The sequence below is a fragment of the Musca autumnalis genome, unplaced genomic scaffold, assembly GCF_047663935.1.
Source record: "Musca autumnalis isolate F117 unplaced genomic scaffold, ASM4766393v1 scaffold_2, whole genome shotgun sequence".
NCBI classification, from domain to species: domain Eukaryota; kingdom Metazoa; phylum Arthropoda; class Insecta; order Diptera; family Muscidae; genus Musca; species Musca autumnalis.
This window is the reverse complement of record NW_027411755.1, coordinates 93,565,953-93,710,131: the sequence shown is the minus strand read 5'-3', so window position 1 is coordinate 93,710,131 and position 144,179 is coordinate 93,565,953. Positions and strand designations below refer to the sequence as shown.

The following is a 144,179-nucleotide window of genomic DNA, read 5'->3' as shown; positions in this document are numbered from 1 at the left end:
CGTAATTGTTTACTAGACAAATTCAAACTACAATCATACGCACCAAGGTACCAACTTTTATAAAGGAAAACCCAAAAAGTTAAAACACAAAAAATGCCATAACTCACTCATTTTTCAACCGATTTTATTGGTTTTCCCCATTTTGTAAAGCTAACTAAATTTCCTTCTTGATAAAAGTAAATAATTTTGCGGTTTGGTGTCTTCTACTCAGCCTAGAGCACCAGGAAAAACATTTTCCTGCTTTTTAATGTGTTTTTGTCACACTTAAATCACTATAACTTAACCATTTGTTACCCGATTTTTAATTAAATTTTATTAAATTTGCCGTCTTTCGTGCTTCAAAATGTAAGGTTTTTTGATGCTGAACACCAAAAATATCGCTATAGGGCGTTGTCGTTGTATGGGTGCTATGCCGAAACGTGGAGCTTCGCCGAACATTTTCGGCAAGAAATGTTTGTACTTCGACCGACTGCCAAGATCAGAATTGCATACGATGTGGCTAAAACCAACAAGATATCGAAAATATGTCGGTATTGCTCTACTGGCACTATGGGCCTACACCGACAATTTTCTAGAACATAGTGGTATACATCTAAATTCCGAACCTTCAAAATACCGAAAATATGGTTGTTTAGTCCGCTCTATATGGACTTGGGGGGAACAAGTGTATCAACGGCTCTCTTAATAGAGCCAGTACGCCCAATGCGTAAGAGTGGCCGTCGCACGGTGGTCGAAAGCACTGATCTAGCGGCGCGAAATTAATAACTTGCAAACGAATCGAGATACGTCACTGAAATTTTACACAAACTCAGCTTGTACCTGTGGCTAATAATGGGCTATATATGAACAATATCGGCTAATGTTTTGGTATAGCCCACATATAAAGGTACCTTCCGATTTTCGGTATTTTGAGGATTTAAGCCACAATTTCGTAGCAAATTAGGTGTAATTTGGTACTTAGGGTTCCTAGTAGTCACAAAATATTTTCATCAAAAATTATGGACATAGGTGCACGTTTTGATATAGCCCCCATGTAACCGTAGCTCCCAATTTAAGGTATTTTGAATATCATGACCTCATTTTTAAACCAACTTGACTGTAATTTTGCATTCCGTGTTCTCACCGCGTATAAAATCTTCTTGCAAAACATTTTCAATACGGGTTTATGTTTCGATGTAGCCCCTTTTATGGTACCCCCAATTCGTTGAATTTTTATTTGTTACCCCATATTTAATAACATATTTAGCTATAATGTGGTATTATTGTGTCTCCGGGGGTAGAACTCCTCCTTGCACACATAGGTCCATATTTTGATTTAGCTCCCATACAAATGCACAGCTAAATTTGTATGAATTTCATGCAAAATCCCTTATTTTAAAAGTGCAGTCATCAAAAGATTTGCAAATATTTGCAGCCCTAATGTGGTTATTCCGTATCCAGAGAGTGCAATTGCATTCCCCAAAAAATAATAGAACCCAAGTTCGGCCAATTTTACCAGATGCCCTCTATGGAACAAGCGCGTACAACCCATAAAAACACTAAAAAATTGAATTTTTGAAAATTTATTGCTATACGAGTATAACTAAGTACCTCCAGACCCTAAATTTTTATAATTTAAATCATACCCTCTGCTATTAATTAAAAATAAATCTTGTCCAGTTTCATTACGAATTTATTTAAAATTTAAACAATAATGAAGCTATTTTTTTTTTTGCTTAAATTCTTTAAAATCTGATGCAACAAAAACTCTTGTATTTGATAGTGAATAACTGAGTGAATATTTACAACAACAAAAGTGAAAAAACAAAATCTTTGCCTGCAAAGGGTCTGTAATCGATACAATGGAAAATATTTCGCAATTTTATAGTTCGATTTGTTGACTTTCGCGCCGCTAGATCAGTGGTTTCGAACAGTGTGCGTCAGTAACAACGAAAATAGAATAAAAAATAAAACACAATAGTTTTATGAGTGAAAAGTTTGGCTCAATTGCCGGTGTTTATTTATTGGTAAACAATATTACCTTTGAGAATAATTATGTACAACGATATGTACGATGCTTGCCATAAAGCGCGGGTGTTGCTTGCAAGTCAAGCTGTCGATCGATCTCCTTTTTATACCCTCCACCATATGGAGGGTATAATTAAATTTGTCATTCCGTTTTTAACACATCGAAATATTCGTCGGAGACGAAAATTTGGTACAGAAGTTTTTATTACTTGCAGAATGGTTGGTATTGAAAATGGGATATATCGGTCCACGTTTAGATATAGCCCCCATTGAACGGTACCTCCCGTTTTTCGGTATTTTTAAGGTTTTAGCTTCATTATCCTACCAAAATGGCTGAAATTTGGTACGTAGTCTTCTTTAGGGGTATAAAACTTTCTTCCAGAATTTTGTCGGTATCGGTCCACACCTTCATATAGCCCCCATAGAACGGTACTTCCCGATTTTCGGTATTTTGAAGGTTTTAGCTTCATTATTACACCGAAATGGCTGAAATTTGGTACTTAGTCTACGTTGGTGGTATAAAACTTTCCCCAGAACTTTGTCGGTATCGGTCCATGCCTTCATATAGTCCCCATTGAACGGTACCTCCCGATTTTCGGTATTTTGAACTTTGTGGCCTCAATATTCCACCGAAATGGCTGAAATATGGTATTTAGACTTCGTTGGGGGTACTTAAACTTCCCTTTTAAATTTGTCTGTATAGGTCCACGCCTTTATATAGCCCCCATGGAAAGGTACCTCCCGATTATTCGTATTTTGAAGGTTGTGTCTTCAATATTCCACCAAAATGGCTGAAATTTGGTATTTAGTCTTCAATGTGATATAAAACTGTTCGCCAGAAATATGTCTGTACAGGTCCACGCTTTCATATTGCCCCATTTCTGACTAAAATTCGTCGGTATAGGTCCACGTTTCGATATAGCCCCCATAGAAATTCGTTATTTCGTCTTCCAAGAGTTATAAAATATTCCAGAAGAGTATTATCAGTATAGGTACACGTCCTCCAATATCCCCATAGAAGCTTACTTCTTGATTTTCGGTATTTTTTTAGTTTTAGCCACATACTCTTACCGAAATATAGGAAATTTGGTATTTAGTCTTCTTTGAGCCTAAAAACTTTTCGCCAGAAATTTGTGGGTATAGATCGACGTTTTGAAATAGCCCCCATAGAATGGTGCCTCACATTGTTTTACCGAAATTGCTGAAATTTAGTATTAAGTCTTCTTCATACACGAAAGGAAACTAATTATTCCATTTTACTTCAATACAACTTCTGGTGGAGGGCATGGGACAATAAGAAGGTACAGCGCCAAAAACAGCTGATTTTCAGACTAGTTGTCAAAATGCATTATTGTGAATAAAATCTCATACAAAATGTAAACAAGCAATTCACAGCACTGCATTATTGTGATCAAATTTGACGTTTGGTATGATGTGATGTTACACCTTCTTATTCCACCATGGTGGAGGGTATAACAAGTTCGGCCCGGCCGAACTTAACGCCGTTCTTACTTGTTATTGTTATGTTGTGTTTGTTGACATCTGCATGGATGCTTCAAGAGGGCGGTTGTCAAGTCAATATTCGTTGAAATCTCTCATACTATTACAGGGGTGTAATAAATGGGTATGAGGAGATTTCAACGAATACACCTGTGCAATTCATAGGGCCAATTTAAATGAAATAATCAATTCTAACTAAAACAATGGTATTATTCTATGCAGTATATTTTTAAAACATGGTCCCATAAAATCCATCTTTAATAACTAAAATACTTCTTCTCTGTCTGCCAATCCGTATTCGGATGTTACCGTTCATATATTTACAATTAAGTGTTCATATAATTAACTTAACTAATTGTTAAATTTATAAATTAAAATTACACAAGTATATGACATTTTTTATCAATTATCGAATGGCTTCGGCTTCTGGCGGCTTTCAAAAGACTTCGTTCTTCTGCAGACCCGTCCAAAGTCTTAGGAGTTATATAATTTTCATTAAAAGCTCTATCAAAAATTTTGAGAGCTTTGTCTAATTTTCAATAGACGGGCGAACTAATGGACTTTGAATTGGTATTTTATGCAGATTAAACATCGAAAATACCTCATAGCTGTGTAAAAACGCTTCCTCACTGAGTGCATGAACGTTTTTCGTTGCAATTATTTCTTTTATTTCATTACGACAGAAAGTCGTTCTTAATAAAGGTATTTTTATTGAATTTGAATATAATCTTTAATACCAACTATTCCAGACAAGTCTATGTTATACTTTGTAACAAAACGCGTTTATCTTAACGTAAATCTAATATATCGTCACCATAAATGCCCAACGACGTAACTAAAAAACGCAATTTTACAGTAGAAGCAAAAAACGTTATACACTGCACCCCGGTTAACTACCTCTCTCTCAAAAAATTGGGGTAGTTATACGGGAAAGGCAGTTACGAAAATCTCGCATATCTACCTCATGTGGGTAGTTACAAAAATCTCATCTCAACCTTACAAAAAATTACAACAATTAGAAAACAATAAGTCAATGAAATAAAACAAAGAAAAAGTCTAATAGTATAATAGCTGTGTTCCTTTACTTACCTGTGGTTACCATTTTTACCATTTGTTACCATTTTTAACTTGCAAAGCGTTCCTTAACCCCGAAAAGTGGCAAAAAAATGGCAGAACTGATTTTTCGACTTTTGTTTGACGTTTATTTCACAATAGGGGTGTCTTTTTACTTACTAAATGTTGCTGAAACATTTTTTCAGCAACTTTTCCTTTATACAACTGTCAAAATCTGCAACATTAGTAATAATTATTACAAATTATCACGTAAAAAGACACAGCTAATGAAAAAGAAAATGGACGAAAAACAGAAGAAAAAGTCGAACGCTGACAAAACTAAATTAAAAACTGTGAAATAAAAGACGAAAACTGATTTTTTATGTTTCTTTTTGACATTGCTGCCAGATCTACCATTTTTCCGTTCCTTTACTTTTCTGGTAAAAATGTTCATGAGAGAGCAATTTTGACACTTTTCTTTTTTACCACCCTTACCATTAAAAAAGTAAAGGAACAAAGCTAATGTAAGTTGTATTATCATTAATGTAAGTTGTAGTATCAATAAGAAATTTATTCATCTGTGATCATAACACCATGACATAACACTGGACATCTTCATCACAATTCACGTAGTCATCGAAATCGATTGTCTCAGAAATATACCATTGCGGGTAATAAACCGAGAAAATTATTAATGAATGTTCTTTTTGGAAAAATATTTGACAGGTAAATATCCGCATTGGGTACTTATAGAAAAGTAATTAACCGGGACAGTTTGAATTCATTTATATGAAAAAATTTTGGGGATTTAGATTATGAGGCAATTAAACGGGAAAGGCAGTTAAGCAGAGAGGTAAATAACCGGGGTGAAGTGTATAATGCAAACTGCTTTATCTTATGAGGGCGAGCATTTTGGATATTACCAATCATAAAACCAAAACCGCAAAACGCTTCATTACAACAATATCCCGAATGCCATTTCATGAATAGGATCGGTATTTTTAAACGTAGATTTTTATTTTTGAATTTTGCAACAGCATGTATTTTAGCATTATGTATCAGATTTGGAGCCACGTCTTTGGGCATTTATGGTTACGATATATAAAATTCTCCTTATTTCTCCTTATTTGTTATAATCCAGAGACGTTCGTTAGATATAGTTTGTGGCCACCATATTTATACCCTACACCACTATTTGGGTATTATAAGTTTTTTTGGTAAAAATTCATGTAACACCGCGAAATATTCGTCGGAGACCCCCAATGTGGTATACCAATCTTCATATCTCGGCGAGATAAAGCGATTTTGAGATGTGTGTCCGTCCGTCCGTGTGTGCGTCTGTCCATTATAAATTGTAATCAAACACCAGGCCGCAATTATGGAGCGGTCGTCAAGAAATTTGGTATGGGGGTCGGTTTCACATCAGAATAGATCGCTATTTTAATTGGTGATGATCGTGAAATATTTAGCGGGTGAAATGGACCAAAAACATAATTTTTATCCGATTTTGTAACTGCACTGTAGGTCGCAATAATAGTCCGATCGCCTCGAAATTTTAAATAAGGTAAGAGTATATGACATAGAAGAAGCTTGCAATTTGAGATGGCGATCAGAAAATATTTAGAGGGTTTAATGGACCAAAACTTTTGTGTGAAAATTATGAAAATTTCTAATTTACAGGTTGTATCTTTATTCCTGGAAGAGCCATTCCGTGCAAGTAAGCTATACTTGCAAGAGGAACGCTTGGCCCTTTTATTGATGTCAATTGTGTTGGTGTACATGATAAGATAACAGAGTTACAGCCTAATATACCCAGTTATTTGTTTGTAGTGTAATCATAAACACGCTAGAGGTCGCAATTATAGCTCAATAATCACGAAATTTAGCACGTGGTAAGAGTTTAGGTAGAAGAAGATGATTACAATTTTGGATGATGAAAAATACAAAAAAAATATTTTTGGGCTATATTTTTATTATTTCATGGAAGTCATATACCGGCAAGGTAGACAACATATGGAAAAAGAACTACTGACCTTTCCCCCTAATGCAAATTGCAATAACGTGTCTCCCAGATAACGGGCCTACTGCTTAATATATAATGGATTTTGTGTAGAGAACCACATTTTCCTATTCCCAGTTTTTGCATTACATGGTGCCCTAACGTTTTAATTGTCCAATTGGATTTTTATACATACATTGCAGCATGGGTCGCGTTGCCTTCTTTTTTCAAAAAGGATTCCCCAGACAGGCAAAATCAAATTTTTAACGGTTGCAAAATATCATTCAGTAAGGTTTGCGACATTTTCTGAGTATTTCAGCCATGTAAAACTTCTGTACAAGTGGTGTCTTAGGACAGCGAATATGAATCGGGGTACACTCACTCATTGATATGCGAGAAGTCTCCCTTGTCCCTTCTGGGATGTTTGTGAAACAATTATTATGTTATTATTTAAGCTTGGTGTGATACGGAAACCAGAATCCACAAAGTTACTTCTTACAATAAGTTTAATTGTTCCATAAAGAAATTTTGATATGTGGAAAGCTAATTCCCAGGGGTAAAAGTGTAGGGTATCACATGGGCGGCCCCGTCCGACTATAGCCTTGGCTTACTTGTTTTAATATGTTGCGAAGACATCTGTTTATAAATGGATGAATGGATGGAGCTAAAATCCTGAAATTAGGATTTTAGATTTTAGTTGGAGTGAAGGTATGAGATATGGAGGTTGTTTTGGAAGTTCATACTTATGTGTACTAAATGGTACTAAATTTTGTAAAATTTGAATAGAACTAAATCCTGAAATTTGGAATTAAGATTAATTTTGGAGTTTGACTTTGAAATATGGAGGTAATTTTGGAAATTCGTACTTATGTGTACGGAAAGTACTAAAGGGTACTAAATTTGATAGAGAAATGGTATATTTTATATTTTCAAATTTTTGAAAATATCAAATATATCACCGCATAACCGTGTAGAGCATGAACAACTACTATGAAATATTCAAACAAAGCAAATTTAAATTCAAAGAAAGCAAATTTAAACTTTTAAATAGAAAAAATATCAGAAGGGCTTTAGTAATCGCAGTCGGCGCGGAAACTTTTTTCAACGAATCGAACTAAAACACGCGTTTTAGATATCAGGACAATATTCCGCACAAGGTACTAGCCTGTTTCACTAAAGGGCTGTTTACACCATCTATCAATGTCATATGAGCTGCCATTTCTTTCACCCATTCGACATTCTCTATGTTTGTCAAAATTGACGTCATCCATACAACTTTCAATTTGTGCGTTCATACCTGCAAGTGTTATTTTCGTATGACATAACCTAAAAATATAAAAACAGCTGTTTTTGTCATTATTTACATTTATTATTGAGTTGCAATTTTGCGCAAATTTTAGTTTTGGTTGAAGGAAACTGAATTGGTAGAATTGGTGTTTGGAGTTATAGAGGCATTCACGTTTTTGCCACCAAACAATCATTTCAAAGACTGCTTCTTTCGACCAATTGATCTGAAAATAACATTATAAACGACATTTATTTACTTTACTGAATATTTAAATATACATACCTTTCCATTTTCTTTTTTAAAAGATTTTGTTTTTCATTTTTTGTTTGAGAATGTCAGAAAACAGCTGATAAATTCATGTTTACATACGAGAATGCCGTATCAAATAGAGCGCTCCCTAAATGAAAAAATTACATATGAGTTGCCAAATCATTTTGATAGATGAAAATTTTCATAGTGGTTACACTATGTGTACAACATTCGCAGGTAGAAAATTTGGCATCTCATACGACATTGATAGATGGTGTAAACAACCCTTAAGACGATTTTAATTCATATTTGTTCGAACATCTACCTTCTGGTTTATTGAAAAATTTTTAAAACTCATTTTTGTTTTCAAACAAACAAAAAATTCTAATTCGAACGAATTTGAATTGGAATCGTCTTACAGAAACCGGCCAAAGGGGTGCTGAAAGTAGTAATGTTGTACTGTTGGTATTGGGAAGGTTAGGAATCGAATTTTGTAATTTGAATAAATTTTTCAAATTTCATTTTATTAATTCTGGAATAAATAAAACGGGTGTCTGTTTGCATTCTCTTCTCTACACGCAGAAAAATGTATGTTAGAAATATGTTTGTATCCAAACAAATATTTGTTTGGGACTCGTTGCAAACAAATATATGTTTGATCCAAACATAATTTGTTTGTGTCCAAACAAATATATGTTTGCAACATTTTGTAACATATCTCAATTTTATTTGTTTGGGTACCAAAATTTTTTTATGTTGTCAAAGAGAGTAACAACAGGGCTCTCGCGGATTCCGCAGCTGTTTTATAAAAAAGATCTGTGTGTATGGTGTAATAGGAGACGCAGAAGCTTTGGCCAAACACGTGAGTTTCGTGCTTTGTTGTTGTTAACCAACGTAGCAAGCGAAAAGGTAAAGAAAAAAAATTAATTATGTTGTTCTTTTTTTCAGTTGTCTAAATAAAATCTTTGAGTAAAGACGGTAATGTGTGAATAAATCAGTGTTTTGTGTTTTCTTAAAGAAATGGTGCTTTTTAGTAAATGAAATGCCCAATACATTTTATAATTGAATCAAAAAGGTGAATGGAAATATTTTATTGGACGAGGAATAAATCGCATTTATATTGGTAATTACATCAATACATTTTTCTATTACATACGTACATATGTATGTTTGAAATATGGATGTACCTATTTATTACATTTATAATCATTTAATTCCAGATGCCGATTTACCACTTATGATTTCAACTTTGAGGAAAATGTGCTTTATTTCACAACTAAGGAGAAGGGTTCATCGATATTTCTATATATTTATTTCTTTTTAAAAGTGTAACTTTTTATAAATTATTTCATTTCGTTTTTCTTTTATTAAAGTCTGTTATGTATTTCTTTGGAATTTTTTATGTACCTATGTGTCTGTTGTTGCTTATTTCCATGCGTTTCATTAAACAACCACCATTATTTATAAATGTGAGTATATGTTACAGATATCCAGTGAGCCCTTATTGAGAGCAAGTGAGTATACATTTCAATGTTTTTTACATTGAAATTTACGCTTCCTTGCTCTCAGTAAGCGCCCACTGGTGCATGTGTTTTTTTTTTGTGGCTTTTGGGTTTGTATTTGTTTGCACCCAAACACATAATTTGTTTGCACCCAAACATATATTTGTTTGCCGGACCCAAACATATGTTGTGTTTGGGACTGCTTACAAACAAATATATGATTGCTGCAAAATATGTTGGGACATATGTCAGAGAGGCCTTTTTTTCTGTGTGTATAAATGGCAACTTTTCGCTAACGAAGTAGTGGGCACATGCTAGAGTTTCGTGAGTGAGTGACTGACATATCATCGCCCAGACGAAACCGCTGAAGCTAGAAAGTTGAAATTTTGAATGTAGGTTGATGTTGGTGTACAGGGGTGAGATAAGGCTGGGTTTTTTGAAATTCGTCCTAGAAGGGCACGAAAAGTACTAAAAGGTACTAAATATGGTACCTTCTGTATTAGGCAAACGGGAAGAGCTGGAATTCTGAAATTTGGATTGAAAGTCACTGTTAGAGAGTTGGAAAGATGTACTAACTACTGTTGAGGTGTAGGATTGAGATATAGAGGTATTTTTGGAAATTCGTACTTAAAAGGTACTAAAAATGGTACTATTTGGATTTGATTGAACGGATAGAGATGGATTTCTGAAATTTGGAAATAAGATTACTGTTGCTTTACAGGATTGAGGTAGTTTTGAAAATTCGTACTTATTGCGTACGAAAAGTACTAAATGGTACAATTAGTACAATTTGATTTGGGTGAACGGATAGAGCTGGAAACCAGAAATTTGGGATTAATATTACTATTGGAGTGTAGGATTGAGATATGGAGGTAGCTTTGGAAATTCGTACTTATGTGTACGAAAAGTACTAAATTTAGTACAATGGATTTGGGTGAATGAATAGAGGTGGAATCCTGAAATTTAGAATTTAAATTACTACTGAAGTGTAGGATTGAGATATGAGGGTAGTTTTCGAAATTCGTATTTATGTGTACAAAAATTACAAAATGGTTAGTTTTGGAAATTCGTACATATGTGTCGAAAAGTTGTACAGTATAGTCTCGGTAATCCGGACACTCGTTAATCGGGACAACGCGGTAATCGGGACCCTAGAATTTTTTACATTGTACAATCGTTAATCCGGACATCTCATATTTTTCGTACCTCGATAATCCGGACATCAATATTTTGTTCCTATCTTGAGCATTAGATTATAAATTATTTTTGTTTTTAGCAATAGCAATTGGTGTATAAATAAGAAAAATTAAGTTTTTCAAAGTTTTCGGCCCACATCTCGTCTTTCTGGCTAGCAGCTGTTGACTCAGTTATACAGTCAATATGGAATTAACTATTAACTATCGATGCCTGACTATGATAAACAACAGTATTTTAAACCTAGTGCTGGGTAGCCTAGTTCGATGAATGGTGTTCTTTCCTCTAAAATAATTAGTTAATTAGGCCTCCAATTAGTGATAAAGTCCCTTAGAACTGTGTAATGAGTTCTAGTGACATTTTACAGTACTTAACGACTACTTCCTTGATCGCTAACTTACCGAAAAATATCGTTAATTACAGAAATTATAAGCAATTCAATTCTACCGATTTTTCGGTATCGCAAACAAATGAGTTGGAGAATCGCAGTTCTTGTATAGGAATTGCAATCAGTTATTTAAAAAACGCATGTCTGTTTTTATTTTCATTCTTTTATATACAAAATCGCCGGTAACTACGGATTGTTGTATTGTATTCTCGTAATTATACAACCAATAGTTTTAAATTCCATTGTCTTATTCGAAGACTATAACATTTATATAAAGCAATAGCTTTTTTGGTTTTGACGACAAGGTAAAGTCATCTGCTGATGTTCATAGAAATGGGTAAAAATATTCACCATAATGATATGAGTGCATTTGAATTCTGAAGTTATATCTGAAATCGTAAGAGGGTGAACATATAGAGCAGGAATCATGAGATATTGAATTAAAATTACTGTCGAAGTTTAGTAATGGAAATTCGTACTTATGGGCACGGAAAGTACTAAATGGTGCTAGATGAATTCCATAGACGAAATAAATAAATATAGTAAATATAGATTTGGTACAATTTTGGTGAACGGATAGTGCTGGAATCCTGAAATTTGGAGTTAAGATAACTGTTATAGTGAACGATTAAAGTAGTTTTAGAAATTAGTACTTATGGGTACGGAAAGTACTAAATTTAGTACAATTCGGATTTGAGCGAACGGATAGAGCTGGAATCCTCGAATTTGGAATAAGGATTACTGTTGGACTGTAGGATTGAGGAAGTTTCGCAAATTCGTACTTATGGTTGTGAAAAGTATGTATTAAATGGTAACAATTTGGATTTGGTGAACGGATAAAGCTGGAAAGATTACCTTTGGAGTGTAGGATTGGCATAGTTTTGTATATTCGTACTTATGGGTTAGGAAAGTACTAAATTTGGTACAATTTAGATTTAGGTGAACGGATAGAACTGGAATACTGAAATTTGGAATTAAGATTGCTGGTGGAGTGTAGGATTGAGGTAGTTTTGGAAAATCGTACTTATGGGTACGAAAATTACTAAATGGTACTATATTTGGTACAATTACTTATGTTTATGAAAAGTACTAAATGGAACAAAATTTGGTACAATTTGGATTTGGGTGAACAGGTAGAGCAGGAATCCTGAGATATGGAATTAAGATTACCGTCGAAGTGTAGGATTCAGATAGTTTTGGAAATTCGTACTTATGGGTACGGAAAGTACTAAATTTGGTACAATTTGGATTTGAGTGGACGGATAAAGCTCGAATCCTGAAATTTGGAATTAAAATTACTGTTGGAGAGTATGATTGAGGAAGTTTTGAAAATTCGTACTTATGAGTACGGAAAGTATTAAATGTTACAAAATTTGGTGAAATTTGGATTTGGGTGAACGGATAGAGCTGGAATCCTAAAGTTTGGAATTAAGATTACTGTTTGAGTGTAGGATTCAGTTAGTTTTGGAAAATCGTACTTATGGGTACGAAAATTACTAAATGGTACTATATTTGGTACAATTTGAATAGCCCTGGAATCCTGAAATTTGGAATTAAGATAACTGTTGAAGTGAAGGATTGGGGTAGTTTTATCAAATCGTACTTATGGGTACGAAAATTACTAAATGGTACTAAGTTTGGTACAATTTGGTATTGGACGAACGAATAGATCTGGAATCCTGACATTTGGAATTAAGATGACAGTCATCTTTGGTATTATTGTCAGTGTAGGGTTGATATATGTGGTTGTCGAAATACGTACCATAAGTATACGAAAATTACTAAATGGTACTCAACTTGTTATTGGGTGTATAGACAGAGCTGTAGTGCGATTCTCTAACTCAGTTTTTGAGTTACCGACAATTGTCGGTAAAATTAAAATGCTTATAATTTCGGTAATTACCGCTGTTTTTCGGTAAGTAAGCGACGAATAAAAAGCAGTCGTAAAGTTCTACCGATAGCAAGAGTGTTACCAACTTTTATTTGAACTTCTCATTCATATTTTTGCGTTTTAATTTTAACGATTTTTGTCGGTAACTCAAAACTGTGTTAGAGAATCGCACTACTGGTGTGTAACGCTGGTATATGGGAGTGGTTTAAGAAATACGTACCATAAATTTACGAAAAGTTCAAAATCGGTTAAAATATGGAGTAGGAACAGAGCTGGAATCCTAAAATTTTTTCTTAAAGTCATTATTGGTATGTGAGGTAAAGATATGAATACTATGAAAAGTTCTAAATGGCACAGACTTTGTTACAATTTCTTATTGTGTAAAGGAGTTAGCAGGAATTTTGATATATTTGGAGGAGGTTTCGGGAATTCGTATGTATATATTTATATGTAAAATATTTTAATTGGTTTTGGGGGAACTGATAGAGTTGGAAATGAGAATCGAGGTTGGTGTATTGGGTTGATATAAGGAGGTAACTTTTTGAAGGTTATACCCAGGTGTACGAAAAGTACTAAATTTGGTACCATTTTGGAATTGCATTTTTTTGAAATGCGTACAAATTCTGATATTTGCCGTGAAGGTCGCTGAGGGCTGAAGCGTCGAAAAAGTCCTACATGGTACTAAAATTGGTATTCGGTTATTTTTTAGAATAATGTTTTACCTTCTGGGGACAGTAATACCTACCTCAAAAAATGTGCCTCGCTGTTGTCGTGTAGGGGTCAGATACGGTTGATTTTTTTTGAAAATCGACCTAAGTGGTACAGGGAGAACTTAAATAAAAATAAATATTAATTATAATTGGTATTAGTACAACAAAATGTCCTGTGTTCACCATTTCCATATTAAATATTTTTTATGTGTCTTTTATATCCTTTCCGCATAGGAAGTAGCGGACATTTTGCTAGTAGTACTATAAAAAACTAAGGTCTTGTGGGTCGTCCAAAAACGTCCGTTGTCGCCTGTTTTTTTTTTTTTTTTTTTTTTTTGCAAAACTGACCATGTGATGACTATACGGCTTGAGAAACGTAGGATGGTTTATTCTGAGTGGATCACTACAATTTGTTTGCTCATACTTCGATCACTGATCAGCGGCGCAAAAGTCAAAAAATCAAAGTATAAAAGTGGTTTACCTCCGCTATACCTGATTTTTTTTAAACGCTATTTTAGCAAAACTGAATGGAACGATTGAATTAATTCTTCCGAACTTCCACCCTCCGAACCACTTTTTAAATATGTTGTATATTCAAAACTACTGAATTGATTTTCCTGAAAATTTCAAAGAAAATTTTGTTGAATTTCAGTGGGGGCGGGGTACCTCCCTATACCTGATTTTTTTAAACGCTATTTTAGCAAAACTGAAACGAAAGATTGAATTAATTCTTCCGAACTTTCACCCTGCAAACCACCCAGCTCCGAACTTCCACCCTCCGAACCACCCCGCTGCGAAATTCCACCCTACGAACCATCCTGCTGCGGACTTCCACCATTCGAACACCACTCTGATTTGAACTTCCATCCTCCGAACCATCCTGCTGCGGACTTTCACCCTCCGAACCACCCCGCTACGAACTTCCACCCTCCGAACAACCCTGCTCCGAAGTTTCACCCTCCGATCCACCTCGCTCCAAACTTTCACCTTCCGAACCACTCTGCTCCGAACTTACAGTGTGAACCACATTTGAATGAAGGGCACATATGCAATATTAAATATAAGTTATCATCTGGAACGGATGTACGATGGCACATACAAATTCCCTAGAAGCTTTAGATCGATTCTTGAAGGATTTAAGAAGCAATTCACGTTTAGATTTCCGACAAACACTTCCAGTTATCCTATTCCAGCAGATGAAATAAATGCATGCCTCAAGTCATCAGCTTTTTGGCGGTATGTTAAAATTATATATTATATTTATAGACACTTGCAGATCCCGACAAATTAACGATGCAAGAAAAATATAATTGATGACTTAAGAAAAGGTCACATAAAATTGTTTTAAGCTAAACAAAGTTTATTTTTAATGAATAGGGAAGGGTGTAAATTAAATTAAAAAAATATATAACAATAAATTTTCAAAAATTATTATTTTCTTGTGTTTTTTTTTTAGTGTAATATACTTTTGTTGAATGGAGCGTAACTACAAATGTTCTGTAATGTTCAGTCCAATTCTTTTAAATTAAATTGGACTTCCCAGATTCCGAATAAACAAAATTTGGTTGCCGCAAATCTTGCTGATAAATGCTTAAATCATCAAACCAAAAACCAGACTGTTTAGTTATATATCAAAACGTATACCTATGTAAAAAAATTTTGGTGGACTACTGGGAATCCCAAATACTAAATTACACCTAATTTGGTCGGAAAATGTAGCTTTAATAACCCAAAATACTAAAAATCGGAAGGTACCTAAAAAGGGTCTTTGACCCTATGGACCTATGTCCACAGTTTTTGGTGGAAAATTTAATACCAAATTACAACTAATTTGGAAGAATTTCGAGCCGCTAGATCAGTAATTTCGACCACTGTGCAGCGCCTTCTTGGCCGAACAAAACGTGGAATTGAAGGGTTGTCCTCCGTACAGCTCTGACTTTGAACCCAATGACTTCATTGGATTCCCGCACATCAAGAAAAAAGGCGTGTTCAGAAGATGCTGTTGATGTGTTCTAAAACCATGTTTTGGAGGTGTTTCAATCGGAGTGGAAAAAGTGCTTCAACAATTGGTTTGAGCGCATAAAAATTCATCCTGGAGACTACTAAGCTACCGCTTCGAAATTTTAAGCATAGGAAAAAGATGGAAAAACCTTTGGATATAGCCTCCTTATAATGGTACCGCTCGATTTTTGGTATTTTGATGATTTGAGCCAAACTTTCCAACCGATTTAGTTGTAATTTTACATTTTGAGTTTTGAGTGAATAAAATACCTCCTTGCAAACACGTTTAGATGTAGCCCCCATATAAAGGTACCGCCCGATTTTCGGTATTTTGACGATTTTAAACCAAATTTGCTAACCGAATTGGATGTAATTTTGCATTCTGAGTGAACAAAATACCTCTTTCCAAAGAATGTCCAACATAGGTTCACGTTTGGGTATAGCCTCCATGTAAATTCACGGCCCGATTTTATTTGGATGATTTTATAGGCGTGGTAGAAGGGAAATATCTTATCGGGTGGGAGATGGGGCAGCTGGATTTTGTTTTATCGTGAACTAGAGACTTTCCCCTGTATTTAAAAAGAAATATATATGGAGTTGCCCTAACGCAGCCAACATCAGCTAAACTTAATATAAATCATTTACAAAAAATATATTTTTAAGGAAGTTAAAAACTGCACAGTGTCCAATTTTACGAAAACCCTGTCCAAAACTCTAAAAATGAATGGATTTTTCATATTATTCAACCTTAGGAGGTCATTAAGGGGGTATTTTTGGTCCCTTCTCCTATAAAATGTGATCGTATCAGATCAAAATATTCTACAAATTTGTTTGCCATCAAATTTTACTATAGGTCCTAGAATACACCAAAGCTCTATATGTTACCTAAACTCCAGAAATATGCAAAATTAAAAACACATTTTAGGGTTGGCAAAATTGTCATACAAAACATTATTCTAGAAGAATGGTATCAGCTCAAAATATTCTACAAATTTGTTCGCCATAAAATTTTACCAAAGGTCCTAGAATATATCAAAACTCTAGATTTTATCTAAATGCCAGGAAGTTACCCTATACTATATTCTGACATACGAAAATATGTATATACATATCTGCAAGACAAAATATCATATAAAAACGAAAAGTGCAAGTATGTGGCGGATGTTTTGATGGAAATTGGTAAAAACTTTTCCCTTTTTATGAAATGATAAGTTACACAGCCCAACTCGATCTTACTCACAACTATTTCATCATTTATTGTGAAAATGGACTTTGAACAAATCAACAAGTACGGACATCAATTATTAATGAACGCACACTTCATTGGCGACATCGAACATCTTAAATACGTTTAAACATACTGTCTGCTCCGTCGAAAAAGGTCGTAAGTCCCTTTTCATATATTTTTCAGGAGGAAGAAAAACATTCCAGCGCTTTCTTTATTAAAGATTTTCCCAAAATGATTTTGGGCTTTATGTCCGCTGCGTTTTGCGGACATAACCCCCAAAATTCGTTGGAAGTTAAGTCCGTGAAGCAAAGCGGACATAACAGCCAAAAACAATCGCGGACATAACTCCCAACGATTTTTTTCTTAACTTATAAATTATTTCTTTGCTAATTTTGAAATTTATAGACATATTTTTTTTTTTAAATTTTAGAGTAGAAGTTTGAATGTAAGCGGAAATATACATTTGAGAAGGCCTAAGTGCCAAGCAAAGTATCCACAAAATCCTCCTGATTTTATTAAATTATTTAAAAACGTAATTATGTAAGTAGCAGTTAGAAGAAAATCGCGCAATTTTTCTCAAAACAGTTTTCGTCTGCGGCGCATTTCGTTTTTCAGAAAGTATTTGAATATTTTTACAAACACTTTTTATCTTCTTAAATTTTTGTAAAAAATCGCGCGATTATTTTCAAAAATATTTTCGCGTTTTTCAGAAAAGTATTTGAATATTTGTATAAAAAAATTTTCTTCTAAAATTGCTTGAAAATCGAAATGGGACTAAAGAAAATGTTGTAGCTATGAAAATTCTCTACAATATTGAATTTTATGATATATTCGTAGTTTTTATTATTATTGAGATATAGAAGTTCCAATTAGGCAATGGATTGACTGTATCGCTTCCTTATATTACAATGTTATGCCCAGTGCACCTTAACTAACTTTGCATGAAAACCGCTTACACCAGGGAAGTTTTTGCGGATTCTGAAACAGCTATGTTTATAGATGACAAAAATCCAAAAAAAAAAAGAAAAAATCGCTGGATGGATTTTTTAAAAAATCGCGATCAAATTTTTCGCAATTTTGCTTGGAAACCGCAATTCCTATCGAAATGGGACTAAAGAAAATGTTGTAGCTGTGAAAATTCTGCACAAGATTGGCTGATTGGTACTTTCCTACGTTTTACCATTTTTGAGATATAGAGGTACAGATCAAACTTTTAGACTTTTTTCTTAGGTCCTCAGGATTTAGCTTGAAAACTGCAAATCCTTTCGAAATGGGACTAAAGAAAATGTTGTAGCTGTGAAAATTCTCTACAAGGTTGGATTTCATAATTTTTTCCTAGGTAGTACCATTTTGGAGATATATAAGTTTAAGTTGGGAAATTGCAGTCATGACATTGTTTTATAAGGAGCCGATAAAGTCAATCCATTGTCCTAATTTGAATTTCTATATCTCAATAACGGCAAAAACTACGAAGTTATAATAAAGGTCAATCTTGTAGAGAATTTTCATAGCTTTTTCTTTCGATAGGACCTGTGGTTTCCAAGCAAAATCGTGAAAACCTAAAAAACCCTTAAAAATTTCAACTTGAATAACGATTTATTCACAAAGCGCTCCGGCGTATTTTTAACGTCCAAAATACCGAAATGAGGGAGGTACCGTTCTATGGGTGCTATATGAAGGCGTGGACCTATACAGATAAAATTCTGGGAGAAAGTTGTATACCCCCCAAAGAAGACTAAGTACCAAATTTCAGCCATTTCGGTGAGATAATGAAGCTAAAACCTTCAAAATACCAATAAACGGGAGGTACCGTTCTATGGGGGCTATATGATGGCGTGAGCCTATATAGACAATTTTATGGGAGAAAACATTGCACCCCAAACGAAGAATAAATACCAAATTTCAGCCATATATGTATACCAAATCACAAAGCTCTATCTTAAAAATTACGAGCTGTATCTTGATTTCAACAAATGGACGGACCCTGATCAAGAATGTATATACTTTATAGGGTCGCCGATGAATGTTTCGATATGTTACAAACGGAATGATAACTTTAATTATACCCTCCATATTATGGTGGAGAGCAAAAAAATCTTTAGAAATGTTGGTGTCGATATGCAATTTTAACATACCGCCAAATAACTGATGACTTGAGGCATGCCGACTGTGTCGTCCTTCTACCTTCTTATAATGTATCTTATATACCTGATGAAGCTATAGCTACGATAAAAAAAAATCGCACGAATTTTTACAAAAAATATTTTCACAATTTAAGAATATAAAAAGTGTTTGAAAATATTCAAAAACTTTCTAAAAAAAAACGAAAAGCGCCGCAGTCGAAAATATCTTTGAAAAAATCGCGCGACCTTTTACAAAAATATTTTCACAATTTTAGAAGAAAATTTTTTTATAAAAATATTCAAATACTTTTCTGAAAAACGCGAAAATATTTTTGTAAAAAATCGCGCGATTATTTTCAAAAATATTTTCGCGTTTTTCAGAAAAGTATTTGAATATTTTTATAAAAAAATTTTCTTCTAAAATTGTGAAAATATTTTTGTAAAAGGTCGCGCGATTTTTTCAAAGATATTTTCGACTGCGGCGCTTTTCGTTTTTTTTAGAAAGTTTTTGAATATTTTCAAACACTTTTTATATTCTTAAATTGTGAAAATATTTTTTGTAAAAATTCGTGCGATTTTTTTTTATCGTAGCTATAGCTTCATCAGGTATATAAGATACATTATAAGAAGGTAGAAGGACGACACAGTCGGCATGCCTCAAGTCATCAGTTATTTGGCGGTATGTTAAAATTGCATATCGACACCAACATTTCTAAAGATTTTTTTGCTCTCCACCATAATATGGAGGGTATAATTAAAGTTATCATTCCGTTTGTAACATATCGAAACATTCATCGGCGACCCTATAAAGTATATACATTCTTGATCAGGGTCCGTCCATTTGTTGAAATCAAGATACAGCTCGTAATTTTTAAGATAGAGCTTTGTGATTTGGTATACATATATGGCTGAAATTTGGTATTTATTCTTCGTTTGGGGTGCAATGTTTTCTCCCATAAAATTGTCTATATAGGCTCACGCCATCATATAGCCCCCATAGAACGGTACCTCCCGTTTATTGGTATTTTGAAGGTTTTAGCTTCATTATCTCACCGAAATGGCTGAAATTTGGTACTTAGTCTTCTTTGGGGGGTATACAACTTTCTCCCAGAATTTTATCTGTATAGGTCCACGCCTTCATATAGCACCCATAGAACGGTACCTCCCTCATTTCGGTATTTTGGACGTTAAAAATACGCCGGAGCGCTTTGTGAATAAATCGTTATTCAAGTTGAAATTTTTAAGGGTTTTTTAGGTTTTCACGATTTTGCTTGGAAACCACAGGTCCTATCGAAAGAAAAAGCTATGAAAATTCTCTACAAGATTGACCTTTATTATAACTTCGTAGTTTTTGCCGTTATTGAGATATAGAAATTCAAATTAGGACAATGGATTGACTTTATCGGCTCCTTATAAAACAATGTCATGACTGCAATTTCCCAACTTAAACTTATATATCTCCAAAATGGTACTACCTAGGAAAAAATTATGAAATCCAACCTTGTAGAGAATTTTCACAGCTACAACATTTTCTTTAGTCCCATTTCGAAAGGATTTGCAGTTTTCAAGCTAAATCCTGAGGACCTAAGAAAAAAGTCTAAAAGTTTGATTTGTACCTCTATATCTCAAAAATGGTAAAACGTAGGAAAGTACCAATCAGCCAATCTTGTGCAGAATTTTCACAGCTACAACATTTTCTTTAGTCCCATTTCGATAGGAATTGCGGTTTCCAAGCAAAATTGCGAAAAATTTGATCGCGATTTTTTAAAAAATCCATCCAGCGATTTTTTCTTGTTTTTGGATTTTTGTCATCTATAAACATAGCTGTTTCAGAATCCGCAAAAACTTCCCTGGTGTAAGCGGTTTTCATGCAAAGTTAGTTAAGGTGCACTGGGCATAACATTGTAATATAAGGAAGCGATACAGTCAATCCATTGCCTAATTGGAACTTCTATATCTCAATAATAATAAAAACTACGAATATATCATAAAATTCAATATTGTAGAGAATTTTCATAGCTACAACATTTTCTTTAGTCCCATTTCGATTTTCAAGCAAAACCTTAAAAACCTGAAAAAACCCTTAAAAGTGTCTACTTGATTCGCGATTTATTTAAAAAGCGCTCCAGCGATTTTTTTGTTTTTTGATTTTTTTCATCTATGAACATTGTAGTTTCAGAAACCGCAAAAATACCCAGGTGTAGCACCTTCCATTTAAATTTGTTTCAAGAGAACCGTGTCCTTTTTTGTCTTTCCAAGTATTTCTGCCCCAACTTCTGCATCTTTTGTTTTTGTCTAAAAACCATGTAGAATCTTCAGCATGAAATCTTTTTCTGCGTTTAGGAAGTTCATCATCAGAGCTTTCAGAATCACTGTGAAAACCATAGGGAACTAGACCCAGGACACCGTCGTCTAATTCCATTCCAAATTCATACTGCTCTTTGTTACCAAAACCCATGATGTCTTCTTAGTTTAATAATAAAGATAAACATTGCTCTTACCCGTCCGTTAGACGGTGTTACTTTATTGAATTCAGAATACAAACTAATACCGTTATGTGAATAAATGTCCCTAGAGAAACCACAAATTACCAGTTAATAAACAGAAAAAAACAGTAAAAATTAAGATTTTTTTTTACAAATTTTTTAATATATGAGGTATATGAACACATACAGCATCCCAATTTGTATCAATGACAAGGCCATAATCAGTTCGCTTATAGAGGAAATTAGATTTCAAATGTAAATTTTCGTTGCAATATAGAAATGATCAGATTTTTGTTCAAAAGTTTGGTCCATTGGCTCCGCCAAATATCACCCGATTATCATTAAAAGGATAGGCTAGTTCTTAGCAATGTACACCAACCATGGATGGCGTAAAACATTATATCTGATCTACATTAACTGTGGTCTTACGACCTTTTCGTACTCAAATTTGTACGTTTTGTGGACTTACGACCTTTTCCAACAAGGCCAAAACATATAGAAAAACGCGACATACAACCATTTTCTTGGTATCATACGACGTGTTTTGACTTGTACTATCATTCCGTAACAAAAACGCGATTTCCAAAAAAAAGTGGACTTACGAACTTTTCATTACAATTACAAAAAAAAAAAATATTTAAAAACTGTTTTTTATTTTGGATATTACACAGTTTTATAAACAACTTAAATATTGAGACAAAAAAAATTAATTAAGGTCACTTATTAAATTTTTTTAATTTAATTTTTATAACTACATGCTGTGGGAGGGATCCTATAAAAAATATTTGACCCTATTTAGTGTAAATTTATACATTTTTTCAGATTTTTGACCAGGTATTTCGGAAAATTGGATACTGTACAGACAATAAGTTTCATTTCGGAAATTGTACATTCATATCTTCATTCTTTATAATTTTATATAAAAACTACAAACGCTTTGCAGATGTACTTTACGTTTTAAGGCACCACATACAAATCTCAACTTCTACGACTTAACTTAGCATATTACCGCTGTAAATTGGCAAAAAAAAATGGATATGAAAAATTTGATCTGTTTAGAGAATATTTATTTCGATCAAAATCAAATTTGTCGTCATAAATTTTTCGATTTTTGTTCGCGGGCGGAACCACTTGCACCAGGGATGACGATATACACTATAGCAAGGACGTACGCACACTGGTCCCAACCTGCGACAAAAATCGAAAAATCGATATCATCAAAAGTTACGGGCAATTCAGCAAATTATCTCTAAACATATCATAGTTTAATATTCCAACACAGTTTTTATACCCTACACCACTATGTGGGGAGGGTATTATTATACCCTACACCACTATGTGGGGAGGGTATTATAAGTTGGTTTTGGCCAAAAAGTTTGTAACGCATCGAAATAATGGTCGTAGACCCATACTTATATATATCAAAATGAATGTCTCGACGAGCTGAGTCGATCTGGCTATGTGTGTCCGTCCGTCAGTCCGTCCGTCCGTCCGTCTGTCCGTCTGTCCATCTAAACCTTGTAATCACGCTACAGGCCGCAATTTTGATCGGATCGTCACGAAATTTTGGATGTTGATGGGGGTCCCGGAGGGGAAGAAGCCTATTAATTTTGGTGATGGTCGGATAATATTTAGGGGACGGAAAGGGCAAAAAACTTAGGTGGATAAAAAGACAACGTTTTTTTCCAAAGCCAATATCTCAGCTTCTATATGGGGTATACCAAAAGCAAAACCTGACAATGAAAGCAGAAAATATCACCTTTCTAACAAACAACGAACATATCGCAATAGTAGCAAATAAAACCCCAATTTTCATTTTTGCGATTTTAATTATATTGACAAATATCACAGCTTTGGTTGAAAATGTTCCAAAAGCAAAGCCTGACTATGAAAGTAGAAGATCCCGTCTTTACAATGATGCAAACTAGGTCGGCGTAGGTAATCAAATAACGGAGATATCGCAATAGTCGGTAATACATCCCATTTTTCTATTTTTTTGGAAATCAAGCTACAGGTCGCAATATTGATCGGATCGTCACGAAAATTTCAGGGTAAATGGGGGTCTCACAGATGAAGAAGCATATTGATTTTGGTGATGGTCGGATAATATTTAGGGGTCGGAATGGGCAAACACTTATTTGGAGAAAAGTCAACATTTTATTTCAAAGCCAATATCTCTGTTTTTTTAAGAGGTATATCAAAAGCAAAACCTGGAAAGGAAAGTAGAAAATATCACCTTTACAACGGTGTAAAGCAGGTTGTCGTAGGTGGTCAAATAGCAAAGATATGGCAATAGCCGATAATGCATCCCATTTTCCGATTTTTTTGTAATCACGCTACAGGTCGCAATTTTGATCGGATGGTCACGAAATTTTGGGGGTTAATGGGGGTCCCAAAAAGAAAGAAGCCTATTGATTTTGATGATGGTCGGATAATATTCAGGGGTCGGAATGGGCAAAAACTTATTTGGAGAAAAGGTCTACGTTTTATTTCAAAGCCAATATCTCTGTTTCTTTAAGAGGTATATCAAAAGCAAAACCTGGCAAGGAAAGTAGAAAATATCACCTTTACTACGATGTAAAGTAGGTGGTCGTATCTGCTCAAACAACAGAGATATCGCAATAGTCGGTAATGCATCCCATTTTCCGATTTGTTTGTAATCACGCTACAGGTCGCAATTTTAATCGGATCGTCACGAATTTTTTGGGAGTTGATTCGGGTCCCACATAGGAAGAAGCCTATTGATTTTGGTGATAGCCGGATAATATTTAGGGGTCGGAATGGGGAAAAACTCATTTGGAGACAAATTCAAAGTTTTATTCTTTGTGAATATATTGGCTTCTAGTAGGGGTATTCCAACGACAAAGCATGTCAATGGAAGAAGAAAATATTACCTTTACACTGGTGTAAAGCAGGTTGGCGAAGGTGGTCAAACAAGTGAGATACCACAATAGTCGGTAATGCATCCAATTCTTCAATTTTTTTGCAATCAAGCTACAGGTCGTAATTTTGATCGGATGGTCACGAAATTTTAGTTACTTATGGGGGTCCCAGAGACAAAGAGGCATATTATTTTTGGTGGTAGTCGGTTTATATTCCCTAAAAGAAATGTTTACCAGTGAAAAGCTTATGCACAGGGGTAGTGGTGTAGGGTATCACATGGTCGGCCCCGTCCCGACTATAGCCTTTGCTCACTTGTTGTACTTTATAACGGTATTTAACAAAGCAAAGCAGAAGAAGATGACATTTACGTATGATCATTCAAAAACTTTAAAATCATCAGTAAGGTTGTGACTTTTTACAAGGCAAATAACTCAAAATTGAAAAGATAAAAATTTTGTGTTTGAAATGGAAGTTTTAGTTCAAGGTATTCTAATTACTTTTACATACAAATTTTTACATATTGCTCGAATAAAACGTGCTGGAAATTAAATTTTTTTATAATACTTTTTTTGTGAATTTGTTTCCAAGTCTTAAAAATTGGAGTTGAGTTTTACTAACTTCGCCATCCTTCGCCACTCTCAATTTTTTTTGGAGAATGTTCGAAATAGTGTCAAGTTTACAACAAAATTGATTCCAGCTGCATATATTTGCGCTTCCGTGCGTGACATCAAAAATACTGATGGTACATCTGGTCGTTTCAGTGAATATGCCGTATTACTGTACTCTCAGTTTCTTCTTTGTTTTGTGTGTTAATCGTTTGTTTTTTTTTTTTTCTTTAAAGATTTAGACATTTTTGTTTCGGAATCTACCTATGAGTGTGTTTTTTACATTATATTATAATATATTTTTGATATATGTATAATGCTACATATAATATGAAAAAAAAGTAGAAATGTAAACTTCGGCCGCACCGAACTTTATTATATCCCCTACCTAGAAATATTCTGACCTCAAATGGAATAATTTGTTTTCTTTCCTGTCCACGATACCAGTCGGAGATGTTTTTTGACCACTAAGGACTCCAAATAGCAAATTACAACCAATTCGAACCGAAAATGTAGATAAAAACCTCAAAATAACAGAAATAGGGATGTACCGTAATTTGAGGGCTATACCGACACCTGGACCTAAGACCACAATTTTTGGCGGAGAAGGTTTTCGATTTTTGATCATTGAGAAGAAGGTTTTTGGCCATTGGGAACCCCAATTACCAAAGTACAGCCAATTAGGGCCGAAAATGTAGATAAAAGCTTCAAAATACCTGAAATCAGGTGGTACCGCTACATGGGGGCTATAGGAAAAACTGGACCCATATTGCTGATTTTTTGGCTAAAGTATTTTTTACTTATTTTTAGCATATACTGAAAAAATCAGATCGATCCGACGATTATAAATATTTTTGTCGCACCTTCCCATACAAGTGGGACCACTGTGGTATGGGGCCCGCCACCCCTCAATATGAAAATTGTTCAATCAATTTTTGAACATTTTGTTTCCAAAATTTCACATTCGTTCTAGTGGGCCCACCGGAAATAAATTTCTATGAACGTTGGTGCTTTATAGTGTTTCCAATGAATTTATTTAACTTTCGAAATACTGTGCATTTAAATGTGTATGTGTTTTGAAAGCCTGATTTAGCAAAGAGCCAAACCATATTGGCAGACAATTTTCAAAGAGTAACTCCTGCCACAACTGAAAATACAGTAAGGTGTTTCGTGTAAACCGATTTGAATCAAAAGGCACACATAAACAGTAGTAGCACACACACGGACTTTTACAGCCAAATAAAACGCGCATTCTCTCTCGCCTGTTCTGGTATTTGTTAATATTTTCATGCTCTTTCGATGGTTTTTCTTAAGCAGTGTACAGGCGACGTTTCCGTCAACAACAGCAGCAACAGCAGCAGCAGGAGCAATAACGACATCGAAGAGAATTGCCAAGCAATGATGATGGTGCTTTTCGCAAAGCGGCAGCAGCCAGAGCTTTCAGTCCCGGATTGGCTGTTGCTGGGTAATGTCACCCACAGAAAACGCGAACGTGTCGACGCAAAGAATTGTCTTGTTTTCCTTCCCCTCGAACGCGCTATAGCCAGCCTAATATATTTGCGGTTGTGATTTCCCAGTTTTCCATTTTCCTCTAAAAAATTTTCATTTTTTTCTGGTTTGTCCAAAAGAAAAATATCCGAATTCTATTCTTTAATTGGCTAGCCAAGAAGAAAGAAAAAAAAAAAATAAAAATTGAAAAAAAATCCAAAGTAAAAAAAATGTGTGGTGGTGACATTGAAGAGTGTTGTTGAAAAAAAAAAATCAAATAAATATTTCCGAAAGATTTAAGAATACAAAAATAAGATAGAAAAATATATACACACACACGTATATAAATACACATTTGTACAAATATACTCTACATCTGTATTTTACGACCGCAGAAGTTGGCCCAAATATCCAGTCAAAGAAGAATTTAACAAAATTTATTTAAAAGAAGTTAAAGCTGCGGCGAATTCAGTGAGAGCGAATCTGCATTAATGCTCTAATTAAGAATTTAATTGAAAGAAAATAAATAAATACAATTCAACAATTAATTAATGAAATATAAAAAAGTGAAATAGAATACGAATACGGGATAAATCCGTATAGGCCCACACAAACACTCACACGTGCCTGTATGTGTGTTGTTGCGGCATTTGGGGGATTATTTAAGAGATTTCCTTAATGCACGAAAAAAGTACTCGCCAGTGAATTACATGGTCCAGGAAAGTGTTTAACCTTCAGCATCTCGTAGAATCCGTACGCAAAACATCATCAGCAGAAGTAGCAGCAAAATTTCATTTGTTGTGGCCAGATTTGACAGTGACTTTTGTTGTACCTTTTTGTAGCAATTCCTCTTAGCAAAGGAATACCGTTTTCATAAAATACACACACATACAACCATATATGAAGAAGGAATCAAATGAAAATAATATCAAGTTTAAAGTCATCTGGCATCTGGTGCTATAGGCAAATCAACCCTGAGAGAATTGGATTAAAGAGGACCACGGACTACTACTGTTCAGCCAACCGGCCAGCTCAACAGCCTCTTTGGCACCTATTGCCCATGCTCTTCGATTGATTGCGAAAGTAAAACAAACGTCTATGTGTATGTGCTGGCGAGCTTGTGCTTTCCTTTGGCTCTTGCTGGGACTTCCATCTTCACCTCACACTCTTCGCACCGTGTCGCGCTCTCGTATAAGCCCGGCGGCTATTACCCCAACTCCCATGAGTACTACCAACTGCAAGGTTCACCTGCTCACCTGTATCACAAAGTAATCGCATCTATGTTTGGTGTCGTTGTTGCTTCTTCTGCTGCTGACAATACTCCAGTTCCAGTTGGAGTAAAAATGTCTCCCTCTCGGTGGTGGTGAGTGTGTGTCTATCAAAAGATAACTAACCTCGGATACCAATTATTGTCAAATCTCGAACATCTACTATAATCTTCACAGTTGTCGCCGTCGTCGTCCTTGTCGCCGTTGACGTTGACGTTAACGTAGCGCTGTCGTTGTTGTTCGAAATTTTAATGCCGTTATGTGTAGGCCAAAAGCATACATTCATGTTGTTTGGTGTTCGCTAGCCAGCAAGTGTTGTCGGAAGCACGTAAATCAAATGAAAAAATAGACGACGGCAAGAAGAATTAACTTCCGGTTAAAATGTTGTTGGTTTAAGCGTGTGCGTGTGTATTTTCATGTTCTCGCTCTCTCTCTCTCACATACTCCTATCTCTGAAGAAGCCTATGCGTTGACTGTCTACAATGTTCAAGGAGAAAATGAGCAAAAGAAGAATCCAAACATTATCCAAATGAAAAAATGCAATAATCATACGCAACGTGGTACTATTACAACAATTGAAAAATTAAAAAAATTGTGTTCTAGCGTATTTTTTTATGTAGCGCGGTGATAATATGCTTGCCAGTGTATGTGGAAGCCAACAGTTGTCTGCGCCTTCGGTATCACGCTAACAATTCGGTGTGAACGTGTAACTTGAAAAGGAGTGAGCCCATAAAAATACAACACATACAAGTGTTGGTGAGGTGTTTCAACATGTGTGTATATGTGTGTAAATGCATGCGTGCGTAAACATGCGGTTTCCGGTTAAACGAAATTTAATTCAAAAATTTCTCCATACTTCCTATCCTAAGAAATAATATAATAATTTTCGTGTTTGTGATTTGTGCGAAATTTCTTAAACCTCAAACAATCTCTGCGACGTACGACATAAAGGCGAAAATAGTAATAATAACAACAACAACAAAACATAATAAAAATTCTAATACAAACATCAACATACATACACACATACTGCCAAAAAGGAAATAAACGTCAACTAAAGAGTAAAGTAAGTTTTCCGCTACTGTTAACGAATTGTACAGCAACAACATAAGAAACTGACAAGAAAAGAAACATAAAATGAAACAAAATGAAAATAAGGAAACACTTAAGTAAATGGGAATAGGTTAAATGTAAAGAGGTATCACATGTCGATGATGCTGTTGTTGTCATAGACTTTGAAAGAAGTCATACATACACTTAAATACAAGTAAATACGTATATGTACATATGTATATTAATGGTTGTTTTTTTTTATAAAAAAACAACTTGTGTTTTATTAAGTCGACGTTGTGTCAATTGCAACGTCTAATTCACTGGTGTCGGATTTTTTGGAATCGATTTTAATATTTTTTTCAAAAAAATCTCTTAAAGAGGTTGTGTGCAATCAACATTTATTCAAACAGATAAATTTTCCACTCGTGCCGATCTTTTACGCTGATTCTCCAATTTTAAGTTCCTTTCCATCATTTCGTATTGAAAGGCTTGGATGGGTTGTTTATGTTATGCCATAAGGATTTTGCAGGAATACCAAACTCGTATATGGCTTAAAACATCTGCGATTGTATTATGCTGTTAGAGTAGGTTTTACATTCGATAATTATATATATATATATATATATATATATATATATATATATATATATATATATATATATTCATGGTGATTTTTAGGTTATGGCCGAATCGTGGGGGCTATGAACTTTATATTATACATTTGAATACTGGATTATATAGTAGACACCCTAAGCATATCCGGAGTACCATATGAAGATCCTATGACTTCCCCCGATGACGTAATTACAGCTTAAAGTACTCAAAATATGCAATTTTTGCAAGGTCCGTCGTATATTTTCTATATTTTTTTGATATATACTCACCATAACTATTTCAAAACGATTTGTAGCGAGCGTACAACATCTCCTTAATATATTAATGTCGAAAAACAAGGTCCGTCGTATATTTTCTATATTTTTTTGATATATACTCACCATAACTATTTCAAAACGATTTGTAGCGAGCGTACAACATCTCCTTAATATATTAATGTCGAAAAACCCACAAAAAATATTTGTTTGTATCCGAAAATAACGAAAGTCTGGGTTAAACACGTAAAACCAGATTTTAAGCTATATCTCAAAAACAAGAGCTGATGGAGAAAACCCGGGACTGGATTTGGAAATAACTCGCCGATTTCATCTAGAAACAACTGCAACTTCGGTTGAAACAAAAGTCCTGTTGACCAGTGTAATTGTTCCACAAACATCCCAGGCGGGACAGGGGAGACTTCTCTCATATCAATGAGTGCACCCCGATTCATATTAGCTCAATGATATGGGACCTACTGTTTATCGCCGAGTCCGAACGGCGTGTCTAAGACACCACTTGTAGAAGAGTTGCACAAAGCTGAAATACTCAGAAAATGTCGCCACCATTACTGAGGGGTATTTTGCCACCGTTGAAAAGTGTTTGATGTTGACTGACCGGGGAATCGAACCCACGACCTTTAGCGTGCAAGGCGGGTGTGCATACCATTGCACCACGGTGGCACCCACACCAACATTATACCACCTAATTATTGAATGTAAAATTACATGCGAAAATTACAGAAGATGGCATTGAATGCCGGTGCCCGGACATACATATTTCCCATGGCCATAACTCCCAAAATGATTTTGGGATTTATATCCGTTAATGAAATTGGATATAACTCCCAAAATTTGCTCGTAGTTTTGTCTACTACATATCCGCGGACATAACACTCAAAAAAATTGTATGCGTAGTGAGTTTTGGATGTTGTTTGTCATCTTAAATTTCTACATGTGTCGAACTCTATGAGTTGTAACAACTAGAAAAATAATCTCCTTAAAGATACATCTAATATATGCTTTGATACATTTATTAGTCCATATTTTAAGCCACATGTATGTGTTTTGCGTTTTCCAATCTCGTTAAAGCACAAGGATCACAGTCGGGCGGGGCCACAGCACCACACAAGGTTTTCTAGACCAAATTCCATCACATTTTCCAAATTTCTTCAATTATCTCTCTTTTATTGCTTTTTGTCAATATCACTGTGCAACATTTTTAAGGTAATCTTGTGCAAACAATTTGAGCTTAGGATTTTTTGAAAGTACAGACCCAAATGACAAAAACCCTAACTGGGTTTTGTTGTGTGAATCTTCATCTGACTTTTGAAGCAAATTTGTAGATAAGGACAAGGAAAATTACATTTATTGCCTCAAATTTTATAAAATATCGAAAATTTCCATTTAACAAATATGTCAATGATGTGGTGAAATCCGAAGTGCGAGAATGAACTGTTGGTGTGAACTGTGTTTGAAACAACATGAAGTAAGCATTTTAGAGTTCCAGAATGTTCTGAAGAATTGCTGACAACTTTATTCGGAAGATTTTTTCAAATGGTTACTTGGTTCAACTCCCAATAGTTTAGCTGATACTGACCAGAATTTCAGCAATTATGTACAATTTTCTATATTTTATCGATTTTGATGCCCTAGATGGAGTTTTTCTTTTGCGGTCTGTCCGAAAGATAAGTTCTACTAGTTTAGGGCTACAATATTGCCATAGGCAGTAAGGCCAAATTCCTAATTGTTACTGAGATAAATACTCGATAAATGCAACTGTAAGTTTAAGCTGTAGTTTAAGCCCGGTTTAGATGAGACCATAAAATCCGAACTGGATCTGACAGGACAAAACCCTACTAGGGGTTTGGTAGTCTCAACATGTACTTTCAAAAAATTCCTACTAGAAGATGTTTGCATTTTGAGTGTTGCATATTGTATTTTTAGGATCAAACTCGCTACATTTTTGTGGTCGGAATCAAGTTTGAATTCTGTGAGGAAATAAGCATATTCTTTTTGTACGTAAAATATGTTTTTGAAGGCAGCGAAATATGACTTACTTACTTAGCTGGCTTTCTACAGAACATTTGTTCCATAATTCGAACTAAGAAAAGATCTCCAATCCTCTCTGTTTGCTGCTGTATTTTCCCAATCTGGGATATGAAGCTTTCTGATGTCTCGTTTCACTTGTTCGCTCCAACGAAGCTTTGGCCTTCCAGATCTGCGTGAACCTCCATGCGGCCCGTATTTATACGCCTTTTTAGCGGGTTCATCATCACTCATTCTTATGACATGGCCTAGCCATCGCAATCGTTGTATCTCGATTCGTTCAACTATATTGATGTCGTTGTATAGTTGATACAGCTCGTTGTTCGTACGACGTCGTTTTAATATCCGACAAACTACAAAACCTCAACCAAACTCATGCTTTTTGTCATGGCAGCTATAATACAGTGCGTCCGTCACCTTTAGGTGTTGTTGTGACGTCTTTCCCAATCCATCATATTTCCTGTATGGCAGTTATATCGGCCTTGTAATTTTCAAGTACATCTTCCAGCGCGTAAACTGCACCTTATTTATAAAGAGTACGAACATTCCAGATGCAGATTCGCAGATCATGGTCCTTAAAACGTTTGCGGGGGTCGTCAACTTTAGATGGGTTTGTTTTTCTTTTCTTTCGTATTTTCATAGTAGGCTGTTTTTTCTTGGGAAGGGTTACTAACCCGACGCCCAAACCCAAGTTTTTAACGTTCTTATGGGTGAACGCGTGGCACATGTTAGCTCACTACCTTTAACGGGTGTTAAAGGCAGCTCCCCTGGTGAGCTCAGTGTCCACTTGACATGAGAGAGGGACCAAAATAAACCCTGGGCTTTGCCATTTTAAAGCCGGTCAGGACAAAACTTTACTTTTGCCTGTAAAAATTTAAAGGATCAATTGGACCAACAAATAGAGATAAAAAGGCTAGACTCGATAATGTGAATCGTCCTCTAACTTATGGTGAATGGATATCGATGAATAGTCCTCTAACTTAGTATAATATACCGTTTGCTTAAAGATTTTCTTGAAGCTTTCTTTTAAAATAAATAATGATTAAAAAAATCATATCTATAATGTAGGAAAAATTTGCTCGTAGTCGAGTTATTTTTTTCGACTCTAACTCCGACTCCAACAAAATTGCTCAACTCCGACTCCGAAATCCTGGGTAGCACACAAATACCACGCCAATTTTCACATTGCTCCAAGTCTGCCTTTTTAACAATTTTAGAATAATGAAATCTTTCTATCCGCTCGGAAAGGTCTCTTGCTCCCAGACTTCTGATTTCAATACTAAGATTTATATCGGTGTTGCATAATTCGTCGCGGCGTATACCATCAATATCGACAGCTTTTCTATTAGGTAGTTTCATGATGGTGGAGGAGACTTTACTCAAGCATAGCGTTGTTGCCCATGTCCTTGAATTTACATCATAGATGGTGGTGTCAAAGTAGGACTTGTGTAGTTCAGAATTAGTTTCCATATTCAAAAGGTTCAAAAAGTATTGCCTCCAGCGAGGAAGCAGTTCTTTGTTGATGTTGAGAAGATTTCCTGCCTCATCTTTTATGGGGTGTTGAAGAAGTATATTGCGATTTACCAATTCTTTGGTGATCCTAAATACTGTACGGGAGTCAACAATGTTTGCTGCCTTTTCAGCTGTATTTGCCAATTTATCAATATGGCTGCTTTTGTCCCTTCTGACTGGGCGCTGCACTACTTTATGGAGGGTTCGATATTCCAACTCGTATTGGGCTAATGTTGCGGGATTCATGTTTTCCATCGAGTGGATTTTCTCATTTAGCTCCAATCCGTATTTGTCTGCCATTAGTCAGAGGACTCAGAATATCTTTTGCGCGTTTCATACATGTGTGTCTGGTAATATTCCATTTTTCTGTAGCCGTCGATTCACGTTGAACATTTGTTCTGTATGTTAATTCCTGCAGTTTGCCAATAAAATAGTTTTATCGATTCGGTACACTGTCAGCTTCTTCGGTCGTTTCAGCCGGTGATCTTTCTGTATAGGTGAGGCTCGGAGGCGCAATTTAGATACTACCAGCAAGTGGTCTCCTGATTGATCAATATCGGCACCGCCCAAAAAGGAAACGTCGGCTTATGCCTAAGTTATCTATGTCGTTGGCAGTATCATAGCGATCACACGCGGTCCATGTAGGGTAATCTAGTTCCTAGTTCACTGTACTAGTTTCAAAACGTATGAACAACGTCATTAAATCTAACGTGTGATATTACGTATACACAGTTTGTTCATACAAATGATGTGGACCATTGGAACTGTGTGGTGAACTAGATAGTTACATATAGTTCCTTTGGCACACTCTAGAAGATGGTGTCACCAATAGCCATCATTGGTGCGTTGCAAAAGTCCACCAGCCGTTCTCCATTGTTATTTCGAATTCCCAAGCCGAGTCTGCTCATTACATGGTGCAGTTCGGTACTGTTGGATCCGACCATATCATTTAGATCACACACGACGCATATTATGTTTGCACGAGGAATTTCATCGTACACTGGATTTAGTTGGCTGTAGAAGAGGTCCTTCGATTCTTCGGAGGCACACTCGGATGGGGCATAGCATAGTCATAATTCTGTCTGAAAACGGTGTCCATGACATTAGACCTTTTCGAGTCTCTGTTGTTAATAGCATCCCCCACACCCGATTCATGGTTACTGCCAATAGGTTTCCCAGAATATAAGAATTTGGTTTTACCGTTGGGGGAGTCATATTTCCCTGAACTTTGCCAACGTACCCAGTATGGAGGTCCTATATTCAACTTGGAGAAACTTGGAATTCATATTTGTCACGTCGTCATCATCGCTGTCTCTACGCGTTATCACATTCCAGAATCCAATCATAGTCCTTTTATGATATCCAAAGGTCGTGAACGAGTATTTCGATTTATTTCTACAATTTTTGATTAACGATTCGGTAGCCAGAATAATTCAGAAGTGTTCCTAGTTTGGTGATAGAGCTGCTATTTATGTGTTCAACCACAAACCCGTGTGACGGTAATATTTGGATACCTGCTTCAGTGAATTTCCCCAGCTGTTTTCACCTACTTACCTGAGATGCCACTCAGCATCGTGACCATTCAGGCTACAGAGTTACATGTCCATGATCGTACCGTCCATGATTGGTAACGTGGGGTCCGCGGTGTCATTAAGCTCGTCATCCCTTTTTAAGGAATGCTCCTGCTGGCAAATTTACATTACTTGGTTATAAAAAATTTAATACGAAAATGTTTTGCAAATTGTGAAAGGCAAATTATATTGCAACGGGAGGGAACGCTGTGGGGTATGGGGTTTTGTTATTAATGCTTATGTGAATATTGAACTTCAATGAAAAACTATTGCCTATTATAAATCAAAATCAATTTATGCAGAGGTTTCTTTGTCATTTCGTTTTGCAATTACACGGAGAATGGAGAAAACGTGACAATATATTGCAATTGTTCTTCGACCTCTTTTCTATTTTTCTTATTACAGAAAAAGAACAAATGTTTTATTTTATTGTATGAATTCATCATGTACCCTTAACGGTCGTTTGGTATGGTTTTGGGGCTACACAAATTCTATCGCACAGATGTGGAGCCATCAGTATTAGAAATATGTATCGTTGGCACGATTTAGATGTGTATGCTTGTGAGGAAAAATAGGAAATTTTGAATGTAGATATTTGTCTTTTCTTCTTGTTAAATATTTTTTAAAAATGTAAATTTGATGCGGTACTTATTGTAGTGATGATATATTCAGTTTATGCTTTCAATTCCAAAGCTGTGTTTATATATATTTACATTTGTGTATTATCTAAAAAAATATCTTCTTTACTACACACAAAATTTATTCAATAAACAACAAATACATAGAACACACATGCATTGGGACAGAACTTATTTGTTCATGTGAAGGGAAATTTTTTGTGTAAGAGGACAAAATTCAACCAAATTCCAACTTCATGTTTTCTGTTTCTTATTACTCAAGTAACGGTCAAGCAGATTTAAGTTTCTTTAGCTATGGTCAACATATTGTGGTTATGAGCAATTGTAATGCAAATAAGACTCATAACTAACTAAACTAGAACCAAAGTAACGATGAAGTGAGCAAATGCATTTATTGGGTTTATTTAGTCAGCCGCTTGGAAGTTGGTTTTGTCCCAAATGTTATAGGGACAATTAGGAAATTGTTACGATATTCTCAGATTTTCTGTATATTTTTTTAAAATGTTTTATTCAAATTGTATTTTTCAATCTGTGTATCTAATTGTAATTATACCCTACACCACACTTTGTTTACATTTGTATGTAACTTGCAATCGCTGTCTGAGTCGATTTATGCATGTCCGTCCGTATGTCCAAGTATTTTTGCAATCAAGTTACAGGTCGCATTTATTGTCCGATTCAAATAAATATTGGGGAATATAATTTTTGACCAAAGGACGAATGGTAGTTATTTTGGAAACAAATCGGTTCAGATTTGGATATAGCCATGTATATATTTTTTCCGATTTGAGGTATTTCGATTAAAATTGGAATGTGTGAAGGAATTGGGACTAAACAGAAAAAGACTCGCCTGCTTGCTTCTGATAAAAGGATAAAAAAGTGAAGGGCAACCTAGTTCTTTATTCGTTTATCAGAAGCAAGCAAGGCAAACAGGCGAGGCATCTTATGTATCTACGGCTTTAAGATAAGGTAACAAAATTTAATTTATATCGGTTCGGAGTTAAATATTTTATTTACAACCCAATCACGAATGAAAATTTCTTGCGGAATTTCTCTCTTTTCCCTTCTTTCCTGTCACAAACAAAAAATCAGCAAAAAAAATTCCGATTGAGCAAAAATAGGAATCATGAACGAACATGTGTTTTCCTCCAAAAAAAATCTCCTTTGCAAAACTGAAGTGAGATTACAAAAAAAACGTAGTATTTTCCACAAACTTTGTACAAAACATGCAAAATAAACACTTTTTATGGGATTTTATACTGTAATCCACAATTTGTGGTTGGAAATTTATTAAAAATTTAACATATGTATTTTACAAAATAACATTACATAGTTTGCAAACACAGTAACTCTCAACTTTTTGTACCGATCAACGATGGTATGGGAGAATTTTGCACATACAAAACACCGGTAATTTATTGTTGAAAATAACACTGGATAAATGCATATTATCAATTATTTTTACTTCAAAATTCATGTTTTTTTAATTTATGTCATTATTTAATTAAAAACGCTCGTTTTTAATACAGTCATGATAGTGACAGTTCCACAGTTTACACTGTATCCTTGGAATTTTCCAATCTCATTTAATGTGTTTCATCAAATAGCATTCTCTGAATATCTTTGATGCATAATAATGTAATTTATTTGATTAAATTTGTTTATTTTTTTTCGAAAAACACAAATAAGAGGTTTTTCTTTATTTTTCTGATTTTGCAACTTCTCTTTATAAACAAAGACTTAACAGTGAGCAATGGAAGGAGAAATATGATCAGGAACATTGCTTCGAGACTCCAAAAAAGTTCTTATCATTTTAAACGATGTATCTAACTGGGAAAATGGGCAACTCAGAAACTTTTCCATCATTGTCTGTTTCATTATCTTCCGAATTTAAATAAAAAACAAATGATAAACACAATGTTCTCTCTTGTTACTGTTACTGTTGATGCATATCACTGATTGACACAATTTTTATTCGTTATAGAGAAAAATTCGTTACAGGGAAGTTCGTAATAGAGAAGTTTGACTGTATAAAAATTACTTGTATGTAAATTTTTATTATAAAATTAGGACAGGTAGCGAACAGTCTATAGCAATACTGACCTATTAAAATTAGTTAAGATTATTAAGATATAAATCCGTCCGATTTCATGTGTATGTACATCTTCTTTCACATTTAATTATCTCATAAGACGTTATATGTACAGGAAAAATGAAAGGCGGTCAATAAATCCACTGTTTTACTCCCTTACATTTGCAAGACTAATAAACCGATTTTTTGCATTTTCAGAGAATGTATACGGTTGCCCCCGATGATAATAGGCTATATATGGGGATTTCTGAGTGAAATCGGACACTTTTTCAAGATGAGGTTTTTGATTTCCTTTTTTTTTGCTTTGCTGATGCTGCTTATTAGCAAAACATTTTAGTATATTTTCAGATTTTTTTGACTAACGGTTCCAGAGATATCGCGCCTTGAGAAAGTCAAATTCTGTAAAAACTACATGCAAAGAAATACTCATAACTTCTTTAATATTCGTCCAATTTGACAAAAATCTGTTTTTGTATATTTTGTTGTTTTATCAGCTATTAAATAAAAAATTGCAAAAAAAATTGCACAGTGGGCTTGGATGCTATTGTCGCGATTTAATATTTAAAATAAATTTTTAAAGATGTTCGACCCCTTCGATTTTCTTTATTTTTTTTTTGTTTTAAACTAAGTTCAATTACAAAAATTTTAAGTCCTATGTGGTATTGGGGTTCGGACGATTACTATTTTTTTTAATTTTTTAAAATTCGTCAATACAATTTTTCCTTTATAACTTCGTGCAAAATTTATTATTTTATTAAAAAATTAAAAGTTTCATTTATAAATATTTGTTTTGATTTTATATTTATGAATTTATCTCAAACATCTTAAAAACTGCGTCATTTTTCGATTTTGAAAATGCATCAGCGAAAATTCCATTAAAGCCCACTATGCATGTTTTTCTATCTTTTTATGATAAACATATAATATATAATGATAAATATGTACTCTTAGCTTCAAAAATACAGTAAATACAAATTTTGGACAAAGGTATTAAGGAAAAATTGTATTGACAAATTTTAAAAAAAATTCAGAAAAAATAGTAATCGTCCGAACCCCATTACCACATATGACTTAAAATTTTTGTATTTGAACGTAGTTTAATACAAAAAAAATTAAAGAAAATCGAAGAGGTCGAACATCTTTAAAATTTGATTTTAAATATTAAATCGCGAAAATAGCATCCAAGCCCACTGTGCAAATTTTTTGCTATTTTTTATTTAATAGCTGATAAAACAACAAAACATGAAAATTTTTTTTTCAAATTGGACCAATATTAAAGAAGTCATGAGTATTTCTTCGCATGTAGATTTTACAGAATTTGACTTTTTCAAGGCGCGATATCTTTGGAACCGTTAGTCAAAAAAAAAATCTGAAAATATACTAAAATGTTTTGCTAATAAGCAGCATCACCACAGCAAAAATAAAGGAAATCAGAAACCTCATCTTGAAAAAGTGTCCGATTTCACTCAGAAATCCCCATATGTATTTTGTTGAATCTCGGAGGGGGCTGGGTACCTTTCCTATGTCATATTCAAAAAAGACGCTATATTTGCGAAAATTACGAATGCATCGGTTTGAAAATTAATTTGCGAGACAATTGCGGGTGGTTGTGTTTTCAGCCCTACGTACTTATTTGGGGCCTAAAGACCCGGCCAATCCCACTTTTTAAATATGTTATATCTACTAAACTATTGATGGTATTTTCATGTAATTTGCAGACAATGATTAAAGTCGTCTCAACGTGAAAGTAGAAAATATATTTTGATTAATCTCGGAGGGGTATCTCCCATCTGCCGTTGTGGACGTATCGTATTGATTTGCAAAAAATGGTGGTTGCATCTCAGAATCTAGGTACTTATTTGGGGCACTAAGACCCAACCACGCCTACTTTTGTAAATGTGTTATATATCAGAATCTTATCAAGGTTTGCCATGGTACCTTGCCAACGTTTTTTTCTTTAAAAGCTAGATATGCGGAGCTTATGATCATATAGGTTTCAGCATTAATTTTGGGTGACAATGGGGGTTGTCTCCCCGACCCGATGTAATTATTTGGAGCCAAAATTCCCGACCACAGCCACTTTTTTAAATATGTTATATCATGAAAAATGATTACTATAACCACTCTTTTCAATACATTACACTTCCAAAACTACTAAATTTCATACAATTTTTCAGAAGAAAATTTTTAGGAATCTCCCGTAATGAAAATAGTCTATATATTTGTTGATGAATATCGGACGGGCCTATTATTCTAAAATTGCTATATTTGCTACACTTATGAACGCATCGGATTACAAATTAATTTGTTTGGAGACGAAAACTGACGAACCGATTGTTGGCATGAATTTCGGAGGTGGTATATGTTCCGGGTATATGTTGATAATTGATTTTCTTTTCCCCATAAACTTGGATATAAACGGAGTAGCTATCATAAAAGAAATCGAAGAGCAATTCAAAATAAATTTAGGAGAGTCTTTACATTCCTACCACAATCATAAAAAATTTCATCCTTTTTCTTTAATTGTGAGAATAATAAAGAAGATCAATGTTTTCCAAAGAGATTCGATTGGTTAAAAGTGAGATACCTCCACTTATGAACTTATATGATTTAAACACCGAACAAATTAAAGAAAAAATGTCCACAAAAAATATTTGTATAGTGGCTTGTGCGTAATCTTTTTCAATATTTAAATGAAATAAACTTTATATTAGTTATTAATGGGCTGTAAAAATATCTAAGAATAAAGTCGAAAAGTCATCACCCTACTTTGCATCCAGGTTTGGACCAAAGATATTCTAGGTCTATACCAGGTCGGACAAAAGAACCACCACTTTTCACAAAAAAAAAAATAATAGTTTCTTTGAATTTCAACTTACAATAGTTGTTTTTTACTTTTTCAGTAAGATTTACTCAGTAACGTCTTTTCAGAGGGTAAGAAAAATGTTACTCTTTCACACGGAAAGTAAAAAAACAGTATTTGGTAAACTTTAGCAAGATAACCAGCCGTTGATTACCAAAACAAAAATCTTTGGCGTCAATGTTTGAAAGAAAAACTAAATCAAAAGCAATGAAAATTCTTAAATATTAAGTACAACAAGTAAATAAAATAGTATCAGTGGGCTTTGCCGATGTGAATTGAAACTTTCATCTACGGATAGATCGAATGTATTTAGGGTCTTTTCATTTGAACTTGATGACAAAAATGTGGATTAGGATTGAAGTGCAAAAGTGTTGCGGAGGAGGTACTTGAAGGAATGGACCAACATAGTCCATTATGGAAGTGGATCTTATTTTGGGAGTGATATATTTTCGCTAGATATCGCGCCCACTAATCATTTCAGTGGGTCATAGTGTAACTTTTGGACCACTATGCCAGGAAGCATGGACTTGTCCACGGAAAACATAATATCGCTGTAAACAGGACCACAACGAACAGCATCGGTGTACATTTCCAAAGGATCTTCGAACAGACCCTAAACTGCACTTAAACACAAATGCTGAACTTTTTTGTGGGAGGTTCTCCAAGGAGAAATTTAGACAAAATATTAGGAGATCCAAAGTTTGGACCAAATTGCTTGCCTCGTTCAAGGGATATAGTGCATAAAATTTTAGTGACATTTTTTAAATTTTGGGGCGGGGCAAGTACCAGAAGTTGTGGACCGGTATTGCCCATCTTCGAACCAAAACTAAGTTTGGAAAAAATCGGTTGATCAGTTCGAGAGTTATCGTGCTCTTCAGCCACTACATATGGTACACCTTTTGGACTGTTTTCTCAAGAAGTATGGACTTGCCCCTGAAAAAACTTTTACCGTCGAAATTGAGGCAGCAAATTCAATTTGCTTCAACAAAAATCAAAGTGTTTCGAGAGCTGGTCTTAAAGTGAACTTATGCGAAATTTTGTTTGGGAGGTACCTAAGGCAGTGGACAAATATAGTCCATATAGTCCAGTATATTAGGATGTGTAAAATATGCACCAAATAGGTCACCCAATACAAGGGTTTTCGGGCGCACAATTATTCGAACATTTTTGAACTTTTGTGGGGGAGGCTTATATATGGCTTAGCTTTGAACTTAAACTAAGTTTGGACAAAATTTTACGAAGGCCAAATTTTGGACCGAGTCGACAGATCCGTTCGAGAGTTATCTTGCGCTCCAACCACTACACACGGTGTTTTTTGCAACTTTCAGGCTATTTTCTCAGGAAGTATGGACTTGCCCCTGGAGAAACTTGTACCGTTGTATGGGAGGCAGTGAATACAAGTTGTTACAACAAAAATCAAAGCAATTCGAGAGAAGGTACCAAGCAGAACTTCTCCGAAATTTTATGTGCGAGGTCCATATTGGAACCTCATCTAAGTCTGGTATATATTTCACGATATGCAAAGTATGGGATATATCGGTTACTCCGTTCAGGAGCTATCGTGCGCACAAATTTTCAGAACATTTTCGAACTTTTGTGAGGTAGGTACTGGAAGGACTGGACCGATATAACCCATCTTCGAACTTAAACAAAGTTTGGACAAAATATTACGAAAGCCAAATTTTGGACCGGATCAGTTGATCCGTTTGTGAGTTATCATGCGCTCCAGTCAGACGGACGGACATAGCTAAATCAACTCCAAATTGTCTGAAACGGATTTCGTCCAAACATACTTGGGGTCTAAACCCATTATTTCGGTACCCTCGTAAGCATAAATGCTGAGGGTATAAAAATAAAAATAACTAATAGATTAATAAAATAATCTATAAATATAGTTGAATCGCAATATTTGTATTATTTTTCGCCAAAAATCAAACAAACTTTGAACACCTGACCATTAACAGGTGATGGAAAAACAACTGATCGAACTTGCTAAATGTTGCTGGGAAAAATTCTTCTAGCAAACTTTAGCAAGTTCTCAGCAAACAACTGTCAAAATTGTTCTCTCATTTCGCTCTCTTTTACTGAACTTTTGTCTAAAAAGACAGCATTTAGTAACATTTCCTAATAATTATTACAAATTATCAGGTAAACAAACACAGGTAATACAATGTATTTTGACAGCACACTTAATAATCAGCGGTTATTATTGGTTGACCTGGTATAGACCTTGATATTCTCCTTCCCTTTTTATATTTTCAGTTGAGAAACATTCCAAGGATTTGCGAGTTTAAAGGATTCACTTTTCTTATGCCCTACAGTTTTAAAGCGATGACAACAAATTCTACATAAAACAGTGGCAGAATATGTCTCCAAATGGTGTCATAATAAAAAAGATATTGCTTTTACAACAGTGCTGTGTGGTTCAAGTTTTCGTTGGTGGATTAACATTCCAAATATTTTGACATTTAGTTATAAATGACTGTGTCAAATATTTGAGTTATGCTTGTGTTACAGTCATTCCCGTTTTTCTTTTGTATAGTATTTGAAATTTTTGCTGTTGTTGGTATGTTTGTTAAAACAGTAAAAATGAGTGTGTTGGTTTTGAATGGAGACCGATTTATTATTGCATGAGAGTTTTCCATTCTAACACTGGGCTATGGTTGTGTTTAAAGTTCGACAACATCTTCCTCTTCCTAATTGATTAACATACCGCATAATCTGTGTTACAAGGATTTAACATGATTATACCACTCCCCTCGCCCCACCTTTCTGGTCCAAGTAACTCTCCCACTTTGTTTTTATTTCCTCCTCAACGACATACATACTCGTACATGCGTATACTTTTTTATGAGTGAATGTCAGTCTGTCTCTAAATGGTATGGTTCATTGTTTTCGAGCGTCTGGATGAAAGAATAACTCAGTAAATGTGTGGTTATGTTTGAAAAGAAAACAATACCCAGTAGTCACACTTCTTACTATCTTCTGTCGAGAGAAATGTTCGCCACTAGATTTTCCAGACCATTAAGTAATAGATGGAAATAATGACTCCCGACATGGTTGTTATACACCAAGTTTTCGTATTTTGCTGTAATTTTCTTTTGTGTGTTTTTGAAAGCAACAACAATCACAGAAAACCGAAGAGAAAAACATGCTGGGTGCTACACTTTGGATTAATTAAACTGTTCGCTTTTGGCTATGCTAATGATTTGCGATGTACCATTTATTTGAATACTTCAGATGGATATTAACACCGTGGTGTCACACTTACTGAATGGTAGAAGTATGTACATACGAGTATATACATATGTATGTAGAATTGAAAGTATTCAATATAATTTGATAAGTTGGAGTGTCCTTATTGGGACGGATATAGTAGTTAATAGTTACAAATTGAAGGGTAGCACACACTGACACTTTTGAATGACAGTCAAAGTATTTTTAGGATAATTTTAAAGAACAAAACTATTTTGTTCATCAAAAAAACTTTTAAAGTATAATATATAAAATACTTACTTACTTAGCGGCAGTAAGGAAAGATCTACATTCATCTTTATTTGTTGCGTTATTTTGTCAATTCGGGATACCGTGTTTTCTGATGTCATCTTCCACATGTTTACTCCATCGAAGCCTTGGCATTCCAGTTCTGCATGCACCGCCATTCGGACGTATTAATACGCCTTTTTACCGAGTTCATCATCGCTCATTACTATGACACGATACGTTTAACTACGTTGATGTACCTTTGAACGTAGGGGACTGTCGAAGGATGCTTTATAATCGGTGGTAGGTGTCGATCTGCATCTCTAGGGTCTTCTCCAGTATTTGCCGCAGGGTAAATATCTGTCAATGGTGGACTTTCAAGGTGTAAAGCCGCATTGGTATGGCTGAATTATTTCGCTCACCATAGGCTTTGTCGTTCGCACAATATCCCTGACACTATCTTGTAGGCAATAGGGAGTAGACTTATGCCCCTATAGTTAGAGCATACAGTCTTATCTCCCTTCTTGTGGACGGGGCACAGGATACTCAGGTTCCAATCGTCGGGTACTCGTTCGTCCTGCCAGATGGTGCTAACTAGCTGATGAATACACCTTATAAGCGCGTGAACTCCTGTTTCGAACAGCTCGGCTGGTAGGCCATCGGCTCCTGCTGCCTTATTATTCTTCATCCGGTTCCTGTCAATACCTTATCAGAATACCATATTCTGGGATTCGATCTGGGGAATCTTCGTCGTCTTCGCTAGTATTGGGTACCAATAGTTTGGAACATGCTCTTTCTTTCCATATCCCCAGCACACTATCTGTATCAGTTACCAACTTACTTGGCTAGTCTCTTCAAGAGAATGTGGCTGTACCGAAGCCATCTGTTTGATGTTTCACCACTTTTATAGAATTTCCGGTTTTCATTCTGGCTACTGTATATTTCGATGTTTTAACCCTCCCGAGACGAGGTTCCTCTCTCCTTTTCACCCGATACCTCTCTCTCACGCTACGCGTTGCTACTGATTGAAAGTAGCCCTATATGCCGCATTTTTCTCTTGGGTAGCAGCACGACACTTCTGGTCATATCATGTGTACCTTGTTGAAGGTCTCTGGTATCTAAGTATGTATTTTCAGGCTTCTGCATGGAGTGGACAATACTTTGCCATTGTGCTGATATGTTATCGGAAGGAGGAGTGCTTTGATTAAGCAATTGGACCAGTTGGGTGTAATATGCTGCGGCCATCTGTTGTGATAAAAACAGCATATCAGCAAGACTGTCGTCCCGTCATCTTCCTGAACTACACTCCCGTCAACCGCAGATCTCTAATTCATAGGAGATTGCTACGTGGATAACTTTTGGTCGGTCACAATTTCCCTTGTTCAACACTTCTAGGGGCAAATGCTTCTTTTTTGGTAATATAAAAAGATCAAATTCGGAATAGATTAGATTTTTAACTACTCCGATCTACTCTGGTATAAGGAGCATAATTTTCGATGTGTTCCACCCACAAAGTGATTTTGGGGTAAACAAGTAAAAAAAAGTATCAGTCGATTTTGTCGACACTGAGAGATATATCCTCAGGCTTTGTTCTATGGACAGATCGAATACCGGCTACACAACCAAAATCCTTATTCCCAAAAATTCTGTATTTGGGGGGTTTTCAGAATTTGGCGGACCTTTTTGAATGTATAAACTTGCCGACAAAAATATAGATTTGCATTAAAGTTCAATAGTGTTGTGGAGGAGGTGCCTAAAAAAATGCACCGGCATAATCCTTTTTGGAGGTAGTTCTTCTTTTGGAAGTCATTCCTTTCTATAAATATGGACCAAATCGGTAATTGCCTTCGGAGTTATCATGCGCACCATTTTAGTGCAAAGTTTTGAACTTTTGTAGGGAAGGTACCCAAAGCAGTGAACCGATATGACCTATCATCGAACTTAAACTAAGTTTGGACAAATTGGGAAGGCAAAATTTTCGACCGAATCGGTTTATTTGTTCGAGAGTTAATGTGCGCTCCAGCCAGCTAGACAGACAGATGGACGGGCATGACTAAATCGATTCAAATTTGTCTAAAAAGGATTTCGTCCACTTACTTACTTACTTATTAGATGTGGAACATTTTGGTCGTATGAAAGTTATTGGTGTTGCACAATGATTTTATTATATGTTTGTAATTTCATTCTTCTGATTAATCTGGCTCTGGGTCTATCTCCAGTTCTAGGAATGCGGCTGCTTTGATACGATGTAACCACAAATCTACTGGAGTTAATTGGTTGGGCAGGGCAGTTGAATAGGTGCAGTGTCTCGGGCGGGCCTGTGCCGCAGATGTTTTCCACAGTGTCATCGATCCTTTCCGTATTGGAATTTAGGCTGATGCACCATCCCGAGCATAGTTGAGCGAAAACGACTCTGATTTGTCGTGACAGCTGGCGCTTATCAGCTGCAATAGATACGGGATGTAATCCGAGAACCGCATTTTCTTTTTCGTTTGGTCCCACGCCTCTCGCACCCGTCCCTGCCGACCGAGGGGCCACCTCCCCGTTCGTAGGGACCGCGTACACACCAAAGTCCGGACTAAGGCGGGTTAGCATGGATTTAAACCGGCTACAGAAAATACATCAGCCGGTAAAATAAAATAATAACATGTTAGTATTTATAACTTATTACATACATACACAGATAAATAAATTATGACGCAAAAGAAAATTAAAGAAACGCTGTTCATTGGCTATTCTACTGTTCCGCAGAGGGATTTGTAGATTAAGTGCTGGATGTTCAATCAGCTTATACAAGGTGGAAAGTAAACCAAGATCTAAAATTAATGTTGACAACTATTGCTCAAACGCCGGTTCTACTAGTTCCGCAGAGGGAGTTGTAGATAAGATGCCGTAAAAATGAGCTCTTACATGTAAATTACAAAATACAAAGTAATGATGCACATCGTAGGTTATATAGTAAAAAATTACATACGTGGTATCAAATTATTAATTCTCTCTAATGAATTATTTAAACAAATAGAGTTACATAAGCTGTTATAAATTACACAGAGGGATCTAATTGGGCTATTCAATTCATAATTAGTTCTTGCAAACGATAGCTTTAACGGTTCAAAATTACGTGTTCTACGAGAAGGAACATTGTAGTTTATTTCAGAAGTGAGAAATGGAGAATCAATATGACCGCGTAATAATTTAATAATAAATAATGCTCGTAACATGAAACGTCTTCTTTCAAGTGTTGGAAGATCTATTAACAATAAACGACTCTTATAAGGTGGAAGAGGTAGAGACGGGTTCCAATTCAGATCTCGTAAGGCAAAAATTAAAAATTGAATTTGTACAGACTCAATTTTATCAGAATAACATTTGTAGAATGGGCTCCATAATATGCAACCGTATTCCAGAACTGGACGAACCAAACTAACAAATAATCTTTTAGTGACATAAGGATCATCACACTCTTTAGACCATCGCCAAGGGTCAATGTGTAAATGAAATCGTTGTTTTGGATCTAATATAACGCCAAGATCAACGAAAGATTCGACGCTATCAAGTTTGTAGGAGCCAATAAAATAGTTGGATAATATTGGCTGCGATATAAAGAATGACAATTTTTTGCATTTTTTTTAGATTAAGGGACATACCATTTGCACTACACCAATTAACGAGGGAGTGTAAATCGCATTCATACGATAGCTGTTTATGGCATCTGCGACTGCATTCGTATGAATGCTAATCAAACCTGCTTGATATGCCTGTTGATTAAGGGGTTCTCTATTGTAACACTGGACTTCTCTCTCTAGATCATGAAGGTCCCTCTTTACCGGTCGGTCCTATGCAGCATATGGTGATTAGGATGGCTCTTGTAGTCTGAGGGTATAAAAAGAAAGAACAACAAAAATGTATTGTGTGCAAAGGTTCAAATTATATATGAGTCGTAAACCACAGGAAACCATACTATGCATTTGTACTTGTTAGTACTAAAACACTGTGTGTACGTGTATATCTTTTGTGTGCGTGTATGCATGTGTCGTATAATATGCATTCAAATCTCTAACCTAAAAAGTTATTACAAAATGTAAACACATTATCCATCATTATTATTATAATTTATTTTACACCTACTTACGCACACATATACATTCACTTACATGTATGCCTGGTTGACTTGAAGTGTACTTGAGTTTTCAGAGAAAATCTACAAATTAATTAGTTTGTTGATGATTTTCTCAAACATTGCACTCACACCCATAATGGTGTGCCGCCACACACCGGGGGAAGGAATCAAGGGCGGCAGCACTAACGTTGTTAACCAACAAAATAAACCAACCCAACTACCGACCCAACGATGTCGATGCAGTCAGTTATGATGCACTCACTCACTTGTCATTGAATACCAAACAAGCTGTTTCCGAGCTGCACCACTTTTATCTGGCCATCAAATTGGAACTTGGATCGCAAATTGTTAGTGCTTAGCTGAAAAAAGATGACCCTGATTTGCCTCGAGTAAATTTTGTTTTCGAATTAGTTAAATGACTTTGCATGGCAATGAGAAACTGATTTGTCAGAATAAACTACCGAAATCAATTTCATAATGTATTTTTGGCTTGTACATGAATTTACATGGGCGGCGGCATGAGTGTGTGTATGTTTCTAAGTTTTGGCACCTCACTTAACACGGAAGTGCACTCACTCACTCAATGCAAATCAGCAATAAAATAAAAAGGAAGACAAAAATAAAATGACGTTACAAAGCATTCAAAGAAATGCCAAAAAACTAATTTTATGACAAATATTCATCATCATCACTGTCAAACACATTTCAAATGAGAAATTATGAAGAATTGCTATAATAAAGGCACGTAAGAAAGGTCAAATAAGAAAGTATGGCAATCTTACAAATAACCGATTTGAAATACAACTTATTATTTCCAACACATGCATTTGTGGAAGCAGGTGATGGAACTTATGTCACTAAACAAGGAATTGAATGGCATATTTTTAGATGAAGGTATTAGGTGGAGAATTGTTTTCGTGTTGTTAAATTTCGAAGGAGCAAATACAGAGATCTTTGAATGAGTATTTATACCCAATACATTTAAATTCTGTAATTTTTGGGAAATCATTTTTTGAAGATCCCGTTGTATTTCTATGAACCAAATAAGGTATTGTTACGGAATTAGATACAACTTAATCCCATGTAGACGTTGTTTTATTCCCCGATACGATTTGTACCAAATAAAACGAAGCTTCGTTTTAGATTACGATTCTACAATGCTTTATTGGCGTTATTCACTTATTCACGCAGGAATTTACTTTTCTTCTAAGCACAAAGCTTATCTCTAGTAAGCACACAGCTTTACTCAATTCTGATTACTCTTTACTTCTTCGGTTACATTGACCGTTTTAAGTCGCGGTCTGAATTACTACTTAAACGCCCATCTGCTACGCCAGCGAATTTATACCCGCTTGCGTATGCATAGACTGTTCTAGTACCCTTCATTTGGGAGGTTCTTCAATGTTCAAACGAGATACAGATGCACATACATACATACTCGTATACTAACGGACAAATTAGTGTAAACAGCTAAAGCTATAACTGAATGTTCAAAACAAACAAACAAAGAGAGAGAGAGAGAGAGAGAGAGAGAGAGAATACAACAAAACAATAACTAAGTTATCAGTGTAAATCAAGACTGATTTAAAACTCCATACAGTAGTTGTTGTTGCAAAAAATAAACGAAGTGCTTAAAAATATTTTCCTTGCAACTCAAATTCCTAAATTAACCGAAATTCATCTAAATTAACTTATGTCTACCAGTTACATTCGTAACAGTATTTTAAGATCCCAACTAGCAAAACTGGACGCATTACATTACAGTTGTGATCCAACTCTATTAAAACTTCCACTAAATTTGAAACAAAAATTTACATAATAATCGTACGTCACAAAATTGAATATTCTGATTTAATATCTTTTGGTCCAGGCTTAGAATGGTTGTGAAATTTAAAGCATGTACACGAGGTTAATTTAAAGATCTGAAACTGAGGTGCCTATTCGTTCTATCTAGCTATCCATCAGAATAGAACCAAAACATAGTCAGATCTTAACATACAATTATATTCTTCCGAGAAAAGACCACGTTTACATTATCTTTTATGGGGGGTTGGCGTATTGTTGTTGTTGTAAAATTATATTTATTATATGTTTGATTTTCTGCTCATTCAAACTCTGGGTCTATCTCCAGGTCTAAAAATGTGGCTGCTTTGATGGGTTGTAGCCACAAATCTTCGGAAGTTAGTTGAGTAGGTTTGGCAGGCCTATGCGTGCGGGCCTGTGCCGCATATGGTGATTAGGATGACTCTCACGGTAACACCATGACTCTCACGGTAACACTTCAACGAAAGCATGCCAATACTGGAAGAATGTTTGTCTCCTCATGTAGATAGTCCACTGAAGAAGGCACCCTGTTGCAGTTCTCAGGTCGGCATTCTGACAGGTTTGAATATTTTTCCATTGCGTTGTAGTTATTTCGCGGACCACACTGGTGCAGCATAGCTTACCACAGATCGATCTGTCGCGTTATATGTGGCCAACAAGGTTTCTTTATCTGCACCCCAAGTGCTGTCGGCTAGGGACTTGAGGACGTTGTTCTACATCTCAGCTTGTCGAAGATAGCTGAGGCATGCGAGAACGACTTAAAAATGCGGTAAGATGTAACCTTTAGAATTTTGGGGTAGTTTATGGTCGGAATTCTGCTATCGTCAACCATAACATTAAAATCAGCTCTCACCTCTGCCGTCCTTGTGATGAACAGAGTAGCCCCAGATTTAGTGGCGGATATTTGCATATTCCTCGCGTGCAAAAAGGTCGTAAGATCAGTCAAATAGCAGTTCAAATGGCATTAGGGAAGGTACTGATGCCAAGATTGTACAATCATCCGCATACGTTACGATCTCAATCCCGTCTGGAGGGTGCGGAATACCCCACCTTAGAGAACACCCAGTTTCACTCTAGAGGACTGGCGTCCACATATAATTGACTATCCAACATTTAAAACTTGGTGGGAGGATTGTCTGTTCGATATCCTCAAACAGTGTGGAGTGTTTGATAGTACCAAAGGCTTTTGATAAGTCAAGCGCCACCATCATAGTTCTATCGCACGGCTTGCTCTGGTTGAGTCCTCGATTAATATGTGTAAAGATGGCGTGCAGCGCTGTTGACGTGCTGTGCGCCTTACGGAATCCATCCTGATTATTGGCAACTGGATAGCTATTTCTGAAGTTGGGGAGGATTAAAACTTCAGGGGTCCTGGCTTCAGTAGCGGGACCACCCTATTCATTTTCGATTGAAATAACTTGCGCACCTCTTCGGATCAGCCAGCGTAACGTCGCCAAACGGGACTGAGGTCCTATCTTCCTTCTTTCCAGGGTTCGAGAGTGACTTAACCGTTGCTAACAATTCGTTTATTCCGGCGCCAATGTTGCAGCTCTTCAGATGATTTAACCACTTGTTCCGCTTATGCTCACCGACCAACCTGTTAACATGCAGTGTCAGCTCCCTGACTCTGGGGTCACAGGATTTGGCACGACGAAGCTCAACACACTCATTTGCAATTCCCGTTGCCACTGCAGGGAAGTTTGGTCTCATTTCGGGTATTCGACCAGCAGGTAAATGTGGATGATGTCTCGGAACGTCCTTTCGGCTACCCGAAAATCGGAAAGGTTGGACAAATCTCTGAAGCGGCGATAGGTGAACTCTCTGAAATTCGGCCAACTAGCTTTCCCATGATTGATGAATGTGCGGCGTTCAGAGGAGATGAAATCGGGGGGTGTGCTGATGGAGGAAATTATGGGGAGATGGTCTGATACAAGAGAAACGAACTGTGACACTCTCCGCTAATTCTGCTATGGGCCTATAACCTGGAGTACAGCTATTTGTCGGCGGTGTAAACGTTCAGCAACTCTGCCTCGGCAGTTTCACACCTATCTGCTACCCCCATACATTCCAAGTACGGGTTATTCGAGCCATGCCCAAGCAAGATAGGTCTATATTGAACAGTCTGGTGCAATAGGAAAGCCAATCCCCCATCTCCACTTCTGGTGCGATCATTTTTTAGTACGCTATAACCATAACAACGCTGTAAGCTGCATTTGTTATTGAGCTTGGTTTCCTGCACCGCCGCAACAATTACACTGTGCAACATTTTTAAGGTTAAATATTGAGTTTTTGAAGAAATTCGGGGCTATATCTCTGAAACCAATGCGAATCTTCTTCTGACCTCTGAAGCAAATTTGTAGATAAGGACAAGAATAAAATATTTTGAGAAATAATGAACTCGAAAAACTACATTTATTGCCTCAAATTTCAAAATATATGCAAAAATTCCACAATTTTTATACATTTCGCACCGTATCTCCAAAACCGTTAATTTTTTCTGAATATTTTCTTTTGGAAAAATGTTCCCTGGAATGTAATACATAACTCTTCAGAACATGTCATTGTAAAACGCCTCTATCCCGTTGTTTTCAGTACATTTCTCAACGACGATTTAATAAATATGTCAATAATGTAGTGAAATCTGAAATGCGAGAATAAACTCTTGGTGTGAACTGTGTTTGAAATACGTGTTGTAAAAGATATGATGCAGAATACCCACGAAACACCATGAAGTAAGCATTTTAGAGTTTCGGAATGTTCTGAAGAATTGTTGAGTACATTATTTGGAAGATTTTTGTTAAAGCTTACTTGGTTCAACTCCCAATAGTTTAGCCGATACTGACCAGAATTTCAGCAATTATGTACAATTTTCTACATTTTATAGGTTTTGATGTCCTAGATGGAGTTTTTCTTATGTGGTTTTTTCAAAAGATACATTCTACTAGTTTAGGGCTACAATATTGCTAAAGACAGCGAGGCCAAATTACTATTCGTTTCTGAGATAAAGCCCTGATAAATGCAAAAAAGTGTAGATTTAGCCCGGTTTAGATAAGCCCATAAAATCCGAACTGGATCTGACAGGACAAAACCCTACTAGGGTTTTTGTAGTCTAAATATGTACTTTCAAAAAATGCATACTAGAAGTTGTTTGCATTTTCAGTGTTGCATAGTGTTATATTCTTCCGACTCATGAAATCCAAGAATGCAGTTCAACAACAACGGTTGCCTTAAGTGCTGCGTATGTGGCTGCTGTTTGAGTGAGTGCGGAGGAGTCGCGTATTCTGATGACGACGACTCATTTAGGGCTCACGCAGCATGCAGAAACATAGTCCCTGTCATTGTCCCTCGCATGGAATAGTCTAGACAACCCCTGAGATGCACCCACTCCCGACATCTATTGCCTCTCACCGAAGTTTGAGTGTGGTCCCTGTAACCGAAAATTTGTCTAGAAAAGTCAAATCTTAACTTTCAAACAAGCCATATTTTTTAAATCGACAAACAAATGACTTTGTTGTAGTGGTAGAAGTGTGAAAAGAACGCATTAAAAGCAGAAATGTTTTTCCTCTGGCTCTAATCTGTTTAGAAGATACAAAACAATTTGCGAATTTATTATTACGAAAAAGAAATTTTAATAGGCCTTCGAAAATTAAAAAAAAAATCGGTTACAAAATAGATGATGCAATTTCGGAACCCTAGTACGTATGATTATTATTATGTTCTTTCCAATTAATAGGAACCATACGCAATGTAAATATATGTATACAAAATAGGATTATGACTTTTTTACAACCTCGTATACTGTATCATATTTTGATGAGTTTTTACCTAAGATTAGATAAAATCGTAATCATAATGTGATTCGATAAAAATAGCTATCGTTCAAAGTCATTTTAAAATTTATCTATGTGAGCTTTTTTGATTATCTTTCGAAAACACTATAATCACATACAATCATATGAATTAAAATTGATTTGGGCGGGAACTTTTTCAATATCTAAATGGAATAAAAGTTATTATAGTCAATACTAGGCAGAAGGTCATTCAATCGTGCGACAGGAAATGGGTTGTGTGTGACTTTTTATAATATTTAAATAGAATAAACGTTATTTAAGTCATTAATAAGCAAAAGTTCATTCGTTCCTGCTACAGGAAATCATTTCAAAAAAAAAAAAAAAAGATTAAAAAGTCATAACCCTAATGCAAAATATTAATAAAAACCCAAACCAAAGTAATGTCAGCCTGGCGTATCATTATGATTAATTAAAACGAATATTATAATAATCATACGCACTGTGATTCTAGCAGCTTAGAGTCCGAGGAAAGTTGTTTCCGTTTTTTTTCACACCGACTAAACAAGTATGTGGCTTTACATGGGTCCATAGAAAATCTTAATACGCTTTGCCACGTTTCACTTTGAGTCGAGTGAAATAACAAACCTCTGAAAAATCCCCGAAACTATCTAGTCTTGGACACAAATAAACATTGGAATGTCATAACATAATTAAACTTTACAAACATGTTTAGACCAGGGTTTCGGAGTCGAGGTGTTTTTGGCTCGACTCCGACTCCGACTCCAGACGAGTTTTTTTTCACGACTCCGGCTCCGACTCCGACTCCGGGTCGACTCCGAGAGTGAATTCCTATACCACTAAAAATGAATAAAATATACACAAAATTTTAACTTTTTCGTATATTTTGGCCTATATCGGCTAATGTGTTAGTTTATCCTTACATATTCAGTAGAAAGGACATTCGTTGGAATACATTCGAGCATATCAATATTGTTTCTGCCGAATCTTACATTGAAAAACAGCAAAGTTAGAAAGTTTTTGTCGGTTTTCCTTTTTTGCACGAGAATATTCTGGACGAAATTCATTCGCGTGAGAAAATCTTTAAGCTTTCAAAATATGTGAAAATGAAGGGGCAATACAAATCATAAGGACTACATGCAATAAAAATTATAAGCAATTCATGACCAAGTTTCAAACTGGATGTAAGTCAACATTTTAGCGTGCTTAGCCTCAAAAGGAGACCTCCAGTTGTAAAGCTCAATAAAAACCATTTTTCATGATTTTTTTTGAGAAAACTACGTAGCTTTTTGGCAGATTTTTTTCTTCATCCGAAGTTTTGAGGCCATCTACGAAATCCTGTTTATATTAAAGCATTGTGCGGTGTCAACTCTAGCTCGAAAACTAATTAATCAATTGTCATATATTTATGTGGCCGATTTCGAGAAAAACACAGTTTATATGCGGCATACAAATTAAAATAAATTGTTCTCATCCAACGCTCACACTAAGGCAATATTGTTCCGATCAACTTAAAAATTTGACCACCTATTCTATGAAATTTATACTTTCTACTTTTTTCTGAAATTTATAAGTAGAGATCAACTACAATCCAGAGCTCAAAATTTGGACTTTGGTGTGGAGTGAATAATTTTATTGAAATATTTGAGATATATTGTGTATACTACCCAACACGTAGGCAGATGGATGTTTTCAGGAACTGAAAAATTAGCAGACGATGAGATTTCGTGCATGAAAATATTCTACAAAAATGTTGCTAAAAAAATGTTATGTAGGGTCGGTCCATTAGGACAAGAAATCTATATTGTCATGTTTTCATTGTCCTTTATCACTTTTACCCGATCCTTTCTCATGAAAACTCTATGATTATGTATTTCATTGAATTTCGAATATGCAATTGATTGTGTAGAAAACTCGGATACACATGAACTATCTCTGTTCCTGGCGGACAGATCCTGTTATTTGAATGTCTACATCTAAATGAATCCTAGAAGAAAGATTCGCCGTTTGTCAGACTTCTGAGATAAACATACGGTTTTTTGAGAAAGTAACGGGTAAAACTGACAAAGGACAATGAAAACGTGACAATATCGATTTGTTTTACTTTTTGAGTTCAAGAACAAAAAGGACATGGAAGGAATTGAGTTAGAAGGACAGCATGTTCTATAGAAAGGTTCCTCACTCTATTTAACTGAAAACATGTCATCTAAAAATTATGAAACAATATCTCCAAACAGAGATATAAAGCTATTTTCTCAATGATTGATGGGGGTGATTCATTATGTCATAACTCAGAAATTTCAGCTATGGGATCCTTTGGGGGTTCTCCATTGGGGCTTTCATTCCTAACAAGAATTACCCCCCCCCCCCCCTAGATCTTGACTTCGATTTTGTGTAACAGGGTATTCAGTAAGATTTTCCATAGAGACCACAATGTCTTTAATAGAATACAAGGATGACTTCTCATAAAAACAAGACGAGAATACTAATAGACCTTTGTGAGAAGACCAGTAAAACTTCTTAACTTTACTTTACTTAAAAAGACTTTACTTTTGTTTGCAAAAATGTAAAGAAATTGGATCAACAAAATAGGGATGAATAGACTACACTTCAGAGGATCGTAAATATCCTGTAAATTGTCCCTTAACTTAGTATAAAATACCGTTTGCATATATGTTTTCTTATACCTTTCTTTTAAAATAAATAATGATTTTTAAAAAAATGTTCTTGTTCAAAATTTAATGTTACATTTCTATAACGTGGAAAAAAATTTGCCCGGAGTCGGAGTCGAGTAATTTTTTTCGACTCAGACTCCGACTCCGACTCCAGCAAAATTGCTCGACTCCGACTCGTAGACTCCGACTCCGACTCCGACTCCGAAACCCTGGTTTAGACACAAATTCGATTTAAATTGTGCGTATGGATATGCAAAATATCATCATCATCATTTTCGGCCATTCAATGTTAAGCCCAAGGTAAAAATGTTTGCCAAGTTCCTATAATATTTTCATCATTGTTGCGATTCATACAAGCGAATAGAATTCACAGCGTCTTCCTTTCTTAGTTGGCTTGTAATATTGTGTGTGTTTCGCTTGCATTGATTTCATAGCAGTGGCAGAATTAACAACGGCGTAAAAGTAGTCGTCAGCCGCAACCAATGGCCACCATTTTGCAAACTTAACATTGCAGAATTGTGTAGGTCACAAACTGGCAGGCAAGCAGTCAGGCAGTTACATCTACACATCAATTTTGTGCTAAGAACAACTATGAATGCGTGTGTTTGTTATTTTGTTACGGATAATTTGTGACCGACAGGCTGAGTGTTGTTTGTGTACGTATGACTATCATAATGGCATATCAGATATCGGGTGTGTAATTTCTCCAGTACTTGATTTCGTGTATATCCAAGGTGTGGTGTGTGTTTAGCTCCTAGAATTTGAAGACAGTGTAAACAATTTCTAAACTGTACAGGTTTCTCAAATGGTGGCTTGCCAAATCCATTACCAGCATATCTGACGGGCATGGTGGCAAAGGTAAATAGGAAAGAGACATGCATACATATGTACACATTATTTAGATATCCATTTACTTCAAATAGCGTGGCATACATACAAATGTAAATATGTGCATATCTTAGGGTGGTACTCCCGCAACAGTCGACAAACTTTTGCCATCAGTGACGTCAGCAAGTTGTTCAATGTGTGAAATGCATCACAATGGGAGCCACAAAACGGAACGGCATCTATCACGCAATCTAACAAATAAATCAAATTCACTTTACCATGCCGAGTTGTGTTGAGGTCATGAAAGTGGCGCAAAGTCGGCAGCTCCTTCAGTTCGACTGCAGTACAAAGCCACATTTACAATACATACCAGTTATGCATTAATTTCCAGCGGGCGTTGCAGACTGATTGCATAAAAATGTTAGGCACAAAGAGAATCCAAAGTAACAACAGACCCAATTTCATAGCACCACCACACATATCCGGCCATTGTTTTTAGTGTGCACTACAAATTTTCTAAGGCTTTAAATGCCAGATTGTAACGTCCCTTAAAGCTATTGAGGGTGTTGAGTAACATACATTCGTAGATATGTGTACGTTTGTGCATATGTATGTAAGTGACAAGAAGGTTGGTTAACTGCAACATCGTTCGTTCAACAGCACACATCAGATAATCCACGTGTTCGATTCGATTGCAATACAGCTACTGATACATGGTTAGATTCCTTTCATTCTGTACACAATTAACGGAAACCATACATTAGACATGGTTGGGCAATGCATCCATGTCACATTTCACACTATTAGGTTGTTATTTAGTACACCCACCAATAGAAAATACTGCAAACTATCGGAACAATTAATTGCTAGAGAAAAAACTGAATGCATTTTGAGACAACGGACAAGCAAAATATCCATATAATGGGATTACATTTGGATCTTATCGTAAATTGGTTTCTCCTGTCCAGAAAAAAATTCAAGAATTTTTACATATTTTCGTTGGTGATGCAGTTTTTTTCATACTGTACAGGAACCTCACATAATAAATATATATGTATGTGCAGTTTCTTATATCCATCCGAAAGCCACTATTTTTTTAAAAAATATGTAAGATTTTCATGAGATACAAAATCACTTTCCTATTTTCCTTACATTCCCATTGTTTTCTCTCATATTCATATCTTGTTTGGTAAATGCTCTCAGCTTTGTTCTTGGTCTCATGTTCTCACCAGCCAACAACAAAGAGAAATTTTGATTCGTATTCTTTCCGATTAATTTCCGAGTACTCTGCACATACTCTGAAGGGAAATTTTAATTCGATTTCGATAGTTTCCAAGTACGCTGCACATAATCCGAAAGAATTTTTGATCTGTTTCTTTTTCTCGCGAGCAAGAGTCCCGAACTCTGGTTGAGGGTTGATTGTATACAAACAACGCCAACGGCAAGTGAAATTTCTTTGCTTTGTTTGCATGCTGTAGCTTTTTTTAGTTATTTTTTATTTTTTTCCGAATATCGGATCAAACATCCAATTTTTTTCCGAATATCCGATGGTCTTCCGATTTTTTCCGAATATCGGATCAAACATCCGATAATCTTCCGATTTTTTTCCGAATATCGGATCAAACATCCGATAATCTTCCGATTTATTCCGAATATCGAATCAAACATCCGATAATCTTCCGAATTTTTTCCGATTTTCGAATTTTCCTTCAGAGTTTTTTTTCCGAAATTGTGCAGATAATCGAAAATTCCCTTAAAATTACCCTTTTTGTCATTCGAGTTTTTTTACGAATTCGTTCAGAATTCGGAAAGAAACTCTAATATTACTTCCGATTTTTTCCGATAAAACTTTCCGAATTCGTGGGCACCTTCACACAATTTTGTTCCGGTTTCTGAACGAATTCGCCATCAGAATCGCATACTTGTGCAGAGTTTCGTTCCGAATTCGGAAAAAAATCGGAAAAATTTGTTAGCTCGGTAAACGCTTTACGCTAAACTACCCCCGTCGTAACAACTAAGAAACCAAACAACTACAATGCGTTTGGTGTCGAAAAAAAAAACAAAGTACGATATAGTTCGCATCTACAATTTTTTATTTTTTTTAATATAAAGGCAACATCTAATATCTAAAGCTAATGCTGATAGATTCAACATGTAAATGTTTCTAAAATATTTTTTTGAAAGTGAAATTAGGTATTTTTTCCATAGTTTAATGCTTCAAAAATAGACTCCCGAATTTCCAATGATACCGCCCGTTATCGGTATTACTCACTCTGACAAGGGTCCAATCCCTACGCTCAAATGTTTTTTTGCTTCTCCCCTATAACCCGCCACCCTACCGGTGAAGTACGTATGACTGATATCAGTTAAAAAATTTTACTCACCTTTAGACTTCCCAAAACAAAAGAAAATGGTTTGAATCGTATAAAAAATTATAGTTTACAAAATATTGACAATTTTCACATACGATTAGGATTAGTTGGATATGTTTTGATCATTAAGGGCCTGTTTATGTATGTCGATAAGAAAACGAATGCGGAAGAAAAACTACCAAATTTGAGTGTGTATTTCAAATTTGTTTTTTGTTTTGAAGCAAAAGCAAATGAAATAATATTTCAAAAACTAAAGTTTGGGTGTCTTTCATGCGCACACATTTTCGTTTCGAAATACATAAACTGGGGGTAAATTTTAAGGCTTGTTGTGTATTTTAAATATTTTTCGTAATTGTTGTTGTATATCGAGTCAAAACTTTTTGTTTTATTAGTTTTGAAGCATTAAACTATAAATAATTGCAAAAAAAAAAAAAAAAAAACAAAATTTTAGAGACATTTTTCTAAAATGTGTAATTCTGCTGCAAATGTATTGGCCACCACTGTAAGTACATATGGTTCATATTGTTCTGCTACGCTCACAAGACGATAACAACTATAGTGAAGATCATTAGAAGAAACGGTAAATTACAATAATACAAACCTTACAAGACTTTATGAACACTATTCCTAAAATACAGAATTTTTTTTCTGTGTGGGTATGATTGGAAAACACGGTTATCCTAACAAGCAGTCAAATTATATAAATTTGTTACGTGGACAACACCCGATACCAGACATTAATATTTTTACTTATAAACGATTTGACTTCAAATATTTGGAATTTGTTCGACCTTTTTTCTATTAGTTTTAAAATGATAAGATTTTTTGAGCTTGAGGTCTGTTTTAATATTTCGCAATTGTTAAAATTGCATCTTCAGGGGTATCTACAAATATATAAATATATCACAGCGCAAGTTATTTTTAAATATAAACATTTTTCCAAAAAAGATTTTGCAAATTTGTGCTTACATTAAATACGTAAAAAAAACGATTTGGTTAGGAGTTCTAAAGTCAAAACTATTAATGGTTGACTTCCTGACTATTCATAGCTGGAGGAATTGATCCAGATCTCGATACTTAATTATAACCCATACCACTGTACTTGAAGTATGTATTGAAGAATAGTTCAGATAGTTAAATAAATAGAAAGATTGACCTGGAACACGCAATACCCGTGTCCCGGCCAGCGGCTGCCACCTTGTTTGTATTTGTATCGTTTTCCTGTGTTGGGAGCAGCATATCCCGGAATGTCTGCTCCGGATTCTTTTGGTCCTCGCTGGGACGGAGTTTTCCTCCCAGGACCAATATGTTAGTGCTCGGTTTGTCACACGCCCATCTTCACCCAAATCCAATCATTGGTGAGAAGCAATAAATGTCGGGAGAGTATGCCTCTAAAGGGTTGTTCTGGACTTGTCCATGCGAGAGACTACGACATGGACACACAGCTCCCAGTGAATCGCCTTCGTCAGATTACGCGACTCGCCCTCGGTCCCCACAACAGCAGCAGCACACGCTACATTTAACACCAGCCGTTGTTGTTCCAATCCCTGAAAACGCATTATTTTTGCAACTTAACTGCAAGGGACTCCGAGTAGAGTTGTATAGCTCATGAACGAACTAGTTACATTGAACGATTCATTGAAAAGAGCGTATGAACTAGATCGGTCGATATAGTTCAATAGCTCACTGAGCTCCGACCGAATGATCCACGAAGAACGACCAACGAACGAACGATTCACAATCTAGTTCATCATGCCATTCACATATGAATAAAGTAACGCCGTCTTCGGTGCTAAGTGATGTCTTCGTAATGGAATGAGTTTTGTTTATGTTTTAGATCAATGTGAAGTATCAACCCCCATTGTAATGATAGTAATTTCTGCATAAAGAACATTTTTTACATAACATATCCCAATATCCAATCCAATATGCCTTGTTTTGGATAGAAAAAGGAATAATAAAAAGAATCATACATACACAAAGTTTTTTTTTCGAAGTAATAATTTCTGCACACACACAACACAAGATTTTTTTTTGCCAGCCACTTAAATGAAATTCTAATTACAATTTTATTCCGAACGAGTTCGTTTTTTCTAAGTTTAATGCAAACTCAATCTTTCTACTCCGAGATAAGATCGAGGAAAGAGTGGATTATATGAATCGGAAAAATATCGTGGCCACGGCGGTGCAAGAAACCAAGCTTAACAACAACTTCAGCTTACAGCGTTGTGATGGTCACAATGTACTGAGGAAGGATCGAACCAGAAGTGGAGGTGGGTGTTAGCTTTCCTATTGCACCAGTCTGTTCAATACAAACCTATCTCATTTGAGCCTGGCTCTAATGACCCGTACGTGGAATGTTTGGGGATAGCAGATAGGTGTGGAACTGCAGAGGTAGAGTTGCTGAACGTATACATCCAGCCGACAAATAGCTGTACTCTAGGTTATAGGCCCAATATTAGCCCGTTTTTGGAAGATCATAACCGCCTGGTCGTGGGGGACTTTAATGCTCATCATGAGTTGTGGCATTTGGTCCTCGGAAACGACCAGAGGGGAATAGTGTTGGTTGAGTAGATTGATAGCCCTACGTTTTGCACGTTCAATGAGCACGCCCTACCAGAATTAGCGGAGAGTGTCACAGTTCGCCAGACATAATAATCGTGCCACCTGGTTTGACCTGGCAATCCGTCATATCTCTTGAATCTCCCCATAATTGTCTCCATTAGCAGATCGCCCAATTCCACGCTGCACTTTCACCAATCATGAAAAAGCTAATTGGCCAAGTTTCAGAGAGTTCACTAACCACCGCTTCAGAGATCTGCCCAAATCTTCTGATGTTCGGGTAGCAGAAAGGAGGTTCCGGTCGGATACCCGAGGTGAGACCAAACTTCCCAGCAGAGGCATTTCCGTCGCAAATGAGCGTGATGAGCTTCGTCGTGCCAACCCCAGTGACCCCAGAGTGAGGGAACTGACACTGGAAGTTAACAGGTTGATCGGTGAGAATAAGCGCAACAAGTGGTTAAATCATCTGAAGAGTTGCAACATTGGAGCCGGAATAAGTCAATTGTGGGCAACAGTTAAGTCACTCTCGAACCCTGGAAAGAAGGAAGATAGGACGTTCAGTCACATTACGCTGAATGAACCATAAGAGGTGCGCATTAGGGTTATGACTTTTTTACAACCTCATATCCCTGTATCATAGCGTGATGAGTTTTGCCATAAGATTACATAAAATCTTAATTATAAGGTGATTCGGTGAAAAAACCTCACGCACAAAATGATTTTAAAATTTGAATTTATCAAAATTATGGACAATTTTTTGAAGTCACTGAAAACAGATATATAATTGAAAATAAACTTTAGAGCCACATGAGATAATTGAAATGACATAAAATTTATTTCTCACTATTTTTCTTCAATTCTGAGAATCGTAAAAATGTCGTAAACGCTTTTATTCAAAAATATAATTTTTTAACAAAAAACAAAAAATTTAAAATTTTTCAAAGTGACATTTTTCGCGACTTTTTTAATATTTGAATGAAATAAACGTTATTATAGTTATTAGTAGGCTTATATTTATTCATTCGTGCAACAAAAAATAATTTTGTGAAAACATTTTTTTTTTTCATTTCATATATTTTTTCAAAAAATTATTTTTTTAAAATCGATTTGTTCGTGAACTTTTTTTATATTTCAATGGAATAAACGATGGCATAGTGATTAATAGGCAAAAGTTCATTCATCCCTGCTACCTAGTGCGCATGTTATTTCAACCTGGGGGTGATAGGGTGAAGAGAAGGATACTATATCAATTGTTGATTTAACAGGTTTAAAAACGCATGGGTATGACCTGATTATTTTTTTGACCTTAAGGTTTAGACATTCACACAAATAGGAGACTTATGCCTCTGTAATTGGCACAAACCGTCTTGTCTCCTTTCTTGTGTACGGAACATAGTAAGATGAGGTTCCAGTAGTTGGGTATGCTCTCTTCCCACCAAATTTCGCTAATTCACTGATGCATCGATTAATTGCTGGCATTACCTCGCTTCGGCTATGTGGTAGATATTAAACCCCGTCGTTTGCGATTGGTACTGGGGTATTTTCATCTAAGCTTCATGAAATGCTCCTTCCAGATCCTCTACGCTATCTGTATCAATTACCAGATTCCCTTCATCATCTTTGAAGGAGTATGTGCCTGCACCCTACCCTCAGTTTTGTGTTTTATAATTAAAATTTTCGAACTTCATTCTGACTCCTGAACATCTTGAATTTCTCACGTTCACGTTTTTCTTGTTCTTTCTTCTTTCTCCTGAAATACGCTTCTACTCTCTCCTCTTCTTGCGATATTTGTCCTCGGCGCTTCGAGTTGCTACTGTCCTTGGCGCTTCGAGTTGCTACTGAATGCAGGGTTACTCTGTATGTTGCGTTCTTATCTCCTGATCGTACCATGGATTTTTAGGTGGTGGTTTTTGTTAGCGAAGTATAGATTTTGCAGCAGTTTTAAACGAGTTGGCAATTCTTTGCCACTGCGCATTGCACATTATCAGGACAAAGAGTGTCGTCTTCTCGCATGTGGGTCAGTTGATCGGACTAGGCTTGCGCTATCTGTTGTGTTTGCAGCTTCTCAACATCCAGCCTCCGTCCTGTTTGCCGCAGCATTAAGACGAGAGCGTACCTTGGCTGCTACAAGGAAATGGTCCGAATCGATGTTCGTTCCTCGAATCTATAGGATATATAACATACTGGAAGAGTGTCTTCCGTCTATCGCAATATGATCGATCTGGTTTCTCGTTTTCCCATCTGGTTTACAATTATAGTATTCATACATATATGAGCGGGAATTCCCCGATTTCTCGGAAAATGAAAAGGACCGGGAAAAGGAAAACATTTGTGATAAGTCAATTCTCATTACCCTCTATTTTCTATATACTTTCTATACTTTCAAAATTAATGGTAGACTAATTTTTCTTCCGTAAATTAAAAATCATTGAACATATTATAGGCTAGTTTACTTGCAGAATTGCATGCATACATATGTACACACAAATATGTAAAAGTTTGCCTTTTATCTGTAAAAAAACAATTTCATTGTATTTTAATGAAAAAAAAACAGAGGTATAAATATATACCAAATATTAGGAAGCATGCACACCAAACAGTCGAAACTCGTGTTCCATACACACCATACATGTGTGTGTGTGTGTTTGTGTACATCACTTAATGAAATAACGAAAAAATCACATTTAATGCTCCCTCTTAACATGGTCAACAACAATAAATTATGACAAAACATGACATGGTACGAGGTAGCGCCAATTCGCTAAAATGTTCGCTGGCCCACTTGTTATGTGTTCCTCCCTATCCATTAAAGTTGGTCATTATTACGACAACAAATTATGTGTCTGCCCTTTAGTAATGACAAGTTCTCTACTACAAACTAACATTTATTTGAAACATTGACAATGTATTCTGCCGGGGCAGAAATTCTTTGACATGTCCAAAATGAATATTTGAACAGATACAGTTCCGCAATGAATATGGGAAAAATTTATGTCAGCAGGTGAAATGGTAATAATATAAGGGATCGATTCTGTATTTCTATGAAATGTCGTAACATTAAGCAGTTTTTAATTGGGTTTTCTCATGGAATGTAAACTGGTGGAAGTGAGGATACACCATGCTTTGAGGTTTATATTCAATATTGGCATTCAAAATACGATTAGGAAGTGTACGCAAAAGCTTTCGGAAAAGAAGAAGTTTGACTTGATATCGAAATAACTTACACATGATAAAAGGTAATAGAGCGATGATAAAAGTATACAAGTTAAAATTGCTTTGGTAACAACTACAACACAATTTATTCGGACTTATTTAATCGTTTAAATATACAAAAAAAAAAAACATTTAAGAAAACATTTTTGTCGGTGTTATATTGGTGAATGAATAAACATTCCTGTGTTTCACTGACATAATATAAATAATTGTTCCACAAACATCCCAGAAGGGACAAGGGAGACTTCTCTCATATCAATGAGCGCACCTCGATTCATATTAGCTCAATGATATGGGACCTACAGTCCGAACGGCGCACAGTGCTGCCGCTTCCATACAAAAGTGAACAAAAATAGAAGGCGTTGACCTAGGTTGATGATTTTTTGCACAAGTACTTAGAAATTGAAAATATCAACTTTGGTCCATATCGGTTCAGATTTGGACATAGCTAACCCCCAATTTTGATCGAAAAGCCTTCAAATTTAATATGTGTTATTTTCTTAAACCCATGAACAGCTACACCGATCGGTTCGGATTTGGATATAGCCCCCATATATATCTTTCCCCGATTTTGATATAAGTCGGTAAATTTTAATCGAATAGCCTTCATATTTTATATGTGATATTTTTTAGGCACCTGAGGAGTTTTACCCATTTTCGCAAAAATATATCTTTCACCGATTTTGCTATAAATCTGTAAATTTTTGGAAAATAGCCTTCAAATTTAACATAGGATGTTTTCTTAGGTCCTTTTTAAGTTTCACCGATTTTGATAAAAATCGGTTTAGATTTGGATATAGCTCTCATATATGTATGTATATTTTCGCCTGATTTTATGAATTCGATGCACTTAACACGCAATGTATGCGAGATATTGATTAAATTAGGAAAATGTGACGTAATTATCCTGAGTGACATCGGGCGAAATTGTATTTGGAAGCCATATTTAAACCTGAACCGATATGGACTAAAGTTAATATTTTTTATTACTGTGACCTCATAAGTACTTCTGCAAACTATTCATCAAAAATTGAGCGAATTATAGCAAAATTGGGGAAATATATATATGGGGGCTATATCCAAATTCGAACCGAAAATATGTGAAACTACTGAGGGGCCTAAGAAAATAACACATACTAAATTTGAAGGTTATTCGATCAAAATTGAATGAGTTGTAGCAAAATCGGGAAAAGATATATCTCTGAAGGTTGCAGGGATGGGCAAAATGTTTTCACACATTTCGCTTCGGAAGAGATGTCCAATTAACGGAAATCAAGAGCCGAGTTGGCAATATATGGCAATCAAAAGATATACTCTACGAAATATTAAGAAGTTATATTTTTGATCAAATTTAAATTTTTAATTCTTGATAAAGGTACTTTCCCCATGTCCAGTTGATGTCAGCTTATTGTACTAAAATTTTATATTTATAGGACCCATCAAATCCCCATCCAAAACATTTAATATTATCAACAACATTTTCAGAAATAATTATTTTAGTGGTCGTCTAATTTTCATATGATTATCGCTTTAGATTAACCTGGGAAATATTTTTCATATTTAAAGAGCTATATCTTCGTTATGGATGCACATATCGACAAAATTCTTTCAGATTCGTCGTATCTGATGTGTTTACTGTAAGAAAGAAACGTAAACATATAAAAAAGTTAACATCACATTACCTCATTTTTGTCCACTGCATCAACACTGTGCGGCGTATCTTGTGACACCACTTGTAGAGAAGTTTTACATGGCTGAAATACTCAGGAAATGTCGCCAACATTACTGAGGGGTATTATGCCACCCTTGAAAATTTAATGTTGCTTGGCATGGAAATCGAACCGCAGACCTTCTGTGTGCGAGGCGAGTGTGCATACAATTGCACCACGGTGGCACTCACTGTAATCCATTAATAAGATTAAGAAAATAGATTTTCTTTTAATTTTGTCCACAAATAATATAAACTACTTTTTAATAGAAGAATATACTTAAATATATTAATAATATTATTAGCATACACTATTTGCGAAGTAAATTAGAGAAAGACTTTCATTTCAACCCCAAAAATGATGTTCTCGCATAACTGTTCTCAAAGAATCCGCATGGCGCCAATTAGCATGATGTTTCTATGTTCTACCGTATGACTGGCTGGTTGGCTGGATGTGATATATTTGTAAGAATGACAAATTCTTTATTTTTATGTTGGACAAAAGACAATTTCTTTTATCAATTGGCCTTTACAAATGGAAGGCCATTCCACTGAAAATATATAAAAAGAAAAAATTTCTAAATATATTCGCCAAAAGAGCCGATGAAAAAAAAAGACAAAAACACAAACATTTAAGAATGAGTGGAAACAAAACAAAATAAATACATACATATATGTATAGATTTATATATGAAAGTGTTGATAAGCCTAACAATGTCTGAGCAGAGATACAAAATTTTGAATACGTTTCAAAAAAATCAACATTTGTGAAATATTGCAAATTGTTTCATTACAGAAGCTCGAAACGTATTTAATATTTTCAGTTTTCTATTTTTTGTTTCAAAACAAATAACAAATAATAACAATCTACGTAAAGGGTGATCCATTTAAAGGTTCCTAATTTCTTTAAAGAAAAGAACACAGAAAAATCAAATTGAATGGGGAATGTTTATTATCATTTGAAAGAACATTCAATGACATTTATTTTTTGCAGATTATTTCTAACAAATATTGGCCGTGGCTACGTCTCAGACGGTCCATCCGTTGAGTCCAATTTTCAATGACTCGTTCAAGCTTTTCGAATAGTAACTGGAGAATGGCTCGTCTGATCGAATTGGAGTCGAAGCCGCTTTATCCGCATACAATTTTGACTTTACATATTCTCATGGGAAAAAGTCTAACGGAGTGATATGAGACGATCTGGGTGGCCAATTGACTGGTCCAAAACTTGCTCACCGAAGTGTTCTTTCAATAAATCCATTGATTGATGCGATGGGTAGGAAGTGGCGCCGTTTTGTTGAAACCAAATGACGCAGATATTACGAGCTTCAATTTCAGACATCAAATATAAATAACGGCCGTTTCCACCGACCCACAAACCGTTAATTTTTTTTTGGATGAAGTGGCAGCTCTTGAATCTCTTTAAATTGTTCTTCTTCCCAAATGTGGCAATATTGCTTCTTTACATACCTATAAAGACAGTAATGTGCCTCATCACTGAACGCGAATTTTCGTAATAAAGTTGAACGATTTGTAAACGTTATAGAGGCGTAAGCTTTTCCATGATAAAATGTCAAACAGTACTAAACAAAAATAACATGAACACGTGACACGAATCACGCGTGATCTGTCAAAAGAAAGGCTGTTGAAAAAAGTACCTATTGTTGGATCACCCTTTATATCAGCAAAATAAAAAAATCAGGGTATTTTATAGCATCGCCTGAAAGTAAAATAGGCTATATTAACTTTTGAAATTTTTTGAAAAATGTAGATTTTGTATACGAATGTCTATAGAACACGCAAATTCTGTCTAATTTTGATGAAATTTGGAAAATATCACCAAATTCTGGTTCCTAATTATGTGATTCGAAATGTGTTTCAGACAATTTTGAGTCGATTTGGCCATGTCCGTCCGTCTGTCTGTCTATCTGGCTGGCTGGTGCGAACGATAACTCTCGAACGGATCAACCGATTCAGTCCAAAATTTGGCATTCGTAATATTTTGTCCAAATTAAGTTTAAGTTCCATACATTGCACATCGTGAAATTTCTACTAGACTTAAATGATGTTCCAATATGGATTCAATCGCTCCAATCCTTCGGGTACCTCTCACACAAAATTTTGGAAAAGTTCGGTTTAGTACCTGCTCCCAAATAGCTTTGATTTTTGTTGTAACATCTTGTATTCACTGCCTCCATACGACGCTACAAGTTTCATCGGGGGCAAGTCCATACTTCCTGAGAAAATAGCCTAAACGTTGAAAAAACCCCTATGACACCGTGTGTAGTGGTTGGAGCCCCAGATAACTCCCGAACGGATCTGCCGATTCGGTCCAACATATAGCCTTCGTAATATTTTGTCCAGGCTTAGTTTAAGTTAGAAGATAAGTCATATCGGTCCCATCCTTCAGGTACCCCCCACAAAAGTTCAAAAATGTTCCGAAAATTGTGCGCACGATAACCTTTGAGGGGAATGACCGATTTGGTCCATACTTTACACATCCTAATATATCTACCAGTTATAGATCAGGTTCGAATATGTACTATATTTGTCCACTCCTTCGGGTACCTCCCACCCAAAATTTCGGATAAGTTCACTTTAAGACCTACTCTCGAATTACTTTGATTTTTGTTGAAGCATCTTGCATTCGATGCCTCAATTACGACGGCAAAGTTTTTAGGGGCAAGTCCATACTTCTTGAGAAAACAGCCCGAAAGATGTAAAAAGTACCCCTATGTCACCGATTTGGTCCAAAATTCGGGCTTCGTCATATTTTGTCCAAACTTAGTTTCAGTTTAGTTCAGTCGGATCTCCTAATATTTTGTCCAAATTTAGTTTAACTTCTAAAATGGCCCATATTGGTCCTTTCCTTAGGGTACCCCCACAAAAGTTCAACATTTCTGTGTAAGTGCAGTTCAGGGTTTGTTCGAAGATCCTTTGGAAATGTATACCGATGCTGTTCGTTGTGGTCCTGTCAACAGCGATATTATGTTTTGCGTGGACAAGTCCATGGTTCCTTGCATACTGGTCCAAAATTTATACGATGACCACTGAAATGACTTTGGGCGCGATATATATCGAAACGATATGACTCCCAAAGTAAGATCAACAGTGGACTATGTCGGTACATTTCTTTAAGTACTTCCTCCGCAACACTTTTGAACTTTAGTCCTAATCCACATTTTTGTCGGCAAGTTCAAATGTCCAGAAAGGACCACAAAATTCTGAAAAGACCCTAAATACATTCGATATCTCCGTAGATGAAAGTTTAGATTCAAATAGGCTGAGGGTATATCTCTGTCGGCAAAGCCGACCGATACTTTTTTACTTGTTTTAATAGTATTTCTCAAACGACTTTTCCGAATTTTTATACCCTACACCACTATGTGGGGAGGGTATTATAAGTTGGTTTTGGCCAAAAAGTTTGTAACGCATCTAAATAATGGTCGTAGACCCATACTTATATATACCAAAATGAATGTCTCGACGAGCTGAGTCGATCTGGCTATGTGTGTCCGTCCGTCCGTCTGTCCGTCTGTCCATCTAAACCTTGTAATCACGCTACAGGTCGCAATTTTGATCGGATCGTCACGAAATTTTGGATGTTGATGGGGGTCCCGGAGGGGAAGAAGCCTATTGATTTTGGTGATGGTCGGATAATATTTAGGGGTCGGAAAGGGCAAAAAACTTAGGTGGATAAAAAGACAATGGTTTTTTCCAAAGCGAATATCTCAGCTTCTATACGGGGTATACCAAAAGCAAAACCTGACAATGAAAGTAGAAAATATCACCTTTCTAATGATGTAAAGTAGGTGCTCGTAGGTAATCAAACAACGAAGATATCACAATAGTAGCAAATAAAACCCCAATTTTCATTTTTGCAATTTTAATTATATTGACGAATATCACAGCTTTGGTTGAAAATTTTCCAAAAGCAAAGCCCGACTATGAAAGTAGAAGATCCCGTCTTTACAATGATGCAAACTAGGTCGGCGTAGGTAACCAAATGACGGAGATATCGCAATAGTCGGTAATACATCCCATTTATACATTTTTTTGGAAATCACGCTACAGGTCGCAATTTTGATCGGATCGTCACGAAATTTTGAGGGTTAATGGGGGTCACACAGATGAAGAAGCCTATTGATTTTGGTGATGGTCGGATAATATTTACGGGTCGGAATGGGCAAACACTTATTTGGAGAAAAGTCAACATTTTATTTCAAAGGCAATATCTCTGTTTCTTTAAGAGGTATATCAAAAGCAAAACCTGACAAGGAAAGTAAAAAATATCACCTTTACAACGATGTAAAGTAGGTTGTCGCAGGTGGTCAAATAGCAGAGATATGGCAATAGTCGAAAATGCATCCCATTTTCCGATTTTTTTTGTAATCACGCCACAGGTCGCAATTTTGATCGTATCGTCACGAAATTTTAGGGGTTAATGGGGGTCCCACAGAGGAAGAAGCCTACTGATTTTAATGATGGACGGATAATATTCAGGGGTCGGAATGGGCAAAAACTTATTTGGAGAAAAGGTCTACGTTTTATATCAAAGCCAATATCTCTGTTTCTTTAAGAGGTATATCAAAAGCAACGGGTCGGAATGGGCAAACACTTATTTGGAGAAAAGTCAACATTTTATTTCAAAGGCAATATCTCTGTTTCTTTAAGAGGTATATCAAAAGCAAAACCTGACAAGGAAAGTAAAAAATATCACCTTTAAAACGATGTAAAGTAGGTTGTCGTAGCTGCTCAAACAACAGAGATATTGCAATAGTCGGTAATGCATCCCATTTTCCGATTTTTTTGTAATCACGCCACAGGTCGCAATTTTGATCGTATCGTCACGAAATTTTAGGGGTTAATGGGGGTCCCACAGAGGAAGAAGCCTACTGATTTTAATGATGGACGGATAATATTCAGGGGTCGGAATGGGCAAAAACTTATTTGGAGAAAAGGTCTACGTTTTATTTCAAAGGCAATATCTCTGTTTCTTTAAGAGGTATATCAAAAGCAAAACCTGACAAGGAAAGTAAAAAATATCACCTTTAAAACGATGTAAAGTAGGTTGTCGTAGCTGCTCAAACAACAGAGATATTGCAATAGTCGGTAATGCATCCCATTTTCCGATTTGTTTGTAATCACGCTACAGGTCGCAATTTTGATCGGATCGTCACGAATTTTTTTGGAGTTGATGCAAAGTATGTTGGCGTAAGTGAGCAAACCGAGATATTGCAAAATTCAGTAATATACTCAATTTTTCCATTTTTTGTAATCACGCTACAAGTTGGAATTTTGATCGGATGGTCACGAAATTTTGATTGCTTATGGGGGTCCCAGAGAGAAAGAGGCATATTATTTTTGGTGGTAGTCGGATTATATTCCCTAAAAGAAATGTTTACCAGTGAAAAGCTTATGCACAGGGGTAGTGGTGTAGGGTATCACATAGTCGGCCCCGTCCCGACTATAGCCTTTGCTCACTTGTTCTTGTTATTTTGTGTAGAAAATGTTGACATTTATTTACTAGATTAATTTTTTTCCTTTAAACTAGGCCTGCTCAAACACATACAAATACATTTTGTTATTGTGTTGGTTTTGAAATACACAAATTTCAATGTTTTCATTTTTCCTCTGTAGACTGTGAGAAATATTGTATAAGTTTTTTTTATTTTATGTTTCAAAAGTTAAAGTAGAAGAATTATTTTATTTTGACCAAATATGACTGTTGATGTTATAATTTGTTGCAAATCAAGTTCGTGACAAACCAAAGTGCGTTGACAAACCAAACACTCTAATTTGCCGTAATAATTTTCGGCAAATAAAAATTCGTATTCAGTATCTTCATTCATTTTTTCAGTGTACGCATATAAATTCATAGACAAAATCGAAAATAGAACCTTCCTCATTAAATGTTCAATAGCGACTGATTTGTAATTTTGAAAATATTCAAAACAAAAACAAAAGCTCTCTTTATACCCTACACCACTATGTGGTAAGGGGTATTATTAGAGCTGGCAAACCATCGATATTCCCAACATTAGATATTTTCGATATAATGTTTTAAAATATCGATTGTTATCGATATTATCGTTAAGTTGTCGTCGCCATTAATATGGAGATAAAAATGGCGAAAATGTCAACGATTTTCTTGAAATTATGCAAAAGTAGTTCACAGAAATGTAAAGGAGAATAAACAAATGCTTTTATTTTATAAAAAATGTAAAAAAATACATTTTATTTTACCGAAAAATTTGTACGTGTGACTACGGACTTACTTTCTTACACACACATAACCGAAAAGTAGCGAAATTTCTATTTATTTCAATGGATTTCAGGTTAGGGGTTTTTATTCCGATAATATCGATAGGCAAAACTATCTATCGATATTGAATTTTTAAATAACAATCGATATTATCGATAGTGACATCGATTTTTTGCCAGCTCTAGGTATTATGTGTTAGTGCATTTGTATGTAACATACAAAAGGAAGCGAGATAGACCCATAGTTCCTTCTAGGGATATATATACATTAGGGATATAACTTTTTGCACTTTTTTGCAGATATCGAAAATACCACCACATAGCCGTGTAGAGCATGAAAAACTATTATGAAATAAGGTGTAATTTTTTCCCTATCGCGAAAAAAGTTTCCGCACCAAATGCATTGAAGTTCAGTAATGCATTTTTGAATTTTATCTGTTATAACAAAATGTTTGCTTTTCATTAAAATTTTTATTTTTTTGTAATCTAATTTAAAATCATTATCAAAGCGTTCTGGACCAATTTGATCTCAAATCGCGCCATTTCGGAGCATATTAGGAATTTTTGACACTATTGCATTTTTTGGTTTTCCTTTATAAACTCGTGAATTTTATGTTTATATTTTTTGTACCTATCGGACAAGAGAATATGGTGTCATTTGCAACAAATTCGCGAAAGTTACAGACCGTTTTTAATGACTTTGCCTGAGAGAAATGTATTTTTGTCTATAAATATTTATTCAAACAAAGCAAATTTAAAATTATAAGTAGAAAAAATACTAAAAGGGTTTTAGTAATTGCGGTCGGTGCTGAAACTTTTTTCATCGAATCGATCTTAGAAACGCGTTTTCATTATTAGGGCAAAATTCCCCACATGGTACTGGTGTTGTATTTTTGTAGAAAACGAATACAATTCTCACAGGCAAGGTTAACAAAAACAGCCTGTAACTTTCGCGAATTCGTTGCAAATGACCCCAAATTCTCTTGTCCGATAGGTACAAAAAATATAAACATAAAATTCACGAGTTTATAAAGAAAAACCAAAAATTGCAATAGTGTCAAAAATTCTTAATATGCTCCGAAATGGCGCGATTTGAGATCAAATTGGTCCAGAACGCTTTGATAATGATTTTAAATTAGATTACAAAAAAATAAAAATTTTAATAAAAAGCAAATATGTTGTTATAACAGATAAAATTAAAAAATGCATTTCTGAACTTCCATGCATTTGGTGCGGAAACTTTTTTCGCGATAGAGAAAAATTGACACCGTATTTCATAATAGTTTTCCATGCTCTACACGGCTATGTGGTGGTATTTTTTTGGTTATAGCCCTAATGTACATAGAATCACTTTCTGAGTCGATTTATGCATGTCCGTCCGTCCGTCCGTTCGCAACATACAGGTCGCATTTGTTGATCGATTTCGCTGAAAATTGGGGAATACCATTTTTTTAGCCGTCGGAAGATCAAGTTCGAAGATGGGCTATATCGGTCCAAGTTTTGGTATAGCCCCCATATAACGGTACCTCCCGATTTAAGGTATTTTAAGGATCTTAGCCGCATTTGTTGCCCAAACCAGCTGAAATTTTACATTTGAGGTTCCCAATGGCCGCGAAATTGCTCCACTAAAAATTGTCAAGATAGGTCCGCGGTTCGGTATAGTCCCCATATAACGATACCTCCCGATTTAAGGTATTTTATGGATCTTAGCCACATTTTTTGCCCAAACTAGCTGAAATTTTACATTTGAGGTTCTCAATGGCCGCGAAATTGCTCCACTAAAAATTGTCAAGATAGGTCCACGGTTCGGTATAGTCCCCATATAACGATACCTCCCGATTTAAGGTATTTTAGGGATCTTAGCCACATTTTTTGCTTGAACTAGCTGAAATTTTACATATGTGGTTCCCAGTGGCCACGAAATTTCGCCACATAAAATTTTTAAGATAGGTCCATGTTTTTTTGTAGCCCCCATATAACGGTACCTCCCGATTTTAGGTATTTTAACGATTTTCCCCAAATATGGCTCCAATTTGCCATTTGGAGTTTAATGAGTTCAAAAAATTTACTTTAATGTTTGTTTTGGGTTATTAAAAAAATTCTCCACCAAGAATTATGGACATACATATGTCCACGTTTTGATATAGCCCCGAATTTTGGTATAGCTTCCATATTAAAGTACCGCTAGATTTTAGGCACTCTGCAGTTTTTATATACTTTTTATACCCTATATAAGCTAAGCATTTGCGTATTGGGATGTATACTAATTATTCCATTTTTACATATTTCGACTGGTGTAGGGTATTTCATAGTCGGTCCCGCCCGACTTTGGTCTTTTCCTACTGGTTTTAAATTGTGTGTGTGAGCAAATTGACACACACCGACAGGGGAAGTGCGCACTTTGAACATCCTTGCTTTAAACCAAAGGCAATAAGAAATCTTTCAATTTAGCAATTTAGCTACGAGAAATTACTCGCAAATTTATGTTCAACAACTCGATAATTTTACTCGATAACGAATGTTGTGATCACAACTTTGAGTTCTCTGTTCGCAACAACTCGATATCGAATCACATAATTAGGCCCCTGAAATAAGTTTGCCAAATTTTATTGAAATCTATTCAGATTTCGACACACAAATTCTGTCAAATTTTGATGCAATTTGGAAAATGTCACCGAATTTGAACTTGAAATATTGAAATGGGCTTAGATTTGGATATAGCTCCCATATATTTTCGCCCGATTTGAGGTACATATTTGGTGAACCAAAAACCAGTTTTGATGCTATTTGGAAAATGTCTACAAAATCAAAACCACGGTGCTCTTGAAACAAATTTAAATGAAAGGTGCTTACACCTGAAGTTTTTGCGGATTCTGAAATGTTTATAAATGAGAAAAATCCAAAAACAAGAAAAAAATCGCTGGATGGATTTGTTAATAAATCGCGATCAAAGTTCACATTTTTAATTTTTTTTTTGGTTTTTACGATTTTGTGTGGAAACCGCAAGTCCTATCGAAATGAGACTAAAGAAAATGTTGTAGCTGTACAAGATTGGCTGACTGATATTTTCTTAGGTTTTACCATTTTTGAGATGTAGAGGTTCAGATCAAACTTTCAGATTTTTCTTAAGTCTTTAGAATTTAGCTTGAAAACTGCAAATCCTTTGGAAATGGGACTAAAGAGTATGTTGTATCTGTGAAAATTCTCTGCAAGATTGGCTTTCCTAATTTTTTCCTAGGTTGTACCATTTCTGAGATATATAAGTTTAAGTTGGGAAATTGCAGTCATGACATTGTTTTATAAGGAGGCGATATAGTCAATCCATTGTCCTAATATGAACTTCTATATCTCAAAAATGGTAAAAACCACGAAGATATCATAAGCCCAATCTAGTAGAGAATTTTCATAGCTACAATATTTTCTTTAGTCTCACTTCGATAGAACTTGCGGTTTCCAAGCAAAACGTAAAAATATAAAAAACCCTTAAAAATGTCAATTTCAATCGAGATTTATTTAAATGCGCTCTTAAATGCCTCTGAAAAAACTCGTACCGTCGTAATACAGGCCGCAAGGCCAACCTGCTGCCAAATAAATTCAAAACGTTACGAGTGGTGGTCTTAGTCCGCACTTTTGCTAAAAAATTTTTGGGACCATTAGTGGAGTTCTGTAACTATTTTTTTGGTTACCGACAAAAGTAGGTAAACTTTCTAATTTACCGGCAATTTTTGTTAATTTCGGTAATTAATAATTTTATTTTATGTTTATCTGTTAAGACTATGATGATCATATGATCGAATTTTGTTGTTTTTCTCTTTCGAGACAAATATCTCTTTGCCGATATTTGTAGACATCCAACAAAAGATGTGAGAAAATCGCACTACAGATTTCTGTCTGGAAGAACGACGTGCGTGAGTTATCGTGAGTACCATTTTAGCGAAAAATTAACTTTTGTGGTGGAGGTACGGTAAGAAGTCTACCGAGCTTGAACTAAGTTTGGTTAACATATGTATTAGGCCAGCCAGATCGACACACAGACGAACAGGGCTAAATCGAATACAGACTGTCTGAATCGGATTTCGTTCAAAAACGTGTGAGATCTAAACCATTATACAGAAGAGGCAGAGTATAATGCATCACGCCACAGGTCTACATTTTCAAAAATACAACCCAGCAGTTAGTATTAGCAGCAATTGCAAATTATGTTTTGAAATTTTTAATTTAATTTTTAAAAATTAAATAACATATCCTAAATATTCTGAGTGTGATAGAATACCAAAAAAAGAAATGTGTCCCGCCATTTTTCCCACCACTTGCATTTTTGCGGTTATGGGCTCCGAAAGAATTAAGGCATTCATTTCTAAGGGTTCATTTTGTTAGGCGCATACCTTCCAAACCGTTAAGAATTTTTATATACTCCCGGAGGCAAAGTCACAAAGAACATTAGTTTCCATCAAACTTCATCTCCAAGGTCAACATTGTTAATGTCAAATTTCTTTTCCGTTCAAAATTCACGGAAACAATCATCTACAAAAATGAGCCTAGGATCTCAGTAAACAATTTTCTACAAAGCATTTCCTGGAATGATTTTTAAGCTGAAATTCACAAAAACTTCGATTATTGTTAATCATTTCCCCTGCTCAGGTTCGTAAATAAAAAAAAAACTTTTTTTTTGCTTTGATGTGTATATTTGTATACCGGGCTGTTTCGGTCAGATGTACATGAGATAAATAAAACTAATTTATTTCATTTTTACTCTACGTTTCGTTGGTTTGATTCCAACTTCATCAGGAGTCTTTATTGAAAATCCTAAGACAAAACATTCATTTTAGTTCCAAATCATATTTCGAATTTCTTAGTTTAAAGTTTTACTTACAATTAGTTTCTCTTACATAGTCGTGGTATTATTGTTAATTATAAAAAACTGGACTTCACAACACAATTTTTTGTATAAATAAAAATAATAATCACAAACTTAAATAAAAAACAAGTGAGCAAAGGCTATAGTCGGGACGGGGCCGACTATGTGATACCCTACACCACTACCCCTGTGCATAAGCTTTTCACTGGTAAACATTTCTTTTAGGGAATATAATCCGACTACCACCAAAAATAATATGCCTCTTTCTCTCTGGGACCCCCATAAGCAATCAAAATTTCGTGACCATCCGATCAAAATTCCAACTTGTAGCGTGATTACAAAAAATGGAAAAATTGAGTATATTACTGAATTTTGCAATATCTCGGTTTGCTCACTTACGCCAACATACTTTGCATCAACTCCAAAAAAATTCGTGACGATCCGATCAAAATTGCGACCTGTAGCGTGATTACAAACAAATCGGAAAATGGGATGCATTACCGACTATTGCAATATCTCTGTTGTTTGAGCAGCTACGACAACCTACTTTACATCGTTTTAAAGGTGATATTTTTTACTTTCCTTGTCAGGTTTTGCTTTTGATATACCTCTTAAAGAAACAGAGATATTGGCTTTGAAATAAAACGTAGACCTTTTCTCCAAATAAGTTTTTGCCCATTCCGACCCCTGAATATTATCCGTCCATCATTAAAATCAGTAGGCTTCTTCCTCTGTGGGACCCCCATTAACCCCTAAAATTTCGTGACGATACGATCAAAATTGCGACCTGTGGCGTGATTACAAAAAAATCGGAAAATGGGATGCATTTTCGACTATTGCCATATCTCTGCTATTTGACCACCTGCGACAACCTACTTTACATCGTTGTAAAGGTGATATTTTTTACTTTCCTTGTCAGGTTTTGCTTTTGATATACCTCTTAAAGAAACAGAGATATTGCCTTTGAAATAAAATGTTGACTTTTCTCCAAATAAGTGTTTGCCCATTCCGACCCGTAAATATTATCCGACCATCACCAAAATCAATAGGCTTCTTCATCTGTGTGACCCCCATTAACCCTCAAAATTTCGTGACGATCCGATCAAAATTGCGACCTGTAGCGTGATTTCCAAAAAAATGTATAAATGGGATGTATTACCGACTATTGCGATATCTCCGTCATTTGGTTACCTACGCCGACCTAGTTTGCATCATTGTAAAGACGGGATCTTCTACTTTCATAGTCGGGCTTTGCTTTTGGAAAATTTTCAACCAAAGCTGTGATATTCGTCAATATAATTAAAATTGCAAAAATGAAAATTGGGGTTTTATTTGCTACTATTGTGATATCTTCGTTGTTTGATTACCTACGAGCACCTACTTTACATCATTAGAAAGGTGATATTTTCTACTTTCATTGTCAGGTTTTGCTTTTGGTATACCCCGTATAGAAGCTGAGATATTCGCTTTGGAAAAAACCGTTGTCTTTTTATCCACCTAAGTTTTTTGCCCTTTCCGACCCCTAAATATTATCCGACCATCACCAAAATCAATAGGCTTCTTCCCCTCCGGGACCCCCATCAACATCCAAAATTTCGTGACGATCCGATCAAAATTGCGACCTGTAGCGTGATTACAAGGTTTAGATGGACAGACGGACAGACGGACACACATAGCCAGATCGACTCAGCTCGTCGAGACATTCATTTTGGTATATATAAGTATGGGTCTACGACCATTATTTCGATGCGTTACAAACTTTTTGGCCAAAACCAACTTATAATACCCTCCCCACATAGTGGTGTAGGGTATAATAAAAAAACTTTTTTCAGTCTCTTATTACACACAATTGGAGAAGTCTATCAGAGCTTTAAATCAGTAGCAATTTGTAAACTGAGTTCAAATTTAGAACATAAAAAATTATGTCTAGATATCAAAATATTCCGACATCGTTCCATATTTTATCTATTTTATGATTAAAAAATTCAACATTATTAAAGATAAAAATGTTTATTATGGACATTGATTACAGTATTGGAAAAAAACGATTCAAATAGAACTGCACAGGTCACGATATTTCCGTCTTTTGTGCTCCTTAATCACGATGAACTTAATGGGTTGTTGATTTTGCCTGCTTACAATGCAAAAATTATTAAGTACATCTACAAAATATATTTACATGCATACATACACACATAAATATGGTACAAGTCGTATGAATGAATCTTTGAACGATTAATCCGATGTGTCCTTGTTACACATGTCACCCAGGGCGGCGGGCAAGGAAATTGATGAGTATGTGGGCGATGTGGAAAGGAATGTTTAGGCAAAACAATTGTTTCCAATGAGATGACACTAATTTGACACATTGCCACGGCCATACAGTATGTCCAGTTAATGTTTTCAAACGAGAAAAGTTTGTATTGCTCAAGAGTACCTAGTTTTCTCCAAAAAAAAAAAACACACCGAAAATGACCATATCTGAGACTACGTCGACGATGTTTTGCTGGTTTGTAATACTCGTAGCTATTGGCTCTAGTTTTGCATGGGTCGTTCCAGGAAATATGGACGTCAGTAGGGTGCATACAGGGGATAGTAGTAAAATGACTAAACATATTTTTTCGAAATCAAACCGAATCGCAAAGTGTAATTAATTGACATCGTACTGCAATTGAACATGTCATAACTGATGCAAATAATTGTTTTTACAAAATAAATTCGCATCTGCATTGTGTATTAAATATGGGATAATTTTCGATGACACACACACACACAACTCGTAAAATGTTGCTGTCTATTAAACAGATGTTTATTTTTGCACCACACAAAGATTAATTCAAGGATTTATTTTTATTTGCTGCGTCAGTATTGTCGCATGGCCGATTTCGATATCATTGTTTGTGGTTCTGTTCCATTATTCACAATTAATTATTAATTTGACCATTTTTTTTCATTTTTGATGCAAAACACAAATATTTGCATATATTTGCAATCGTTAATGAGTGGCACAGTGTTTCTAAATATACTAAAGAGATTTTAATTGAGAATAAAAAGTGTACAGAAAAAAATAAATTATATACAGTGTGCTGCGAAATATTTACAGTCTTTGCATTTCCAAGGTTGAAGACTACGAAAAACCATTAGCAAATAATATAACTCGTGTTTCATAGCTACATATATTGGCCCGTAGATCTTACGAAGAATTTTTCTCTCCAACAACCCAAACACTGCCTTATCTGCTGCACAAGTACCAGTTCAGTTAAAGTTGCTTGGAATATCTTTGTACCTAAGGGGCTTGTCGAAGCCTGCTCTATAATTGACAAAGCGGTGGAAAATGTCGATCTGCATCTCTTAGGTATTTTCCAGGATTTGCCACACGATAAATATTCGCTCAATAGCATTGGTATGTACCAATTATTTCGTATGCCATAGACTTTAGTCTTTCGCACAATATTCCTGACACTATCTTATAAGCAATAAGTAAGAACGGCGATAAGTTCTAAAGGACCACAAACTTTATTAAAATGAAAGCGAATAATTAGTTTCCTTTCGTTTATGAAAGTAATATGCACTGTCTCTTATTGCAGGAGTAGTATATACCAACTGATAATACTCAAAAGAGCTCATATGGGGCGTCATCGTAGTCCTTTCCAAAACATGGATCAATATTTACAATTTTAGGAATTAAGCTTTTAAACTCCTTGCAACACACAATATAAAGTTACAGCAATCTGGGTTCGAAAATTTGACAAAAAACCCTCGAAATACATAAAATTGGGCAATACTGGCTCGACTTAAACCTAGACTGTTTATTGCGAGTAAATTTGGAAAGTTTTATACCCACAACGAAGACTAAATACCAAATGTCGGGCATTTCGGTGGGATATTGAGGCCACAACCTTCAAAATACCGAATATTAGCAGGTACTGTTCTATGAGGGTTATATGAAAACGTGGACCTATGAATGCCGACAAATTTTAGGTGGAAAGGTTCACACCGCCTACGAAGACTAAATACCAAATTTTAACTATTTTGGTGTGTTAATGAGGTGGGATATTGAGGCCATAACCTTCAATATACAGCTAACTAATATGTTTTTTGCCGCTGCGAAGTCAGCCTCATTCCATTGTCAAATCTTTCACTGTGGAGATTAAATTTTCTGACTGTTTGGCTAAAGACATTCCTTTCAAATTTTGGCATTAAAACCGCCCAGAATAATTTTCATGTCATGTCAGCGCTCGTAACATATATCCTTGTCTTCAGTGGGATCATGAGCGCAAATATAACTTTTATCCGAATTGTAGCAAGTTTTTGATTCAATGCACAGTGGTCACATTTGCATGGGAAGGTGCGATAAAAATATTAATAATCGTAGGATCAATCTGATTTTTTAGTATATGCTAAAAATAAGTCAAAAATACTTTAGCCAATAAATCATCAATATGGTTCCAGTATTTCCTATCCCCCATGTATCGGTATCACCCGATTTCAGATATTTTGAAGCTTTTATCTACATTTTCAGCCCTAATTGGCTGTACTTTGATATTTGGGGTTCCCAATGGTCAGAAACCTTCTGCGCCAAAAATTGTGGTCTTAGGTCCAGGTTTCGGTATAGCTCTTATATTACGATACCTCTCAATTTCAGATATTTTGAAGATTTTATCAACATTTTCGGCTCGAATTGGTTGTAATTTGCCATCTGGGGTTCTCAATGATCAAAATCCTTCTGCGTCAAATTTCGGTGCGACCGAACTTTACATTTTTACTTGTTTTTCATATTATATGTAGCATCATACATATATCAAAAATATACAAATGTAAAAAATACGCTCATAAGTATGTCTAAATCTTTAAAGAAAAAACCCAAAACAAACAATTAAAACACAAAACAAAGAAGAAACTGAGAATACAGTAATACGGCATATTCACTGAAACGATCTGAGGCATCGTCAAATTTTTTGTAAACTTGACACTATTTCGAACATCCTTCAAAAAATTTGGCGAGTGGCGAAGGATGACGAAGTTAGTTAAACTCTACTTCAATTTTTAGGACTTGGAAAATAATCCACAAAAAAAGTATTATAAAAAATGTGATTTCCAGCACATTTTATGCGAATAATGTGTACACATTTTTATGTAAAAGTAATTAGAAACCCTTGTACTAAAACTTCCATTTCGAAAAAGATAATTTTATCCTTTCAATTTTGAGTTACTTGCCTTGTAAAAAGTCACAACCTTACTGATGTTTTAAAAGTTTTTAAGAGATCATACGTAAAAGTCAACTTCTTCTGTTTTGTTTTGGTAAATACCGTTATAAATTACAAAAACAGTGCTGGAATATTAAAATATAATATGTTTAGAGAAAATTTGCTGAATTGTGGCAGAGATTTGCTGACATCGATTTTTCGAATTTTGTCGTAGGTTGGGACCAGTGTGCAATGGTGTGTTGCTGCACGCAGGGAAAAACTATTTTACGTTTTTTTTTTTTGGAAAAACAATATCTATTTTTTTTTTAATTGTTGTCTTATTAGGACGAAGGTCGTTTATTTGTGAGAGTGTTATTTAATTGAATTAATTGAGCTTATCAAGACATAAGGAGTTTTTGTTCTATGTTTGTTCCAACAATTCATTTATTTTGTTCAAGCATAGCAATTGCAAATCCAAAAATACCATCGTATGCTCCAAACGTACACAACAAAAACAACTAGCAAAATTCCTCAATATTGTAAAAATCATTGACAATACCCTATGGTAGGAACTATCATAATCAAGAATTTTTACAAAAACTATTGCCATTTGGTTTTTTGTCTTGAGTTGTTTTGTTCTGTTTTTCTTTTTGCCAACTTAATGACGTTGCACATCCTGAAAAGTGCGGCAGGCGAATTTTGCTAAAACAAAAACAATTCCGACCGATAAAAAAACCAAAAATGGTATTTAAACAAGACCATTGTTGGGTTGTTTGTTCGAAGAATGTATGGAGACATTTCAAGGGCCTTTCTGTGCGATTTCATTTCCGCTCTGAATTTATGGTAATCTGTCTCATCCACCACTACACAAGCTTTCACGTATTGCATTCCACCAATGTCCACATTAACATACATTCAAGTAATTCGTGTGAGTTTTGGACAAATAGAAGTTGAAAGTTAATTTAAGTTAGGTCGATGCGAACCTTTATGACCTCCAATATTAAGAAACACAAAACACAAAAACTATTGCCAGTCCAGAAAACCTGTTACTAAAATTTTTGATTTGATCGTATATAATTATCGTATACACTTTCCACATAACCAGGTTTTGCCAGGTTTAACTAAAAAGACAACAAATCAAATGAAGAAACAAAACTATTCTATTTCGCTCATCTTCCAAGCACCTACCCCCACATAAGGAATACCTAAAACCTCAACAAATATGAAAAGAAAACACAAATTACGACCAAAAATACATATAACTCAACTATCAAAACACAAAGAAGAATGAGAAAGAAGAAACAAATAAAAACAAGAATCTCAAGGTGTACATACACAAAAAAAGAACGAGCAAAGATAGTGTTAGTTTTTTTTCACCACGGCATTGAATACCGAGAGAAGAGAATAAAATTATCGAAGAAAAGCGAATAATATTGTCCAACAGACAAAAATTATTGTTGGATATGACAACAACTATTGTTGAATATGACAAAAACAATTGCTCTAATTAACAAAAACGACTTTCGGACTCACAATACTTCTACATGCGGAATCTAACAATATCTTTACAATACATATTTTGCTCTTCGAATATTGTTGGATCAATCATATTTTTTTCTCTGCGTGTAGAGTCCAGATGTTTTAATCTCCAACTATAAAGCCGCAACCAAACTCATGATTTATGTCATGACAGCTATGGTACAGTGCGTCACCTTTAGGTGTTGTTTTGACACCTTTCCCAATATTTCTTATTTCCTGTTTCATTTGTTTTCTTTTGAGAAATAATATTTTTGACCAACCAAAATAAAAGATTTTGCAAAAATGCGTTTTCAGTTGTCTATTAAATTTCCAGCGCACAAATGTGAGTTATTAAATAAATCTCTCCTTTAACATTCATCATAAAACTGATATAAAATATTACCCTTTCTTTTATTATTCAAACTGTCCCTTCAAAGCAAACAAAAAATAAATGCGCAAAAGATTTTCTTTGCATTTCCGCTATAAATTTGCTGCACGTCAGGCAAATCTACATCGCGATTAACATTTACCTATATTCGTTATTATATAACCAATTATTCCATTGCATATTAGTATGTCTGTACATGTGTGTGTGTGTGTTTATATTTTTCAACAACTAATTGCCAGCTTTAAATTTGTGAACATTATTCCAAATGAAAGTATTTTTCTGTTGAATGGATTTGTCTGACCACAGTCGTTGCCGTAAGCTTTCTTTAATTAGGACAACGTCTGCAAGACGAACGTATGGCGAGTAAATCATTCGTTTCCATTTATTCAATCCACTCCTCACCGAATAAAATCGGATGTGGTTTGGTGGGCTTACCAATGATGACGGTGGTAACATAGGTTGGGTAGGTGGGTGGCAAATTTTTGGCAACACTATAGGGACAGTATTACTTCATTGCTTCCGGAAACATGGTTTGAGTGACGAATTATCAAATAGACCGACCAGTGGGTAAATGAATGAATTCGAAACTTTACATGTAATCAACACAACCGTATCGACTGACGGACGATTTAAACCCCACTCCCAAAACAACAAACGAACAAAACACGAAACACCAGTGTTAGCGGTGAATAGTTTTTAATTTGGTTTTTTTGTCTGGAGTTGTTTTGTTCTGTTTTTCTTTTTGCCAACTTAATGACGTTGCACATCCTGAAAAGTCCGGCAGGCGGATTTTGCTAAAACAAAAACAATTCCGACCGACAAAAAAAGCAAAAATGGTAGTTAAACAAGACCATTGTTGGGCTGTGTGTTCGAAGAATGTATGGAGACATTTCAAGGGCCTTTCTGTGCGATTTCATTTCCGCTCTGAATTTATGGTAATCTGTCTCATCCACCACTACACAAGCTTTCACGTATTGCATTCCACCAATGTCCACATTAACATACATTCAAGTAATTCGTGTGAGTTTTGGGCAAAAAGAAGTTGAAAGTTAATTTAAGTTAGGTCGATGCGAACCTTTATGACCTCCAAAATTAAGAAACACTACCTTGTTGGTAAATGCTTGAAATAGAATGTCTAAAATTAGAGCTGTTGTATAATGAGGAACCATTTCATTCCCTAAATTTAAAAACGGAGTTTAAAAATTTGGGATCCATTAGTTATTATTAACGAACTGGAAAAGCTGTATTGAAGTAAAATGGAACAATCAATATCGTTTTCTTTTAAACAAGTTCAATACCAATGAAACATCGATGTTTTCAACTCATTCAGAATTCGAAATATCGTGGACGATGCGTGAACAACCTTTAAAATACGTAAAATATCATATTGCGAATATAGTCCAGTCAAATAAACATTGAAATAGCAAAAATTCCCACAAAGCTGAATTTTGGTGGAGAGCTAGGGTTTGCCATTAGAAGCAATGTCCTAAACGTCCCCATTAATCCCATGTGTGCAAAAACAGTTATTCGGGGTCAAAAGTCAAAATTTTGAGATTTTTTAGGTTTTCGGATTTTTTCTTGAAAACGGCGAGTCTAATCAAAAAGTGACTAGAGAAAATATTGAAGACAGAAACTCTATACAAGTTTGGCTTTTATAATTTTTTCCTAGAAGGAGCCTTTATTGAGATATAGCGTTTCCAAAAAACACATCATTTGTATGCACTTATGAGGGAAATGCGCACATATTCAGGTGAAACGGCTAAAATAACAGGAGTAAACGGGTCTGTCGCCCAAAAAAATATACATATGTTTCCTTGAAGAGCGAAACTATACCTATCTTTTAAAAAAATGCCAACAGAATCGGAGCGTGATTAGCAGAGTTATTCTATGTTGGGGTCATTTTATGCAAAAATAACCCATTTAACCCACATGTGTAATCGAAAGCCCAACGGGAACGACCCCAACGAAAACTCTCCGAATTTTTTTTAATTTTTGTCAAAAGGAATGGCTTGTTGCACATAATTACGGAAATGCATAATTTTCGATAGGCCAGATTTAAAACCGGGTTAGACTCGGGTTGGACTCGGTTCTACTGAACCGATTCCTGCATAGTGGGTATCGTTTGAAAGCTTATGGAAATACCTAACACATGGCGGTTTTATTTCAACATGGGATCGACGCGGACTTTTAGGACGTTACTTCTGATGGCAAACCCTAGCTTTCCACCAAAGTTCAGCATTCTTAGACGCATGTCTATTTTGTCTGGACTAATATACCAAAACATAAACCTATATTGATCATTTTCTTTGTGGAGATTTTCTACCCTATCAAGTTTCAGTCACTTCAGTAGACTAATCCTTTAGAAGACTACACATCGAGCGATATCGTGCCCGCATGGAAAAAATATTTCTCGCTTTTGTTGATATAAGAATATCTATTTTTGTTCCAACAATTTATTTGATTTGTTCAAGTATTGTAATTGCAAATACAAAAATACCATATATTGCTCCAAACATAAAAACCAACTTATGAAATTCTGCAATATTGTAAAAATTATTAACAATACCGATGGTAGGAATAATCATAATCTAGAATTTGTACAAAAACTATTGTCAGCCGAGAAAACTTTCCATGTAGCTTTGGTATAAATGTCACGTATAACATTAATGAACACCAATACACCTAGCAAGCATTTTCTGAGCTCGCATTCTTTTCGATGAAGGCTAACCGTTCGGGAAGAAATGAACCACGGCCTCGATTCTACTTGTGAATGTCGATTTCGTGACTTCAAAAAAGTTATTTTTGCCAAAAATTTAGTTTAATTTTCATTTTTTGTTATTATTATTTTTTATTATTTTTTTAATTTTCTATTATTATAAACATTTTTCAAATGTACATGTTTTTAAAGAACTATTCCTAGTTGAAATTTGCCGCCTACATTAATTTTGTCATTTCAAAATGTTGTCTGGCGTGGGAATCAAACCTCCAGCGTGCCATACAAACATCTGATAGAATAATGTCTTATATTAGTTCAAGTTTGTACACGCCTTAAATGAATGTAAACAATCGAAAGTTTCTGCATAGGCGATAGAAGGTGTCTGTACACGCGATAGTCGTACGCTGTAAGGATAATCGCATTTTGTCTTTTTCCCTGACACCAAGCAGTTATTCCAGATGATCAAAACTGGACTGCAATAAGTTTGTTTTTAGGTCTGTTCGATAACCCAAAAGGTTGTACAAATTTGTACAAACGTTTACAAAATGCTGTTCGATAACAAACTTGTTTAGTAGAAGAGAAATGAGAAGTAGTTGCAAGTACTTGCAAGAACTTGCAAATACTTTTTGCCTGCGAAGGTATCGAACAGGCCTATAGTAAAATTCTAAAGTGCCGTTTTTACAGGAAATAAGAGTCGAATGCCATTGCTTTTGTTAGATGGTGTGAGTAACACACTTCCAAATACTTACAGGGCATGGTCAAGTTTTGCTGCTTTAACTGAAAACAAAGACAAACATAAATACTCCAAAATTGTCGTAGAAAAGAGAATAATATTGTCCAGTTGACAATAATTTTTTTTGAATATAACAAAAACAATTGTTGTAATTGATAAAAAAGATTGTTGGAGTCACAATACTACATACGGAATCTAATAATAAAAAATCAATCATATTTTTGTCTCTGCGTGTAGTATTTTTCAATCTGAGAACCCGTTATACATCATCTATCGGGACTATATTAACACAATTCTCTGTAGGCATGTTTTATACACATGTCGAATATTAAATACCAAATTTCAGTCATTTCGGTAGGATAACACTATGCAACACTGAAAATGCAAACAACTTCTAGTATGCATTTTGTGAAAGTACATATTTAGACTATAAAAACCCTAGTAGGGTTTTGTCCTGTCAGATCCAGTTCGGATTTTATGGCCTCATCTAAACCGGGCTAAATCTACACTTTTTTGCATATATCAGGCCTTTATCTCAAAAACGAATAGGAATTTGGCCTTGCTGTCTGTAGCAATATTGTAGCCCTGAACTAGTAGAACTTTTCTTTTGAAAAAACCACATCAGAAAAACTCCATCTAGGGCATCAAAATCTATAAAACATAGAAAATTTTACATAATTGCAAAAATTCTGGTCAGTGTCGGCTAAACTATTGGGAGTTGAACCAAGTAACCTTTTGAAAAAATCTTCCAAATAAAGTTCTCAACAATTCTTTAGAACATTCTGAAACTCTAAAATGCTTACTTCATGTTGTTTCAGCGGTATTTTGCATCATATCTTTTACAACACCTATTTCAAACACAGTTCACACCAACAGTTTTTTCTCGCATTTCGGATTTCACTACATTATTGACATTTTTATTAAATCGTCGCTGAAAAATGTACTGAAAACAATGGCATAGAGGTATTTTACAGCAATAACATGTTCTGAAGAGTTGTGTATAACATTCCAGGGAATATTTTTCCAAAAGAAAATATATTGGAATATAAATAATATTCCAAAAGAAAAAATTAACGGTTTTGGAGATACGGTGCGAAATGTATAAAAATTGTGTAATTTTTGCATATATTTTGAAATTTGAGGCAATAAGTGTAGTTTTTCGACTTCATTAATTCCCCAAATATGTTATTCTTGTCCTTATCTACAAATTTGCTTCAGACGTCAGAAGAAGATTCGCATTGGTTTCAGAAATATAGTCCCGAATTTCTTTAAAAACTCAATATTTAACCATGTTTAGATGGGGCCATAAAATCCGAGCTGGATCTGACACAACAAAACCAAACTAGGGTTTCTTGTCGTTTGGGTCTGTACTTTCAAAAAATCTTGGGTTCGAATTGTTTGCACAAGATCACCTTAAAAATGTTGCACAGTGTAATGTAGGTAAACCCTTCGAAATACGAAAATCGGGTTCTATAGGGGATATATCAAAATGTAGACGTATACCGACAATTCTTAGCAGGAAAAGTGTATATCCCCAACGTACCTAATGCGGATCTAAAAAATACCGAAAAGTCGAGCGTTACCGTTCTGTTGTGGATATATCATACCGACAATTCTTTGAAGGAATGTTGTATATCCCCAAATTTAATTTACGCAATCTTGTAGGGTAATGCTTCTAAAACTTGATAATACCAATAAGCAGGCAGTACCGTTCTATGGGGCTATATGAAAACGTGGACCCTATACCGATAAATTTATGGGAGAAAGTTTTGTAGCCCCAAGGAAGACCAAAGCTATTTCGGTAAGATAATGTGGCTAAAACCGTCATAGTACCGATATAGCCTATTTTCAATACCAAACATCCTAGGAGTAACAGATACTTGTGTACCAAATTATAAAGCTCTATTTTAAATATTGATTCTTGATTTCTGACGTAAGGACGGACAATGTTATATCGACTTAGAAACTTAATGTGATCAAAACACAAAAAATTTCACAACTTGTTGTGCAGGAATGCCCAAAATGCAAAATCGTTCACCTGGCCAACAAAGCAGATATCTTTAAAATACGTCAATACGTTAATACGAGTACACCTATTTCAAATAGATTTTTCAAGAACCGCCTATGTGCCTCCACATTCTATTTTGGGTGAAATACCCATATTTCTCGCGTATGTCTGTAATTTATGAAACATGTTTTTGCAAATATTTTAACCGCGTTTAAAGGATTCGATTTAAGTAAATATTTGTAAAGAAAATCTTGGTTTAGTATGCGGATTTGTCAAAATATATTTTTAGAGATTTTCCTATTTTCAAGGTATCCAAATTAGTGCTCAAACTTTGGTTATATGATATTAAAATCTGCTGTTATTGGTATTGTTTATCACGGTGCTCTTGAACCAACTTTAAATGAAATAAGCTTACACCTGGGGTTCATAGGTGGCTCATAGATTAGAAAAATAAAAAAAAATCGACGGAGCATTTTCTTTAGCCCCATTTCGATATTACTCGCGGTTTCCAAGCACAATCGCGAAAACCTAAAATAGACCTAAAAATTTGAACTTTTACCTTTTCTGAAAGTGTCTTTATACTCAATGTTTGTGGTTAATTATCATCTGATGAGCTTTTTAAAGCCTTTTAAATTTATATAATCCAAAATTTCCAGTGATACCGCCCGTTATAACTTTAATGGATCAGTATCCATAATTCTGATAGGGACCCAACCCCTACGATCATAAGTTTTTCGAGACCCAGACTTCTAACTTTTGCTAATAAATGATGCAACTGCACTCTAAACTTTAGATTTTATAAAATAGGCAACTGAAATGTGAAGAAATGTCCATTACTTTTGAAGTTTTTGATCCTTGGACCCATGTCCATGCTTCTCCCGTATAAACCCGTACCTCCGCCGATGAAGTACGTATAACTAATACCAGTTTCTAAATTTTATTCACTTGTAAACTTCCCAAAAACAAAAGATTTGAATCATATAAAAAATTATATTTTAAAAAAATATGGAATATTTTTTCATGGGATTTGGTTCAGTTGCATATGTTTTGACCATTCAATTCTAAGACGTGTTATGTATTTTCATATTTTTTCCAAATTATTGTTGTAAATCGTCTCCAAATTTTTAATTTTCTTATTTTTGAAGCAATGAACTATAAATAATTGAAAAAAAAAATAATTTTAAGTTCAAAAAAATATTTTAAATAAATTTTTAAACAAAAAATATTTTTTATCCCAAATATGAGCTTAGTTTTGCTACACATCCAAACTATGATACCAATCTTTTAGTACGGTTACATTAGGGTTTTTTGCCGGTTAACCCACTTCATGAGGATTTATTTGACGTTTGCGCTATGTAATTGACATTTGAAACCCAAACCCACTGGGTTAATCCGGTTAAGTGTAACCGGGGTATTTATCTATTTTTAGATTCATCGTGAAGTTTTGATTCAAAATTTTAATTTATGGCGGATAAATGGACCTACATATATATTGAAAAAAGTTGGGTTACATTAATTTTTTTTTTAATTTTGTTTTTCAAAATAGTCGTTGTTTTAATATTTTATTAAAACAACTTTAATTTTTTTTGGAAATTGAATATGAAAAAAAAATTGACACCATTTGCCAGTCAAAAAGATATTGAAATAGCAACAAATCCCACAAATACATATAAATTTTGGTGCAGAGCTAGGGTTTGTTATTAATGTGCCAAAAGTCCCCATAGATCCCATATTTGAAAAAGACTTATTTGGGGTCAAAGGTCAAATCAAGGTCAAAAGTTGTTGGGTTTTTTTGAAAACGGTGACTAGAGTAAATGCTGTGAATGAATTCTGTTACCTTTGATCCATGTCACAACAATACAGGTACAACGGCAAAACAGCTGCCTAAATGCATTATAGTGAATAAAATCACATTCAAAAGGTAAACAAGGAATTCACTGTAATACGCTATTGTGAAAAAATTTTGGCGTTTGGGATGGTAAATGACACAATTATTGTTATTGATGTAACACCTTCTTATTCCACCACGCTTTGATTAAAGCAAACATTTTGGAATGAGATGGTTCTATTTAGAAGTACTAACGTCTTCCAAAAATTGATATATAAACCATAGATTCACCATACAAACGCTCTGTTTGTATTCATCATTGATATAAACCCATTATTTTGTAATAGTAATTTTTGCTGGAATGAATGCCAAAGTCACAGATGTATATTTTATATTTATGGCATTTATGGACTCAGAAAAATAAAGTTATAATTGAACCCTTTTAAGTATGATAAGAATGTGTTTGAGCGTTTTTTGAAAGTTTAGTGAAATCCAATATTATAGAAAAGTGATATGTTCCAGCTCAATCTAGTCATATACTCGTATGTATTTAAGCACCTACATATGTTAATGTATGCTATGATTTTTTACCACCTCTTTTCCCTGTATCATATTTTGATGAGTTTTTACATAAGATTAGATAAAATCTTAATTATAAGGTGATCCGATCTTTTTCTATGTGAGCTTTCTTGACAAACTTTAAAGTCACTATATGCTGATGTATAACTAAAAATAAGCTTTGGAACCACACTACATATCCAAAATGACATAACATTTTGTTTCTCATTACATATATATAATTTTATATAAAATGGTTTGTGCGGTAACTTTTACAATATTTAAATGGAATATACACTAGCGATCATCTGAATAGGTTTGATTTTTTTATTTTTATATGTTAAGGTATCTTCTGATGTGTTCGTATTACTGATCCATACTAGTTAGTTTTTGAGAGTCCTATATTATGCCAACATTCCCAAGAAAAAACTTGACGGTGTTGCCATATTTTCGGAAAGTATCCCAATTATAGTAAACAATGTACAAACAAGTGTCCAATTTTTGCGATCATCAGAATAGGTTTGAATCACATAAAATTGAAAAATTGTACTACCCATGCAAATATTGCGCAATTTGTTGGTTTAGTTTAGTAAAATGGAACATTCTGATAAATCTAACAACAAATTTGATAGACTTTATTAGGAACGTGGGTTCAATTCTCAACATGGAAAAGTTACCAAGAACTTTCAGATAAAATCAAAAAATATTCCAACAAAAACGTTGTATAAACCTGCTTTAAATGACTTTTTGATTTCGTTAGATCTCTTCTGAGCTTCGAAAATTGTCTGAAAGCAAATACCAAGTGTTAGCCATATTATTAGGATGGATTAGGAAATGTTAAATTGGTTTTGGCCAAAAAGTTTGTAACGCATCGAAATAATGGTCGTAGACCCATACTTATATATGGTAACATGGGGCGGCTTCGCCACTGGAGCGCCTTCGCCAGCGCCGATTTTCTTGATAACTATAACTGCTAGAGAAATGCCGTTAAAGGGAAAATTGTGAGTTTAACGAAGATCTTTCATCTCCCAATAATTGGCAATTCTATCAAATATATGTTTGCTGATGCACGCTGTTTCAAGTTTTTGGGGTATTGCGAAAAATATTCATGGTAGGTATATTTTGTGATATCTTGTATACCTTTTGTGATATCAAAATTTTATTTTATACCGTTAATAGACAACTACTGAAGAATAATTTGCGTGATAAAAGTAATTATAAATGTCAATATATTCATATTACGAACTATGTAGGGATGGGTAGGCTACGCCATGATAGGGGTGTTGTGGGTTAATTTGAGAAATATGTCAGGTTTAACTTAAATTGTTTATGCTATTGATATACCACGCTATAATGTGAAGTTGAAATCAAATATTGTGCTAAACCTATCTAATTTGGCAAACATTTCATTTTTATGCCTAAATTCAAGGTACCTACTTCAATTAACGGCTAGAATATGTTTCTTTTTGTAAATTTTAGAATCATTTTTGATTATTAAATAGAAAACATGTTCCTTTTATGCATAATGTTGATATATGAGGAGGAAGTATGGTAAATGCCAGTTTTAGAGTCCGTTGATATATGTCCTATGTCGATGGCGAAGCTACCCCATGGGTGGGGAGGCTTCGCCACTTTTTAGACATTTTGTAAATTGTCAAAAACAATATTTTAAAAGCAAAATTATACTCATTTATATCAGGAAAAATGTCTAAAATTGTCTTTTCCATTTCAAAAAAATCCAAAAAAAATTTGATACTACATCAATGATTTTTGGTACATAGATTAAGAAAAAAATCAGCATTTCAAATCTGTTTTCATTACTAATTTTGATCGTTGCGCGCAAAAGATATGACCGTTTTAATTATTATAATTAGAAAAAATTCTAAAAAAATCGCGGCTTAAAATAGTTAGCTGTTATATCCTATTATCGTTAACTGAATTCGTACCCTTTGCGATGATGCAAAAAATAATCGCAAAGTCTCAATGGATTCGCGAAAAATCAAATTTGTTAAATAATTTCACGTATTTACAAACATATTTTTGAAACAATGGCGCTCATACTTACGAAAAATATATAAAAAAATTATAACAGCATCCAGACATTTTGAGGAATAAAATGAGACCTAAGCTGTGAAGGTTGGAGCTATAGTATTCATTTTATTTGCAAAATTACGAAGAAAATATTACGAAAAAATTAAAACCATATTATTCTAATTTTATTTTTTTTATGGTTTTATAGGAAAAGTTGGAGAAAAAATGTTTGAGTTCTTCGGCATTTTCGTCAAAATTTCACGCAATAATGATGATATTACGTTGTAACAAATTTTTCACTTATAGTTTTCCTATTGGATAATATTATTAGAACCTTATATTAAATCACAAGGAATTCCAATTGTGGCATAACGTTAAAATAATGTTATATTGAATATTACAACATTTGAGACGCATATAAACCGCGTAATTATGAAAATGACATGATGCGCATCCGATTTTCAAACACAGCGAATCAATCCCTCTTTTTTAATGTACAGTTTGTCAAATTCTATTTGGCGGCCACGATGTAGCATCTGCTGTATATTAGGGTGCAAAATACAGTAAAATGGTCATAATTTCCGCGAAGTTCATTTACATTTTATGCGCATCCGATTTCAATAATCACCATTAAAGAATACATCATTCTATGCCGTTTCAATGCGATCCATCAAGAACCGTGGATGTAGCATCGCACTCAATTTTTAGATAAAATCTATTATATCTCTGGATTTACGAGAGTTTTTTAAATATCTGTTTTCGCGCAGTTTAAACACGCGTATCGATCTATTTATTTAAGTAGAACTGACACATCCAAAACGCGTTTTAATGTGCGATATTTTCAAAATAATTTTTTGCAAATTTTCGAAATTTGAGGGGTATCATGTCCGCCGATCTAGTGGGTGGATTTTTATGCGTCGTGGCTTGTTAGATTTAGAACGTAAAAAAACTAAATTTACGCGGGTTTCCACGGAAATCGAAAGACGTTTGTAAATTTTAAACCAAAAAAATAGGTTTTTGAGAAAAATTTCGTGTTTGGACGCAGATTACTGTGATCCTGTGAGGGCTACACCCTCATGTTATACATTCAAAAATGCGAAATCGCGAGTACTACAATCAAATAATAAGCTTTTAGGGAAATCCAGCTGCGCGTCCCGATTAAAGCAACAATTCAAAAAACCCCGTTTTTCAGGTTTCAAAATGTCAGCATCCGTTTGAGGCAGATACAGTGGATATATTAAAAAATCATACATTAGAAACTTCAACTCTGAAGTGTGCTCTTTAACTTCTCCTTTGAGCATTAAGCTCTACATTGTGTTGTAAAACCACTAATTGGAAAATAACATAATGAAACTCGTTTATTTCAACGATTTTTTCCGATTTTTTTACCTTGGTACGACCACAGCTTCCGCTCAAATTATTATTTTAAGAAACCCCTCGGTGAATCGGGCTAAAACAGTTTATTTTACCGAAATGCGGTCAAAAGTTATGGTATAGTAAAACTGATCGCGAGTTACAATACCCCATACCTCAGTTTCAACATAAGTTAATTTTCTACAAAAAGCTTGATATATCAAAACTTATAGTCAAGATATGCTAGTATTCTTACCAAAAATAGTATTTGGAAATACTTTAATGATGTCGATATGAGAACATTTTAAACAAAAACGTGGCGAAGGCGCCCCTTGTTACCTTGATATATGGTATGAATGTCTCGACGAGCTTTGTCGATCTGGCTATGTGTGTCCGTCCGTCCGTCTGTCCATCTAAACCTTGTAATCACGCTACAGGTCGCAATTTTGATCGTATCGTCACCAAATTTTGATTTTGGTGATGGTCGGATAATATTCAGGGGTCGGAATGGGCAAAAAATTATTTGGCGAAAAAGTCAAAGTTTTATTTCAAAGCGAATATCTCCGCATCTATAAGGGGTATATCAAAAGCAAAACCTGCTAATGAAAGTAGAGAATATCACTATCATATTGGTGGTCAACGAAGACAACGAAGATATCGCAATAGTCGCTAATACAACCCAACTTTTCATTTTTGCGATTTTAATTATAATGACGAATATCACAGCTTTGGTTGGGGAGCTTCCAAGAACAAAACCTGACTATGAAAGTAGAATATCCCACCTTTACAATGATGCAAAGTAGGCTGGCGTAGGTGGCCAAATAACGGAGATATAGCAATAGTCGGTAATACATCCCATTTTTCAATTTTTTTTCGAAATCGCGCTACAGTTCGCAATTTTAATCGGATCGTCACGAAATTTTGGGTGTCCCACGTAGGAAGAAGCCTATTGATTTTGATGATGGTCGGATAATACTCAGGGGTCGGAATGGGCAAAAACTTATTTGGAGAAAAAGTCAACGTTTTATTTCAAAACCAATATCTCTGTTTCTTTAAGAGGTATATCAAAAGCAAAGAAGGTAGAAAATATCACTTTTACAACGATGTAAAGTAGGTTGTCGTAGGTGATCAAACAACAGAGATATCGCAATAGTCGGTAATGCGTCCCATTTTCCGATTTTTTTGTAATCACGCTACAGGTCGCAATTTTGATCAGATAGTAACGATTTTTTTGGGAGTTGATGCGGGTCCCCTAAGGGAAGAAGCCTATTAAGTTTGGTGATGGTCGGATAATATTCAGGAGTCGGAATAAGCAAAAAGCTTATGTGGAGAAAAGTCAAGGTTTTGTTCTTATGCGAATATCTCCGCTTCTGGTATGAGTATTCCAAAAGGAAAGCCCGTCAATGGAAGAAGAAAAGATCTCCTTTATGCTGAAGCAAAGTATGTTGGCGAAAATTGACAAACAACCGAGATATCGCAAAAGTCAGTAATATATCCAATTTTTCCATTTTTTGTAATCACGCTACAGGTTGGAATTTTGATTGGATAGTCACGGAATTATGGGGGTTGACGGGGGCCTATTGATTTTGGTGATAGTCGGATAATATTTAGGGGCCGAAATGGGGAAAAACTCTTGTGGATACAAATTCAAAGTTTAATTCTTTGTGAATATATCGGCTTCTAGTAAGGGTATTCCAACGGCCAATGGAAGAAGAAAATATTACCTTTACATGGGTGTAAAGTATGTTGTCGAAAGTGGTCAAACAACGGAGATACCACAATAGTCGGTAATGCATCCAATTCTTCCATTTTTTTGCAATCACGTTACAGGTCGCAATTTTGATCGGATGGTCACGACATTTTGGTTGATTATAGGGGTCTTAGAGAGAAAGAGGCAAAAAGTCATAACTCTAATGTACACATATATGTATCGTCACCAAAAATGTCGGAAGACGTAACCCACAAAATCACAACTATACAGGAGAAGCAAAAAACGTTATAAAATGAAAAACTGTTTTATGGAATATAATTCTTATGAGGGCGAGTATTCGGGATATTTTCAATCCTATACGAATGGGAGTAACAAATTAAATCAAAACAGCGGAAACGATTAGTTTTGGGAACCGTCATTACAATAAAATCTGCAATATTATCCCATTTTCCGAAATGCCATTTCTTGAATAGGATCGTTGTTTTTGAGCGTAGAAGCTTAAAAATTTGCCAGCGAATGTATGTTAACTTTATGTATCAGATCCCATCAAAAAACGTATTTCGATTTGCGTGTGGGTTTCGTCTTCGGGCATTTTTTGGTGACGGTATGTACATATTGTGTATTGATGACGTATACTCTTTAAACAATTTAATTAAGCAACATTGAGAAATTATTTCAAATGCGCTCTCTAAAAACTTGGCTCAATGACAAATTTTCACAATGGAATGTATTTTTCTATATATAAATACATACATACCCAGCAAAATGTTTGATGCCAAAGAAGATGTTTTTCGATTAAAAAGTCATGATCAAAGGAGAGGATGAAGTATTTTGCACTAGTACATTCGAATGAAAACGATGGCGTTCACTTCAATGAATATTTCCCACAATAAATAAATAAAATAATTTTATAAGTTTTGTTAATTGTCAGTGACGTCAAAATCTGTACTTGAATTTTCCTCCCAAGGATTTTTTTTACTAATATAAAGTTTGCATCATTTCAAACAAGTATTCTAGACAACTATTTTCACGTTCCTACCCATTTTGCAAAAATTATCAGCCAGTTCTTCATACTTTTTCTTCAAATTTTTGTTTATATCTACATTTTACCAAATACTTTTGCGATTATTCAATTCAATTCAATTCAATTACTTAAAACGATTAATTGATAAGAAAATTTGATAATTCATTTGGGATTTTCACGAGACTGTTTAAACTGCTCCTAAAAAAGTAGTAAAAACCTTACTCTTTTCGTTAAATGAATGTCATTTGTTTTGGCTGTGACTACATATGCCATGTATCCATCCCTTCTAGACTAAATGGTTGATGAAAGTGTGGTGGAAAAGATTAAGAAACAGTTTTGAAAAAGAAAAAACTAGCTGTGCTAGTTGTCGTCATTGTTGTTTCTGTTATTGTTACCATCGTCATTGACTTTGGTTGTAGTTGTGTTGTTTGTTCAAGTCGTAGATGTTTCATTCGGATAATGAAACAGCAAAAGAAATGAGGCATAGCCAAAGGACAAAGGCAAAGGAAAATAGAACCGGCGTTCGACCTCTGACACTTTTCTGCCAATATAAATGACTTTTTTCTCTATGTCTCCACTCTCTTTCTTCTTGCGCTATTTCGTGAATAACTTAAGTCGGGTATGAACTCTGACTTACTGATGATGATACACCACACTCCGAGTTGCACGGTCATAGTAGTAAAATAAAGTAATAAACATTACACCATCATCATCAGCGTTTGTTCAATTTGCATATTTTAGTTGGGATTTATTTCGACAAGTAGAAAACATTTTTTTTTTTTTTGCATTTGGAAGAAACGGATTGCCTGTCGCAAATACACTCTACCTGGTCCTTAACGAAAAATGTGTGTCCAAAAACAGTATTGTATGTACATTAGGGCAACCAAAAACAATTTTTTGGAACTTCTAAACACTAAATTTTTTCCATTTCATCCAAAGACCTAATATACGAAATTTTATGGCGATCGGTTACCGTTAACTCGTGTCACCACTGTAATTATACCCTCCACGATATGGAGGGTATAATTAAATTTGTCATTCCGTTTGTAACACATCGAAATATTCGTCGGAGACCCTATAAAGTATATATATTATTGATCAGCATAAAATTCTATGTCGATTTGACCATGTCCGTCTGTCCGTCCGTCCGTCCGTCAGTCCGTCCGTCTGTCTGTCTGTTGAAATCAAGATACAGCTCGCAATTTCAAAGATAGAGAGTCAAAATTTGGTACAGAAGTTTCTATTACTTGCAGGATGGTTGGTATTGAAAATGGGATATATCGGTCCACGTTTTGATATAGCCCCCATAGAACGGTACCTCCCGATTTTCGGTATTTTTAAGGTTTTAGCTTCATTATCCTACCAAAATGGCTGAAATTTGGTACGTAGTCTTCTTTAGGGGTATAAAACTTTCCCCCAGAATTTTGTCGGTATCGGTCCACACCTTCATATAGCCCCCATAGAACGGTACCTCCCGATTTTCGGTATTTTGAAGGTTTTAGCTTCATTATCCTACCAAAATGACTGAAATTTGGTAGGTAGTCTTCTTTAGGGGTATAAAACTTTCCCCTAGAATTTTGTTGGTATCGGTCCACACCTTCATATAGCCCCCATAGAACGGTACCTCCCGATTTTCGGTATTTTGAGGTTTTAGCTTCATTATCCTACCAAAATGGCTGAAATTTGGTACGCAGTCTTCTTTAGGGGTATAAAACTTTCCCTTAGAATTTTGTTGGTATCGGTCCACACCTTCATATAGCCCCCATAGAGCGTTACCTCCCGATTTTCTGTATTTTTAAGGTTTTAGCTTCATTATCCTACCAAAATGGCTGAAATTTGGTACGTAGTCTTCTTTAGGGGTATAAAACTTTCCCCCAGAATTTTGTTGGTATAGGTCCACGCCTTCATATAGCCCCCATGGGAAGGTACCTCCCGATTTTTCATATTTTGAAGGTTGTGTCTTCAATATTCCACCAAAATGGCTGAAATTTGGTATTTAGTCTTCAATGTGATATAAAACTGTTCGTCAGAAATATGTCTGTACAGGTCCACGCATTCATATTGCCCCATTTCTGACTAACATTCGTCGGTATATGTCCACGTTTCGATATAGCCCCCATAGAACGGTACCTCCCGATTTTCGTAATACTGAAGATTGTGACGTCAATATCCAACCGAAATGGCTGAAATTCGTTATTTCGTCTTCCGTTATAAAATATTCCAGAAGAGTACTAGAAGCGTACTTCTTGATTTTCGGTTTTTTTTAAGTTTTAGTCACATTCTCTTACCGAAATATAGGAAATTTGGTATTAAGTCTTCTTTGAGCCTAAAAACTTTCCGCCAGAAATTTGTCGGTATAGATCGACGTTTTGAAATAGCCCATATAGAATGGTGCCTAACATTGTTTCACCTAACATTGTTTTCACATTGTGGTGGAGGGTATAACAAGTTCGGCCCGGCCGAACTTAACACCGTTTTTACTTGTTTTAATTTGTATGGGGCCAAATGTGCATTTGCAATAAAATTCTCTAAAGACCGCTATTATGGACCAATCGATGAAAAAGCTTTACCAGTTCATTGTTGTGGCTAAAGAAAATCCTACAAACATTTGTGAAGATATGATGGGATTTTGATATAGCTTCAATATGCATATCGCCTAACGGTACCGCCCAATTTTAAATGTTTTAAAATAGTATGTAAAATTTTCTGACCAAATTACTGGTAAATTGCCACTTAGGATCCCAACGGCTAAGAAACTTCTCCACCACGTTTTGTAATTTGAAGTTTCTGACCTAATATAATTTGACAACTGTCAAAAAACTTCTCCACCCAAAACTGTAAACAGCAAAGGATACTACTTATTCCCAAACATACTACACCTTTTCAGATGTAATTCGAATTATTTTAATTGTAGTTCGAGTATTCTATTTGTAATACGTAACATTTCATTTGTAATTAAAATTATTTCACTTGTAATTCGAATTGTTCCATTTGTTATTCGAATTATTCCATTTATTATTCGAATTATTCCATTTACAATTCGAATTATTCCATTTGTAATTCGAATTATTCCATATGTAATTGGAATTGTTTTATTTGAAATTCCAATTATTCAATTTTTAATTCGAATCGTAGTGTGATGAGCTTCGTCGTAAGAATCCTGAAAACCAATAGTTACGGAACTTATTCTTGAAGTTAATAGGCTAATAGGCGAGAATAAGCAAAAAAAGTGGCTAGATAACCTGAAGCAATGCAACATTGGTACCGGATTAAGTAAATTGTGGCAAAAGGTGAAATCACTCTCGAATCCGGAAAAGAAAGGCGATAGAACGGCTGTGGCTTTCAATGGCGTGACAGTGTCATATCACCTCCTTGGACCGCGTGTTATTTTAACCGATAGTTTATAGAGCACCCCGAGAGTGTAAGTGAGAAGTGGAGTATGCTACGCCGTGTAAGAGCCCTCTCAGCCGAGGAGGTACCACCACAATTCACGATGAGCGATGTTGCAGACGTCACCTGAAAGGCGAAATCATCTAATGCATTGGAACCACGAGGAATCTTAATAGTAATGCTTAAACAACTGGATGAAACGGAGTTGAGTATTTAACAAATGTCTTCAATCTATTCTTAGTCACCCATATTGTACCAGAAGTCTGGAAAGTTGGCAGGGTGGTCCTGATACCGAAGCCAGGCAAGGATGCCAGCAGGGGCGAGTCGTGCAGACCGATCTCCCCCTTGTCGACAGAAGCAAAGATTCTAGAGGCACTTCTCCTCCCCATGTTGAGAAGCAGTTTTCTAGTTGCTCAAAATCGGCATATATATTGGAAAATGTACATCACCACAGCTGAATTACACGCCATATGACATATCATATCACATATCAGTCGAGGACTAAACCAAAACAGGCCGTGGCACCGAACAGTTATCGTAGTTCTCGGCCTAACCAAAGCCTTCGATACCATCAACCATGCCAAGCTGTTCAAGGATAGAGAAAACTTCCCTCCAGCCGTGTTGGAAACGTGAATAATCAAATATATGTGAGGACGCCAGTCGTTTGAGAATTCAGGAAGAAGAAGTCTAAGACCCGTAGAGCGAAACAGGGACTTCCCCAAAGCGGAGTGATATTTCCGGACTGTTTAACCTCTACCTTTCTGAAATAGAGATCTTAATGTATCCGGATTATGGTGCGATCTTGGCGTAGGGCACTATTGTCGTGGGTCTCTAACGATGTGATAGGTTAAATGTCTATGTAGCTGACTTAGGACAGTTCTTCCAATCCGTTAATCGTTTACAATAACAAAATTAAAATATATTTAAATATACACAATATATATTATATATTATTATCACTATTACTTACAATCTGTTTTTTTTTCAATTTATTTTGCAGGACGTCTGTTTTGCACAAAACAATCTCATCGATTTTGACATCATACGAGTACGACAATGTAAATATAGAAGCGGTTCAATTAAGAAATTAAACAAAATGGTAAAATATTTCCCAATGGTGATAACATTTACGTGAGTGTTTACCGAAAATAAAAGACTGTCTTGAGAAATACGGCAGGTAAGAACGCCGGCAAAGAAGGAGAATCCATCTAAGAGGTGGAAGGAACCCCGAAAAGATTCCTCTCATTTACGATCAAACGATAACAAATAAGCCTCAATGCACGCGAACATGACATCTGATAAGAGCGGCGGATCATGGCGTCTGCCACCGGACGAAACGCTACAGATACAAGATCCAAAGCAAAAAGATCAAGACTTAGACCTGGACGAGGGTCACAATTGGCGATCGATAATATTTTCGCTGTTAGTTATAAGTTTTGTTATAGCCGGCATTATAACAGCCATATATTTATTAGGGTAGGTACATTGAAATGTATAACCGTACTTACTTATTTATATGTGTCGTTATATGTTTTCTGATCTTTGCAGTTATGTAGATGAATTACTTTATTGGTCAGGACGACGAATGATACTCGACGAGTATTTGCAGGGAGATTTAACACCCACCCGCCTACAGCCCGCTTGGGTAACTTCCAAGAAATATGTTTTCCAATCCGATGATGGCGGCCTCTCGGTACTGGACACAACCACCAATAAGGTCAGTACATTGGCAACTAATCACACCCTCAGACAACTAAATGTCCAGGGCTATGAATGCTCGAACGATCTGCGATATGTACTCTTCAGACATAATGTTAAGAAGGTAAGATGTGTGGCTTCAGTTTCAAAGTCTCATTCTCACTAAGGCTCTTCTTGTAGATTTTCAAAAAATCATTTAATGCATTTTATACAATATACGATGTTGACAACGATCATCATATGCCTGTGAAATTAAAAGACTCACCTAAAGTCCAGAGGACACGCCTGCAATATGCAACCTGGCTGGGGAATACAACCTCACTGATTATAGTTGCCGACAATGACATTTATATAAGACAATCACCGTCCGACGAGGAGGATGTTCGCATCACATTCAACGGTTATCAGAATCTCTTTTATAACGGGGTACCTGATTGGCTGTATCAAGGTGAGAGTAATTTTAAATAATACTTTAAATACATTCGTGTAAATGGGGTTCCTTATTTCCAGAGGAAATATTCAATGAACCTCAAGCTATTTGGCCCTCTCAGGATGGAACATTTTTCATGTATGCCTCCTTCAATGACACCAATGTCGGCATGATGACGTATCCGTGGTTGGCTTCAGGTGCTGTCATAACCGGCAGTGGTGTTTCTGCTGGGAGCTCATTTCCAGAGACGAAAAATGTCCGTTATCCAACACCGGGCACACCCAATCCCGAAGTAAAACTGTGGATAGTAAACATAACAAATATCACAGAAATCCAACATATACAATTAAAGCCGCCTCCTTCGCTGGACGAACAGTAAGTACAAGTACACAATAAATAAATAATTCGAACTAGAAGGGTACGATTGAGAGCTAGAAAGATGCACCAACGCGTTTTTGGATATTCGATCTATAAGTGTACGAAAAGTACTAAAAGTTACTAAATTTGGTACTAATTGTATATTTTGAACGGTTATAGCAAGAATCTTGAAATTTCGTATGAGAATCAAGTTGGGGAAGGGGAGTTATTATAAGGAAATGGTTTTGGAAGTTCATATTTATGTGTACGAGAAGTACTAAATGGTTCTAAACTTGGTAAAATTTAGATTTGGCTGAACGGATAGAGCTGAAAACCTGAAATATGGAATTTAGATTACCGTTGAAGTGTACGATTGAGATATGGGGGTAGTTTTGGAAATTCATACTTATGTACACGAAAAGTACTAAATGGTACTAAATTTACAATTTGGATTTGGATAGACCTAAAATTTGAATTAAGATTACTAATGGAGTGAAGGATTGAGGAAGTTTTGGAAATTTGTACTTATGGGTGCGAAAAGTACTAAACGGTACTCAATTTGGTATAATTTGGATTTGGGTGAACAGATAGAGCTGGAATCCTGAAATTTGGAATTAAGTCTACTTTTGGAGTGTAGGATTGAGGTAGTTTTGGAAATTCGTACTGATGGGTACGGGTACTAAATGGTACTAAATTTGGTACAATTTGGATTTGGGTGAAGAGATAGAACTGGAATCCTGAAATTTGTAATTCAGTTTACTTTTGGAGTGTAGGATTGAGGTAATTTTGGAAATTTTTACTTATGGGTACGGAAAGTACTAAATGGGACTGAATTTGGTACAATTTAGATTTGTGTGAATGGATAGAGCTAGAATCCTGAAATTTGAAATTAAGGTTACTGTTGGGGTGTAGGATTTAGGTAGTTTTGGAAATTCGTACTTACGGGTATGGAAAGTACTAAATGGTACCAAAATTTGAACAATTTAATTTTAAACAATTCGTACTTAAGGTACTAAATGGTACTCAATTTGGATTTGGGTGAACGGATAGAGCTGGAATCCTGAAATTTCGATTTGAGGGTACTGTTGGAGTGTAGGATTGAGCAAGTTTTGAAAATTCGTACTTATGGGTACGAAAAGCACTAAATTTGGTACAAAGTGGAGTGTGGTGACCGGATATCGCTGGATTCCTAATATTTGAAATTAAGATTGCTTTTGATGTGTAGGTTTGAGGTGGTTTTGGAAATTCGTACTTATGAGTACGAAATTACTAAATGCTACTTAATTTGGTTCAATTTGGATTTGGGTGAACAGAGAGAGCTGGAATCCTGAAATTTGGAATTTAGATTACTGCTAGAGTGTAGGACTGAGATAGTTTTGGTACAATTTAGATTTGGGTGGACGGATAGCGGTGGAATCCTGAAATTCGGAATTACTGTTGAAGTTAGTTATTGAAATTCGTACTTTCATACGAAAAGTATTCGTGGTATTATGAGTAGAGGTGGAATTCGGAAATTTGGTATTATAGCCGTTGTTGGTGTGTAGGTTTGAGATATGGATGTGGTACAATAAGTGTACGAAAATTACTAAATGACACAGAAATTGGTTCAAGTTGTTATTTTGTAAAGGGGTAGAGCTGAAATTGTACAGCAGCTTTGGAAATTCATACTTATGTATACGAAAAATACTAAATCGCGGTTGGGATATAGTTTTGGATATAAGGAAGTTATTTTTAAAACATACTTATTTAGTATTGGGCTAAGGAATAGAAGAGGAATTCTGATTTTTTATTTATTTGTCAGGTTCATTGTTAGAGGTGGTCGTACAATAAGTGTACTAGAAATATTAAATAATACTAAATATTGAAGCACTGGTATTGAGTGAATCGATAAATGAAATTTGGTCAGTAAGCTCATCTCTAACGAGAAATTAATAAAAAATTGGGGAAGAAGCCAATACTTATATATACCAAAATGAATGTCTCGACGAGCTGAGTCGATCTGGCCATGTGTGTCCGTCCGTCAGTCCGTCCGTCCGTCTGTCCGTCTGTCCATCTAAACCTTGTAATCACGCTACAGGTCGCAATTTTGATCGGATCGTCACGAAATTTTGGATATTGATGGGGGTCCCGGAGGGGAAGAAGCCTATTGATTTTGGTGATGGTCGGATAATATTTAGGGGTCGGAAAGGACAAAAAACTTAGGTGGGTAAAAAGACAACGTTTTTTTCCAAAGCGAATATCTCAGCTTCTATATGGGGTATACCAAAAGCAAAACCTGACAGTGAAAACAGAAAATATCACCTTTCTAATGATGTAAAGTAGGTGCTCGTAGGTGATCAAACAACGAAGATATCACAATAGTAGCAAATAAAACCCCAATTTTCATTTTTGCGATTTTAATTATATTGACAAATATCACAGCTTTGGTTGAAAATTTTCCAAAAGCAAGGCCTGACTATGAAAGTAAAAGATCCCGTTTTTACAATGATGCAAACTATGTCGGCGTAGGTAACCAAATAACGGAGATAACGCAATAGTCGGTAATACATCCCATTTTTCTATTTTTTTGGAAATCACGCTAGAGGTCGCAATTTTAATGGAATCGTCACGAAAATTTGAGGGTTAATGGGGATCTCACACATGAAGAAGCCTATTGATTTTGATGGTAGTCGGATAATATTCAGGGGTCGGAATGGGCAAACACTTATTTGGAGAAAGGTCAATTGACAAATATCACAGCTTTGGTTGAAAATTTTCCAAAAGCAAGGCCTGACTATGAAAGTAAAAGATCCCGTTTTTACAATGATGCAAACTATGTCGGCGTAGGTAACCAAATAACGGAGATAACGCAATAGTCGGTAATACATCCCATTTTTCTATTTTTTTGGAAATCACGCTAGAGGTCGCAATTTTAATGGAATCGTCACGAAAATTTGAGGGTTAATGGGGATCTCACACATGAAGAAGCCTATTGATTTTGATGGTAGTCGGATAATATTCAGGGGTCGGAATGGGCAAACACTTATTTGGAGAAAGGTCAACATTTTATTTCAAAGCCAATATCTCTGTTTCTTAAAGAGGTATATCAAAAGCAAAACCTGGCAAGGAAAGTAGAAAATATCACCTTTACAACGATGTAAAGTAGGTTGTTGTAGGTGGTCAAATGTCAGAGATAGGGCAATAGTCGATAATGCATCCTATTTTCCGATTTTTTTGTAATAACGCCACAGGTCGCAATTTTGATCGGATCGTCACGAAATTTAGGGGGTTAATGGGGGTCCCAAAGAGAAAGAGGCCTACTGATTTTGATGATAGTCGGATAATATTCAGGGGTCGGAATGGGCAAAAACTTATTTGGAGAAAATGTCTACGTTTTATTTCAAAGCCAATATCTCTGATTCCTTAAGAGGTATATCAAAACCAAAACCTGGAAAGAAAAAAGAAAATATCACCTTTACAACGATGTAAAGTAGGTTGTCGTAGCTGCTCAAACAACAGAGATATCGCAATAGTCCGTAATGCATCCCATTTTCCGATTTGTTTGTAATCACGATACAGGTCGCAATTTTGTCGTCACGAATTTTTTTGGGAGTTGATGCGGGTCCCACAGAGGAAGAAGCCTATTGATTTTGGTGATAGTCGGATAATATTTAGGGGTCGGAATGGGGAAAAACTCATTTGGAGACAAATTCAAAGTTTTATTCTTTGTGAATATATTGGCTTCTAGTAGGGGTATTCCAACGGAAAAGTCTGTCAATGGAAGATGACAATATTACCTTTACATTGGTGTAAAGTAGGTTGGCGAAGGTGGTCAAACAAGGGAGATACCACAATAGTCGGTAATGCATCCAATTCTTCCATGTTTTGCAATCAAGCTACAGGTCGTAATTTTGTTCGGATGGTCACGAAATTTGGGTTGATTATGGGGGTCCCAGAGAGAAAGAGGCATATAATTGTTGGTGGTAGTCGGATTATATTCCCTAAAAGAAATGTTTACCAGTGAAAAGCTTTTGCACAGGGGTAGTGGTGTAGGGTATCACATGGTCGGCTCCGCCCCGACTATAGCCTTTGCTCACTTTTTTTTGTCTAAAATAAAATGTCTCAAAAAGTATCTGTAATATAGGGTAACATCTTTTGAATAAAGGTTTTCTACATTTGGATATCACAAATTTCATAATTCGGTTGGAAAATGTGAATAGAAAATATGGATACAATTTTCAAAATACCCATACCGTTCTAATAAAACATGGACTGGAATATAAAATGTAGGCCGCTCTTGAAGTGTAGAGTTCTTTTTTTTTGAAAATTAGAACAAAACGTGTACCAAGTGTACTTAAATGAAATTAAATATCAATTCAAATAGGTATTAGTACATTAAAATGTTCAGTGTTCACCATATTAAATATTGTTTATTTGTATATTACTCCTTTTTTTGCTAGTAAATAAATAAACAAATAAATAAGTACATGGATCCACCCCTCCCCGTTTTAGTAGAGCTAAATCCTGGCTATTGCTCATCTGTAGAAATTAAACTATAATTTCTATTATATTAATTATTTTTTCAGCGATTACTACTTAACGTCAGCCGGCTGGGTAACGGACAGCAATCGTCAGGTATCTGTAGTTTACATGATGCGATCTCAAAATTACAGTGTAATATCGACATGCTTTGCAGACGAGAATTGGGAGTGTTCAGAGGTACATACTATGTGTGTGTATCCATCATGAAAAGTCTTTAAACGTTCAAATATATTTTCAGATTCACACCGAACGCGCCCCGGAAGATGAATGGCTGGATATACTTCCACATCCTGTCTTTTCACCAGATGGCAACAGTTTCTTGATATTGGCCAGTGTTCAGGAGTCAGGAACGGAGCATTTCACTCACATCAAACATGTGACCATATCACAACAAAGGATATCAGTAATATCTCATGGACGATATGAGGTTCGTCATTAGTCAATTAGCGTAAAGTATTTAATTGTGGCGCTAATTTCGTTTTTTCTTTTGTGTCTGCAGGTACTGAAAATCCTTTGTTGGGATACCGCCCACCATCTCGTGTACTATTTGGGGACTAAAGATAAGAAACCCGGCCAACGTCATCTTTATACCGTCAGAGATCCAGTTAATGATGACAATCGAAAGTAAGTGTTAATCTCGAAGTTACATTTGCTATACTCAACTATATATGTTTATGGGTACTTTCAGAATGGAACCCAATTGCATTACTTGCGATTTAGGAGAAGCGCTTTGGAGCAGTCGCTACTACTACTCGAACTGCTCACATTTTGATGCTTTTCTGGCACCAAAAACATCCATAGCAACGGCCGAGGGAATTGCTTATTATATCCTGGATTGTCAGGGCCCCGGTTTACCCGTATCGGGTGTACATGCTTCCAAGACTCACAGTCTGGTAAAGGTTCTGTACGACACCAGGCTGTTCTACACAGAGCGTTTGAAAAAATTGGCCTTGCCTACCCAAAGGTCATTTGAAATATCCCTACCTCACGGGAGTAGGGCACAAGTTCAATTATTGTTACCGCCCAGTTGGCGTGAAGAGTTGAGAGATGCCGCTTTCCCTGTAGTAGTAGAAGTGTAAGCTATAGCTGAATTCATTTTAGAAAATAATAACTTATGTTTTATTCTTTTTTGGCGTCGTTTCCCCTTAGAAATGGAAGACCGGGATCAGAGTCAGTGTCTGAAAGATTCCGAGTTGATTGGGGAACGTATATGTCATCACGAAATGATGTTATTTATATACGTTTGGATGTACGTGGAGCAAAGGGTCAGAGCAAGAAATCTCTGTATCGACGCTTAGGTGGTGTAGAGGTTCAGGATCAAATTTCCGTAATACGGTAAGTTGGAGAATTGCTTGTTTTAATTTCCACATTTTTCACATAGTATAAATACTAACAAGTTTCGATTACAGCTACCTCTTGGACACGATAAGTTTTTTAGATGAGACTCGTGTTGGAATTTGGGGCTGGGGTTATGGTGGCTATGTCACCTCTATGGTTCTAGGTACACAACAGGATGTTTTTAAATGTGGCATAGCCATTTCACCAATAGCCGATTGGCTTTATTACAGTAAGTAACTTTGCTTATTGGTTGTCCATGTGTTTGTGAAATAACATATTCTTCTTCACCTCTTCCCTTAAGATTCTGCATTTACAGAACGAATACTAGGTCTTCCAGCAGAAAATTACAAAGGATATGTGGAAGCAGATGCCACACAAAGGGCACGCCTCATAAAATCGCATTCGTTTTTTCTGATTCACGGCTTAGCCGATTCCACAGCCCCGTATATACATGGTGTTCAACTAGCAAAGTCCTTAACCGATGCCAATGTTTTGTACAGATATCAGGTAAAGAATAATTCATAAATATATATTTCATTAAGTGTTTTTGGTTTTATTTTTTACATTAAAGCGCTCTTTATTGAACCGATGGATTTGTTTTTATATCGCCCAGCATATATTGAGGGCATAATTCTATTTGTCATTCCGTTTGTAACACTTCGAAATATTCTTCGTAAACCTTATAAAGAATATAGTACACATATTTTTGATCAGTATAAAATTCTAAGTCAATATAGCGATGTCCGTCTATTACTATGAGCGATGTCATCAAAACGCGAAATCATTCAAAGCGTTGGGCCAACAAGCAACAGAATGAACCCTGAGTTGGATGCCAGTACAGGACGATCTCCCTCTTGTCGCCAGTAGCAAAGATGCTAGAGGCACTACTCTTCCTCCCTCCTACCGTCAACCATGAAAAGCTTTTCGAGGATATATAGCCGTGTGGATATATAGCCGTGTAGACACCAAAACATGGTTTTGGTTAGTGTAAGAATATTTAAACCTGCCATGAGGAGACGAAGATTTCACCGGTACATCAACACAACAATACTGTGTCGATGCAGTACCTGATAGCGTGTTACAGCCGTGAGCATCTCTGGCGCGATCTAGGAGTAGGATCTAGGAATAGGATTCCCCTTACCCACGCACGTCAGAGGAGATCTTCATGATCTGGGGGACCTCTCTCCACCCGAGAATCTCTAGCATTCACACTTATGCAGTTGCTCAGGCTGTACAAAGTTTTAGTGTGAATCTTGTATTCGGAGACCACCCCCATCAATCGCGGCAGAAGAACGCCATCTGCCAAGACAAGGTTAGGTTTAGGTTAGGTTAGGTTGAAAAGAGGGGCGAGTACTCGCCACATGTCCTGGTGGACATACACATAAGCCATGAAAGTAGGCCTGTTGTGCGCTCTAGTCTAAGTTTTTGAAGAAGGGGACTCTACTATAATTTAATTAAGGAACTCTGTTCCCTTAACAAAATCCCGTAATTGTTTTAGGTCGTCTACAATTACCTGATTAAGATCTGGTATTGTGTCGTTCCCTAAGAACTGGGATCTGATGTTTGCGAAAGCGGGGCATTTGCAGAGAAAATGCTCCAATGTTTCATCATCCTCTCCGCATGCCCTGCATACGCTGTTGTCTGCACAATTAATTTTGTGCAGATGAGCTTGTAAACCGAGGTGACCTGTAAGAACACCTGTAAGTCTACTCAACTCTGCTTTACCTAGCAGTAGTAGGTTTTTAGTTTTTTCCTCATTTGGGTCTCCCCATAGGATTTTTGTGGTTTCCCCTAATTCCTCTCTATTCCATAGGGATAAATGGGCATTTTTTGCCCAATTTTTTAACTCTAGCCGAGACGCATTTAGTGGCTTTGCGTTCGCTAGGTTTACAGTTGCTAATTCCCTTCCCTTTTTTGCCAGAGAATTTGCTATCTCATTACCTCTATTCCCCGCATGTCCCGGTACCCATATTATACGCACCGTGCCATGCTGAGTATAGCTGTTGATCGAATTTATACAATCCAGGACTGTTTGTGATTTTACTGTCTTGGATGTTATTGCTTTGATTGCAGTTTTACTGTCCGTAAGGACGTTTACAGTAGTTGGCCTCGTGTTGGCATTAAGCCAGTTCAGACACTCTGTGATCGCTCGGATCTCCGCTTGATGGACCGTATTGTGATCCGGCAAACGAAGAGATATTTCGGTCTCTGGTTCTTCAATAAAGAGACCCAGTCCCGTTCTCCCACCTAGCATTGAGCCGTCTGTATAACAGCAGTTTCCAGTCGGCATTTGTGCTAGATTTCCGCCGATCCACGAGTCTCTGTCTGGAATTAATGCCTCGCATGAGGCAGCTACAAATGTTTCAGGTATACGGTCCGATGCAATGTTATCCATTGACTCTCCCGTTGTTACCTGTAGAATGTTTTGATGGTATGTTACGTGGTCCTTACTGATCCACTCGTCCATCGCTTTAAGTCGAATAGCTGCGACAGCCGCTTCATACCTTATCTGGATTTCTATTGGGTGTATATATAGAATAGTTTCTAAAGCCCTCGTTGATGTTGTTCTCATTGCGCCGCTTACACTTAGACAGCACATTCGTTGGACTTTCTGTAGTATTTTAATATTACAATTTTTATCCATAGCTGTCCACCAGACTACTGAAGCGTATGTTAGAATAGGTCTAACTACGCTTTTGTATAGCCAGTGTGTCATCTTAGGATTAAGACCCCACTTGGCGCCTATAGCCCTTCTACAGGTTGACCAACATCTATGAGCTTTATTGGCTCTTTCCTGAATATGGTCTTTCCATTTAAGTTTCCTATCCAGAATTACTCCCAGATATTTGACTTTATTGGAAATATTGATCGTCTTGTTTAGGAAAACTGGTTCTTCAAAGTGTCCCAGTTTTGTTTTCCTAGTAAACAGACATATTTCCGTTTTTTCCGGGTTTACATTAAGACCTCTTGGTCTAGCCCAGTTATACGCTATTTTTAGGGCTGATTCAGCTCTTCTGCATAGCAAGTTTGGATTCTTACCCCTCAGAAGTATTATAACGTCGTCTGCATAACAGACTGGGTCAAATCCCTCATCGGTTAAAGTCCTTAATAGACTATTTATGGTAGTGACCCATAGGAGTGGGGATAAAATCCCCCCCTGTGGCGTACCCTGACCAACTTTGTCCTTTATTTTTACGTCAAGTAGCCCGCAGCTTATCCATCTATTCCTTAGCATGTGGCTTATCCAGTCCCTGAGGGCCCGATTCACCTGAAACTTATCTAAGGATTGGATAAGGGTTTCGGTGCTGACGTTGTTGAAAGCACCCTCGATATCAATGCATACCGCCAGTGTATACATCTTCCTGTCGAAGGTGCTCTCGATGTGGTGTACAACCTCATGTAATGCGGTTTCCACTGATCTACCTTTAACGTATGCATGTTGTTTGTATTTAAGCATATCGTTTGGAATCTTGCTCTTAATCATGGTGTCGACTATTCGTTCCATGGTTTTAAGCAGGAAGGATGTTAGGCTTATCGGACGATAAGACTTAGGAATTGCGTAACTAGCCTTCCCAGGTTTGGGGATAAATACTACCCTCGCCTCCTGCCAGGCTTTAGGAGTATACGCAAGTTTTAAGCATGCGTTAAAAATTCCAGATAGTTTGGGCGCAATGTAGTCCATCTCTTTCTGGAGTAAGGCCGGAAATATCTCATCCGGCCCCGCTGCTTTGAAAGGTTTGAAGCTCTTGATGGCATCCTTTACCATCGCTTCATCAATTGTTGGTGCTTCCTCTGTATCACATTCCCTCATTACCGGCAACCCTGCGTGCGTCGCAGTGTTCGGCGGGATATGTGTATTCATCAAAAGCCCCAGCGTGTCCTCGATTGTTTCCATCTTATTCCCCATATCATTCACCATGATCTCGGTTTGTGTATGGGTTTTCGATAGAAACTTTTTTATTTTGGATACATCATTTACGCTGTCTACCTGTTCACAGAAAAGTTTCCAGGAATTGCGCTTTGCTGTTCTAGTCATTTTGTTGTATTCTTTAAGTTTTGTGTGATAGTTGTCCCAGAATACAGCTAATTTCTTTCGTCGAGCTCTGTTGTAAAGCCTTCGGACCTCTTTGCCTTTGTTACGAATTTCACCTGTCATCCAGGGTTTTTCGTAGGCAGATTTCCTCTCTCGAAGGGGACAACTTTCTTCGAATGACTTTACTAAGACCTCCGTTATAATGTTGACATTTCTGTCTATATCTTCCGTGCTTAGGCATTCATATCTATCGTGCCCTAGCCTATCTTTTATTAGTTTCCCAAATTTTATCCAATTGGTTTTGGATTTATTTCGGAAACTTATAGGTTTCGGCGGTGGCCGTGTTAGTTCAAATCTTATATAACGATGATCCGAGAAGGAGTGCTCTTCCGAGACCCTCCAATTCTGCACCTCGTTTATAAGATTTTCGGAACATATTGTTATATCTAATACCTCTTCCCTAATCTTGTTAACAAAGGTGGCTTTATTGCCTATGTTAAGGGTTATTAGGTCGTTAGTATTCAAGAAATCTAAAAGGGCTTGGCCCCTTTTGTTAGTATTAGTACTACCCCACGCAATGTGGTGTGAGTTAGCATCGCTACCTACTAGTACTTCGTTACCTGTTTGTTTTGCTTTCCTCACCAACCGCTGCAGTTCCGACGAAGGTGGTAGTGTCGGCGAGTCGAACGGTAAATATACTGATGCAAGGTATATATTGCCATTCCCCAGCTTCAGCACAGTTGCGTCCGATGTTGACAACTCTGGAGAGAAAAGAAAACTTAAGTTTTTGTGACATATTATACAGGTTCTCGGTCGAGACCCCGTATTTGCATAAAACAATTGGTAGTTTATATGGTTTAGTCCAGAGACCTTGTTCTGAATAGTCCAAGGTTCCTGGATCAAGCCAATATGGATTTTACCTGTATTGATTTTCTCCATCAGGGCCATGGTTGCCGTCTCGCTCCGATGGAGGTTTATCTGGATGACCTCAATCATTGGTCCTCCAGTAAACGGGCTTCTTGAGAGTCGGTGATTACGGCATCGACTCCCTTTACATTGTTGCTGGGAGGTAAAACCTCTTCGCTATTTTGTTTGGCTTCCTCGCTTTCGCCGATTACCGCCTTTCCTGCTTTGAAGCGGACAGCGTTGGAGATGTAGAAAGCCCTGCCCTTAGTCTTTGTCAGACTAGCCATGGAGAGGTGGTCAATTCCGACCACAAGGAGAGTTCCGTCCTCCTGCTCCTCCCTGTGGAAGACCTCCCATCTCTTCACGTCCAAGTCCTTGTTTTGACGACCAAAGACTTCGAGCATGCGTTCCGTCTCGAACTTGCTGCCCCATCCTCTGACGAATACAGAAGTTTTTGTTAGTTGAGGAATTTGGTCTTTCCTCACCAACTTTAGTTTGCCGTTTTCCCATGGAGGTATTATGCTGCTGATAATATCCTTGAGGGCGGCAACGTTTGCATGCTGGGCAAATTGGAACACCATCACGTCCCCTTTGACCCCGCTGCTGATGATTTGAATTGGATCACCTCCAATCATTATGTGATCTAATATCTTATTGTTGACCATTTCCTCAATTGCTGGAAGATGGTCTTTGGGTAGCTTTCCGGAACCTCTATTGGTATCGATCACTGCATAGCAGAGTTCGTCCCTATAGCGTTTCTTGGCTACCTTTGCGTAAGATGGCGGCTCTCTACCAGTCTCCGCAGCCCTCTTCCTCTTCTGCCGGGTCCGGGATTTCTTCACAGAATCCCCAGGCACTGCAGTCGATTCCGCGGCTGGGCACACCCTCTTCACGTTCGAGCTGACTTTGTCGCCCTCTGCCAAAGGATTCTCGGAACAGTCTCCTTTGCGTGGTACTTGACGCGGTGCACTCGGAACGTTTGGGGATGTGGAGCTCTTTTTCTTCTTCGTCGGCTTTACAGTGTTCTGCTCTTCGGGGGATCTGATCCTCTTCGCCGCTTCCGAAGAAGTGGAGGGAGTGTTCATGGTCCCTGTGGGAGCATCCTGCGATATAGCCTTTTTGCTTGTCCGTTGCTTCCTGAACTTTCGTCGTTGAGCACCAGACAGCTGCTTCTTGTGTGTTGTGAGCTTTGCAATACTGTCGCTCACTTCGTCTACCATCTTGTGGACCTCCTCCTTTTCTGGGATTTCCATGACGGTTATATTATTTTTGCTTTCGCTATCGGATTTGGAGTCTGAGTCGCTACCTGTATCTGAAGGCTGGGTCGAGCATGAACTTCCCCTTAGCTTCTCAGTCTCTTCCTCCCTGTATTTGCCCTTAGGCTGTGTGCTTGTCGCATTACCTTCGACCACAGGTGCCAAGGCACCCACACCTGTGGGAGAGATTTGCTCACGATCGCATGATGACGACGGGGTGTGACTCGTGTGCAGATCAACATCACCCGCCGGTACTGGGTTTATTAAGCCCTGCACCGTAACTTTTTTACTTTGTCCAACTTTCTTCATATTGTGTTTTTTGTTTTAGGGGAACACCCCCATAGTCAGTTTGTTGTCCGCGGGGAAAATAAATTTCCCTGAGGCAGGTGATCGTACTAATCCGCTCCGGAACAGGTTTAATCACAAATGAATTCCCTAGATCTAGAACAAATTAGTACGGTCATCCGCCTCCCCCTATCCGCCGGTGGGGACGCGCCCGGTAGGAGAACTGACAAACACCCTCGGGATCTGCCAAGACAAACAGCTACTACATTTTCTCCAATCCCATTTCCAATTTTAGTGGACTAGAAGTTTTAAGGAGCAGCACGGAACAAAGTTTGGTTTTCCAAGAGTGATGCCTGGGAGTCTCAACTTTCGTGAAAACATAAAAAATCCTAAAAATGTGACCTTTGACCACGATTTATTTAAAAATCTCTCCGGTGATTTTGTTTTTTTGATTTTTCTCATCTATGAACATTATAGGTGTAAGCTCCCTTCATTTAAAGTTAGTTCAGAAGCACCGTGATAGTCGTCCGACTATAATACTTTATTTACTTACCGAAATTGGTCGAAGTTGAGAAACAGGGTATCAGACAACAAGAAGATGGCGTTTTTGCAAAGACAGAGCACCCATGTTCTACACCCATATAAACTTTTTGTTGTTAGTTTTGAATAATCACAGATATTGTTAAGTGTAATACATGACAAGTGTGATAGAATATCTTTATCGTAATAACCTGACTAAACTAGACTATGAAAGCTCTAATGAATACCTGTTTAACTCCATTTTACATGATTTTTTTTCTTCAAACAACATGAAAGTAAATTAACAATATCCTTTGCTTTATATCTTGTTCTCTTTTCCAGACTTATGCTGATGAAGATCACAACCTGGAAGGTGTTCTCGAACATGTTTACTCATCAATGGAACATTATTTTTCGGAATGTTTGAGCTTAGATCCAGATGACACCAAACCAAATCTGGATCAAATTGTTCCGGCTGAATAAGCAAGTCAACATGACGATCTAATGACAAAAATCAAATGAAAAAAGCCTTGTCACATCACATTAATCCTACTTCCTGTTATATAATTTACAAACATTCATCCGCTCTTTCTAGTCTGAGATGTAAAAAAGCTAAGAAAATAACAAATTCTTAATATATTTATTATATACATACATACAAACATATGTATAAAGAAAATAATGAATTGCTCAACATTTTATGAAATCAATATTTAAATATCTCTACTATTTATTGCTAACACATACAGAAGACACACACACAAATAATTATTTTATAAACTGTAAAATGATGTTAAGGAATGTGATTTGGAATTTTTTTCGAAACAGTAGTTTTTTGTAATTTGTGTATTTTAGCAATGAATTTGCATATTCAAATTTGTATATTTTTTACCATTTTTATTTTTTCCAAAATATATTTAAACTTTCTTAATTCTTCAAAATCATTATTCAATAACATTTAGAATGTAACCTTTTTATCGGTATTTAGCATTGACCTGAAACTTTTCCCATCACATTAACCAGCCGTTTAAACCAATGAACGGAAAGAAACAAAACGATTCCCGTACCAATCACACAAAGCCACAAACTTTTCAGCTTCTCTGAATCGTTTCATTCTCACAACCAAAACAAAAACACAAACTTTTCAACGTAAAAAGATGGAAACCGTACGATTGGTGAAATGTAACTTCGGCTATGCTTTGGCGAGTTGTTTCATTCACCACCGAAACGACAAGTATTTTTGGGAAACGTTTGACGTTTGCGTTATGGTCAATGACACACTCAGACACACACACACGCATGTGATTGCTTAACAACCCTATAAGTTAGCATCAGCATACCACAGTGAATTTTATCAATCACCAAACGTTTTTGATTTATTCACATGTGTTAAGTACTATTTAGTTTTCTATCTGTTGTTGTGGAGTTGAGTACTTTTCGCTTTTCGTTTTGTTCGTACTCACGAATGTAAACAAAACGAAACTAAACAGCGAGCTCGGCCAACGAGGGTTATGTTTCGTTTTGTATTGTTCCTATGGAAAATACGAAACGAAACGATTGGAAATTTTATTTAAAGTATTTTTACGTACTCTGGTTTAAACTAAAAACAAACACAATTTGGAAACATGTATATTCGTACCTTTCTTGCCAATAATAGCTTTCAAACTGTGGAACATTCAAAATCGAATCAATAGTTATATATAATTCTCTATAACTAATTGTTTTAAAAAGTATAACTATGAGTCAATCATAATATAGTCTCTTTTAACGAGAAATTCGTAGTGTCGGCCAGTTTAGTTTAAGGAGCGGATCATTATTTTCGAACGAAATTATAAGAACAAGATGAACTAAAAGAAACTATGGAAGGAAAAGAACAAACTACTCAACAAAAAACAAAACAAAAAGATCGATCTATTGAGTCCGAATTCTGCCATATCCCGATGCTTGCAGATACAAAAATATTCAATATATGCTTACTTACTTAGTTGGTCCTCTACAGAACATTTGTCATATAAGCCGAACTAAGAAAATATTTGCATTCCTCTCCATTTGTTGTTGTTTTTTTTTTTAGTTTGGAATACCGCGTTTTTCAATGTCGTCTTCCACTTGCTTACTGCCCGTATTTATACGCCTTTTTATCGGGTTCATCATCGCTCATTGTTATAATATGGCCTAGCCAACGCAATCGTTGTATCTCGATACGTTTAACTATGCTGGGGCCTAATTACGTCATTCGATTCGATCGAGTATTTTCTCGTGAAAAAGATTTTCACACGATAAAAAAGCGGCATGACGAGATTCGATCGAAATCGTTGATCGAATGTTTCGAGAGTAACCGGTAATCGAACTATGAAAACCTATTGGTCTGTTCCAGAACTGCAAGAATCTACTAATTTTTACTATTTTTTCCGAAAAGGAAAAAATGTTATCGTAGTAGAAAATAGTAGCTTCTTGCACGTTCTGGAACGGAGGATATGTGTTGCTCAGGGAATATTATGAAGGTAGATGTAAAAAAATTGTTTATTTGAAAGCAAGAACTAAAAAACAAAATTATGAATGAACTTTTCCCAATTTCTCTTGTTATTTTGTGTAAAAAATGCTGACAATTATTTACTAATATCGGTTTTATTCTATAAACCGACAACAAACAACAATTTTTACATATTTATCAAAAAGACAATAAGAAATCTGTCAGTTTAATTGTTTACGATATGCAATTTGGCTACGACAAATTACTCTCAAATGTATGCTCAATTACTCGATAACGAATGTTGTCATCCCAACTTTGAGTACTCGGGTCGAAACTACTCGATATCGAATCACATAATTAGGGCTTCTGCAAATCTCGATTTTTCACACTACCGCTTATCCATTTCTCTCTTTTTCCTGTGGCAATGATGTTTCTCCACTTTCCTTTTCTCTTTCCACTCTCGTGCGGCCACTTTGTAGAGTGGCGATTCGGTATCTGTGGACCAGAATCGGATAAAAAAAAGTGTAAAAATTGAATATTTTCAATAGTGTTTTGTTATTTTTACCAATACGAACCGTTCATAGACATTTCGCATGTTCCAGAAAGTTATTTATTGGTGCCTTTGCTACATTATTGTAGTTCGTTGTTTTCTAGAATATTGAACGGTTTAGTATCTGTGGACCAGAACCAGAGAAAACATGATACAAATCCCATTTGCTTTGCCATTTTGACCTTTAAGAACCGTCTATACATAGTTCATATCGACACCTCCAAATAATAGTATGCTAAGTCTAAAAAGTGAGTTTTGCAGGAGAAGCTCTCAAAGTGAACTTCAGTACTATGCTAAGTCAATATTTGTTTATAACTTCTGTTCGAATTGACTGATCATTACCAAAATTTGAAAGAATTTAAGTTAAAGGACGCTCGACACCTCCAAATAATAGTTTTCTAATTCTGAACAGTGAGTTTTGCAGGACAAGCTCTAAAAGTTTGGAAATTTCTTTGACCTTCAGTACTATGCTAAGTAAATATTTGTTTATAACTTCTGTTTGGATTGTCCGATTATTACCAAAATTTGACAGAATTTAAGTTAAAGGACGTTAAATATAAAAATGTAAAGAACTTGAAAACATGCTAAGTCGACTTAGCATACTATTGTTTGGAGGCGTCGATATGTTCTACAAAGATGTTTATTGAGATCTGAGGTACATTTATGTAGTTGCTTGTTTGCTTCAAATTATATCGGTTTGATGGCTGTAGACCAAAACTTGAGAAAAAGTTTTAAAAGAAATTTGACCATGGCGATTTTGACCTTGCAGATGAAGTTTGATGGATTACATAATTTTTGTTCTTTAAGACAAGAGCTACTACTTTGCCTCTGAGATAAATTCAAATTTCCTAACGGTTTGGAAGATATAGTCCTGACTAAATGATCCTTTTTACATCAAAACCTCAAACCTTTGGAGGCCTATAACCGCGAAAATTGATGAGATAAGAAAAAACGGCGAGACAGGTGTCCCATCTTTTTTGGTCTTCTATAACGCTGCGGTGTCAGAATATGGTTAATAATTATTATTTATTATTATCATTATTATAATTATTATTATTATTATTATAATTATATGTTGCGATTGCAGCTATCGCTGTTCAACTTCCGTGTTGTGTCTCTTCCTACTTTATTTGCTACGTTTAATCGGGTACGTACCTTTGCTGCTACAAAGTGGTGGTCCGAGTCTGAGTCGATGGATGTCTTCCATCTATCACAACGTGATCAATTTCATTTCTTGTTTTTTAGTCTGGATTCAGTCAGGTGATTTTATGAATGTCGAGATGCTGGCACTGTTAACTACCATGTTTTTGCCGCTGTGGAGACTAAATTTCCTGACTGTTCTGACAAAGATATTCTCCTTTCCAATTTGGCATTAAAATCACCTAGAGTAATTTTAATGTCATGGGTACGACAACAGTTATATGATTCTTCTAAGCGCTCGTAAAATTTATCTTTGGTCTGTTCGTCTTTGTCTACAATGTGGGGGCATGAGCGCAAATAATGCTGCATGTCTATTATTCACTGGGGTAAACCTCCAACTACAAATCCGCAACCAAGCTCATGCTTTATGTCATTGCAGCTGTAATACAGTGTGTCACCTTTAAGTGTTCTTGTCATGCTTTTCAGTAATGTCGGCCTTGTCCGTTTTAAGTACATCTGCCAATGCGTAAACTGCCCCTTCTCAATAAGGAGTGTGAACATTCCAGGTGCAGATTCGCAGATCATGGCCCTTAAAACGTTTGCGGTGTCGTCTATTTTAGAGGCGCTTGTTTTTCTTTTTCTTTGTTTTCTCATAGTATGTTGCTTTTTGGAGGGATGGGTTACTAGCCCAACCCAAGTTTTTAACGGTCGTATGGGTGATCGCACGGCTCGGGTGTAAAGGCAACTCCCCACCTAGAGGATATCAGTGTCCACTTGCTATAAAAGAGGTACCAAGATAAGTCCTGGGCTTTGCCATGTTAAAGCCAGCCAAGGCCGTTGCTTGGCATCTTGGATGGGTCAACAAACTTCCTGCGACCTAACATACCAAAGCCCAATTAGGTTTTTTGGGTCTCGAACCATACTTTCAAAATATGCATATTTCCATTTTTAGTGTTGCACAGTATAATTTTTACTTCTCGGTAATTTAAAATTTCGTATTATATTTCTAATGGAATTCACACACAATCATACATTTTGCTTTCATACAAAACCGTACAGTTTTTTTTAATCCAAAGCATGTCATCTCCTTATTCTACAGTATATTTGTCAAATTGTTGAAACCGCATATACAAACATACATCATTACTACGACTACTACAAATAATTACCTATTATACATTTAAGAGATTACGAAAATGCTACACAGAATCACAAGTCGATTAAAACATATTTAAGTTAATACATTTACAGAAAATTTATATACAAATTCTATACAACGTAATCACCCCTATCTCAGTCACTCCCCCTGTTACCGAGAATGGGGCCTGCCAGTTTATACCACGGAGTTACTCCTTGGAATTGAAACTGCAATAAAAGAAACCTTCTAACTGCAAATATCCGAATTAAAACAAATTCACAAACACACACACACCCACACACATGAGGAAGAAAACTACAAAGTAACATTTTGCAATATTACGACATTCTTAAAACAACAAATACAACGCGATTTTAAAAACGACTTTTACTTGATGCCAGATATTAAGAACTCTATAACTATATACAAAACTACATCTATATACATACAAACATATGCTAATTAAATCAAGTTATAAATAATCTATGAGATATTCTACATTTACAATTAGTTAAATTTAAATCAAAAACAACAACAACAACAAGAACAAGAAAATTCTGAATTGTATAAAGAGAAAAAAGTGAGAAACATTAACATTTAAACAAAAGTCATTATAGTGTCGTTATTAGTCCATTGACATATCATTTGTGTATGAATGTGTGTTTAACCCTCGTATTCGAATCATTATTTACTTTTATCCAAATACACTTATTTTTGCCAAGTAGTTGTTTTAATAAGCCAATCAAAGAACGTGTCCGTGGACTTTAATCATTTTTTCAAAGACATTCTTATACTTACCCCCAGTTTATGTATTTCGAAACGAAAATGTGTGCGCATGAAAGACACCCAAACTTTAGTTTTTGAAATATTATTTCATTTGCTTTTGCTTCAAAACAAAAAACAAATTTGAAATACACACTCAAATTTGGTAGTTTTTCTTCCGCATTCGTTTTCTTATCGACATACATAAACAGGCCCTCAAAGTTGCTTCAGTAGGATTCTCTAACGCATTTTTTTGTTACCGACAAAAATCAGTAAAATTAAAGAGGTTTTAATTTCGGTAATTAACGAAATTTATCGGTAAGTTAGCGACCAAAATAAAGTTTTCGCTAGGTACTACCGATAGCATCGGTGTTGTCAACTTTTATTTGTAACTTTCATTCATTCATAATTTTGCGTTTTAAATTTACCCATTTTTTTCGGTAACCAAAAAATGCGTTAGAGAATCCCAGTACAGCTGTTCGTCACACTGTGGCGTATACGTTGTTTCGACATAACTAATACTGCATGGTTTGCAAAATTATGTGCCATGTTATTTATGTCACTAAGTTTGTATACATGTATATGTAAACAATATTTACAAAAATATAAATAGTAATAGTAATGTTTTTTAATTATTAATAATAATAATTTTAAAATTTTATATTGGAAAATATGCCTTGTGGACAATTAATTTATTTTAAATTAACCCTTTCGGTGATTCTATGCCATATGGCATAACCAGTTTTTGAAGCCCGTTTTAAGGCAAAATACTTATGGGCACCCTTTTTTTAATAATTTTGTATTTTTCCCTGAAGTGATATCTAAAAATAATTCGACAAAAATTTTTGATTGGTGGACCCTATACATTGTTATGTCTCAAAGAGCAAGCGCTCCTCGTTCGATTTAAAATTTGCATGAAAATACCATCTTATAATTTTATATATTTTATTAACAAAAATATTTGTTTTGTTAACTTTTTGTATTTAATTTAGTAGATAATCATTGCCTTAATAATTAAAACGAAAAAAAGATCCGAAATATAGTTCAATGGAGCTGCCAGATTTTTTATATTTCATACTATGCCATATGGCATAGATTTTTCCCAACGGAAATGTTTCACTTTGTTTGACTCCCAGATCTTCTATTGTAAAACCCCTAGATCTTCTATAAGAAGACCTCCAGATCTTGTATAAACAGACCTCCAGGTCTTCTATAAGAAGACCTCCAGATCTTGTATAAGTAGACCTCCAGGTCTTCTATACGAAGACTTCCAGGTTTTCTATAAGGAAACCTCCAGATCCACCATAGGTAAACCTCCAGATGATGTATAACAATTCTTGCAGATTTTCTAAAATAACTCCTCCAGATATTATATAAGATGGCCTCCACGTCTTCTACAAGCTGACCTTCAGATCTGCTATATGAAGACATTCAGGTCTTCTATAAGAAGTCCTCCAGTTTTTCTGTAAGAAGGCCTCAAATCTTCCATAAGAAGACCCTAGGTTTTCTATAAGAAGACCCTAGCATTTCTATAAGAAGTCCCTAGGTTTTCTATAAGAAGACCTCCTGCTCTTATATAAGAAGACCTCCTGCTCTTATATAAGAAGACCTCCTTCTCTTCTATAAGAATACCTCCTTCTATATGCAAACGTCCTTCTCTTCGACGAGAAGACGTCCTGCTCTTCTATGAGCAGACCTCCTGCTCTTGTATAAGAAGACCTCCTTCTCTTCTATAAGAATACCTCCCGCCTTCTATATGCAAAAGTCCTGCTCTTCTATGAAAAGACTTCCTGCTTTTCTATGAGCAGACCTCCTGCTCTTATATAAGAAGACCTCCTTCTCTTCTATAAGAATACCTCCTGCCCTTTTATATGCAAACGTCCTTCTCTTCTATGAGAAGACGCCCTGCTCTTCTATGAGCAGACCTCCTGCTCTTGTATAAGAAGTCCTCCTTCTCTTCTATAAGAAGACTTCCTGCCTTTCTATATGCAAACGTCCTGCTCTTATATGAAAAGACGTCCTGCTCTTCTATCAGAAGACGTCCTGCTCTTCTATCAGAAGACGTCCTGCCCTTCTATATGTAAACGTCCTGCTCTTCTATGAAAAGACGTCCTGCTCTTTAAGAAGAGGACCTCCTGCTCTTCAAGGAGAGGACCTCCTGCTCCTTTATAAGAAGACCTCTTGCTCTACTATAAGAAGACCTCCTGCTCTTCTATAAGAAGACCTCCTGCCCTTCTATATGCAAACGTCCTGCTCTTCTATGTGAAAACATCCTGTCCTTCTATGAGACGACCTTTTGCTTTTCCAGGAGAAGACATCCTGCGCTTCTATGAGAGGACCTTCTGCTCTTTTATGAGAAGACGTCCTGCTCTTCTATAAGAAGACCTCTTCCTCTTCTGTAAGGCCTCCTGGTCTCCTGAAAGATGAAATTTAATTAAAAACTTGAATATTTTAGTTTTGTTTTTTTTTTTCCTTTAAATACATTCTATGCCATATGGCATAGTGTCTAAAAACCACTTTTCCAAACAAAATGGTAAAAAATTAGTTTTGATTATTCATATAGTGGGCTTAAGTATATTTAAAATTGGAAAAATATATTTTTCAGATCAAAAACAAAAAAGAAGCACCGAAAGGGTTAACAATAATGCCAAGAATTTAAATAAAAAAATTCAATTTTGTTTTATATTTCCATAAGTTCCGGCTTATTAAAAAACATTAAATCACAAGAACTTCCCTTACATTTTCGAAAAAATTAAAAAAATAATATTATAACAATAACAAAACTACCCATTACACATACATACATAAGTATGATCCCACATCATCCTTCATCATCTGTAATATAAGTTCATTAGTAATGTTTATACAATTTACTATTATTATTATACACTAAAGACGTATTGTGTTTTTAAACAAATAAAACACACACATAACAATTAATTGTAAAATAGTTAAAGAATATTTATAAATATACTAAGCATTGAATTGTATATTTGAGAAAAATTTCTTGTCGTTTATATTGTTAAAATTTAAATTGTTTTCTTTATATTATTTTTATTGCTATTATTAATATTAAAATCATCACACAATCAATCATTCATTAATCGAAGCAAAACAAAAGAAGTGTAATTAGCAAAGTTGTATTATAAATTAAAGCCATATGGTTGTGAAATTCGCAATTAGAGCTTAGGTTAAATTTGAGAAAAAACCAAAAAACAAATTTATAAAATTTATTTATTAAAAAAGACACATTAAATCTCAAAACAAAAAAGAAACAAAAAAATAAATACAATTTAAACACCATTCATGATATGTAAACATTCATTTCAAGGCATTTGTATCGTTGACATCTTCTGGTTAGCAAAAGCATCGTAGACTTCACATACATATGTAGATTCTGGGCTATAATATGCAACAACTTTAATGGCAATATAAAAAACTGGACAGAAACAAGCCCAAAACAAACCCGAAATATTTTTCATTCGACTGAATGAGTCAAAACAAACATACTCCGTCCGTTAATTTCTTGTTCGAATGCACAATCGTTAATACAGAAAATGTAGTAATTTGAGTACGAAAAGGTCGTAACTCAGCTTTTCGGATCAGTGAAAGAGTTTACTTCAAAAAATTAATAATGGAATAGCTGCGTTGGAGTTCTCACCCACTTAGATATTATGTATGTAGATTTTAATTAGGTTTTTTTTAATGAAAGGGCGGACACACATATATTGATCGCTATATCCCGTTGAGATATGAAATACACGACGAACACTTCACCATGTTATATGTATTTTGGGTAAAAACAATTTCTATGTAATACCCTTTCAATGTTGTGGTTTAGGGTATAAATTGTAGGAAAAGGTCGTAAGTCCCAGCAAAAATACAGAAAGTATTCAATGATAAGGTTATAAATCTAATTAATCCCAGTAATAACTATTGTATGTACGTTCATATAAGTACGCCTATACATCCTTTGGTTCCACCAGTGTAATGAGTGTAGCCTTGTACACAACATATAAATACATACATACATACATATAGACATTTTCAGCTATGTCATGATTTTCGAATCGATTTGGAATGAAATCGATTTGGCCAAAACGATTGAATTGTATTTAGATGTGATGGAAACCGCATCGAATTTCAATTCAATTTTCTGTAATTTCATTTCATCCCCATAAAAAACAGACTAGTAACCCATTTTTCATTTCAAAACGGCATTTTGTAATAAAAACTATTATCATAAAAAAAGATCTTTTCGCGAATCAATATTTTAAACATATCAATGTTTATAAAAATCTTTTGGCGGATCAGTACTTTAGTTCATTGTAACCGTTTTTCTTTTGTTTTAAACGCGTTCATTGGGTTGGAACGAATAAAATAGGTAAAATGAGAAGAGGGTGTAGGAAAAAAAGTTGTTCGTTATATCCGGCGTTCCTTATAAACGTGTTCGTCTGTAAAATTCTTATTAAAGCCTACTTTTAAATATCATATGTTAAAATATTTGAAACAATGCTTAAATTCGTCGCTATCCGCTTGTGCTTTAAAGCGCGCCTGAAAATCCTAACAAATTGTAAAAAATTCTACTCGCGGGGTAACAATTTTTGTTTGTTATAATCGTGGTCGTATTAAAAAGTTGAATGTGTGTACAAATATTAAGAAAAATTCTTTGGAAACATACGACTTTGTTCGCTTTAAACGTAGTTTCTTATAACCGATGTTCGCTATATCCGAATTTTACGTTGTAATTCTTTGTTTTATCATTCTTTTGCATATAAAGCAATAAAAATGTATAAAAAGCCCACATATCCACCGCTATTAATTTTTGCCTCAAAAACTGGCCAAATTACCTATAGTGCAGTCGAATAGTTGTGGACCGACAATTGCTACGTTATAGAAAAAATTTGTTATAAAGAGAACGGGTCAAAATGGTCTAATTTGACTTTTATACATACATAATCAAAAATCATACATTGAAAATTCTACGTATTTTTAGGCAATTTATATTCTAAAAACGTTGATAAATGAGTTTTTCTTCTCCTTTAGTGTGAACTGTAATAAAATTACACTGTGCAAAATTTCTAAGGTACTCTAGTGCAAACAATTTCTGGTTGGGGATTTTTTGAAGGTACAAACCCTAATGGATTTTAAGGCCTCAACTCATTATGGTTAAATATTGACTTTTTAAAACAAATCTGAAACCAATACGAATCTTGTTTTGACCTCTGCAGCAAACTTGTAGGTACAAGCAAGAAGAAAATATTTGGAGGAATAATGAACTAAACTGAATTTATTACCTCTAATTTTATAATATATATAAAAATTAATTAAATATATGTATCTAAAAATTTGAAATCGGCAAAATTGTTAATGTTATCTTTAGGAAAATATTCGCTATAATGTAATACACAACTCTTCAGAAAATTTCATTGTTGTGAAACACCTCTATCTCGTTGTTTATAGAAAAGTTTCAAGATATGATATAAAATATCGCTTAAGCAACGTGAAATAAGCATTTTAGAGTTTTAGAAAGTTCTGAAGAATTGCTGGACACATTATTTGATAAATTTTGAGAAAGGTTGCTTGGTTCAACTCCCAACAGTTTAGCTGCTACTGACCAGAATTCCAGAAATTATGTAAACTTTTCTATATTTTAACGATTTTGATGAAGTTTTTCCTAGTTCGTCTGTTTGACACGTAAGTTCTATGTACTTTAGATCTACAATATTGCTGAAGACTACAAAGCAATATTCTTATTAGTTTCCGAGATAAAGGCCCTAGCAGTAGAAAAATGGTTTAGATATAAAAATAAAATCCAAACCCGATCTAACACAAAATCCAACTAAGATTTTTGTTGTCTGGATACGTGTTTTAAGAAAATGCCAACTAGAAATTGTTTGAATTTCCTGTGTTGCACAGTGTAATCAAAAGAAGTGACTTGCATCGGTCTAAACGTTGCACATCGTAACGTTTCTCTCAAATGTACATCAAGTTCCAAGAAGATCTACATACCACCACCACCCACCAGCCGGTATTAGATCTGTCCATAGAAGAAAGTCTCAATATTCACACAGGCCAAAGGATATTTGTGCCGGCAAAGCCGTTGTTTTTTCTGAAATACTTGTCCGGATGGATAACTATCAAGCTCTATATTATGTATTTAATTTGTGCATATTAACAGAATTAATAAATTATAAGGCCCTTACATGCCCTTACAAATTTCTGTGTAATTGTGACTAATATGTAGTGGCCAAATTCAATATTTTGTGACAAAATGCCACATTGTGCACACGGACGCGTTCGCTGCCCTACTAATTGCACACTTCATTAACATTTAGTGTGCAGAAGTCTATGTTATAAACATAGACCAGAAATCGGCACACAACAACAACAATTTGGTTTTTTAGTTATTTAGTGGAGAGAGAAGCTCTCGTTGCTTGCTCGCGAGTAAAGGGCTGCTGAATGTTGGTATAGACGAAGAAATCCTCTCACTGAGTGTGAATTGAGTCAGTTGACTGTACACTCAATTTTGAAAATGGCAATAACTATAAATTTTAAACTATGTCCAAATTTACATTAGGCGAGTTTACTTGCGGCAATTGTCAGTTTGTTGGTGAGAGAGGGGGCTGAGAGGCAAAGGGTTACCATATGCCTCACCTCTCTCTCCATCAAACTGACAATTGCCGCAAGTAAACTCGCCCAATGTAAATTGGGACTATTCTGTATGCCTATTCTGTAACTTTTATCGATTGAAAAGTTGTTAAAATGTCTTTTTTTTGTAACAACTACAAAACAAACAAATGAAATTGTTGTAAAATAAACAATGAGTAAAGTTGTTAAAAAGTTACAGAATAGGCCCCCTGCCCCCTATTCAGTAACTTTTTCCCTGGCAACAACTCTTGTATTTTAAGATTTAGTTCATTCACATTCACATTTTTGGTGCTAAAATCGGTCTTTCAGACAGCCATTCATAGTTAATGAATTGCGCATGTATATCAAGAAAAATGTGCTGAATGAGAGCATCTTGAGAATTTACAATTGTGCAGAAATCTGCAGATAGTTTTATGCATCCAGTTTCATTAACAGCTATTTTTCCATCGCCGATGTCTAGTAGTTGTTTTGAAAACGTTTCAGAGGATGGATCTCGAAGCATTTGAACGCGCATATTAAGTTTTAATGAGAGTTTTTGTACATTACCCCACAGTGGAGATCTCCTCAGCATAAGTTGAGGAAGGTATAACAGGAAGAGTTTGCCTAAAGTCACCTGAGAGGAGTAACAAAGCGCCTCCAAATAGTTGATCGTTGTTCCTGATGTCTTTCAATGTCCTATTTAACGCTTCCAGAGAGTGTTTGTGCGCCATGGTACATTCATCCCACATGATAATTTGACACTGTTTTAACACCGCGGCCATACACGACTGTTTCTTGATATTGCAGACAGCATTGGGGTTATTGTGAATATTTAGTGGCAGCTTAAATACAGAATGAGCTGTTCTCCCTCCATCTAATAATGTTGCCGCAATTCCAGACGATGCAACAGCCAGAGCAATAGAATTTTTTGAGCGTATTTCTGCTAGTATATGGGAAATATGGAATGTTTTTCTAGTTCCACCTGGTGCATCCCACCTTGCCCAGCGGAAACTGCTGCCATAATGCAGTCGAAAATAATTTTTTGTTCATCATTCAATAATGGAACATTGCGAGTAACTAACGCTGCCATTTCTTAAGTATTGTACTGAAGTTCGCGATTTAGTTCAGTGTTAGATACATCAGATGCATTTCGATTTGGTGAATGCATTCCAAAATGGCTGAGTCGCAAATTAGAAATAAGAATACACTGATCTTCAATAGCAATCAATGCCTTATTGTAGATGTCTTCATTAAATGATATTGTAAGATCATTGCATCGAGTTCGTTCTTGGTGTAAAATATCTTCGCTCATTGCATCTTTGTGATTATCCCATAGTATCTCTGCTCTTCCCGGAAAACATGATGTCAACATTATGGCGAATAAACAACGAATTTGTTTTGCTGTACAATTTAATGTTGCTTCTGCAAGCATACATTCCCACAGGTTATCATCTTCCAGTAAACCGAGTGCTAGACATACATCTTTATACGTTGGATACTGTTGCCCATTCACGTTACGAATACCTTCAAATGACAATGGACCTTTGACATTTACCAGCAACAGCCTAAGATAAAAGCATTCAGTCTGTCTTGGGTTAACTGCAAACACTCGACCCAGTGTGTTGGACATGTATAAACCAGGACATGCTGCAAAAGGTGCACCTTGTATGCGAGGCATCCATTATTTGTTTTGAGCCCAACATATAAAATAACGTGGTACTTCAGAATACAGTAATGTTCTGGGGAATGCACCAAAAGCATCTGCATTGTTACACAATAGAACAAATTCTGTAAGAGTAGTTTTGGGTGGGATTTCAGCTCGATTAGCAGCTGTCTCATTTGTGAAATATACACGCTGACCATTTTCAAGGTGGACAGCTAAGCGGATTACAGCTGGATCGCGTTCATGAATTGGGAAACCAAAGATACGCCAAACTGCCTCATTCGAACTGATGTATCGACCAATTTGATACATTGCTATTTCATCGTTGGTATTCACTGGATGAGCATTTGCATTTTGAACTCTAAACGCGGCCATATTTATTGACATACTTGCATATATATTTGATGCTCTTCACGGAACTACAGAGTTCAACATTAATATGAGTATTAAAAGTTTTGCTAAGCAGGGGCGAATATGGTACAACCCAACGATTATCTATGTCAATGTCGACACAATTTGTAGTGGAATGTCCACCAGCATCTGGACTCCTACGACGATATATTGGATATCCATCAACATCACTGACTGTGTCATTCGTGAATTTGTTAGGGAATCCTTTCGTACATTTCCCATCTGACATGCATGGCGATAAGGGATTCAACTCTCCGCATGGACCATGAATCATGATTGCTGTGACAATATCAGACAGCGATTTATCAGTGGAAGGATCTGGAATTTCTGCTCAAACAATATGGTCAATTTCTTCAGGTCGTATATTGTCGATAAGCCATATTAAAATATGCGCATGTGGTAATCCGCGCTTTTGCCACTCCACAGAATACATCCAACAGCGAACGGCTCTGAAAACTTGTAATTTTGTGATAAATTTTTTTTTTTTAATGATTTTAATTTTTGTCTGAAGACACGTGTGTAATGTCATGGCGATGTATTGGTCTTTGCCCAGGCATTAACAATGAGGTACTTTCGGCCAATTTGGATTACAGGTGAACGTAATAAATAAACATGGTCGACCATATTCCCGCACGTAAGTTAACGCATCCTGTATATATTCCTGCATATGACGTGGACTACCTGTGTACGTTGCTGGAAGAATAACGTGATTCCCAATGTCGGTCGCATCCGAATTATTGGCTATAGCGTCTCGCAAGTGGATGTATTCTTCGGCCCGCAGCTTTTGCTGATTAAAACGTAGATACCGTAGCCTTTCACTTTCTATTTTCATGTTCATATCTACCATGAATTGTTGACTAAGTTCACGACAACATAGAATAATGTTTTCTTGATCGGATCTAATCATTAAATGATACACATAGTATTCCTTCGCACTGACGTTCTTCCGTTGCTGTGAACCTGTTGAGGGATCACGCTGCTTAATGTTGATGCTATAACCGTCCTGTCCCTTCCAGAACATTAGTGGATATTGCTGGGCGTCATACGATCGGTGCGTATCAGCAATGAACTGCAGGTTATTATTTCTCCTTCGTATCACAATTTCTCTAGTTGTCGTTTGATCACCAACCACGATTCCTGCAACGTTGTGTTCGTTCAATAGACCGTCTGGTTTGCTTACAATGCGCCGTTAAATAATCGAATCCAAATTGCAAACCGTTTTTCTACTCGTTCATTCCACTACCCAAAAAATATATTTGCAAAAATTTATGCGATTCATTTAGCATTGGCAGCAATGAACCTATTTGGTGGTAAATTTGGCCTTTTATTTTAAAGGTTGATGCAAATTCCTGTTGCTCCAAAAGATGACATCTGGAAGCATGAATTAAATGTTCGTATATTCCTCAGGAACGTTTTCGAATCTGGATAAGTCCCTGCTAGTAAACCTTTCAATGGCTCTGGTGGCGATCCAGAATGACACAATTTCGTCAATTTGAATCTGAAGACTTTCGGTCTGAACGTAATGCACAAAGGAGATTTCAGCAAAGAGAAGAACGTCGTTTGAATTTAAACAGCCGTAGAGGTATCGAACAATCATTCATGCGACTGGCATTTAATTATGAGCCAGATGTGGAATATGGCGCTCATTCAAAAGTGGTAATTGATGGAATGGATAAAGTATGTCATTTTGCAACGCCTTAAAATTTAAAAATGAGCCCTCAGGGATGTATTGCGCATCCGATAAAGTTTAACTGCCTTGATTCTTCCTCGTCCCAAAGTAGCGCTTCTGCGTCTTATTGGCATTGTTTTTGAGATAATAATTGTATATAAATTTTTGTTATACTACTAATTTACACTACTATCTATCTTACCAAAAATTCGCAATATTCCCTTTCTTCAAATATTAAAAAAAAAATAATTCACACTCTAACAATAGAATATACATGTGTGTTTATTACAATGACAATAATTTCATTTTATATACTCGTAACAGAAAATATGTTTTAAAAATCCAAATGGGAAAGTAGAAGCGCTTTCAAACTATCGGGGTTTTATTGTATTCTAAATTGTGAAGTTGATCGCGATACATCACTTTTTGAAGTCAGTGTTTATATTTACAGCACATTTGAAGCGACACTTTAAAAATATTATCTGTAATCATATATTTTTGAAAAAATTATGCGGACCGCGATATTTTACATCCGCGATGACCTTTCAGGGTCATGACAGTAATTACCATAGTGTAGCAAACAAAATTTAAACAATACATTGAAAAATAGCTTTGATTTCACGTTTTCTTAAAAAATTTTGTGGGGGAGGTAGCCTGGTCACTCCACTGACCACTATAAAAAGTAGTTAAAAACCTATTCTCAGACCTACAAACTCCACATACAAAATTTCATCTAATTCGATCTAGCCGTTTTGGAGGAGTTCCGTGACAGGAGAATTTTATATATACAGCTGCGAAAAAAATAATAGCACCACCTCCTAAAAGGCATTTTTATTTTCATGTGCAAATTTTGCTGACCGTTTCATGCGATTTTGGAACAAAACGACTCTAAGGGATATAAAAGTAACAACAATTGCAATTATTTTCGACACTTTTTTAAAAAATAAACCAAATTTAACAAAAACTCCAAAAAGTGGGCGAAAAAAATAATAATACAATTGAAATTTTTCTTAAAATGATAGAAATTGGGCAAATGTTTTCACTTTAATGGTCAAGAATAGTAGTACATCAAGAGAAACAAGTGCCTACTGATTTATTGTTCACTTGAATTCGATAGTAACGCCTCGGGGTAGGCTTGGTATCGAACAAGCGGATTCTGGTATTGTTCGCAGGATTATTTTCAAAGGACCTCTTAATAACTATCCAAAATGATTTTCTGATCTTTGGTTTTGATGCTGTAGTTGCCTTATTGACCTTAGCTAACACTTTGTTGATTTGTCATAGCCTAGGGACAACGCACAACCTTAGAGAATGGCCAAGGAACTTCTAAACGACAATTTCTTTGACTTTCTTCCAGTTTATAACCCAGTTTATTACTGTTCATATCCTTTTGGAAGGACCAAACTTGTGCCATCTTATTTTCTAAACGAAGTCATATTTTCTAGGATTTCAACGATAACAAGTTATTTCTTTATAGTTTTCATGCCATGTATAGGGCTTAGTCTCTAACGACAAAATCAGTTCTATACTATTACGGTTAAACAATCCTTTCATAATGGTTTTTGCTACATATCCCTGGTTCTATTCATAGTTTTTTGAGAACATGTAACTGAGAAATGAATTTATTTTCCTCCAAACATAAATATTTAGAACCACAACTACATAAAATATTGCCCCACAGTTGGTCTTGCAAATGTAAAATTTCATTGTGACTATTATTCGGCTCTGTGTGCTTTTAAATAATGTTCTCTGAGATATTTGCGAACTTTTTGTACTGTTTCCGATACAATATGGTCCTTTAATAGCCTACAAGGACCTTGGAAATAGTACCATTTTGTATTTCAGATGGAAATTTTGACCTGATGTTATGTCAGGGATCAACTAATTCCACTACTTTGTGCATTTTCTTCACAGTTAATAGCGTGATGAATCATTTTCTTAGATTTTCAAAAAAATCTGCCAACTTATCTGTAAAACTTTGCTATCAACAGAGGTGTTGTTCATTAGTTTGGGCTTCTTTGCACTGTAGGCCCTTTTACGATCTATTTTAATTTAAAACATAGTATTTTTTTGAAGGTGGAATGTCAAAAAATTGAAATTAATGTTTAATAAGTCAAACAAGTGTTTAAATGCAAGAAAATGTCCCAAAAGTAAAATATTTTCTAGAGAAAATGTAAGTGGTGCTATTATTTTTTTCGCCTCTTTTTTTGATAGTTTTTGGTTAAAGCTGCCAAAAACAAATAGTTATAATAATGTGAATATAAATTTTACTTTTTTGTAAAAGGGGACAACTAAGGATATGCACCTAAGAACAACATTAGTGGAAACAACAACAATCTTGATTGTTTTTGTAGTGGCAAACAAATTGTTCCACGGTGGTCCACGGTGGTGCTATTATTGTTTTCGCAACTGTATATAGATTTTCGTTCTCAACTGGCTGTAATTTGGTATTTAGGAAAGAAAAATAATTATTTTATTTTTATTCAGGATATTTACGGAAACTGCACCGTCTTTTCACTAAAATGCAAGGTTTTGTTGACATTTTTTATAGTGAGAGGATTTCTTCGTCTATACTTTCTTTAGTCTATGTTATAAATCACCCTGTATTTCAACAGTTCAGTTTCACATTTCATTTTTCGGCCTATGGATCCCCCTGTAATTCCACAGTTCAGTTTCACTTTTCATTCATTTCTATTTCATTTCATCTGTTTGGCCTGTTCCAATATTGTTTCAATAACTGTATAAAAATGCTGCATACCTTTAGGCATAAAGAAATTAATGCATTGAAGTGAAACTCTTGATATCAACCGCTGTACTGTATGTACTGTATAGAATTTCATTAATTCCTCTAACCCCTCTAACCAATTGAACACATAAAACAGATTGTACGTCCACTCGGTTATGAAAATCATATTTCGAGAGTTGTAGTAGTTTCGTTTCTTTATAATGCGTGTCTTTTATAAAAGTGATATAAACTGCAAGCAATGTTGATTAAAAAATACTAATTTAACACATACATATCGTCTGCTCCGTCGGAAAAGGTCGTAAGTCCCTTTTCATAAATTTTTCAGGAAGAAGACCTTTTCCTACAATTTACGGATTTTTCAAAATAAAATATTTATACTTTACAACACAATGCGGAAAGGGTATTATAAGTTTGTTTTGTCCAATATTCCTGTAACATCGCGAAGTATTCGTCGTAGATCCCCTTGCCACTATGTGTGTCCGTCTATCCATTAACAATTGTAATAAAACTCCATGGTTGAATCTCCGACCCTAAGTACTTATTTCTGGCCTAAAGACTCGACCACGTCCACTTTTTTGAACATGTTATATCTTCGAAACTTCCAAACCGACTTCCATGTAATTTTCAGATCATGCTTAGGGACGGCCCTTGGTGGAAGTAGCCTATATATTTTGTTGAATTTCGCAGGAGCGGGTTACACCTGTGCCCTATTTTTTAAATGCGCTATATATGTATGTAAAACTTACGAACGTGTCCGTTTCCCGATCCTGGGTACATATTTTAACCATAAGACGCGGCCACTCCCACATTCTTAAATATGCTACAAATCAATGGAAGCTTTGGTCTTATTGAAAGCAAGTGTTTAGAACAGAAGGCAACATATCGATAGCTATAGTTTCATCAGGTATATAAGATACATTATAAGAAGGTGGAAGGACGACACAGTCGGCACGCCTCAAGTCATCAGTTATTTGGCGGTATGTTAAAATTGCATATCGACACCAACATTTCTGAAAATTTTTATACCCTCCACCATAATACGAAGGGTATAATAAAATTTGTCATTCCGTTTGTAACACATCTTAAAAAGTATATATATTCTTGATCAGGGTAAAATTCTAAGTCGGTAGAACCATGTCCATCTGTCCGTCCGTCCGTCTGTTGAAATCATGATACAGCTCGCAATTTTTAAGATAGAGTTTTGTGATTTGGTATAGAAATAATACTCCTCGGATGTTTGGTATTGAAAAGGGTGTATATCAGTCCACGTTTTGACATACTAGTCCCCATAGAACGGTACCTACTTATTTTCGGTATTTTCAAGGTTTTTTGCTCTATTATCCCATCAAAATGGCTGAAACTTGGTATTTAATCTTCGTTGGGAGTATACAACTTTCCCCTAGAATTTTGTCTGTATAGGCCCACGCCTTCCACAATGCCCACCAGGTCGGCTAATATTTAATATAAAACATTATTATTATAATTGCTATATCCTTATTCCTTTAAGGCACGTTGTACATGCAACCTTTTCTTTGTACAGTTTTTGTATTTTTGCTGCGACTTACGACATTTTCCTTCAATATGAATTTCATGATTAATTCCGTTAACGTACGTGGTTTCTTCTACATTGTAATCCCAAATAGTGCCCTTTTTTGTCTTCCCAAGTATTTCTGCCCCCACTCCCTGCATCTTTTGTTTTTGTTTACAAACCATGTAGAATCTTCAGCATGAAATCTCTTCCTGCGTTTTGGAAGTTCATCATCAGAGCTTTCAGAATCACTGTGAAAACCATAGGGAACTAGACCCATGACACCGTCGTCTAATTCCATTCCAAATTCATACCGCTCGTTGTTAGTAAAAATCATGATGTCTTTTTAGTTTAATAACATCTCCATAAATTAATATTTTAGAATCATTTAATAAGATAAACATTGCACTTACCCGCCCGTTAGAAGGTATTGCTTTATTGAATTCAGAATACAAACTACGAGGGCGGTTCGGAAACTTTTTAGCTTATGAATGAAAGAGAATAGTTAGTTTTCCAAAAATATTTTTATTTTTCAATATAATCTCCTCAAACTTCAATACAATTAGTCCAACGCTTTTCTAGCAATTCTATCCCTTGATTAAAATAGTTTTCCTCAAGGTCTTCAAAATAGTGGTTTACAACTGTAATTGCATCTTCATTTGAGGTAAAACGCTTGCCAGCAAGGATTTTTTTTAGATTTGGGAACAAGTAAAGGTCACTGGGAGCTAAATCAGGAGAATAAGGTGGGTGGTCAAGCAAATCGTACTTTAATTCGTTGATTTTAGCCATTGTTAAAACACTCTTGTGCGCTGGTGCGTTGTCTTGATGAAAAATTATTTTTTTGTGTTGTAAGCCAGGACGTTTTTCTCGAATTTGTACATTTAATTGATCTAGAAGGTTGCAATAGTACTCTGAATTTATTGTTTTACCCTTTTGCAGATAGTAAATCAATAAAATACCTTTGAAGTCCCAAAAAACCGTTGCCATAACCTTACCAGCCGATTGAATTGTTTTTGCCTTTTTTGGGGCACTTCCTCCAGCTTCAGTCCATTGTTTGGATTGTTCTTTTGTCTCTGGAGTATAGTGGTGGATCCATGTCTCATCAACAGTTATGAAACTACGCTTAAAATCCATTTTATTTCGCTTAAAACGATCCAAACAAGCTTGAGAAATGTTCATTTTTATGCGTTTTTGATCGACTGTTAACAAATGCGGCACCCATCTTGCAGAAAGCTTTTTAATCTGTAGTTCTTCATGCAAAATTAAATGGACTCGATCATTTGAGATGCCCATGATATTAGCAATTTCACGCACTTTTATTCGTGGATCATTAAATACCATATCATGCACTTTGGCTGCAATTTCTGTTGTTGTTGCTGTTTTTGGACGTCCGCTACGTGGTTCATCTTCAATGCTTGTACGACCACGTTTAAATTCAGCAACCCAATTTGTTACTGTTGCATATGAAGGTGCACTTTCACCAAACACATTCACCATATCATTATGAATTTCTTGTCCCGATAAATCTTTTTTATGTAAATATTTAATGACAGCACGCATTTCTAATTTTTCCATTGTAAAAAAATTGCGGATGCGTCTTTTTTGAACACCTGTTTCTATATGAAGGAGTTGCCAGATCGAAACATGTGTTCATAACAGAGATGAAAGTTTCCAAAACACTTAATTTTTTTCTGTTTATACCGCGCTTTTTGTGCTAGGCTAAGAAGTTTCCGAACTGCCCTCGTAATATCGTTATGTGAATAAATGTCCCTAGAGAAACCACAAATTACCAGTTAATAAATTGTGATTTTTTTTTTAAATTTTCAATATATGAGGTATTTAATACAGCATCCCAATTTTTTGTATCAATGAAAAGACCAGAAGTCCGTCTTTCATAATCAGTTCGCTTATAGAGGAACATAGATTTCAAATGTAAATTTTCGTTGGTCTACTGGCTCCGCCAAATATCATTCGATTATCATCCAAAGGTGTAGGCTAGTTCTTTGCATTGTACCCCAACCATGGATGACGTTAAACATTATATCTGAACTACATTATCTGTAGTAGTATTTTAAAGTGTACATTTTCCTGTGGACTTACGACCTTTTCGTACTCAAATTTGTACGTTTTGTGAACTTACGACCTTTTCCGACAAGGGCAAACCATAAATACGACGTTTTTTAACTTGTACTATCATTCTGTAACAAAAACGCGATTTCCAAAAAAGTGGACTTACGACCTTTTACGATGGAGCAGACGATATGTATGTACAGGAGTCAATTAAGTATTTTGCCTCTTTATACCATCAGGTATGTTTGTGGATAGTTTAATATCCAATATCTGCAAGAACCGCTGCGAAAGGCTTAATGGTCTTCTAGATATTGACAAAAATCTATAACAAAACAAACTATTTTACCTCAAAAAAGTATTTTACCTTTTACATATTTTTTTAAGAAATAACATTTTTGTTACACGCTAAAGATTTTTATAGCAACCGTTGGAGATTATCACATTCTACAACCGTTTCGGCTCCAGTTCCTCCATCTTGCGACATATTTATTTCTTCGACCATATATTACATTAATTTACCGACACTAATCTCTAAGATTATCAGTGAAAAATGATTCGTCGCTCCCTTCAAATCATAAAATATGCGTAAAAAAATAAATAAAAAGCTAAGATGCATCGCAGATGTTTGGAACTATGAAAATCAAGAACAGAGGCAAAAAAATATTTAAAAAATCACGAAGATCCTTCTGGCCGCTTCCAAGAATTAATCGGGTCTTCAATATCAATCTCGGAACCAATGCCTTGGATGAAGTGTCATGACCTCTAAAGTTATAAAATTGGATCTTAAAAATGGTGCGGTTTAGTGGCGAAGGTATTAAAATATATTTGCATCGGATGACCCTCACATGTTGCGGGAAAATATCAATAAAGAGTAATCTATTTTGTCTTATTTATTTCAAAAAAAAAAATTGTTTTTTCTTGCCATAATACCGTCAATACCAAGACACTGGTTCCGAGATTAATATTGAAGACCCGATTAATTTTTAGAAGCGACCAGGAAGGATCTTCGCGATTTTTAAATAATTGTTTGCCTCTGTTCTTGATTTCCATAGTTTCAAACTGTAATTTCTTTCACTATTTGCGATGCATTTTAGTTTCTTATTTATTTTTTATGTATTTAAAATAGCAATATAAATTTTCTTTGTCACGAAAAACATTTTTACTTTTCTAATTAAATTTTTCTGCAATTTACACACATACAACTCGAATATGAACAAACGCGTAAGTAGGAGAGCACATGATTCGATTTGGTGCTGTGCTGTTGCTTATTTGAATTTCCATATTTTTATTTAATATGTTTAAATAAAGACTTTCAGATAACAAATACAGCTCTCTTTTCCCAAAGGACTTGGCTTAACTTGTGATTTCTTACTCTTTATAATGTTGATTTGTTCGTTAATAATGGTATTTGTTTTTCACTTTTCTTTCTGTAGCATCTTTCAGAAAAATAAACTCAATGAAAAGATTTCATGGCTATAATTTACAGGATTGATATTCAAGGATGTCATATCATCATCGTCACCATCATTGTCATCATGCATTAGTATCCCCACATTTATGTATATATATTAGAAATATTATATAGCTATTTAATATTACTGAAATCTATTGATATTATTTTATTTAAAATATATACTTATATAGCAATAATAAAGCTATTTAAAGCAAGAAATTTACTAAACAAATATATTTAATAAAAAAAAAAAAAACAAAAACGCTTCAATGTTGACATACATACATATGTACATTACAAATTTATAATCATTAAAATAAAACTATGAAATTCAAAAGATAATTCAAAAAATGAGACATTTTATATCAATCAAATATTGCCTTGATAGATAGTTTATAAAGAATACAATTTAAGTCTAATACATAAGTAATTCCTGCTAAAATTAAATAACATTTTTTCTTAATTTTTAACGATACATTTTCTTAAAAAAAAAACAAACAAATAAACATAAGTGAAAATAATAATATAGTAAAATGAACGATTGTGAATGTCGAATGAAAATCAATGCAAGTGAAAATAAACTCAAACGAAGGGTAGTTCTCCCATGTATTCTATATGAAAAACACATGTATGTACATTAGGGCTATAACCAAAAAATACTACACCAGTAGAATGTGAGGAATTTTGTCCTGATAATGAAAAGGCGTTTTTAAGGTCGATTCGGGGAAAGAAGTCCCGGAAATATATATTAGAAAAAATATGTATTAGATTTATATATAACAGTTATTGCAGATTATATTATCTTACTTACTTAGATGGTTTTATATTCTAAACCAACGTTTATACATATTTTTATATATATTTTTTTATAATTAGTGTCATGGATTATTTTAGGCAACATTTATGTTACAATAAATTAAAAAGAAAGGAATAGAATATCAAGAAAAATTTAATAATTATTCTCCCTCCCTCTTTTATTAGAGAGTATTTAAGGGAGAATTAATATTAAATTTTTCTTGATATTCTATGCCTTTCTTTTTAATTTATTGTAACATAAATGTTGCCTAAAATAATCCATGAAACTAATTATAAAATAATATATATAAAAATATGTATAAGTATCAGCCCTGTTCTAAACAGAACGTTATGTTCCATAAGCCGAACTATGGCATATTATTTGCCGTTTTGTGAAGGTTTGGTTGATTTATCAGGTCTAAACACGAATTGGTATAACCCCATTATTTGATTGACCATAGGTTTTACTCGTAGATGTTCACACTGTATGACTTATGCAGCTGTAATTGGCACAAACCGTCTTGTCTGCTTTAATGTGTACGAGAAATAGTATGCTGAGATTTTGTTGAAATATTCAGACTTTATTCTAACGCCTGAACATCTCGAGTTTCTCACGATCTTCCTTCTGAAAATATGCTTCTCCTCTTCTCCCTATATTTTTGTTTGCGCTTCGTGTTGCTACTAAATGCTCTGTATGCCGCGGTCTTCTCTTCAGTAGCTTTACGACACTCCTGATCGTACCATAGGTTTTCAGGTGGTGGTTTTAGGTACCTAAGTATAGATTTTGCCGCAGTTTGAAAAGATTGGGCTATTATTCTTTGCCACTGCGCTCCATATTATCGGCACATAGAGTGCCGTCTTCCAGCATATGGGTCAATGGAGCAGAGTAGGTTTGTGCTACATATTGTGCTTGCAGCTTTTCGACATTTCGCTTCCGTCCAATGTTAGATCGCTGCTACAAGGAAATGTTCCGAACCGATTCTCGCTCCACGAATCGATCTAACACACTGGTTTCTCGTTTTCCCATCTGGGGATATCAACGTGACCATGTGTATGTCGAGGTGTTGGAACTTGGTGCTGCTCACTACCATCCCAGCTGTCTTTTGGCGTGACTGGTTTTAACATCGCAAATGTTTAATAT

The 144,179-nt window shown here is 35.5% G+C and overlaps 1 protein-coding gene across 1 annotated transcript; it reads left to right on the top strand.

Annotated features, from left to right (window-relative positions):
* Nucleotides 1-26,504: 26,504 nt before the first annotated feature.
* Nucleotides 26,505-118,954, top strand: LOC141394272 (dipeptidyl peptidase 4). Its single transcript, XM_073968424.1, has 13 exons — nt 26,505-28,929; nt 103,671-104,146; nt 104,219-104,492; nt 104,549-104,816; nt 104,879-105,173; nt 109,721-109,853; nt 109,915-110,103; nt 110,176-110,300; nt 110,365-110,751; nt 110,826-111,011; nt 111,086-111,243; nt 111,316-111,521; nt 118,356-118,954. Exons 2-13 carry the CDS (start codon nt 103,947-103,949, stop codon nt 118,494-118,496), a joined length of 2,562 nt encoding a protein of 853 aa, XP_073824525.1. The 5' UTR covers nt 26,505-28,929; nt 103,671-103,946; the 3' UTR covers nt 118,497-118,954.
* The last annotated feature ends 25,225 nt before the right edge of the window (nt 118,955-144,179 follow it).

Bases quoted from the DNA above. Each gene is read 5' to 3' on its own strand.
- LOC141394272 (XM_073968424.1), top strand. From the start codon at position 103,947: ATGCACGCGAACATGACATCTGATAAGAGCGGCGGATCATGGCGTCTG. The intron at 104,817-104,878 runs GTGAGAGTAATT...CCTTATTTCCAG, and splicing joins ACCTGATTGGCTGTATCAAG to AGGAAATATTCAATGAACCT. The intron at 105,174-109,720 runs GTAAGTACAAGT...TTATTTTTTCAG, and splicing joins CCTCCTTCGCTGGACGAACA to CGATTACTACTTAACGTCAG.